Below are 121,896 nucleotides of genomic sequence, written 5' to 3' on the forward strand. Positions count from 1 at the left end.
CTGAGAAAGCGGCTTGTGGAAGGCATGAAATCTTCTGCTTAATATTTACATCTTCACTAAGTTGGATACAGAAAACAGGTCTGGGGAATGGAGAAGCAAGTGGCCTGGGGAATACTGGGCCTGGCTGAACCTCTGCAGAGGCAGACAGCCACCTACTGCCAAAACGTGAATCAGGGAACAGCCGGGAGCTACATTACAGAAAGCTTCATGTGAAACAGCTTTGCTCAGCACACCAGGACATCCATACCAGCCAGCATCAGTTGCAAACCTGTCTCAGAAAACAATATGTTGTTCTCTCACCGGCACCTCTGTGCTTCATCCAGGAGAGAAAAATCAGAAGCAGATGACAAAGTGGAGGCCTTCCTCCTGTAGATATGCTGCAGATTTTCGGTTTCTAACTGCGGAAAATCACTCCTCCCTCTTCATCCACCCCTCTCAAATATGCAGAACTGAATACACAGTGAATCCCCACAGTCGCAGAGCTCAGAGCTCTGACAAGGATGGGTGGCTAGAGGCTGCCAGCAGAGCAAATTGGAGCACTGGGAGCTCACTGCAGGTAGCTGTGCATCAGGTTATCCGGATGGGATGTGCTCAGCTTCCCCCCATCTGGAAGGCTGGGAACAAAAGCCTCCTTGGCAGGCATTAAATGCAGCTCCCCTCGGTGGCAAGCCAGGGCTGGAAACGGGGGGCAGGCAGCGAACTGCGGGCTGTCCCCAGGGAATGGCCTATTTGAAGCCTGCTTGCAAACATCGCTGTATATGTGCTGCGTTTTCACGGAAGAATAATTTAATCTTCATTGCCATCATTAATTTTTGACAGAGAGCACCATACGACATCCTGTTTACTGCCCACTAAATCTCCATTATGAAGCTGTGCTTACAGAAAGAACAATCTGAAGAGCTGCGTTCTATGATTACATTCCAGCCCTGAAATACAGAAAGATGATTAAAGTTATCAAAAAATAAAAATAAAAATAAAAATAAAAAAGAAAAGAAAAAGAAACCAGTAGCATTTTGCTATGCTGTTTTCAGGCCCTGAAACAAGAAAGTCTTGTTTAGGTAACTTATAGCAATAGAGCAGATACTTTCAAAAATGCACAAATATATCTGAATTCATCCCTATTGCAATATTTACTCTGTTGTCTCTGGCTCCATTGAACAGAAAGGTAAGTGCCACTGTTTAGACCCATGCAGCAGAACAGAAATTCTGAGACAGGGTATAACTGAGAACAGTGGAGTTTCACTGATACTTCTTCCTTCTCCCACTCACATCCTTTAATTAAGAAACCAGCATGGCTTCACCAGAGGAAGGTCATGATTGACCATTCTGGTGGCCTTCTATGATGGAGTGACAGCATTGGTGGACAAGGGAAAGGCGACCGATGTCATTTACCTGGACTTGAGCAGGGCCTTTGACATGGTCCCCCACCACATCCTTATCTCCAAATTGGAGGGATGTGGATTTGATGGGTGGACCACTTGATAGATAAGAAACTGGTTGAAAGGCTGCAGGCAGAGGGTGGTCATCAATGGCTGTATGTCCAGGTGGAGGCCGGTAATGAGCAGCATCCCCCAGGGGTCTGTATTGGGACAAGTGCTCTTTAACATCTTTATCAATGACATCAATGACGGAATCGAGTGCACCCTCAGCAAGTTTGCTGATGACACCAAGCTGAGTGGTGCGGTTGACATGGTGGAAGGAAGGGATGCGATTCAGAGGGACCTCAAGAGGCTAGAAAGATGGGCCTGGGTGAACCTGATGAGGTTCAACACAGCAAAGTACAAGGTTTTGCACTTAGGCCGGAGGAATCCCAGGCATCCATATAGACTGGAAGGAGCAGTCCTTGAGAGCAGCCATGCAGAGAAGGACCTGGGGGTCTTGATGGATGAAAAACTTAACATGAGCCAGCAGTATGCCCTTGCGGCTCGGAAGGCAAATTGATACCCTGGGCTCCATCAGAAGAGGGGTGGCCAGCAGGGACAGGGAGGTGATTGTCCCCCTCTACTCTGCTCTTGTGAGGCCCCATCTGGAGTACTGTGTCCAAGTGTGGAGCTCCCAGTACAAAAAGACGGGGAGCTGTTGGAGAGGGTCCAGAGGAGGGCCACAGAGATGATCAGGGGACTGGAGCACCTCCCCTATGAAGACAGGCTGAGGGAGCTGGGCTTGTTCAGCCTGGAGAAAAGAAGGCTGCAGGGTGACTTCATTGCAGCCTTTCAATACCTAAACGGAGCCTACAGAGGGGAGGGGAATCAACTCTTTGAAAGGGTAGATAACAGCAGGACAAAGGGAAATGGTTTTAAGTTGAGAGAGGGGAGATTTAGGTTGCACATCAGGGGGAAATTCTTTACTGTGAGAGTGGTGAGGTACTGAAACAGGCTGCCCAGAGAAGTCCTGGATGCCCCCATCCCTGCAGGTGTTCAAGGCCAGATTGGATGGGGCCCTGGGCAGCCTGGTCTAGCATTAAATGGGGAGGTTGGTGGCCCTGCATGTGGCAGGGAGGTTGGAGATTCATGATCCTTGAGGTCCCTTCCAACCCTGGCCATTCTGTGATTCTGTGATTCTGTGAAACCTAAGAAGTTTGGTGAGAATTGCTGATTTTCCATGGGTAAAGCTACATAAAACCAAAACACACTACCTGGAGGGAGAACTAGCCTAGCACTCCAGAAGGCTTTGGAAAAGGAGGCAACACACACAACCAGGGCTACAAAAGGGACTGGTAAAACCCTCATCAAATTTGACCCAATGGCATCCACACACACACAGAAATCTTAGAATCAGAGAATCCTTGGAGTTGGAAGAGACTTCTGAAGGCTATCTAGTCCAACTCCCCTGCAAGGAACAGGGACATCACAACTAGATCAGGTTGCTCAGGACCTTTTCCAGCCTTGCCTTGAAAGTCTGTAAGATGGGGCATCTTCCTTGAGGCAACTACGAGTAACTTGTTACATTAGGGCAAATCTCTATGGCTGTCACCACTACTGACACAGCAAAGAATGAGTGTTTTCATTGCCATTTTCATATCATAAGTCTCTTTCCTGTCTGTGCAGACCTTCATATCTTCACACCAGTTCACTAGCAGTACTCATGCTGAACTGACTGCCCTACACATCCAGCTGTTTTAGTGACAGCCCTTCAACATTCACGTAAGCCCAGTCAGCATGTGCTGAAAGAGCAAGAGGTCCCCATCCTAAATCTTCAACCAAACATTTGTTCTCCATCAATAGGTGCACATTACTTATAACCAGAAACTTCACCCTTTGGGGGACTATGTGACACTAGACAGTCACATTTCATCAGACAGGGCCCAGCAAGCATTGGTAGCACCATTTCAATGAAAGAAAGGTTCAGATTGGATATTAGTAAAAAACATAATTTCAGAAAAAGTGATGAGGCACTGGCACAGGCTGCCCAGGGAGGTAGTGGAGTCACTGTCCCTGGAGGTGTTCAAGAAAAGGGTAGATGTGGTACTGAGGGACATCGCCAGTGGGCATGGTGGAGGTGGATTTGGGTTGGACTTGTGATCTTAGTGGGCTTTTCCAACATCATTGATTCTATGAAAATCCTATCATTTAGGCCCAGACTTGTCCAACTAAGTCAGGTGCACCTAATTAATTTAACATTTCTTCGGAAGTCAGTGAAACAAGAGATCCCTCCAGAGAGCAATTCCAGTCTTAGACTAAATTACTTCAAAATTAGCATAAGATCTGGATTATCCTCTGGAGGTCTTTCACTCCTCCCCTCCTGCAGAGAATGCATAGAAACACACTAATTAGTGTTGCATGTTGTGGAATAAATCTGGACAATACCTCTCCTCGAACACATGGCCTTTCCTTAGCAGTGAGATTGGATTTTCTCTTTTGTCATGGTTTAAAGGACATCCAAGACTCAACCAAGGTTTCTAACCCTGCCTAACTCTTCCAGCACATATTTTAATAAATATAAATATATATTCTATAAATTATTTCACTAGACATTGGTGTATATACTTACTGTAGTTGTGTTAAAACTTACCTTTCATTTCTGCTTCTAACAGCAATCATTCTCCTCATGCACCCTGTCTCCCTTGTATTTTAAAAAGTTGTCTCATGGATCAACAATCTAAAATAATCCTCAGTGATGTCAGCTCCCAGTCCTCTGTTTCTAGTGGGTAACTTCAGCGGTGACATCTCCTGCCTGTGCACAGCAAATTCAGTTTTGCCTCAGTATCTTAATTCAGCAGGAATCTCTAGAAAACATTTCTCTGAAATTGAGAGGAGAACAAGGAGATACTACAGCCAACAGCACTGTGATTAAAGGACGTAGCACCACATTCATAGAATTAAATATATATATATATCAATAAATTGTTATCATTGTATATATTTTGCAAATTTACACAAAGCCCAGATTATTATTATTATGATTATTATTTTCAGTCTCCAAAAACAGCATTGCAAACACCCATAGCTCTGTTAGGGTGATAAAATTGAAATTTTTGGTGCTTATTCCTGTTAGGTGATAGAAACAAAACAGAAAATGACTAACAGCATCACTATTTTTACCAGGTTTGCTCACAGTGAAGTTTTGCAAAAAGGAGCAGGAGATATTTTTATTACCACCTTCAAGTATTTTTATTCATAGTCTGGCAGTGCTGATGGCTATCAGAAAATGACCATCTTATTCTATAAATACCAATATAAGCCTATTTTTATATAATATATGTAGCAGCATGCTATATCTCACTTTTGAGTCAGAGAACTGCAGAGGCTTCATCTAGGAAGCACTGATGTCCTGTTTGATACTTCCCTTGCAACCCACACATACATTTCTCTGACTCTGCTTTTTGCCCCCTCACACTTTTTCTTCCAGAAAAGTTGTTCCACTCCTTTCTTGCAGCTTAACTTCCCAGCCCTTGGGGGTTACAAGGAGGTTGGTGAGAGAGCAGAGGAAAGCCAAGACTGCTCCTCAGCCCCCAAAAGACTCAATCTTGACTTTGCTGTCCATACTGCTCTGTGGAGTTCTCTGCTTCCAGTTCTCTCCAGCATCACCCAAACATGATGCTTCACTTGTGGTTTCCAGGCAGAAATATAAGGAATGAGAGTAGGAAACACTGAGATGGTCTTGATTTCTCTAAAGATTATGTAATTTCTCAGTTGGCTGAATCATCACCATCTCAACTTTGTACTCTGCTTCTCTTTACCCTGCTACATCTGCAGATGGTCTTTGCCATCTTAGCTTCCTTGTTTCTCCTTTACCGAATCACAGAACTGTTTGAATTGCAAAAGACCCTTGAAGGACACCTAGTCCAACTCCCCTGCAATGAACAGGGACACCTACAGCTAGATCACAATGCCCAGAGACCTGTCCAGCCTGACTTTGAATGTCTCCAGGGATGGTGCATCCACTTCCTCTCCACACAACCTGTTCCAGTGTCTCACCATCATAAAAAACATCTTCCTTATATCCAGTCTCAATCTCCCATGCTAGTTTGAAACCACTTCCCTTTGTCCTGTCACCACAGATCCTCTAAAGAGTCTGTCCCCTTCCTTCTTACATTCCCCTTTACATACTGAAAGGCTGCTCTCAGGTATCCTCAGAGCCTTCACTTTTCCCAGCTGAACAGCCCCAGCTCACTCAGTCTGTCCTCACAGGGAAGGTATTTCATCCCTTGAATCATTTTTTTGGCCCTCCTCTGGATGCTCTCCAACAGGTCTGTCTCTCTGTAAAATATTGTTCTGTTAACATCAGTGTCTCAAAGCTTGCTGGGGACACAGACGGACTTGTTCAAGTCCAGGCAAGTCCTGGACAGGGGTTGAGAAATCCTTTGTCTGGGGGACACAGATGGACAAGGCCAGGGGTAAGGAGAGAGAGATGAACTGCAGCTGTGAAGTGCTCCTTTGTGTGCACTTATCTCAGGATGATGGCCATCTCAGGGGTTACTCAGGGGTTACTCACATGACTCTTGATCAAGCCCCATCCTTGTCACCTAGGTAGGAGAACAAGGAGGATAAAAGAGGAACTGAAAACCATGAGGGTAGGATTTCTGACAACAGATTCTTCATGAAGAAGAACAAGGATTTCAGACAACAGATTCCTTACGAAGTGATGCCTGCATGCTGACGAACTCTCCTGGGCCTGCTGCCTGAGCGCTGCTGCTTCCTCCCGCATTGGCTCTGCAGCTGCCTGCTGCTACCTGCTTGCTGCCCAAGTCCAGACACGCTGTTGCTACACCCTTCCCCCCCCTCCCCCCCACCGCTTCTTCTGCCTCAGACCTTCGAAACATCACGCAACGGGACCGCTGCTGGATCCTCGTGGTGAGTATCCCCGCTTTATGCAATTCTTGCTTCTTTCCTATCTTTTCTATCGCCCTCCTTCCCTTCCCCGTCTCCCTGATTAGGATTTGTAATAAACTGGATGGACTAACATATGAACCGTTGTTTCTTAATCTCATGCCGAGTATAGAGATATTAAAAGAACCTCATCTCCCTCCTATAAATTGGAGCAAGACACTCTCCTGTTCTGAGGATTCCACATCTGGATGCAGCAATTTTTTGCAGTAATTTTCCTTTCCTTCCAGCATGCACAGCAGACAGCAAATAACACAGCTTGTAGAGCAGACTGCGGTCAGAAAGCGAGCAAGTGAAACGCTTTTGCTGACATTTCTTTGTTTCCACAGCTATTAGGGACAAAACTGAAGAAGGAAGTAGAAGAAGGAAGTAGAATCAGCATCTGAACCAGCTCTATACTGTGGTTAAAGAGTCACAAACTCTGCTGAGAAACTCTGATAATCTTTTTGCCTTTTTTTCTTTCTTTTTCCTTCTGCCTACATCTAATGGGCTCCTATTTAATTGCGCTGACAAAATTTGCCTTGTGGAGATCAGATAGAGGATTTGGAAGAGAGAGTAATTGTTAACGCCTGTAACAATTAGATTATGTAAATGAGAAGAGTGCTTCAGTACTTAGGTAGCAGACTTTGCAGAAAGCTCAACACCACAAACCTTTGCAGAATCAGTGTTAAAGTTAATCCTGCATGGTATAATAGCCATGACTGTGTGGCTTTTCATGTGGAAGGAAGGGCAGTATTAACACTATTGTAAAAAAATGCCCAAAAGAAGCCACTCTCAGCACCCAAGTCTTATTGCTTCTACAAAATTACAGAAATATGCTATATGCTCTCTATGCTTGGGTTTTATGTATCACACAGATACAACATATAATTTATCAATTAGAAAGAGGGAGAAGCACCAAAGAAACCAAGAAGATGCTGTTGTATCTGTAGGGTTGCAACAAAGCCCGCCCCAAGGAGCCATGTGCTCTAACTGCCTACCTCGGTGTCTAGATTTTTTCTGAAACAAAGAACTGTTCCTTATTCACTATTCAGAAGCCAAGCCCACGGCTGAGGGCTTTCAGTACACCACGTCTTGGTTCAAAAGTTCATCTCTTCTTTCCCAGATTTCAAAAGCTTAAATGATTCTGAGCTCAGTGTACTGGAAGGAGCAGAGTTGTGTTCACAGTGCTAAAGAATTTGGTTGTAGATGCTTCTTCCTCCTTCCTGTGCTACAGAAATGGAAAGGGACAGTTACACCTTGAAACATTTACAGTCTATGAGAAAGTTTCTGGCAGAGCCTGAAAGAGAGATTGTGGACCTGACTTGTGACTCAGGACTTCATGAGGACAGGGACCTCAAGCACACAAAAGAAGACTGGCATCTAGTTCTTTTAGTACACTCAATGCAACCCCAGTCCTCATCTCCTCTTGCAATTTGTGACCTGTCCTTTCTCTTTCCTTCTCCTTCCCAGCATTTGGCCATCAAACTGTGTCTGGAACTGGTTGCTGTCCTCAGAGCACTTTATGCCCTGATCTGGAAGTCTGGAATGCTACGCAGAATACACCCACAGTGATATCACAAGTCCATGGGACCAGACAAGCTCCACCCTCAGGTGCTGAAGGAGCTGGCAGGGGTGATTGTTGAGATGCTTGCAACCTCTACCAGCACTCCTGGTTAACTCGAGAGGTCCCAGAGGACTGGAGGCTTGCCGATGTGACTCCCATCTACAAGAAGGGCCGTAAGGAGGATCCGGGGAACTACAAGCATGTCAGCCTGACCTCAGTACCGGGGAAAGTTATGGAGCAAATCATCTTGGGTGAGATCACATGGCACGTGCATGGCATCTAGGGGATCAGGCCCAGCCAGCACAGGTTCATGAAAGGCAGGTTGTGCTTGAGCAACCTCATCTCCTTCTACAGCTGTATGGCCAGACTGTTAGACAAGGATAAGGCTGTTGATGTAGTCTACCTAGACTTCAGCAAAACCTTTGACACGGTGTCTCACAGGCTTCTTCTGGGGAGACTGGCTGCCTGTGGCTTGGACAGGTATACCCTACTTCGGGTAAGGAACTGGCTAGAGGGCCATGCCCAGCAGGTAGTGGTTAATGGAGTTAAGTCCAGCTGGCAACCTGTTACAAGTGGTGTCCCCCAGGGGTTGGTACTGGGGCCCATCTTGTTTGATAACTTGATTGATGACCTGGATGAGGGGATCGAGTGTACCCTCAGTAAGTTTGCAGATGACACCAAGCTGGGAGGTGGTGTTGATCTGCCTGAGGGTAGGGAGGCCCTTCAGAGTGATTGAGATGAGCTGGATTGCTGGGCTGAGGTGAATGGGATGAGGTTCAACAAGGCCAAGTGCCGAGTCCTGCACTTTGGCCACAACAACCCCATGCAGCGCTACAGGCTTGGGGCTGAGTGGCTGGATGACTGTGAAGAGGAAAGGGACCTGGGGGTGTTGGTTGATGCTCGGCTGAACATGAGCCGACAGTGTGCCCAGGTGGCCAAGAGGGCCAACGGCATCCTGGCCTGCATTAGAAATAGTGTGGCCAGCAGGAGCAGGGAGGTGATCATCCCCCTGTATTCAGCACTGGTGAGGCTGCACCTCGAGAGTACTGAACACAGTAGTGTTCAGTTTTGGGTCCCTCACTATAAGAAAGACACTGAGGCCCTGGAACGTGTCCAGAGGAGGGCAACAAAACTGGTGAGGGGTCTGAAGCACAGGTCTTATGAGGAGCTGCTGAGGGAGCTGGGATTGTTGAGTCTGGAGAAGAGGAGGCTCAGGGGAGACCTCATTGCACTCTACAACTTCCTGAAGGGAGGCTGTGATGAGTAGGGGTTTGGCCTCTTCTCCCAGGCAACAAACAAGACTCCTCTGGTGCAAGTTGCTTCTCTGCTGTTTATCTTCCTATCACACACAGGATGGATTACAGTGCATTTCTGTGTTCGGGGGTTTACACTGAGGTGTACTTCAGATTCCAAGTCCTATGAGATGTGGGGAAAAAAGGGAAAAGATGAGCAACTTGACTGGATGAAAGCAGTGACTCAGGCACCAGCATGGACACTGAGAGCATCACTCTCCTCTCCTCCCCCTTTCCTGCCTCTCCCAGCTGGACATGGTGGCTGGAGAGCCCAATCTGAGGTTCTAGAAGCAAAGAAGGACAGAAGGTTCTTCAGGATCCAGGTTCACCTCAGAGAGGAGGGAGAGAGGCTTATGCACACGCCAAGAAGCAGAAAATCTGCTGTATCCCAGATAGCCTGAGGGTTTGTGTTTTGTTTAATAGCGTGTTCATTATGATTTCACTCAAAGTCTACCATAGGAGATGGAGTCAGTAATTGAGAGCCTTTGAGGGTCTAATCACACTCATTATTTGAATCTCCAAGTATAATAACACACAGACTGTGTGGGCTGTCACTGTTGCATGTTTTCTCTTTACTTATGCTTTTTCTAGGATGCCTTCTCTAGAGAGAAAAGAGAGGAATTGGTGAACATATTAGGACATACTGCAGCCAGAAAGACGTGGATATCAAAACGAGATGAACTGGATTTCTTCTTTGGAGGTGTCTCTATAAAAGCCATTGATGAGCCTAAGAAAGACTGAATCAAGTCTCCCTATTTCTGACAGCAGGTGCTCACAATGGGGTTGTGTCTCCCCAAGCTGATCTTAATAATCTTGGACCCATTCTGCTCTTCTTAGCAACTTACTCTCACCCTCCTTCCTATCTCATACATTTTTTGCAGTCTTACCAGATTTGTGTTGCAGCATCTCTCTTGGCTTTGTTATACCACAAACAGTAAGTATTGTTTCCAAAATGTAGATTCATCACTTAGCAAATTCACATATTTCAGTGCTTTGGATCTTTTCGTAGGTTCTATCTTGGATGCCATGATCATTTCAGGCAGTGCTAGAAAAGAGGCGCATTTTTTTTTATAAAGAGTAAGTAGGAGAAATGTCAAGAAGCCAGAAATCTTCAAAAATTGGCAAGTTACCATGTGCTTTGGCATAAATAAGCTACTAAAAGACAGAAATGTCTGCCACATCCACTTTATGATTTCCTGTCACAATTCCATTTCTTCCTGTTCTCCCACTTTACACCTCCCCAGCCCTGTCTTAACGAAGCAGAAGTTTACTCTTGCTCTTTTTAACTGTGTTCAGCTGGCTTACACTGAGGACAGTTAAAAACAACATCTTTATATGCAAGGGGTTTTACAGCCACCCAAATCACAGAATATTAGAATGGCTTGGGGACCTCAAGGATCATCATACTCCAACAACGCTGCCACAGGCAGGGTTGCCAACCACTAGATTAAGTGCTAGATCAGATTGCCCAGGGCCCCATCCAACCTGAGGCCCTGGACCTTTAGCAAGGAGTTAGCCATGTCAGGCACATAAAGTATCTTCTTGCACTGCTTATGTGTAACCTCCACAGGAGCGTGTGTCCTTACTCCAAGGAACTGGCATACGAGGCTCTGCCTTTTCACAAGATCCGTACAAGTGCATATTAGGAAGCCACAGGGCTCTGACACTGCTTCTTCAGCCAGCAAAAGTGAGAAGCACACCACACATAAACCAAGGAAATGGTCCCACCCTTGGTGAAGAATGCATGCAGCAGTGGAAAGGCTGTATGCGTGGGAACCAGCTGGCCTGAAAGGAAAGCAAGACACACAGCAGAATCCCATCTTCCTGCAGAGGCAGCAAAATAAGAGAGCATTTAAGAACAAACATTGAGGAGATCAGGAGTTGGCAGAGAGGCAAGGCATTTGGAAAAAAGAATACACAAAGCAATACGGATAAAGCAGGGACACTTGGGAACAAACCACTGAGTAAAAAAATAAGTGGTGGAGGGGAACTGATGATAAAGAAAAAAATAAAAAAAAAGAAAAAAGTTCAGTAGAAAAAAAGTAGTTGAGGAAGTAGGGGAAAAAGGACCCCTCTCTCCCAACTTTAATATTGTCTTGTATTTTACACTGAGGAGAAAATCAGTGCTGATGCGCAGTTGAAATCAGGCTGCATATACCAAACATCAGAGCTGGGCTACCCTCCATCACACCATCATGTTTCACAGAATCACAGAAGGGATGATGTTTGCAGGACTTCTGGAGGCCATCTGGTCCAACCCCCCAGCTCCATCAGGACTACATGGAGCAGAGTGTGCAAGCCCAAGCAGCTTTTGAAGATCTGCAAGGAGGAAATTTCACAGCCTCTCTGGGCAACCTCTGCCAGTACACTATCTCCCAGAAAGGACAGAAATGCTTCATTATGTTCAAAGGGAACCTCCTGCGTTCCAGTTCGTGCCCATAGCCTCAGCCTGACATTGGTTCACTGAAAAGAGCCTGGCTTTGTCTTCTTTGCATCTTTATGTATTTATACACATTGGTAAGGTCCCCCTCAGAGCTTTCTCTTTTCTAAGCTAAACAGTCCCAATTTTCTGAGCTTTCTTAGCAACAAGGACACATGGCTAACTCATGTTCAACTTGGTGCCCACCAGGATCTTTTCTGTCAGGCTGATTCCCAGCTGGATGCTGCACAGCACATACTGGTGTCTAAGGTTTCTCCTGGTGGAGGTCCTAGCAATTCTCATTGAACATCATGAGGCTCCTGTCAGCCTCCATCTCTGATCTCTTGAGATCCCTTTAGACAGTAGCATGATTCTCTGGCATATCCTCTGCCCCACCACCCAGATCATTAATGAAGATATTTGTTATTGGCCTCCAATTTGACTGTGTCCACTGATCACCATCCTACAGGCTCAGCTGGTAGACTAGGTTTCAATCCACCTCACTATCTGCTCATCCTGCCCATACTGCATCAGCTTATGAGCTTCTTAAGGGAGAGAGCACTGAATGTACTAAAGTCAAGGTGGGAAAAATCCACAAATCTCTCCCATTACAAAGCCTGTTGTTTCATCACAGAAGCTTATAAAGCTGGTCAAGCATGAGTTCCCCTGGAGAACCCAGACTGCTGTGACATTGCTGGCTTTCTTGTTCTTGTGACTAGGAACAGTTTTTAGATTTAGCTCCTTTATCAATCTCTCCCTCACCCACTGTTAAAACCAAATAACCCAAGTCTTTCCCCTAAGGATAAGTCTGTTGTGTGTCTTGCACAGAAAAAAGGGAACCAAAAATTTTTGTGGACTAGATAAGTTTCTAACTATCTAACTATTTCTAACTAAGACAGAAGAAGGAAGAGAGTGGGGAACAGCACTAATCAGGGGCTGTTCTTCAACTGCCCCACTTCTCTTTCAAACACAAAAGTGTTTTTTCTTCCTCCACAAGGGTACTGACAAGCTTCATACAAGTATGCTTTAATCTTTGTATGAAAGGCCGGGTAGGCATGCAGACCACCTTATCTAATTTTTTTTTAGCCAAAAAAAGCCAAAGAGAAAAAGATTTTTTATTATTCTTTCGAGTCAAGAACTGTACTTATTGATCTTTATTAGAAAACTGTTAGAAGTACCACCTTGTTGATTTATTACACACAAGTACATATTATTATAAAAGCAGTAAAGTCACTGTGAGCAGTTCAATGGTGCAGCATACCTCTCTTCCCTTTACTGTTCTATTTTGGAAGAACATCAATCCTTCTGAAAGACTGGTACCTTTGCTCCTTCTACAACAGCAGTACTAAGAGTCAGCAGTGAATACTTGTTTGAGCCCATGAAAGCTCTCTCAGGTTTTCCAGACTACTGCAATGGCAGAAGACATGAGTATCACAAATTTCAGTTGAGATCACAAGTTGGCAGTGCATACAGCACCAACTGTGACTGCTCAGTGGCCAAAGGGCAGCACGAAGTTACTGCCAGCAGGGCTGCAGGCTGTACAGAAAGGAGATGTGTGTAGCCATTGAGGTCTGAAGACCTTCTCCTACTTTCCAAAGCCTTAAGCACTGCTGAATAAAATACTTTGTAATGGTTTCTTAAGTAAATATGTGACATCAAGAAATTACTCTGTAGATTCTTCCCTATCTATATTTACCCAGGCATAATACCAGCTGCCTATGCAATTTCTGCCTTGCTAATGCACAGCAATAATCATAGATCCACCCACAACCCATCTATTTTGGTAGAGCGCAGAAATAGACATTAAACCTATAAATGTCAGAGCATGCCTTCATTTTAGATGTTGGTATTATTTAAATTAGCACTTGAATGATGTTTCCACAACGTGATAGCTTTTCAAATGATGGTATATTGCACGTGAAGTGTACTGGCCCCGCTTTAAGCACCTTCAACCCATTAGTCCCATCTATAATTTGGCACTTTTAGAAATGCAAACACATTTGTAGAAGAGATGTGGTCTCTTTGTTTATGCCCAGGGGTCCCCAAGGAAATGCTGATGCCATAATCACCTGCATACAGCTGAACATTAAGCTCTGCTCCGTAGGTGAATGCGCTGTGCATGCACTGTCCAGACGTATCTGGGAATAGCTGTGCCTTGGTGGCTGGATGCATCCTCCACATTTCAGTGTGACATCTCAAAGCAATACTGTTGGAGGGAAAAATTTGAAGTGTAAAATGGATTTAGCAAGTAATGTTTTCTCTGCAGCTCTGAGAAAAGATAGTAGGAAGATAAGAAGAAATCCTTCATTTATGTTCCAATCACTGAAAACACAATAAGATTAATTAGGGAAGCTTACTGCAAGGAAGTCCTTGATTAGAAAAAAAAGCCAAAACAAAACAGAATCAAACTGCAGGTAGATCAGCTCAGGGCTGGTTTCAAGAGACAAAAATAAATCCTGCTTAGCCAGAACAGTTAGAAGGAGACACCCAGGATCAGATTGCTGAGGCACAGTGTACCCATTGTAGGGTGTAAGAGTGGTTCCACAGTTTCCTTGCACAACAAAAGGGGCTAAACACCACAACTGAGGGCACCCGAGAAGGCCGTATCTGTCATTCAGCAAGCCCTCTCATTACAATAAATTCTTCAACAAGGAGCATCTCATTTTTTTTACAAATATTGTGCAAACAGAGCACCGTAAGACAGGCAAATCATTTACTTCTCTCAACCCAGAGCCATGGTGTGTTCCTTGCATATGTTTGAGTGGCAAAGCAGCAATGCTACCATGAAACTCGCACATGTGGAGATGTGCATGCAGAAGCAACAGTGACATCTTGTGGACAACGCTCAAGTACAAATTTAATAGCTCAGATTTCTCCTGAAGCACTCATTGGTGGCAGGCTGATCACAGAAAGATTATCACAAATGTGTTTTGCCAGACTGGAAAACCAACTTGACTGAGTGCTGGGACAATGTCTGGGAACATAGTATCAATACATGGTCACACAGGAGGCATGTGACGACAGGATTTTAGTTAGTGTTGGGCTCCAATGTCCCCACTTACTCTGGTTTGCATCTGTGCTGTAAAACCCAACTGGAAGATGCATTTCAGCAGCCTGCATGTGACAGGACAAGGGGGAATGGTTTTAAACTGAGACAGGGGAGATTTACGTTAAATATTAGGAGGAAATTTTTCACGCAGAAGGTGGTGATGCACTGGAACTCCTTGGTTGCCCAAGGAGGCTGTGGATGCCCCGTCCCTGGAGGCATTCAAGGCCAGGCTGGATGTGGCTCTGGGCAGCCTGGTCTGGTGGTTGGCGACCCTGCACATAGCAGAGGGGTTGAAACTAGATGATGTTCGAGGTCCTTTTCAACCCAGGCCATTCTATGATTCTATATCATATGCCCAATTCACAGGAGTGGACATGTCCCCACCTGTAGCACGGAGTTCCCAAGTGCAGTGCAGCGATGTCCAGCCCTCCCAGAGCCACACAGAGCCTCTGCTCCTTTCCTGGATGCTTAGTAAAGTCACACAGTTTTGAAAAAGTTGCTTCCAGGTTCTGGCTACCCTGAATACTGCTTTCATGCTGTGCCCCTGACTATCTGTGTTCTCCAGGACTGCCATTATTTCAGGCAGCCCACCTGACTTCATTTTTTGGAAGATGAAGATGAATTTTGTTCTTTTACAGTCTCTAAAACAACTGAGGAAGGCAAAACATATATCAAATACACTGAAGAGCTAACAGTGACTGTAAAAGCTGAACTATGGAAGTACAGAATCAATGATGAACCTCCAAAGTGATAATGCAGCATGACAAAGTGCTTCATATTTTACAGCTCTATCTAACACATCTGTCAATAACCACCTATAACAATTATGCAGATTGAGCAGATATTCACTACTACTTGTGCCCTAGCTAAGTCACCTCAAAGCACAAAAGCTATTCACACTAATACCTATGTAGCTTTAGGTTTAAATTGAGTGTCCAAATTCAGACCCTCTGGACCACACTAACAATATTAAATTCTTAGAATAAACTGTTATAATTGCTCTAATTGCAAATCTGCTTTCTTGCAGTAATGTTATTAAGCAAAGCAGTGTCATGGTGAATAGGAGATAATCATCCCACTTCAGATTAGCTGGATGTATCAGATCGTGCTTTCAAGCCAGGCTTCAACTGGAACATGCCATTTATTGGAAGAAATTTTTTCAATAACATCTGATCATCTTTTCCAGAAAAGTGAACAAAATACAACTTCAAGGCACCTTACGTAAGTATGGGGCCTCTTAGGAGGGGGGGGGGGGTGAGAATAACTTTCTGGCCAAGTTTTCCATCCACAAAAGATGTGAATACCACAGAGTTCCCTATGTTAGCCCATCTTACCAGACTGACCCATTTCAACTGCATTCCTAGCAAGTCGTGTTCCTTGCAAGGCAGTTGCTCCAAAGAGTTCTACTGTGCTTAGCTGAGGCAGAACAAACGCTTTGAAAAACTTTTTTTTTCCACAACAGAAAGGAAAAGATAAAGGGAAAAAACAAAAAAGGAACAGTTGGACCAAACCCATTAACCATCCCTTCTCCCAAGCATATATATGCTTGCTGTTTTGCCTCTGGCCTACTGCACATTAGATTTCCCTCTCTACAGTAACACAGCTGCAATCAGAAAAAAAAATAGCCCCCATAAAACTACTTATAAGATAGAAAGGGATAAGAGAATAGATTGAGAGAAACACACACCTTATTCACAGTCTATTAAATGACTTTTTTAGCTCTTCATCTGAAGGAAATCTGGAGAGTATCTGCATGAGAATAGGTTTCAAGCTAGACACCCCAGAGATACTCTGTTACAAGCCACACTTGTGTCCAGAACACAAAGGATATTAACAGACCCCTTAATGTCATGAGACACTTACCTCATCGCATTTTCAATTCCATAGTTTACTCCTACTTGTTGCTATGGTTCATTCCTCCTCCCAGGTCAGATGTACAGTACAGAGCTCATCAAATCACTGTTCTAAACATATTTACACTCTAAACGTTTTACAGAAGAAAAATACCTTGTAATCCATTAAGAACTATGAAAATATTTTCCCAGGAAGAATTTATATACTCCCCACATCCCTCTATAAATCCTGTTTTGTCACAACCAGAAACTAAACAGCTCCTTTTCATCTTTCACGTAAGCGGCACTACTGACAGTAAGATTGGTACCTGAAGTCTAACAGAAAATAGAATTGCCAGAGGCTGTGGGAAATGCAGCAATGACATTTATTGGAATTTCTCCAGGCATCACATGAAAAATTTGATAAGTAAAACAGAGGATAAAGCATACCCAGCCCATCTTAAAAAAAGGTGAATAACCTTGATTCTTTCTAATACACACTACTGCAGTTCCTGGGATTGGTTTTCTCTATGTACACCAGCTAAAACTTACTTTGAACAAAACAGCAGAAGAACTGCCTTTCCACTTGGCATTTCCCCACCTGGTACAATACAACACACAAAGTGTGTAAATACTTAGATTCCACATAAATTTATACAGTGTTAAGACCTCACACCCCAGCTGTGAAAAGAAAGACTGCTAAGTAAATCAATATTTTTAATCAAGTAAAACATCATGGAAGTAAAAAATAAAATAAAAACCAAGAGACCCCAAACCCTTTAGTTCCGCAGCAGTGTGCAGCAAATCAGCACTGTTGTTCCTCCCTTTTAATCATGTTAAAGATTACATGGAATTGTAATACTTTTTAAGTACTCACTTTCTAAATTGGACAATCTTATGCATAAAGACACTGCTGGATTTGGCACTTTGCTTCATTGTTTTTGTTTAAAAATGTTTCCTGAAATACAGTATAAATGGTAAGAGATAACGTGAGCCACAGTAACACCCCATTAACAGTTCAGACATGCACTCCAAAATACGTGTCTATACAAATTTATCTAAGATTTCTCAAAAGTTCCACTCCAAAACGTTTTCAAATCTAAAGACATCTTTTTAAGCTGTTATATTTTCTTCCTTGAAGCGACCAGAGCTTACCTCGCCTTCTGCTCAGAACACACAAATCTGTGATTTCTTTTTTGTTGTTTTTCAAAGAAGACCACAAAGCAGGATTAAAACATGAAAAATCTGAAAAGCATTATTAAACCACACCCAAACTTCAGAATCACCTCTGAAATGCATATTCACTATATGAAAATTGAAAGCTATGTCATGTTTGAAACTTGCTTGGTCCTCTCAGTGCATTTAATGCTCATCTTCCTGCAATCACCTCAATTTTCTTATCAAATTAAATTTAAAAACAGTTTTCTGGCTCCCATTAAGCTAAGACAAGGCTTCTTGCAATATTTCTTTGGTTGAATGAGAACCTTTTACCTACTTATGCCTACATAAGTATCCTGTGGAATTAATGTCAGAATAAATACTGCTCCACAGCTTTACTTCCATCCCCCCATCATCGCTGACCAGTCCCAGATGGAAGCAAGCAGGCTAGGAAAGAGGCATCACTGCTTTTGTGTACACTTATTTCTTAAGTCTGAGTTACAAAGGCTTGAGATGATGATGTGATGCTTTTTTCAGGTCCAACATGCATGTGGATGTACACTGCTGACCAATACAGCCCAAGCAGCAAATAGCACTAGAGCTCCTCCTGCATGAACCAGGCCATGATACTTATTCTGCATTACTGGTCTATGAGCAAAACGTCAGTACAATTAGAAGAGAGGTACGCATGAGTTCACACAAATTTTCCATAGAAGATGTGAAACATGCTGCTCTTTGGAGGGAAATTACATTCTTTTTTTTTCTTCTTCAAGTATTATTCAACATATATATATATATATTTATATGTATAAAGACACGCTATCTTTGTTTCACTACAAGATAAGCACATCCAGAGTGAAATTGTAGTTCACTATTATCTTGGCTTTGAGTACTCAAATTTATCTTTTCCTTTAGGTCAATTCTAAATATATATCTACTCATCATAATTACATGTGAGAATCCTTTATTTCCCCCCTTGTGATTTATTTACATAATCATAAAAAAAAAATTAATAGCTTGAGTTTGCATACTGAGATTTGAAGGCCCATCTGTAGCTATAAGTGTCCCAGCACTAGTTTTGGATAATAACATTGCCTATTGCTAAGTCCTTTGAAAGCAGCATACTCATCTTTTCATTCCCTTAATATTTGAAGAAATGCTGCCCTACAATACCCTGGTTTATGGCTTATTCCTTATTTTGTTTTATTATTTGGATTGTAGTTTACTTCTTTCAAGAGCAGTTCACAGTCAGACAATGCTTCTGTAGGCAAATATTTAATTATCTGCTCAAGAGTCTTTTGATATGTTATCTTCTCCTGTTCCAGTGACTGAATTGCAGTCTTCATTTTGTTCTCTTGAGTCAAGATAGTCTCCAGGCTGGATTCCAGACTCTGAATTTTAGCATGAGCAACCTGTAAACAATAACGTTATCTTTTTAATAAATCAAGATGTTCTGAATAACATTTATTTTTCTTATGGCATGCTGTTTGGTAACAACATCATATAGCTACATAGATGTTTCTAAAAGACACCCACGTAGGCAGATGATACAAGGGATATCTACTGTATACCATGCACTGAATCTCCTTAGAGATGCCAAATTAATCTGAAGGACTTCTGAAAGCTTTACACAAGGAAGGAGATACACAAGCTGCAGCAAGTAAGCAACACTTGGAAGTAACAAACAACTGAAGTTACAGGGGAAAAAAGAAAATTGGGAGCATTAATAGCACTGGAAAAGTGCCTACTGACAGTGTGGGAGCAATGAGAATCCTATGAAATAAAATTAGCAGGGTGGAGAGATGAGAGAGGAAATGAACCTTAAAATGGTTCACTTGAGAAGTAGACAGTGTTCCCTCCCCTCCAACAAAAGAACTATAGTTTCTTCTGGGAATAGGACACTGAATAGAAATCAGAAACCCTGCACCTCAGCAGATGCAAATGCTTCTCCATAAGAAGTGAGGAAATTCTAACTATTCCCAGGTAAGGGCCAAAGCAAAGAACAATAATGAAGAAGCAGTACAAACAAAAAGACAAAGAGTGTAAGGAACGAATGAAGACACATTATGACACAGCAGTCTGGAAGAATAGAAGAACTTACAAGGAACCTTTCAAATTATTAACTCGTAATTATTCTATGCCCTTGGTGCATTTTTAGAACAGAGATAAAAGGTCAGGCAGTAGTCAAACAAACAAACAAACAAACAAAAAAACAAAACAAAAAAAAAAAACACCAAAACAAAACAACAAACAATAATATAGTAAAAATAATGATAATGAAAAAGTAATCCTTATTTTCAACAACACCAGAAGAACACTGCACAGCAATCTCAGCACATTAAACAGAAAAATAACAATGTCCCGATCTCCACTTTATTTTTTTCCTGTTTCTATTTTCAGGTTTCCTGAGATGAAGGTGCTCTCTGAGACTTTCACTATGCTTGTTCAAGTAACACTTGACTCCAGTAAGTGGCCAGGTGATGCAAGAAGAACTACCCTTTCAAGAAAATGCAAGACAGTGCATATAAGAAAACTCGAAACCAAGTCTTGGTCAGGCTATTGGAGAAAGGTTGAAGAGTGAAGGAGGAAAAGAAGTCTTTGTAAAGCATGACTGAATCAAGCAAAGTTTTGCGGGCACACAGCTTTATTCAAGTTTGCTACAAGAGGCCATCTTCCAAATCAAGAATGTGATTAGGAGCTTCATCAGACAGAAACAGAAAGATACTGCCTACAAAGATCTGGAGAAAGTAAGCCTACTCAACTATGGATTATTTCTTAAAACAGAAATAGAGAAGCAAGTAGCAAATTGCTTCTCACTAGAGAAGCAAGGTGATGAAGGGACAGAACTGTTTTGTTTTGGTTTTTTTCAGCAAGATGCATAAAATTTAACCAACAACTTTTATGTGAACTGTAGAAATATTTTGAGGAAAAAAGGAATCTAAAACAAGAAGGAAGAATGTAAGGAATGACAAGCAAGTTAAAAATCCCTAACAGAAGCAGAAGCAAATCCTTGTAATTGAGAAGCAAATCATTGTCAAGCTTAGCTGCATAAGATCTTACAATTAGAACATTTCTCGTACAGTTATAAAAAGATACTTTGCTATCAGCTGAGCCATAGGAATGACTGCTCCACAAGTTTGTTATCTTCACTCATTTACCTGTAGCTTCTCCAACAAATCCATGTTTTGCCTTTTCAGGTGGTTATTTGCTCTCTCCAGCTTCTCCAGGGGTTCACCATCATCACAGAGATTCACATTTTCCTGCAGTTCATCCTGCAGAACATGGTACTCTACTTCATAGGCATGCAGCTGTTTTGAAATATCCATCTCAAATACCTGCCATGAGATAAAAGAATTTTTAACTACATTGGAGAAACAGCACATTTATTCTATTTGAAAGTTTGTCTAAGAGAAAACTTTGTTTGATTATTCTTTTTTTTTCCCTGTACCTTTCAAAAATAAGCTATTTTTCAAGCAAGAATATTTTAGCATGCAGACTTTAGAATAAATCTGATCACAACAATGTTGCCAAATATCACCTCTTGATATCAGATCTTATGATCTTTTGTGCAGGAGTGCTAAGTTGAAGACAATTTTATTTTATTTTATTTTTAATTAAAGACAAAAGGGTGATCCAAGACAACCATCAGGGTCATATGACCTCTGTTTGTACACTTGGTCACAACATCTCAACTTCTGAAAGTTACCAGATACTTTATACTAGGAAGGATGGCTACTGTGACATCAATGCTGCTCCTTGTTACAGAAGTCACAAACATTTCACAAATAGAAAACACATGGATCCCCCACATGTTTTGCTCTACATTCACTACTCTTCAGGTTATTTAAAATGAGACAGAACTTAAGTGTTCATTCTAGCTAAATGCCATTTTTCTCTGCTGACTACCTAGTCAACTCTTTATCAGTGAACTGTAGTCGTGCATATCTTTCATTATCCTTCATTTTTCTTTCATTCTCTGCAATAACAAAGGTCCTGAGAATGACAACATTAAGATAGCCAAATGACTCCACCTGCAGCAGCCCAGGTAGGAGTGATATGATGCAAGCAGTGGGCACATGAATGCAGATCCAGAAGGCTGGCCAGCATGGGACCACACCACAGGCAGGCAAGTAACCTTCATCTCAGAGCTATGTTGACCCATGTATAAATACACTCATTTCCACTGAGACAACATAAACTGTTTACTTGATCAGATATGGCTCTGCACAAAGCCACTTCTACCATTTTCATCATAGCAAGGTTGCTCTGCAATGCACACAGACTGCAGGACAGAAATTTATTTTCCACTAGTATCAAAAACACTGAACTATCATCTCTGCCACTGCCAGAATTACTGAGGTGTAAAGGTAGACACTGAAGTGTCTGATACAGGTTCAGCATTGCTATCACAGTCAGTACAAAGAGGAAGTGAAGATTTAAATGACATCAACAAGTGACTTAACTGACAGCACTAGAATCATTCTAATGTTAACTGAGCAACAGGAATACATCAGTATTAACTGAACCCCTGCATGGAGAGATGGTTTTCCAGAGCTCTTTTATTATCTCTAGTTGCCACATGAACAGGGAAAACTGCTCACCCATTCTCAGCTCAGGTACTAGACTGAGATTCACGTTCAATTTGCGTCTTCATTGCAGAGAAAGAGGAGAGATGAAGAAAGTGGAGAGATGAAGAACCCAAGCACTGTCACTACTCCACAACAAACTAAGCTCTTTCCTACATCAATACCAGTAATTCTTTGTCTATCTTTCATTTGCAATTTTTGCCACCAAATTGCAGTGACTCTACTTTTACCCTTCTGAAGATGAAACGTATAGGAGTCATGTTTTCCCAACAGCTGGGACAGGAAAAGATTACCCTCTTTTGTATCTTTAGTACTAACAATAATGTAGTAACTGAAGTCTTTCTACAATGGGAGTTCTAAACCCGCTGAAAAATCAATCATCACACAATCACAGAAGGGCTGAGGTCAGAAGGTTCTTTCTTGTGGCCATCCGACCCAAACCAAGCTCCATCAGGGCCACTTGGAGCAGGGTGCCCAGGTCCACATCCAGGCAGCTTTCAAAGATCTCCAAGGAGATTCCACAGCCTCTCTGGGCAGTCTGAGCCAGTGCACCATCACTCACACAGTGATGAAGTGCTTCCTGATGACCTATTTCTACGCAAGTTACGGGGAAAATGAATCCATTGCATTTCACACAAAAAGGGACATCCTGAGAAGACTTCTACATACTCTGTAGCCTTCCTTAGGCACAGACTTCTAAAAGTAAACTAAATTGGAAAAGAAGTAGAGAGAAAAACAAACTTACCTGGGTAATAATCTTTTCCATTTGAGGTTGAGTCATATCTGGAATAGTGGTTTTAAGAAAATCAACAATATTCTCAAAACTCTCACATCCCATTATAGCTGTCTCTTGACTGCTAAGTAGACTCAGTGCTACTTTAAATATGACTTCTGTTCCTTGAAGAAAAATAATGTCTAAAAAAGAAAATAATTGAAAATGAATGAAAATAATTGAAAATGAGTGATTTTTTTTTTAGCTTTATTATTTTATTTTAAAGCAAACATACCGCAGATTTATTCAGTTCAGAAGTGCAACCTGTCTTACTTCAGCATGAGGCTAGAACAGATACGAGCATTTTCTATCATCTTGCAAATGACATGCTTTCTACGTCTACAATAGTTGTCTGCAATAAACATTTCATTACTACCTACTCTGCTACACACTGTTAAATAACTGCTAGCTGATTTTAAATGCATCTGTGACTGAAAAACAACTGGGAAGTGGATCACATCACAGCATATTGATGTTTTGCTGTTTTCTACATGCAGAAGCTAGTCACAGAATGGTTCAAGTTGGAAAGGACCCTTAAAGGTCATCTAGTTCAACTCCCCTGCAATGAATAGAGACACATACAGCTACATCAGGTTGATCAGAACCCTGCCCAGCCTGACCTTGAATGCCTCCAGGGATGGGGCAACCACAACCTCTCTGGGCAACCAGTTCCAGTGCCTCACCACCCTTATTATAAAAAAAAACATTTTCCTTATATCTAGTCTAAATCTCCCCTGTTCTAGTTTAAAACCATTTTCCCTTGTTCTATCTCAACTCTTCTATACACTCTTCTATAGAGTCTGTCCTGTTCCTTCTTACAGCCATCCCTCCCCCGCCCCCCTTTAAAACACTGATAGGCCGCTATCAGGTCTCCCCAGTGGACCTTAATAGTCCTTAAAAATGATCATGAGATTTCCACTACCAACCATACCTTTCTCAAAATCCATCATAACTATCACATTAGCTATAATTTATGCTTCAAACCTTTATTTTGAGGTAATTATGTAACAATTGCATGGGTGTGAGGGGAACTGCAGGCTCTGCACAAGTCAGTTGAGAGAGACTGCACAGAAATTAGAAATCTCACTGCTAACTAAAAGCTTACTATCAGCAGCAGAACAGAGGCTATTGCGATGAACACAATGTATGAGCAGTTCAGATAAGCCTCCTTTGCTCTTGGGCTTCATCACACCGCCAAGCGCAGGGCTATACTGCTGAACATCCCAGCCTCCAACAGTTATACAGTGAGGCCATCCCTGATCCTAGTCTGACACTACGGGGTAGCATCAGGACACCACTGAGGCAGTCATACTATTCAGACACAGTTTCCAAAACTTCCTCTTCTCAAGTCTAGGATACACATTTAACCAGTACAAGTACATTCTATAAGCATATAATTTGTAATTGGCAGACATCAGCCATCTGTTATCAGTATGCGACAACTGAGTGTAAGACACTGAAGAGGCAGGAATCCAAAGCACTGGGAAGTAAAACAGCATGTTGGCTTCTCAATTTTTAAATAAAAACATGCCTTGCTCAGCTCATTTGACAGAGTAATAAACTCTGACCTAAAGAATTAATTTTCCAAATCAGATGTCCACTGAAACTGGGGTTAAAAAAAAAAAATAAAAATACAACAATCAAAAAATCATCACACTTTTGTCTTGAAAAATAGAATCAAAAAGAAAACACATAAAAATGCTTGAGTGTCCAGGAATTTGATAATCCTACTGGAAAGGACATGAATCTGTAACACAAATACTACTGAAAAATAGAGAAATCAGTTGTTCACCCAAAGTGTAGTCAGAAAACATTTGCTGCAAAAAAGAAAAAAAAACCCCACAACTCTGGAATACAGAAATTAACATATCAAAACAGAGAAAGTAGACAAGAAAATCTTGCAAAGCAAGTAAAAAAAAAGAGAAAAAAAACTTCTAGTAATAAAAAATGAGACAGAAGATATAGATTCCTTAAGAAAATAGAAAAATGAAAATCAAATGAAAAGGTGTCTGTTTTAAGAGGAAGTATATATTTGTTGCATATTTGCACATAATGAGTTTTACACATGGGAACAAAACAAAAAATAAAATGCTGCATTAGTAGGGATTTGATTAAGCTGTGTTTTTTTCTACATTAAAAGAAGACAAAACCAACTGCTTATGCTGACACTGTGAAAATTACAAAGCATAACCAATATTTAAACTTCTGTACCATTATCTGAAGAGTATCGTGGAAAACTAGTGAAATAGAATAGGAGGCATACTAAGACACTTCAATATAAACGAATACTTAAAACATCGTTTAAGTCCAAATTAACTTGAAGTTTTACTTATCAGAAGCTTTTCAGACATACTTCCTTGAAAACCAATACATTCTTTTTCTTCTTCACCGTGCTGAAGTTCAATTTGCAAGTTTCATGAGATGAACTTTTCTACAGATTTGACTAAACACTAGATGCACAAAAGGCATTCACCACAAACTTTTCTTTTTTCTCAAATCCTGACTAATAACAGAAGATAATCAATTATTCATGTTTGATGTTTGAAAGAATACATTTGGTTTTCCTCTTCAACATGGAAATGACATCCCAGTATGAGGAGTATTGCTACTTGACACCCACAACAGTCACCCCAAACATCACTAGTATATAGAAAACTATTCCCTTAGAGTTTCAAAACACAATGAACAATGTCATTCTATTTATTATTGCAAGAGAATAATCATTCTTACCAAATACTCTGGCTACAAATCCCAATGGAAACTGAGATGCAAACAGTGTAAGAAACCACGGTGCAGCATAAAGACTGGGGCTGATTTCATTTTCTTCAAGATGATTATAGAGGTCTCTGTGGTAATCGTGAAGAAGCCTTGACAGCTGATACATCTGAATCTACAGTGCATCAGGGGAGCAGAGGAAAGGGAAGTGGAAAAAGACTAATTCAGCTTTACCCTTCATTTTTCACTCAAGAGATATTAACTTCAATATAGATGGCATTGTAAAATTGCTGCTTAGGGCCTCAGTTGATATCCACCCGTATCTAAACAACTCAGTCCTAATGAATTAAAACCAACAAAGTCATCAATAACAATGAAAGTTTGAACCTCGTTATTAATTAAAGAAGTATCATTTCAGTTCAGATTCATAGACTTCAGGTAAGAAGAGAACATACTGATCTAATTGGATCAACACACTAGAATTGCCATCTTGGATCAATGAAAGTAAAAGTAATGTAAAACCATCAACACATCAAAACTCTTTGTTAAAGAATCAAACTACTTCTGGCTGAAATTATCCATTTCAGCTTTCATCCTTTGAAGCTTGGCCACATTTTTGCTGCACTTAAGACTCCTTTTCTACAGACATCGCTTTGGACAGCTTCTTATACCCACACAATACATTATATGAGTCTGTAGAGATGTACCAGGTAAGTATTTCCCAGCACACCTCGCTCATGTCACTAGTCCAGAGAAATTTAAGATATTGATGCAAGAAAGTGCTGCTATATAACCACTCAAAGTGTACAAAGCAAAGTTGTTAAAAGTTGCTATTCCATGCTAAAAATAGCACTCTGGCAAACTATTTCCTTGTGATTTTGATTTTGTACTGATTTTAGATTCCAGAGTAAGTTGCTCATAAAAAGCAGAAAATAAGGAGCAGAAAGATATTTATTGCTTGTTAGGTGCAATTCTGCTATTACGAGTATCTTGTGCTTAATGTGACTCTATTCCTTGAGAAGAAAATGACTTAGTGGATCTAGTTGCTTTCCTACTTATAGCCTTCATGACTATTCTCTATCACGGACTGACTGCACTTGAAACTATCAGTCAGTGTCCACAGATAGATTGCTTCTCATTCTAGCAAGTTTGCTATATTTGTGCATGCATTTGAATCCTTGCTTTAAATGGCAAGGATGCTATTTAAACACAGTCTGAACACTGTCAATACAAAACACTTTCATGTGGGAAATTTTTAAGTAATATCACAAAGGCAGTAAACCAGTTATAGAGTGGGGTTGTTATGAAAGAACAATTTAGATCACTCCTTTTCCCTGAAAATTAAGAAGACAAGTCAAGTAAGAAATTTTATCCTAAAAAAAAAAAAAAAAAAAAAAAAAAAAAAAAATTCAACATTTTTCTTCATGTTGCACGTAAGCTTGTATGCATTCTGATATAATTGCAAAAGAATTCACAACTGTTCTAATCATATTAAAAAAAAAAAAAAAAAAGAACAAAAGACGAGGCTTTAGTGAGATTCTTTAAGTCATCTTCAATAGTTTAGTTTGTTTTCAGCAGATTAAACTTGTACTTCTAACAACCTAAGAGCAAATGGTGTGGGAAGAGATATCAAATCATCCGAAGGGCAAGCAGGGCTACGTTCTCAAAATTAGAAAACTTTCTTCCTACAAGTTTCCGATGAAGAAAGTTTCAAACTTACACAAATCAAAAAGTGAAATCCTAAACATGTGGTCACTCTTGAAGCATCTTAAAGTCTACTACTGCAGCATACCATATAAATGTTAAAAGATCATCTTCCTAGAGAAAAAACAGTTTATGTAGATCTGAAAGATTCCCTGTTTCCTTCCTAAGCAGTCTTGAGTATCAGTAGATAGTTTGTAAAGATTAATATTGAAAAGTCACCTCGTTTCATTACTAAGCTACACAATTCATTGTTTGTCTATTTTTATTCTAAGTTGGGATTTGCAGCGGGAAGAAGACAATGAGAGAAAAGAAGTACGATGCCACATGAGAATGGCCTACGGAGTACACAGACTGGCCACTGGGTGTCACTATTGACTTGACTTAGAATTTTGTAACTCTCAAGTCCTTATGAATCGAAGAAAAACAAAATCAAATTTATCTTCAAACTCTGTCTGTACATATGCAAGCAGAGAAAAGCAGACTTTCCAAACAGGAGACCCTAGGAACATGTGGCAAGCAAAGTCTGCAAGTTCCAGACTTTTTGTTTGCAAATTCAGAGGCAAAAATGGGTTTAATGGTAACATTTTCATGTACCTAATTATGTCCAAAACTGAGTTAAGAAGTTTCATAAGCCCCTGGAGAACATGAGCAACCTCAGAGAGCTCAGAATTCATTTAAAACTGTTTGCTTTAGGAAAGGATCTGACTTACCTGTAGTGACATCATGTCTGGCCTGTACTGCTTACGAAAGCCAAGGTCATACATGAGGAACTTCAGCATTTCAAAAGCCTGTTCCTCGCTCATATGTAGAAGCAGCACTCCAGCTACAAAGCTTATACCTTGACAGTAACCCACTTCCTTGTCCAGCAAAGAATATGCTTTCAGGAGATTAAAGAGCGATAGCTGTCCTGCTCCCAGCTGGGTAGAAAAGTAAGGATGTGTAGGGAATGTCCGTCCTGAGGTAAAGAGAGAAGAATAGCTGATATTCAATGCTTCTAAAAAAAATTAAAACAAAAACAAAAAAAAACCCAGATCCATTATATAACAGCCTTCCTCTCTTCCCACAGGCCTCCTCCTTTTGCTTCGATATGCAGGTTGATTTGAGTAAAAGCAATTCATATTTTAGCACAGGCTTCAGATTGTATCCACTGAACTTATTTCATATTCTCTTTTCCCACACATAACTTGCAGAAATGACTGCTCGATTTTCCTCTTTTGATACAGACGTAGAAGAGTGTAAATAAGAATACCATCATCTAAGTGTCCTTGTAGCAAGTCATTTCTAAGTGACACATGTAGAACGTATTCTCACAGTACAGAAAACTGTGCTCACACAGCAGCATCCATCTCCAGCAACAGCTTTCATTAAGACTGGTGTATTTACTCTCAGACACATGGAAAACATCAGAAAAGTCTCCCAGCCACCAACAGGCATACCTAGATCTACAAGGATGGCATGCTGCTGAGCAGTCAGTTGTTTCAGAAGCTCTTTGTAAGAGACATCAGGAGGCTGCTGCTTGTTTGGCAGTCTGTGTCTGACTCGATGCTGCACAGCCAAAAATTGCCAAATTTCTCCTCGACGACTTTTTGGTACACCTGCAGGTCAGGCAGAACACAAGAGGCTTAAGCCAGGGCATGATGTTTGAGCTGTAACATGCAAGAATTTGCTTTATGAAGTCTTAGCTTAACCAGCTCAGAGGATCCCTTACACCTTCAGAAGCTCTTCACTACACACTGCATTCTCGCAGTTCAGTCCCACTAACTCAACATTAACTACAAAGTTATGATAATTGCGCTGAGCAGTTTCATTAGGCAACTGAGGCACAGACATCACTTAGTTTGCTACCTCTGGGCTGTTAGCCTCCAGCAGGAAGAGATATACAACTCCACCCAGAACAAGATAAAGAGCTACTTTTAGGACTATGACTACATATCCTAGAATCACAGAATGGCTTGGGTTGGAAGGAACCTCAAGGATTATCAAGTTCCAACCTCTCAGCAACAGGCAGGGTTGCCAGCTGCTAGATCAAGTACGAGATCAGATTGCCCGCGGCCCCATCCAACCTGGCCTTAAACACTTCCAGGGATGGAGCACCCACAACTTCCCTGGGCAACCTGTTCCAGCAGCTCACCACTCTCAGTAAAAAACCTCCCCTGATATATAATCTAAATCTCCCCTCCTTTAATTTAAAACTATTCCCCCTTGTCCTATCACTACCTAACTGTATAAAAAGTTGATTCCCCTCCTGTTTATAAATTCCCTTTAAATACTGGAAGGCCACAACAAGGTCTCCCTGCAAACTCCTCTTTTCCAGGCTGAAGAAGCCCAGTTCCCTCAGCCTAACTTCATGGTCCTCCTCTACAACTCTCCAAAAGCTCCACATCTTTCAGACACAAAACCACCTACTTTCAGTTTGATAGCTATAAAATGTGGAGATACAAGCAAAAAGAAGGCAGTTTTTAAAATGATTTTCTGCTACCAAGACCAGGGTACTGCTGGTGGATTTCCTTTAGTATAAAAAGGCAACAACAAAAAAGATCCTCAGACTTGATAGCTAAATAAAATAAATAAAGCCATCTTGTGTAAATACCTTCTTTCAAAATACCATGAATATCTTCCATATCACATCGAATTTTGGCTCTGCAGTTAAGTAACTTCTTATCCCAAACATTTATGACATCTTTCTGACATGTACCAACTTCATCATAGTCCAGTTTGACTTTTCTCGATTGGAGCTCATCTCTGCTTGCTAGAGCACAAAGTATTAAAAAAAAAAAAAAAAAAAAAAAAAAGAAAAAAAGAAAGAGAGAGAGAGAGAGAGAGAGAGAGAGAGAGAGAACAAGGAAAAACTTTAACATCAGATAATTACACCAGACATTAAAAATCAAGTTGGATATGTCCATCTGATAATCTCACCAGAGATAAATAAACTTTTTACAATCCATCAGTTAACAGCTGAGATGGGGCCAATCCTCTGTCATAAAACGCTGCAGGTAGCAATTTAGCTTCTATTACTGGGTCTTGAGCATTAGTAATTCATGAAATACACTAAAACATTTTTTAAGCTTGGGGCAAGAACAAAAACCTGCTCAACACACTGCTCTGCAAAAACACCTTTAATGATTTTTTTCATTTAATACCTAACATCAGAATGGTTTTAGCATGGAAAGTCCCAAACATGAATTTTTATAACAGAGATTTAAGAAACAAGTTAGGCAAGTCTTCTAAACTGAAGTCTGTCACACTGGCCTCAGTTTTCACACATCCTCTAAGAGGGTCTTTAGGGTTTCTTGCACTGCTGCCTGGCATCATCAGGCTGACTAGAAGTGAATAAAATGAAGAATCTAACAAGAACCATATGCAGAAAGATGCATCTGTACTTCATGCACAGAACACACCTTACTGTACACTCAACAATTTTACTGCATAACACTACCTACGGGCACGATATTTTATCCAGATAATTCCCTATTTCTGATGTAAATTACTCTGGAACTTCATGGAGGAATAGCTTCCATTTGTATTACTGAGAAATTAATGTGGTTGTTTTATTATACATTATATGCACACAGTAAAACGTTCTGTTTCCACATACTACTGGCATCAAACTGGAGTAAAGATCTGAATGTGTCTTAATTTACAGAGGTAGGCTTAATTATCATTCGGCTGAACAGAGTATTTCACAGTATCATCTCTGAAAGCTGAAATCCAGTTTATCCCAAATTTGCTTTGATGGGTGTGCAGTATGCACTCCTTGCAGGAGACTCCCTTCTCTGCACAGACGAATTCCCGCTCCCAACCATCCCCTCTAAGTTAAAGCAAACTCTCACATCAGCATACAACCTGTAAAGCAATGCAATCTGTTCTTTCACATAATGACCTTACTGTGCATGCAAGCAATGCTGATGAATCTGTAAGCTCACTGCACAGCTGATCAGAAGATTTAGATGATAAATCATTTCCAAAAGCTGTATGTGTCATGGTTTTATCATGTCTCCTTATCATTATTCCACATCATAGCACCATGTAGTACACTGAGAGTTAAAGAGTTAATGCTCCAGTTCTGGGTACCTGTCCTAGAAGTGAAGAAGAACTACATCTCCCAGAGGACTGCATTCTGTTCCGTTACAGTTTCTGCACAGAGGGAAAGATAAAACTGTTCTCTTATCATGTGATGCTCTCTCTTCCCTACTGCTCACCTAAGCATTACAGTAAGGCCTTTGGTTTTCGGACACTCTCTCTCATCTTATTTATTACCTTCAATTCAAATGATATTGTATCATATTGTATTATAATGTGCTAAATGTGCTATCTTGCATCCTTATTTAGTAAATTAGTCTCTTTCTCCTCAAATCACTGCCATCGTTATATTTTAGACCCATCACCTTTTCTCTCTCCTGGGGCATGGGTCCATGGGTTCCCCTATCTCACTAGTCACAGAACCGGGACAAACCAGCCTGTAAAACATTGACAGTATGCTACACCAGTGAGATTCTATTTACTGAAGACTCCTGAGTGCGTGTAGAGGCAACTGTTCTGCAAGGAGCAATAGAATCATAGAATCATAGAATCACCAAGGTTGGAAAAGACCTAAAAGATCATCCAGTCCAACCGTTCACCTATTCCCAATAGCTCCCACTAAACCATGTCCCTCAACACAACATCCAGCCTTTCCTTGAACACCCCCAGGCTCGGTGACTCCACCACCTCCCTGGGCAGTCCCAGTGCCTGACCACCTTTTCTGAAAAGTAATACTTCCTGATGTCCAGCCTGAATCTCCCCTGCCGTAGCTTGAAGCCATTCCCTCTGGTCCTATCACTAATGACACCAGAGAAGAGGCCGACCCCCAGATCACTACAACCTCCCTTCAGGAAGTTATAGAGAGCAATACTCTTCCATAAAAATCAATAATGTGGTCTCACCAAAAGAATCTGCAGTCTGATTGGGCCAATTTTAAACACTACCCTATTATTCTATGATTTCATTTGAGAATGCTCATTCTTCTAAGCAGTATACAAATCTGTGAAAGACTATCAGGAAAATTAGCTTTTACCTGCTCAGAAAAAAAAAAATAAAATACAAAAACCAACCAAGCTTGTGCAATTTGTAGAACTTACCTTCTGCAAAACAAAGAGCTAATAGCATCCAAGTCTCCTCGACAGCAAAAATTAAAGGAAAAAAGGTTCTATTAACATTTTGTAAATAAAAATAAAAACAAAAAAACCCAGAACACTACTGAAAACCATTCTACAGCAATTCCACTTTAAAACCACTCGCATACAGCTGAATAAATTCACAAGTAGGAACCTGGCTTCTAATAGAGAAATGGAAAATTAATAAAATAGAGAACTTTTGTTACCACATTTTTCATTCTTGATATCTGCTCTTAACTGTAGGTTAAGTTGCCAACCACTGCCTGAACCTGTGTTTATTTTTAAGCACACATCAGTTCTGCATATGTATCATCCACAAAATGGTTCATGTTACAGCAGCCAGAAGAAGGAAGCATAGATATAGGCATTAAAGCAGTTTACTTCTCACCCTCTGAAAATGAGATAAGGAATTTGAGGGCTGGACTCAATGATCTCTAGAGGTCCCTTCCAGCCCCTGCAATTCTGTGATTCTGCAAATTCTAGCTATGCAGAGCACATTATGAGACCAGATTCACTACCAGTACTTATGATACTGCATACAAGAACAGAGCTTCTTGGAGTGCAAACCAAGATGTCGGATAAGTAGATAGGTCCCAGTTTGGAGTCCTCACTGCTGACACTCACAGCATGTACTGACAGGACAAGGGGTAACATTTAAACTAAAAAGGGTGACATTTAGACTGAATATAAGGAAGAAATTCTTCACAATGAGGATGGTGAGGCACCAGGACAGGCTGCCCAGAGAAGCTGTGGATGCCCCATCCCTGGACATGTTCAAGGCCATGCTGGATGGGGCCCTGGGCAGCCTGATGGGTAGCAACCTCAAACCCTCTCATGGGTAGCAACCCTGCACATGGCAGGGAGTTAGAACTAGGTGATTCTTAAGGTCCCATCCAATCTAAACCATTCTATGATTCTATGACACTCCTGTCTTCCCTATAAGCTTAATACCTTATAGTTCTGCCTTATAGCAGGCAGAACTTCTTTTCTACAGAAGTATCAGAACAGAAATAAGTTACAGATGAATTTTTAAGGAACTGGACTTATTTTAATTGTTTTCAGCAACTGAGCTGTGTGGGGAAGGTATGGAAAAGAACTGACCATCTGAAGCTCAGATTACCAGAGGAATTACGATGAAATTAGTCACTACAGCAGGCATCCAAACTTCTGTACCTCACAATGGTAGAGAGATCATTTGCTAAAATAAACAATGATTTGGGTGAAGTTAAAACAGACATCTCTCTAGATGATCCCTATGAATCTATGAGCTCCTACAGAAGTTTGTGCTAACACAGTGTGACAGCCAGTAGAGAGAGTACACAATAACATGCTACTTGTGTAGAAAATACTTTCACATACATATCCTTCCTTGTCTTCTCAGTAAGGATCACTAAAAAAGGAAAAACAATTAACTGACCTTTAAAAGATCATGATGTCTGAAGAATCCAGCTATCATACATTGAGGTTATACACCATACAGGAGATGAGGAAAGCAATTGTAGAGAGGATATTTGAAATTTTTAACTTGCACTGAAAGCTATTCATTTCAGGAACTTTTTTTATTCTAGGACAGATACTGCATTCAATTGTTCATTTGCGTAAATCTTAACCAATCAATTAAATATCTTAGTCAGGAGCTCTGACCATTAAAAATAAGCATGGCCAACTTCAGATCTGTTTTTGACATACTTAAAGAGCCAATTGCTCAAAAATCATATTTGGGTACAAATATTTATAAATTACCATTGTGATACGGTTAACAGGTGACAGAAAGTCTGGTCAGAAATGTCACATGCTGCAAAGAACTGAAATGAGATATAGAGGGCAAGGTTTACTATACTTAATGTTCATATAGCATCCCTTCTCCTGACTCCACATTAGAATTCCAGGAGAAGTCAGCCAGATCATAGCAACTATTGTCCAGTATGCACTAAAAGGGGAAAAAAAAAACAACCCATATCATTTTCTTTTACTAAAGTGGCTTGGAGAGTTGGAAGGTGGACAGAGAACCCAATAAACTGACACATGACTAGCACTGTTAACCCAGAAGATACAGAAATACAATGTTTGAGGTACTGATATCAGTACAACTTTCAGTGTTAGGCAGCAGAATCTGTAATAGCTTTACAGGTATTTTCTAAATAGCTAACCTTCCAGCTTCTGGTTCTCTTTTTCCATTCGAAGCAGCAGAATTTGCTGATGGATAGCTTTTCTCCACAGACTCTGTAGTTCTTCCGAGTTTTTCTTCTCTCCAGTTTTATCTGTACCATCCTCATTCTGCAATATTAAAAGAAGAGGGTCTTCCTCCAAGGGTGGAGCAAGAGGGGATAGCGGTAACAATTCACTACCGTCATGACTATCTGCAAAGAAACAGAAAGCTATTAGAGGGAATTCAGACTGTTTGACACATCATGAACATTTATGTCACAGCACAACAAAAATAGCTGAGTTTCACATTCAGCAACGAGACACAGATTCCAAACAGAGAAAATGCACTTCAGTAATAGAGTCATTTTTAAATAAAGTGTTAGGGTCACACAGTAAATCAACACATAAGTACAACTTCTCTCCAGTGAGGTTTTAGCAAGAACACTGCATCAAACCAATCCCCCTTTTTCTTTAATATCTTTACATATTGCAGCTCACTGTAGTACTAGCTATTCAGCAACAACTGCTTGAAAGCACACACAAACCTGGATGCTGCATCTTGGAAGCAGATTTCTTCATAGGTGAAGCTACCCGCAAGAATATTCTCTGCCGCCAGGAGATGCGGCGAGGTGTGAGTGTGGCCCCCACTGCATTCAGAGATTCGTTGCTGCAGATGTTTGATGCTCTTTTCTTTCCTTCCCCATCACTGAAGGAAAAAGAAAAAAACAAACAACAACAACAAAAAAAAACAGGTGGGGTGATCAAAGCAAGTCACCTTTGGATTAAAAAAAGAAAAAACAAATTGAAACAAACAAAAAATCTGCCCACTGTACAACAAGAACTGCAGAAGCATTTGCTAGAAAGCTTTGGAAGGCAGTGCGCTGTGTGTGAGCTTCACCGTGAACACAGAAATATCCAACTTGTAGCACAGTGCTGTTAAATTTGCTCAACAATCCACTGGGAAGAATTCATAATATTCATACAGTGCTCAATTGAAAGAGAACAATAAATGCTAAGTTTGTTAAAAGCTAAGGAAACTTCAAGCAGGAAAAAAAAAAAAAGTGGTAATATTCAGATGCTAAAACTTGCCTTGCCGTACGTCAGCCTTACACGTTTGCTCTGATGTAATACCCTTAAAAGCACAGATGTTGCTTGAACAGAACACAGTACTCCATTTAGTGCCATTTTAAATGGCATGATGAGCTCACAGTATTCTACAAAGGCAGTGTTGTGCCTTTCTCTTACCTGTGTTTCAGGAAATGGATGCCCCACTAGCAGAAAGGGAATCTAAAGTCTTCACATTTTACTAGCATCTCCAGTTAAAGGAACAACTCTGCAAAGGGAGGCTCAATTCCCACCACAGTGAAAAAACATCCTCCCCAAACACCAGGTAGAAACAGATTTACACAGTAATTTCAATAGTAGCTTATGCTACTGAAAGGAGCAAGGAGAAGCTGCAGGGAAGCTTTGCCAGAAGTTTAATAGAGTACCAAGCACAACTCTCTGCTGAATGTTGCCTGAAGTAAGGATATTTAGCTTTAACTCCTGTAAGTACTTGAACCACTTTCAGAAATATTTCAGTATTTTGCCCTTGCAGTAGTGAAGTAGGTACATAGATCTAATACAGCAATGGGTACACTGATCCTCTCCCACACATCCTTCCACACATCAGCAATGTGAAACACTGATAACACCAACTCCTCTTACACGCTCACCAGCTGCTTTTTTTTCCACTGAACATTAAATAACACTGAAGTCACCTGCAAGAGCAGCTCTCTGGGACAGAGAGGACATACCAACCTCTTACAAAATAATAAGCTGAGAAACAGAAGTACTTATCTACTACAGACTATACACAGTAGAGAGAACAAACATATAATAAATGGAATTGTATTTCCCCAAAGGTAAATCACTTTACTTGAAGGTGCCTACATTTGACAGAGTCCTTTGTTAATTGGGCCTCAAGGTATCACTGTGGTTTGGAGTAGATAAGCTGAAGTCCCACAGACTGCAGTTACACTGAAGAATGGGTATGGTATCTCAGAGAAATCCACCATCCCTGAAGGAGAAAACAGCTATTTCAACACACCAGCAGCTGTACTCAGACCTTCATCCTGTGAAGAACTAACATGTTACGGAACAACTCCAATAAAAATGATGAAAAAAAAAAAGATGAAAAAATAAAAAGACGAAAGGAAAGCCCGGTAAATTGGGTATTTGCTATGCTTTTAGTGGTAAGTCAGTTGAAAATGACCACAGTTTTCCAGGTGCAGCCATGCTCTCCACGTTTGGCTTGCACAAAAAGAGAGACACCTGCAAGGGAGGCAAAACCACATCTTGAAGTTTCAGCTACAGCAGTCTACCAGCTATACCATACTGAGCGGCACATTTCACACTGAACACTGTGATGAACAATTATCCACACAACTAGACAGACCTGTTGAGTGATCAGTGCTATTCCTATGCTAGTGATCTACAGCAACTCCCTGATATCCCTAAGCCTCAGCAAGCAAACTGAGCTCGCTATTACACACAAACATTAAACACAGCTTTCACGTCACTGGCGGAGAAATAACTGTGTTCTCAAGTTCACTTGCCCACACTTAGTCAACCACCTCTGCTTTCCCCTAAAAACCACAACAGGCAATCAGCCCTGGATAACAGATAGCTTGAATTATTCGCCACTCCTGACGTATTTTCTACAGCGCTTCAGTTCCCTATGCTCAACACAACTGCTGGGCGGTCTTAATTGAGACCCCATGTTGCACTAACTGAAATAGTAACAAAGCCCAGCGACAATCTCTCCATGCTAATTCCTATATAATCCAGGAGGAACTATTCTTTGTGTTAGATGAATACACAAAGACTATAAAATACAATATACAGATTACAAAATCAATTTTGAAACCGCTGTCTTTAAAAAGTATTTCAGCCCAGTGACTCCTGGAAATAAACTAAGTTGGATGTAATAATCATAAGAACTCGTGCTTCTATAAATAACAAACAAAATTGCTACTCACTACTTCAAGTCTTACTTACCATGTTAGAACACAAAAGTTATTCCAGGGCTTACTAAACAAAAGCTACGCGAGAAGTAAAAGAAAACTAAATTTCTACTGCCATGTACAACAATCTGTGTTGGCTGGTGCACTCCTAAATGGGCAGCCTTGGGAACAACATTCAATTTACACTAGTAAAATTTACAGGAAAGTCAGAATAAGTTGTTGGCTATTTTACACTATGGAACTAAGTTGTTTAAAGCTACTTAAGACATTCAAATCCCAGAATTCACAGTAGGATGCATCAGTCATACGTGCTACCTCATGAAATGTGCAAATCATACAATTCTTAGGCCTTTCGTTTCCTGACAGATCATACCTACCAAAATTCCCCTGGCATTTCAAGAACTACTACTGACCACTTCCTCTTTCTCTGATGAATGATCAGAGAACTCACCTTGTATTCAGTGCAGGGCAAGGGCACCAAAGAAAAAGAAACTGGAGAAACAGGAGACAGAAAGAGAGCAAAATTTCCTTATTTCTATTTAGAAAGAAAGAAAAACAGAAGATCTGAAGGTGTGAAATAGTACAGAATAAAAGCAGGAAGAAATTTGGAACAAAATGGTAATATCACCTACCATGTGATAAAATGGTTCAGAAGGTTGATGTAAGAAATTAATGCATTAACTCAATTACCTATTTCCCAATTTGAAAACATGACTTGCACAATGCTTATCCATAGACTTTCCTATCTCCCACGCCTAAATTTACTGACAAATCTGCAAGCTAAATGGGGGAAAGTCTAAAGAGTTTAACATTCATGGGTTGAAAAATACATTTCATTCTCCATTAGCCAATTAAATTGAGAGTTGGAAGCATACACTGCTTCCTCCTTATTCATTCGTGCTTGAGTAGAAAGGTAGAGTCTCTTAAAAAGTTATTCCATCTTCAAAGACGTGACACATTACTAAGACTAGTTTTGCAAAAAATTCCCAAGTAATGATTGGTTTATATTATCCCCATATTAAGACAGGGAATCTAGGTAATTTACCATTTACTTTTTAAAAACTGTGGACTTGAGTTGATGAAGAGAATGGGCACTGGTTCTGCCATTAAGGCAACGCAACCTTCCTGTAAGGATGTCTCACCTTATCGTACTTGCACACTAGTTTACTCTTCTGGAAAGACTCAAACTGCAGAATCCTCCCACTGTGTTTCACAATTGTCTCTATATTATGAGTTTCTGGCTGTATGCTGTTCATGCTGTTACAGATAGGAGACCAGGAAAAGACATAAGTGTCAGAAAAATAAGGCATGATACAGCGTGCTTAAAGAGAAGATACATATTTTGCGTTTTGCTATTATAACCTGTGTATTATTTAGAGATGACTAACTTAGACCATACCTTACACCCACATTTAGGTCAACTGCCTCCCATTAATTGGTGTATTTATTTAATTCCTTTAAAGAACCAACAAAAGCTGGGGTATGTTGGATGTGCTTGGTGTGTCTCAAACACTTGCTGTGTGAGGCCACCGCCATGACAAGTCAGAGGCCATTATCAGCAAGGTACAAGATCTCGTGCCCTACCTTCTATGCCAGAGTTTTGGCTACAAACTTATTTTTGACAAACTTGTTATTGCAAACTTAGTTGTTCACGACCTTGGGACATTACACCTGCAAACCTAGCAAGCATAAAAAGGGTGCCTAAGGGGGATCCAGGTCATCGTTGCTGTTTGCTGGTTTGAGGCTATCACCCCTATATAAAACACATTCACTCTACACCATCCCATATCCAGCACTGTGAGCTGGCACTGGAACTCCCTGAATGAGATCAGTGATCTCTTTTCTGCCCATCTCTCTGCCTCTCTTGTTCTTTCTCCAGTTCTCTCTTCACTCCTATTCTCTTAAAAGTCATTAAGTAATTGGAAGACTTATTTCAGTTTTCTAAATGCCATATCTTGTAAAGTTGTTAAGTTGTCAAGTTGTTAAGAAATTGCGAGACATTTTGGCTCCTTAAGATTGCAGAGTTTATCTGCACAGTGTAAGACTGATTCTAAGTGATAAGATGCCATCTTATAAATTCGTTTAGTTTAGCCACACAGTAAGATAGATTTAATCGTTATAGTGCCAATATTTTGGGGATAATTGCTTATCAATATTTTGTGATAACTGTAGTATATAGATTCTCATTGAAATTGATGATTGTGTGTGGACCTCTGCTTATTGTTTTACCTTAATCAGACCAGGGCAGGGCTTTACAATTCTTTATCACCTTTCCTAAAATGGAGATGACAAATTTATGTAAGCAAGTTTAATGAAGCAGCATTCCACAAAGTGAAAAAAATTTCATTAAACACCCCTGAAAACTTCCGTATGCATCTCACAACTGAAACTCCCACATAACAGACTCCTGATGCATCCAAAAACAAGATCTCATCAACATGTGTTTGTATTTAAAGTGCAATCTACTGTTACTTTTCAGGGAGAAATGGTCACATGAACATATTCTATAGCCCCAGAAGTTCCTGTTGGAAATGGACAGAGGACAACCACGTAGACATGAGGAGTAGCAGAAACCTGAGAACAGTTCAGCATACAGAAATGAACAGTAGCTGTCAGTGTACAGACGGAAATAGTCATTGACAAAAGAAAAATATAGAGGTGAGCAACTGACAAAAAACCATCATGAAATATAAAACGACAGTTCCACCTTAATCACTGTGGGCCCACTTCAGAAGAATAATCCATAAGCAGTTTTCCTAAGCACCATTCTGAAGGAGTGCCTATTCTTTATACTAAAAAATATGACTTCCGTCCAGATTCACACCGATGTCAGGAAGTCCTTCTTCTACCTTGGCTTCTTCCCCACTCATCTTTAATTGGAAGTCACTTGGCAATTCTTCCTAGAAATATCACAGCTAGTATCACTCAGCTAACTTGACATTCCCCCTTCCCCAAATACATCCCGTATTAGTACTGTACTCTTCTCACTTTGCTCTTTTCTCAACAATTCTCAACAATTACAGCCACACATGCTGCTTTGCATTCAGCAGAGAAAGCATCCAATTGGCATAACACTCCTAAAAAACACTGCATTTCAAGCAACAAACCAATGCAGCTGATTTGCAACACCACAAAAGAAACAAGATGCAGCTCCTAGATATCAGCAGACAAGCCTCAGTTCTTAACAGGTTTTTTTGGCCAAAAGCCTACTCATTAGTGCAAATCAGTGTCACATACTTAGGAAGTGTGTTAGAAATACAGGAGCACAAGGCAGAGTAGGAGGGATCCCACATGTTGCATTGCACTGGGAATCCTGTTGTTAAGCCGTTGGCAGTGAAGAACTAGGCAGGAGACAATGCTCTCACCTCTTGGAGAGGTCACTTTCTGAGTGCTGGAGCAACCTTCCTGAGCCCTGGTAAAAAGTTTTCAGGAAAGAAGGGGCAGAGACAGAGGAAGGGAGACCAGGTGATGCAGATTCACTCTCACAGTGAAAGCGCTGAATCCCAACAATAGGACTGTGCAGGCAATAAGAAAACACAGCAGACAAGTCAGCATGGAATCAGATACAAAAGAATATCCAAATTAAAAACACTGACCAAGTACCTCCTTTCGACTTTAAGTAACTTCTTTGTGTTCTTGGAAAATGAAGCACATCAGCTGCACCACTGCAGTTTTTATACTGATATTGATTCTATTATTACGTTTCATTTACTTCAAGAAAAATTTTGATAGCATTGCACAGCACGCAGAAAACCTTATTTTTTCAGCCTTATTATTCTCAAAGGGAAATTCAGAAAGATAGTCTCTGAAACACTCATAAAATAACCTTAGAAAATTGCCTCCGATAACATGAATCACATTGTGGGTTCTGTCCTCCCCTGCTTCCTGCTTTCAGAAATAACTTTAGTGGACTGCTAGAACACACTACAAAGTAGATATTATTTAAATGCAATAATTTGGAAGGAATTTTTGAAATTTTTGTTGAGTATTTTAATCAAAGACGACAGTCCTCCCACACAGTTAAACATTACTTAAAAAGAGAAAAAATGTACTGGGGAGACATTAAAATCAACTTAATTTCTCTTATTTAACATTTTGATTAATCCTGAGTAGGAAAAGGGAGACTGAAAACCCCAACCTAGAACCATGCTGTTACAAAGCAATTTGGACTGAAAACCTGCTGACAGTGCAAATTGATCATCCACTTCTTGAAAGTTATTACAAAGAAGTGAAGTCAGCAAGTCCTTCAGGGCTTCCTGTTAGCATACAACATGGACAGTGAAGAAAAAAAAAAAAAAAAAAAAAAAAAGGAATTTATCTCAGTAAAACAAACAAAAAAACCCCACTCATTTATCTCTTAGAAACAAAGCATAACATGGCTATTTCAAGTCTTCTTTCAAGCCTTGCATGAAAGTTTCTTACACTTGACCCCTTCCATTCTCTTAAAAAGAATAAAATTATTTGCTTTTCTCTACAATCTGACGCAGCATTCTTACTGAAGTTTTAATCTAGACAACAAGTAAGCAGTAAGTGATTATTTAACATCATTTTTAGAAAGAGCCTTCAAAAAGCTTAAATTGCAACCATGCACTGCAACAGATGAGCAGTCTGGAGAGAGCATAGAAAATACAGCCTGAATTGTAGAATGGCTTCAGTTGGAAGGGTTCTTAATGATCTTAATCTCATCTAGTTCCAACCCCCTGCCACAGGCATTGCTGCTACCCACCAGATCAGAGTGCCCAAGGCGGCCCCATCCAACCTGCCCTTGAACACTTCCAGAGATTGGAAAGTCACAGCTTCTTGTGAAGAGTCTGTATTATAAAGGTTTTAGAGTTTTGCCTGGTGACTTTCTGATGAAGGTAAGCAGGATGAAGGCAGAGAAAGTTAAGCAATCTGAGTAGGTCCACAGTGAACTATGGGGACCTCTCCTGCCCAAGCAAAAGAACTCTGCTTGGCTCCTGAAGCAGAAGGATCCCACATGACATTAGCAGGAGAGCTTCCCAAACAGGGAGGGAAAGAAATTACAGATAGAAATTCCTGCAGATGGCAAAAAGCAAAACCGCATGCCTCAGTTTTCAGAGGAGGCATTTAATCATTAAGTCTTTCAGTGGGATTCTTCCGTAGTTTTAATTCTGGACACACTTTCCAGGAGCCTGGCTAATACAGCAACTAGCACTCAAAGCTGCCAGCACTTATCCCAGAGTAAATCCTCAAGCTACAGCCTCTGCAGTTAGAAATGCTGAGGATCTCTTCTCTGGAAGACCTGCCTGCAGCACAGACAAAAAGCTGAAGCTTAAAGCTGGCAATAAGCAAGCACACAGATCAGCAGGCAGCCTGGCTATCTATCCACTGGCTTGTTGCTTCCCCTGAGTCACTAATTTGGGGATCAGCCAGTTACTGCACCAAGCTATTCAGAGGTGGAGAAGACAAGCTGAAAGTTAAGTAATAAACCCAGAGCAGCATAGAAGCAGCTCACATCAGAAGTCGGTGTGCTGACACTACAGATGGGACTTACCTCGTGGGCTCAATGCTGCTCTGCCGCAGCAGCGGGGAGCGGGCACTCAGCGACCGGCCGTTCTGGAAGGTTATCCGCCGCCGGGAGCTGGAGGGAGGGTGGCTGAAGGTGTGCGCACGTCTTCTGAACTGGGGGGAGTCTGAGTCCTCCTCAGGAAATGGCTGCCAGGCTGAGGACACCGGGGATGCCGGAGGAGTGGTCGGTGGAGAGTCACCCGGAGAAGCGTCCTGGAAGGAAGCACTGGAGGAGTGAGGCCTGCAGGAGCTCCCCTAGCCCCACCAGCCACACACAGCATTGGGGCACCGGAGCCTCTCCACCCTCTTGGTCATGGCCTATTGTATGCTAATTATCACCCAAAACAGACATCCTCTGTTAAGTTACACTGAGACCTCAGCGTCCTTCTTGGAGGAAAAAAAACCAAACCAAAACAAAAACCAAAACAACCAACCGAAAACAGAAAGAAAAGAGGAATAAAAATTTATATACTATGCAAAATCATACTGATTATTCCAGGCCTCCTCTTAAAGGATCAGCATACCAGCTACTGGGCTTGGGGCTCTTTCAGGAAAAAACAGGGACTGAAAAGACTGGGGAAACCGCTGTGAGGTATAGTTTCCTCGACATATCATGAACATGCTTCCTGCACCGTCACAGCGATATCCTGGAAGAGAGCCTGTTATTACACAGCCAGTTTGTGAGTAATTGTGCCAGGAAAACCATAACAGAATCTCCATCTCCTGGGAAAAACAGCAACCAATCCCTGCATGAGGTCAGAGGAAGATGATTGAAAACAGGAAATAAAATGAAAGTGAACAGCATTCTGCCCTTTTACCCCCACAAAGCATCCCCAGCAGATGTTTTTAGGTCAGCATTTTAATTTCCCTAAAACAACTGCCTTACTTACAGAAAGGATTCCTCACCTTCAGAGCATTTCCTTACATTGAGATATGACCATTTACAGTGGGTTCAGCAAAGCTGACCAAAATTTCCCTGCATTTTGTAAAAGCAAAGGAAACGTAGGAAAAACACCTGAAATACCACCAGTCTGGCAATCAAACAACAGACTAAAATTGAAGCTCCAAGACAACACATATGCCAGCTTTCCTACAACCTCCACCTCCCACTGGAAATTCTTATCTGAGTTTAGTAAATTGATGTGCTCTGTGCTACTTCGTTCAAACTGAAGAAGGAAGGCTTGCTCATGCTTCATTACCACCCATGCATGAAAGTGTGCCCATTTGAACTAAGCTCCTTACGCACTTTGTCAGAAGCAAGGCTGTTACAGCGCTCAAAGCTGTCCACACTTCCCAAGCGGCCTCGCATTCTGTTGGCTCCCTGCAAGAAAAAAAGTGAATAGTTTAGTCCAGGCTTTTTGCTTTTCCAAAGATCAAGCAAAGATGGAAGCAACTGCATAGGTGAGTACAGGACAGTCCAAGCATGTGACATGTTTGATGGAAAACATCAGATAATGAGACAAGTACTGGATTTTCCAAGTAGTTCTTTCCTTCCCCCAAGAGCTTTAACCAGATAGCTCTTGTCTGAAGCAACTGAGTATGCATTCATGCGAAGCAGAACATCTGAGCTGGCTTGGTCAGACTAAGAAAACCTGCAGACTTTCATACAGCACTCTGCAGTGCAACTATCAGATGCACTCGACATGCTATGATCTCAGAGAACTTATACCATATCTAGAGATCTCAGACAAATTAAGTCTACCTGGGAAAAAGAAGAGAAAGTAAGTGGGTAAGTGCTCTTTGGCAGCAAATCCAACCAAATAAGGTTGGATATGAGCAATCCTTTTCAAAGGCAGTGAGGTTTTAGCACTGAGGGAAAGCTGATTGAAACAGGCATTAACAGATCTTGGCCAAACATGTTCAGAGTCATCTAGTTTCACAGAAAGAGATTACAGATCAGCAGTGTTTTCTACTTTCTTCTACCTGTCTTCAACACCCACAAAACATAGGCAGCATTTAATGTTGGACATCACTGACTGCTGAAGTAAGTTATTTCCACCACTTTAACAGACAAAAAAAAAAAAAAAAAAAAAGTCTGGGCTTTGGATAAAACAGACAGGGCACAGTAGCTCTTCTTGGTATTTCTGTAACTTACAAGGGAAGTTTTGTCAACGTTAGCAATGTTTATTTAGCCAGCTTTTCCCTGGTAAGGTTTATTTTCATTTTCAAGATTTAGAGTGCCCCTTAAGTACATTATCCCATTTAAGATCATTACCAATGAATGCTCTGCCTGAAGGGGATCTCTTCACTGACCCTCACAATAAAATAGGAGCAAAGGATAACTTGGAAGTTTCTTATTAGATTTAAAAACATGCTTTTGGCACACTAAGAAAGACTTTTTGATTCAGAAGAAACAACAACAGAAGTTAGCACAGCATGGGCTAGTAGAAATGTGTTCAGAAGGTCAAAAAGAGGTTATATTTATTTTTTCTGAGATAACGTGTTAGGAAACCACAGCCTGTTTTCAGTTCGAACCTGACAAAAACAAGATAATTCCAGCAAAACAAACAAGTGAAAAAGTGGCATTCCTTTGGGAGAAAAATGCCAGAGCACAAAACCCAGCATGCATCCCTGTGGTGAGTGGTGAACAGCTACTCATTCAAGTAGCTTAAAATGTCATGATTCTATTTATCCTAGCTATGAAGCTATTCACTTACTAAGTCTTCTTAGATACCGACCACCATATAATTATTTCTAATTTGCTAAGATTAAGGCTGCTTGAATCTCACCTCACATTTACTGACTTTTATATATATATATATATATATATATATATATATATATATATAGACACACACACACACACACACACACACATATAAATGTGTATATGTGTTGTGTGTGTGTGTGTCTATATATATATATATATATATATATATATTTAAATACACAATAAGATGCTGAATGCCAATTTTATAAGAACTGACTTTCTTTCCCACTCTCTTAGTTAATAATTACACTTTAAAATAAAATAGTAAGTCACATACAATTGACATTCCATAAAATTAATACTGAGTAACTGGTGGCTGGCTTAAGGGAAAACAACCAACCAAACCAAACAAAAATCCACTACACGAATGGGTACCTAAGGTACCTAAATACCTTTAGGAATCAACTGTGATCTATTAGACTTGTTATAATAGTCTGATGAAGAGCAAGAACTATAAAACACCCATTATACAACACATGTACGCATGTATCATACACAGAATGCACACACGTACTGTACAGAAACAGTCATACATTCAGAGAATCATCAAATGTCCCCAGTTGAAAGGGACCCATAAGGATCATCAAGTCCAACCCCTGGTTTCACACAGGACAACCCAAAAATCAGTCCTTAAGTCTAATAGCATTGTCCAAACACTCCTTGAACTCTGGCAGTTTGGGCCCATGACCACTGCCCTGGGAGTCTGTTCCAGCATCCCACCACCCATTGATTACTTGATTTAACCAATTAATAGTGGCTGTATTGCACTGTAAAGTATTTTTCTTGTTCCTGCATTGTGTGACCTTTAAACGGATCTGCAATGATGAACCTCTCCATGCATCATGATTCACTGCAACACAATGCTGTTCCTGATCTCTAGCAGTGACAAGCAAAACATGAGACAATCTGAACAGCAAGCTTTCTTCACAAACAAGCAAAGTGAAAATGGCCCCAGCATGGATTTGGGTGTCCACTGCTGTTAAACTAAATCCCAGACTTAAAGTGGATCTTTGTGCTATAGAGCACAGCATGGCACAGTGGCTCTGTTGAGAAAGGAACATAACGTATCAGAAACAGCGATCAATGAGCATCTCCCTTCTGAGATTTCAACTCAGCAGTGCATTTCTCATAAAAGATTTTTCACAGAATCACAGAATTGTAGGGGTTGGAAGGGACCTCCAGAGATCATCGAGTCCAACCCCCCTGCCAAAGCAGGTTCCCTACACCAGGTCGCACAGGTAGGCATCCAGGCAGGTCTTGAACATCTCCAGAGAAGGAGACTCCACCACCTCCCTGGGCAGCCTGTTCCAGTGCTCCGTCACCCTCACTGTAAAGAAGTTCTTGCGCATGTTTGTGCGGAACTTCCTATGCTCCAGTTTCCAGCCGTTTCCCCTTGTCCTGTCTCCACTCACCACTGAAAACAGTCTGGCCTCGCCATTCTGCCCCCCACACCTTAGATATTTATAGACCTGGATCAGGTCCCCTCTCAGTCTTCTCTTCCCAAGGCTGAACAGACCCAGTTCACTCAGCCTTTCCTCATAGGAGAGATGCTCCAGGCCCTTCACCATCTTCGTGGCCCTCCGCTGGACTCTTTCCAAGAGATCCTTGTCTTTTTTGTACTGGGGAGCCCAGAACTGGACGCAGTACTCCAGATGAGGCCTCACCAGGGCAGATTAGAGGGGGAGGATCACCTCCCTCGACCTGCTGGACACGCTCTTTTTAATGCACCCCAGTAAGCCATTGGCCTTTTTGGCTACAAGGGCACACTGCTGGCTCATGGCCAACCTGTCATCCACCAGGACACCCAGGTCCCTTTCCGCAGAGCTCCCCTCCAGCAGGTCATCCCCCAACCTGTACTGGTGCATGCAATTATTCCTCCCCAGATGCAAGACTCTACACTTGCTTTTGTTAAACCTCATCCGGTTTTTTTTCTGCCCAGCATTTTCCTTCACATAATACAAATACTGTGTCCATACACGGCCAAGCAGCTTTCACGGGTTATTCCCAGTGATGTATGCTGTTTCCACAGTCACTGCAGAGTTCATACCCCACTGTCAGATCACATTCCAGTCACATGTCCTTTAGACATGAGAAAGAAATCAGACTCAGCACAGGCATGACTGCAGCTGTCATCAACTGATGGTATTTCAGACTGATGAAATTATCCAGATCTTCTGAACATCATCTCTCTTTTGCTCTTTTTCTAGACCAAATTCCAAATGCATAAAATTCACAACAAAACATAACCCAGACTTGACCAGGTGAGTATTAATCCTAGAGTCACTCATAGGCTAAATTCACTCTCCACCTTAGTACAAGCCATTCAAAATCTTCACCCTGGCAAATAATGTTTTGATTTCTTAATATGCAATATCTGTGATATCTCAGGTTTGGAGATTACTTTACGGCACGCTCATAAAGCTGCAGGACAAGTGCAGCTTAGGCCCTGGTGACACAACACTATGATACTTTTAAAACTATTAGCAGAAAGAGCTCAAATTCACTGCTTGAATTATATTTGGACCTCATCACAGCTCTCTGTCCCTTCTTTGTAGTGACACACAGGACACATTCTTCTGTTACTTCTCTGTACATCCCTCCTCTGCATATAGACAAGGGGCAAAACCTGCAATTCAGACTTTTTCTTTAAAAAGCAAATTAACGTAAGAGATTTCCAGTAATTACCCACATTGTAGTTAGCAACACTGAGGAGCAAAAAATACTTTTTTTTTTTTTTTTTCCCCTTTTTTTCTACCTTTTTCCCCCCTTTTCTTAAACAAATTGTTTTTTTTTGTCCTACAAAAGGACCCCTTAGCTACTACTTTCCAAAGACTGTTAATGACCAACATGAGCTTTAGCTACTAGAAGCAAGGTGTTAATTAGGGTTGCTTGGTAGTTCACTTGCCACCTGCAAGAATGCAAATTATTCAAAAATTTGCCCTTTTTAACTGTTTGTGTGGCCTTACCATAAGCTTTCTGGTGTAGATAAGACACCATCAGCACATCAAAACAGTGATGTAATTTCATCACATATTTATTAAACTGAGGCCACAAAACAAACAAACAAAACAAAATTTGATAGCACTTCACTGTCAAGGATATCTGGGAAAACTGCTGACAACAATTTGTTAATCTTACCCTTGAGAAGATATTTTCCAGAGAGCTAGTCAAGGATTTCTTGGCCTTGTTTTTCAGAACGTCAAGTTTAAACCTGCCACCACTGGTGGTGTTTTCTGGAATCACGCTGTTAGACGCAGTCTGTTGATATGAGCAAGGACACAATTCAGTTTTGGCAATTGTTTTTGCAACTGCAGACCTCCAAAGACTGGAACTAAACCAAGTTACATAATAGACAATACATCCCTATTCTTTATTTTAAATATAAATTTAAAAAAAAGTTAAAGGAACGTTCTATTCTCTAAAGACTATCTTGAAAAAGAATATTCATTTAATAATATTGATATCTATTTCCCTTGCCAGATAAAGTAGTAGTTTAGACTGACACCAACACCCTCTTCATTCTTATTTTGCTCTCTCTAGAAATGACTTTGAGATCAGGAAGGAAGGAAAAGATGACAGATAAGGTATTCTTGTACTGTAAAGAAACAAATCTAAAAATAATTGATTGTCTTCTTCCCTCTCTTCCTACTCCTAAGCATGTCACAGCAAATTAAATCAAATTACTTTTTTTTTTTCCCCACCATCTTCTCTCAATTACAATGCTCGGTTTCAGCTATCCCTGATGAACTCTAGAAGCAACCTTTCTGGTAGTCTAGGTTACACTTGAATATGAATGGGAGGAGGGAGAGGAATCATATGAAATCAAGCTTTACCGATGGAGCTTCACCAATGTGAATGTGTGTTTTCTGCTTAGCTTCACAGAGTTGGCGTAGATGCAGGATCACAAGTTCATTTTCTTCCTGGTCATTCTCAGGCTTCATTTTCTGTTAGTAACAGAACAAAGAAGAGAAAAAAATTAGTCTTTCAAGTCATTATTTGCTTATTTTAACTTCCATCTGTATACATTCTTTGAAGGTAACACACTGACACTCCAGAAGCCAAAGTGCACAATTAATGAGTCACATTACAACATCGTTTGTGTGCCTTCGTACTCACAAGTAAAATAGACCAAAAAATTCCATATGGAGAATGCTGCAGGATGTGGAGGTGGAGGGGAGAGGGAGCGTTAACACTACACATTTTGTTTTCAAAGGTTGTCTGCTGTTGTCTAAGCTTATAAAAGGAAAAAAGAACCTATATAAATCAAAAAGGCATTCCCTTCTTGAGGCTGCTAGAAAGCCTTTGGAAGGTAGTAGAAAGCCTTTGAAAGTGTAGCCTTTGGAAGCATGAATTACTATATAGGTCATTCACTTGAGTATGTTTTCTTGCACTTGATTTTTGCCTCAGAATTTAGGTCAAAAGAGAGCTTCTGAAAATGCCAACCAGTTGCCTGACACCTGCGTATCTCACCTACTCTCAATTCACTCTCACATCACTTGTGGGTAGAGAAAAATGTTTATATAACATAACATAATATGAACACAGAAACCAAACATAAAATATCCTCTAAGTAAGAACAGGAGTCTCAGCAGAGTTGGGAACCAAAAATTGTCTCAGAGCCGCGTATCACGCATTAGGTTAAGTTAAAGCATACTATTTCAGTATGATGGTTGATGGAACAACAATAAATTCTATGCCAACAACATACAAAACAAACAAAAAAAAAACCAACAAAAAACCCATATAATCAAAAGAAAAAACATCCAGTCCATTTTGGCACGGGCTTTTTCAAATCTGAGACAGTAGCTTCTAACTTATTACCTGAACACGTTCAAAAATGTCTGCTTGCTCATTATCAGTTAGTGACGACAGATGCCTCTGAATCACAAGCTTGGCTCTTGGTGGATAAAGTCCTGAGAAGAGAAAGGAATAATATTAAAAGCTTCTGGATTCCCAAACAATCTTTTGAAAGAGTTTTGGAAAAAAAAACCAAAACAATGGTATAAACAAATACAAACTTGCATTTAAATTCACAAAAGTTTGATGCGTGATATTTGTGTATCAGCAGCATATTTGATAGGAGATGCCTTAGGTCCTTCTAAAGCACAAGGCTTTGTCTCCTTTTGATAGCAGTAAAAATAGAACTAACAGCCACTAAGCGGCTGGTTCCTCAGTAAAAGGTTGCGATGCTCCACTGACATCTGCCTAGTATCAAGAGATGGAAGCCTGACATCTGTACGAGAGGGGAGGAAGAGAGGAACAGACCACAGATAAGGTCTGAAAGATACTCAATGCACAAGATACAAAAAGAAGCTACCAGCGGCTTTTAATTGAAACGTTTAGATGAATTTCTAGGAAAGGACAAGGACAGAGGCCAAGGACAAGGCCAAGGAAAGGATAGAGGCCATAGCAGAGAACATCACTTTTAAAAACAAGAGCAGCATAAAAGCTACAAGAAATTAAGAAAAAAATTCCAATATTCAAAAAGGCCCGCATTTGCTCAGACCTTATTCTAGGAACCTACAAAAACCCATGGGGAAAACAACTACCCTAGATCAGATAAAAATATACTCTCATCCACCCAAGCTACATATTATCCTAACAGAACTGCAATCCAATCAGAGCAGATAAAAATGTTTTAAAGTAATGAAATCCTGGGTTTGATTATGGTAAAATTCTAGATCCTAAAAGAAGAAAGCAAAAGAGACGCTGAAGTCTTTAAGTCACTAAGCAAAAGTTTAAGAAAATTCTACCATGGTATTCAGTTTGTTATCATAAGAGAGATTTTACTTGGATAACAGATGCTTAACCCAGTCTTGCAAGTCTACACTATCAAGATAATTATGCTGCCTCAGATGGAAGCCTCTATAGTTTTCTACTCAGGGAAGACCTTCTCAGATAAATTTTCACTTCTGAATATCTACTGCTGAATCCAGAAAAAAAAAAAAGTCAACTGAATGTCACTTCTCTAAGATTCATAGTTTGCTTTTGGTCCACCAGAGGGAGATAAGTAGCAATCGTGATCATTATCATAACCAGATCAGGAGTTACAAGATTACTACAAATCATACTTGCTTATTTTTGCCTAAGACACTTCGCAAGGAGACATATCAGAGTGACTACAAAAACAGAATGCTGCTACTCATATTTTTTAATTCTGTCTTATAAGATATTTTGCATGGGCTTTGGTATACATCACTTCCACAGAAACCAAAAAGAGTTGTTGATTCATATTTATTCATATTCATATTTAAAGTCAAGTAGTTGTTTTGACTTACTTTATTAGATATTTATTTCCTACCACAGAATCACAGAAACACCAAGGTTGGAAAAGACCTACAAGATCATGCAGCCCAACCATCCACCTATCACCAATAGTTCTCACTAAACCATGTCCTTCAACACAACATCCAAACATTCCTTGAACACCTCCAGGGTTGGTGACTCCACCACCTCCCTGGGCAGCCCATTCCAGTGCCTGACCACTCTTCCAAAGTAGTATTTCCTAACTTCCAGCCTAAATCTCCCCTGGCACAGCTTGAAGCCATTCCCTCTAGCCCTATCACCAGTTACACAAGAGAAGAGGCCGACCCCCAGCTCACTACAACCTCCCTTCAGATAGTTATAGAGAGCAATAAAGTCTCCCATAAGCCTCCTCTTCTCCAGACTGAACAATCCCAGATCCTTCAGTCTTTCCTCATAAAGCCTTCTCATAAGTTGCTCCTTAAGTCGCTATCTTAATCATTTATTTCCTATGATAGAAAGAAAACCAGATTAAGTACCTAAGAGAATAGACACAAAAATTAAAAAACAAAGGGAAAAAAAAAAAAAAAAAAAAAAAAAAAGCCTCCCACCACTTTATTCTTCTCCCACAAGAATGAATACATGCGAAAGGAAGATCCTCTCTTGATCATGATCCATTTTGAAACAGCTTATCTTCAGGAAAGGGAGAACTGTTGTCTTTTTTGTCTCTCTTAATGCTTAAGATAAGTATGACAATAAAAGAGTATGTACTTTTAACACAATCTGTATTATACCCAATTGCTCATTACTGCAGCTACCTCCATTCAATCGCACAGAGTGGAAAGCAATGCAAAGACCTTATTGGGAAACTTTTCTCTGCCTTCCCACATCAATAAAACTGAAAGTGCATGGTTGACACAATTAAATTTTACATATACAGTATGATATTTCTGGAATAATCAGGCAAAAAAATTGTAACACAAATTCAGCTCCTACCTTCAATTCTTTCACAAAGTTTGTGCAATGAATGCATAGGACAGGCCTCACACAGCTTAACCTGCGTCTTGGCACTCTGAAGAGCTGCAGCAGTGCTAAAGGCTTGCTTCAAGGTAAGCATTACCTCATCAACCTAAAGGTAAAAGAGCAAAAAGATAACATGTAAACAACAGTGCATGCCATATACATCAAATAAGGTTCATACCTTACACCCAGAAACAGGTGCTTTGCCATCAAACAACCTGTTTGCTGTCTTCTAGAGTTCAAAGTTTTATCCCCTGCTTTCTGCCCATTCTAAGACAAAGGCAAAGACACAGTTTGCTACCTGAACTTCAACACTGGAATTTTCTGAAACCTCCAACTACTTTGCTGATGCAGAGGATTTAGTGATGTAGATAATTTCAAAAGGTAAATGGACACATAAGGGTGGAAGACAGAAGTCTGTATTTAGAAGGGCCTTCACATCTAACTTGCATTGTGTCTAGGATATATCTGCATCCACAGGCACCCGAATACTTCTAGACACTCACCTGCCAGTGCGTTTGAAAAGAGCTTCAGAGACAGATAGTAAGTTTCCACTAATAGTAAAAATGATAACACAATCATCATTTTGGAAATGAGTTTATCAGTTACTCTGTGCAAGGATCTCAAACTACGTTTCCAAGTTTCTACTGTTCAACTGCAAGCACATTTTCGGCCTGAAAAAAAGGTTATCCTCGATTCCATATTTCCTCAGTCTCCACTGAAATAAGATGTTCACCATCTTAAAACTCAGTTAAAAGCATAACTTTGAATATCAAACTATACTCATGGTTACTGGCTAAATAAAAAATTAATTTCTTCTCTTTAGCTTCAAGTTTCTCCTGCAAACTACATTAGTCCCCCTCAATTATATTTCTCCAATAACCACTCACCCTTCAGCACAAAGCCCCACAGACCTAACCCTGCTAGCAGACAGGATCTTCCCCCACATTCACTTTACTCCAGATCAAAAGACCACTAGACTGGCCACCACTTGAGTCACCCTGTTTGTATTTGAGGCTAACACAATCCTTATTAAAAGCTGTTTACCCATGCCTTCGCATCAGCAGGAAATAAGATTGAAGACAATATTTTAGGTTGTACCCATTTACTTCTTTAAAAAGAGTCTTAAGCACGGACAGCATTTCCTAAGTGCTCTCTTTAGCAATAATGCAGGCTGTGGTAAAATGAATGTCCACCTCATAATACCAACATGTAACTGTTAAGAGTAAGCTAGCAAAGATGCCTCAAATGAAAGATAAACAGAACAGTACTAAGCATACAGATTGTGACTACACCAAAATCATGGGAACTGTAACTAGGTTTAGAGCCAATGAAAAGTCAACTAACACAGCCTGCCTGACAGCACTGAATTTGGAAAACACAACGTTTCGCAGCTCTACATTGACAAAGTCAAACTCCTGCTGATGTCCAAGGGATTGCCTTTGAAGGTAGATTGGGAATGTCCACTTCGTATTGCAATGTGGACATTCACATGCAAAATAGTATTTGACCATGTGGAAGGATTCACAGATATTTTGTTTCTTCACAGACCACAATTTAAGCGCCTCTGAACCAAATTATGCATTGTCAGATTTATCAATAAGTCACTTAGCATTTCAAGTCAGAACAGAGATTCCATTGATTTCATAAGTCTCACATCAAGCAGTTACCTCTATCATTTAAATCACTGGCACCAGGTAGCTCAGCCAACAAATACACCCTTTATGAAATTTTTATTGGATTTTTTAGTTGCACACATACCATGTGTGAATTCAGGTTTTCTGCCTCTTTGATTAGATGTTGTTATTTTTCTCTCCTGAGGAGCAAAACAGAATATAGAAAAAACACAGAAGCCACATGCAAAAACGGGTTGTAGAAATACTATCTTGAAAAATCTGCTTGGGTTTTATCATCAGCTTTGTTACTAATTCAAAACAAGTAATTGTATGATTAATAGGGAACCAAGCGTCTCAACAATTAGAAATGCAACAGTTACAAACACAGAGTCCAAACATGCTTGCAGCTTAAATGTATGAACCCTGGACTTTTTCTATTTTTTCTATTTGTTATTGACATCCACATCAGCAGAGCACCAGCATAAGTCTATAGGACAGAACGTGTGTGCTTCCTGTATCTTAGTTTCAAATTCACAACTGAGGTTCAGAGGTGTGAGACATGACCACTGAGGCTTAGTTTACAGAGTAGAACAAAGATTGCCACGGTTTCAGAAATGTTTTAGACACAATCTGAAGGAGATGTTGGGATCGTTTATAAATACTCACCAGAGACTCACTTGCACACTGGAACACATAGCAAACATACTGGCTTAAAGCAGGTTCAACAGATTCCCGGCAAATGAAGCCAAAGTGATCAACGTGTTTTATACCCTAAAAAAGAGGTTTTTTTAATGAAAAAATATTGTGTTTAAAATAGTTTAAAAATCAGCATTAGTGAACTACTTTAGAAACATGTTTAGTTTTCAAAGTGAAACCAAAACTAATCACCGGACTCCAATACTAATCAACACAAAAATTTGAGAAACTATAAATACATCCTTCTAATGATCTATTGTACAAATTCAATAGTTAATTTTTATTTATTTTTTCTTTTTTGGATTAAGAAATTACATAAAGCTGTAGTTACAAAACAATAGATCTGGACCTGAATGTATTCCTTGAGGAGAATAGATATTCAGGGAAGACAACAAAGCAGTTCAAGGCCGTAGAGAACAGCAGGACAAGGGGAAGTGGTTTTAAGTTGAGGGACGGAAGATTTAGGTAGGATATCAGGAGGAAGTTCTTCACTGTGAGAGTGGTGAGGTGCTGGAACAGGCTGTCTAGAGAGACTGTGAATGCCCCATCCCTGGAGGTGTCCAAGACCAAGTTGGATGGGGCCCTGGGCAGGCTGGTCTAGTATTAAATGTGGCAGGGGTGTTGGAGATCACGGTCCTTGAGGTCCCTTCCAACCCAGGCCATTCTGTGATTTTGTGAGATTCTGTGTTTGGAACAGTCCCTACAGTGAAGGCTGCATGCACTAAGCCCACACTAGAACATGGGACTGGAGTAGCATCAAAGTAGCAACAGATCTTCTCTTTCCTGTAAATAAAGACTGAACAACACAAAAAGGAACAGGAAATGAGTAAAGGCATGTAGAATTCCAACTGGATTCTTAAATAAATTCTGTTTTTAGACTGTTACATACTAGAAGTTTCATGAATTCCTACGCATTACTACTGATGTTTTATTTCAAGATACTATTCTAACTGCTTGAGAGGGAACGCTGCCTTGCTAAAAACAGCACGGAGAAGATCAAAGACAGCTGCTTCCTAAGAAGCACGATATTCACAGTCTCAATTCATGGAACATGACTCACTATTGTTAAAGCTCTTGCCAATGTTTTTATCATCTAAGTATGGTAATAGCAGATTCTCTCCAGAAGAAAGCTTAATCTCTCAAGTTCAAATACATCAGAAAGCAGAACTTAGTTGCTTGGATCCATCTCCAAAGAAAACACCTATGTCATAGAAGAGGGGAGGAGGCCAAACAACTTGTCTGTCCCTACAGAGAACACTCCAGACAAAACTGGTAACACACTACGTGACAGACTGAACATATTGTTGCTAATCCCAGCAGATTTTAAAACTAAAAACAAAATTCCAGAGGTTACATTTGTGCCACTTAAGAGAAACTTAAGTGCAGAGACTTTCTAAGAGGGTACAATTTCCATTATTTTACCACAGTCCACACCAATTCTGACTTAACTGAATCCATTTTCATGTAACACGCTATCTACAGAAGAATAATTAAAAACAAAACAAAACAAAACAGATGGATACACACATTTTAATTGATATAACAGCAAAGGGTTGCTTTGTTTTGCGAGGAGGTTGTGTTTACTTGAAGTGTATCAGAGAGATGCCAGTTCCCTCATTGCTGACCATGCCTGGACAAGCCTACTGCTGTCAGATTTGTCAGGCTCTGCAGGAGAACATGCGTGGGGGAGAAGGACATGACACTTGCACCAAAGCACAAACAGTACAATATGTTCCCCCACCACTTTTCTTCAAGAATAGTCTGACTCAGAACGCCAAATCACACACACCTTTCTCGTTTTTCTCAGTTCTCTCAAGATCAGGAAAGCTGAAACAAGGAAACTTCTTCAACTGCCTGACAGTGCACACACAGGGATCTCCTGTCCATTTTATCTGCTGATTTGACAATTATGAAAAGTGCAGATAATGAACTAAACGTAGCCAATCAACCATACTCAAACTATAGAATAAAACAGCTTTATTACACCAGACTAAGAAAATCCAGAATGCAAGTTGAAAAGAACATCTTTTTCATTGTTTTCAAAGCTCAGAGAACAAACATTAATAAGCTGCAGTCTCACATCACATAGTAAATCACTTCCCTATAAATCCACAACAGAGAAGCCCTGTGGCTAGCAGAGTTCTTGAAAGAAATACTGATGATCTTTATGCAAGCAAACCCTTACTTGGACAAATTACATATTTCATATTTACTGAACATAGGGGGAAAAAAAACCAAAAACTGGCTTCTCTGAAGTATTTTTTGCATTAATTGAGAAACCCATAGTATTACCAGTCTGTAAGTTATTCAGGCACGCAAAATGACAAAAACATTTCTCCAAATGACAGCAAAATCCTCCACTTCCAAAACCCAACATGCAGCATTACCTGACATTATTGACCATATACAATTATTTTACTGAAGGAAAAGCAAGATGTCAGAGGTCTGCAGTGGTCTTGCTTGTCTCCACCATAGAAAAATTAAATTTGGAAAAGACCACCAAGATCTAATCCAACCATCAATCCATCAACCACCACGTCCACTAACCATGTCCCTCAGTTTGAAATATGATTCTTTGAAGTTAGCAGAACAAAAGTTGTCCATGTCTAACACAGTTCTGTTTGCCCATTTTAGGTATATACATACAACACCAGAATCCAGTACATAATAACCATCACTTTTATTCAGCTCAGTACACCACTCAGTTTGGCAGTCAGATGGAAGAAAGAGTCAAACCATCTACCAATTCTGCTTTCTGTAACACTGCTTTAAGAATATTTTATCTATATTCACTGTACAGTTATTAATAAATAACTGCCTGATTATATTGTTCCACTCTATATTTGCACATGCATTTTTCCACTACTAGCTGTAGACAGACTCCACCTAAAAGCCTTGACCTCTGGGCAGTCTAATGCCCCTTTGATTTTCAAGAAGTGAAAAGTTCTTAATTCATATTAACACTAGTAGCACAGCCATACAGGAGCAGATTTCTAATTAGCATTAAAATGAGGGGTGCAATGCAGGCCTAGAGTATGCCAGAAAGCATACTTCAAACTAGAATAACAGCGTTTAAGGTGGCCTGAAATAATGCACCTGCATGGGAGAAGGTAATTTAAAAAAAGGCTTCAAAACACAAAGCATCACAAGTAACAGCTGTTGAACAACAGCAAGATAGGACAACAAATCCCTCAGTCTCCATGATCCACTTTTCATAAGACACATTTACAAGCTGCAGAAAGCTAGGTGCACCTATTACCATATTCTCTAGAAGAAATGATGCAGGTAATCTGTTTTTCTGAAAGGCTTACTGATGTGCTTCTCCCTTCACTCCAGAGGCTTTCAGGAGATCAGCTACTCAGAAACAGCACTCTCAGAGCATCCTGAATGGATATTAAGCTGCTTCCAAAATTAAATCCAATGTTCTTCCAAAGCAGAACAGTTTATACTTGGCTTTTTGACCAGTGATGAAAGTTACCACTACTGCAGCTCATGTTGATTATTCTGTGTTCATCATTTCTGTATTTAAGCTCTTTGGGAATGACAGTGTTGTCGGGTTGGTTTTTTTTTTTTGCAGAATCTACTCATTACTGCTACCAGACAAGTATAGTCCCTGACTTAAATAACAGCTCTCGGTACTGTAAAGGAAAATCACTACTTCGTCTGCTGCAACTGTTTATGAAACAATCGCAATTTAATACCCAGCCATTGCAGCTGGATATATTCTTCCCCAAAGAAGTCAATGACATTTTCCAGTCAACTTTGTGCAGAGTCAATATACACATTCATCACAACCTCTCAAAATCTTCCCTATTTTTAAATTAAATGGGATAAAGCAGCAATCTACTATTTATCATAATTTAGACAGATGGGATAAACTTTTAAAAAGTGGCCTTTGAGACTGAATAAAGGAGAACAGCACAGAATTCTGAAGAAAAAAAAAACAACTTATTTTTTCAGTTTTCTGTAAGCTAGTAAGGCAACCAAGCTAAGAACAGATCAATTCTTTTTCACAGAATGGCCTGGGCTGTAAAGGACCACAATGATCATCTCGTTTCAACCCCCCTGCTATGTGCAGGCCTGTCAACCACTAGAACAGGCCGCCCAGAGCCACATCCAGCCTGGCCTTGAATGCTTCCAGGGATGGGGCATCCACAGCCTCATTGGGCAACCTGTTCCTGTGCATCACTACCCTATGTGAAATACTTCCTCCTAATAACCCTAACCCTAAACCTCCCATCACAGTTTAAAACCATTCGCCCTTTTTTTCTAATAACCTATACATTGCTTCCCATTAAAGCTTACCTGAGAACATGAAGAGATATCTTTAAAATTCTTTTCAAGCACAACTGATTTGGTGTCTGGACTGATGAGGTTAACTTCAAATCTTCCAACCTTGGAAAAAAAAACAAACAAAAAAACAAACAAAAAAAAAAACAGAAAGAACAAGAAAGTCTAGTTTATGATTGCCTTGGAGGCACAGTGCTAATAGCAAGAAAAATGTCAAAAATCTACCTCTTTCCATTTCACACAGCACCTTCAGCATACTGGCTCACTCAGTAGGAGTAACGTTGCCATAATTAAGCCTATATTGGCTAATAGTATTTCAGCAAGAACAAAACACTCCATTCAATAGAAAAAAGATTTAGAAAGAAGATAGCTGTGGAGGGTGGACTTTTTCATTTTGAGTTATTTTGGTCAAAAGATCACATATTTGGCAGATTATTAAGATCTTTGATACAATGTGGCTAAATGATAAGATCCAGTAAAGAAAACAGCAGAACTACACAATCTGTGGATGGTTTGATTTAAAAAGGAAAATAAAAAATCATAAGCTAGAACCTCAAAACCACCAGCACCACAACAATTCCACAGATCAACTGAGATATACGCTAACCTTAGTGATTCTTTCAGGTTTTATACCAATTATGAATTAAAAAGTAGAGGTTCCGCAGCCAGTTATCTTTCAGTTTTCCCAAACCACTCCTCAAGCATACAGAACTTTCTCCAAAGAGCTTAGGGGATTTTGCAACTAAATCCTTTTCATTACTAGTGATAGTCATGGACCAAAGGGCAATACATTCTCACTTCAGTTAGCACTTAACTGAGAGAATAAAGGCAAGAATGATCTTAAATGCAAACAGAAAGACAAAAAAACAAGCATGTAGCTCCCTGTTATTTTAAGGCTCAAAATTTATTTGCTTTCATTTTATGGCTCACCTCCCTTAAGTGTCCTTCTATTTTCTCAATACAAGCACAGAAGATGTCAAACGCACTTCAGGCAACAGAAGAAAGGATGTGAGGCTGTATGGGAACTGCTGGGTCATGGCCTGAACCTCTGATTGATCACGTAAAGCGAGCAATGAGTCAGCCACAGGAGCACAGGTGAAGGCAATTCACCTGTGTTGCTGGAAGGGGTGAAGCCTGGCTCTACATCTCCTAGACCTACTTAAGAGCTGTCTAGACCTACTTAAGAGCTGTCTACTGGTGGGAAAGGATCTCTTCTGGAGATCTGCTCTGCTGGATTTTTGTAAGTGAGCCCAGGATATGGGTAAGCATCCTATCTTTTCTGCTTTGGTGTAATAGCTATGTAGACAAGCTCTCTGATATGCCTCATAACTATAACATCTGTACATTCACTGGTTGTACAGAGGCTAGAAACAAGAAGGCCTCAGTGCAAGTAGAAATATTACTTATCTGGGAAAGACAAGTTTAACATCAGCACAATTTATCATAAAGGAGCTGGCTCAAGCATACAGCTGCAAACTTAGGAGCTTCTTTTTAATTGAACAGCGACAACAAAACAGGATATATTCATAATGAAATTGTCACGGATTATCTTTTTGAATAAAATACTTTTTTTTTTTTTAACTGAGCCCCAGATCTCACCAGCATCTCATCAAATCTCAACCAGAATTACATATGAAATACTCAAATCTGTCCTCAGAAACTCAGCTTTTGTTGAGCACAAATAGTTTCTTTTTCTTTAAGAATCTATCTGGGCTCGTGAATTGTGCTGACTGCCTTAAAACCCAGTTGCTTTTATTCCAATTATTTATGAATAAATATTTCTGAGAAATCATGAAACCACACCGGACACATACAACTTATCTTACAAGACTTGTCTCAGCTTCATACTCGACAAGTGACAAACTCCTAGGACACACCTGAAACAACATTGTCCTGTTCTTCTCAGAATCAGAAGGCTGAACATGACTGGGTGCACTTGCATGTCTTCTGCGTGGCTTCAGGTTTGCATCATGAACCCTTCTTTGCATAACTGCAGTGACACTGCTGCACCGGGAACGAAATTCCTGCTGCTCATCGAAGCCAGAGTCCTCCAAAATTCGCTCTGGAAAGGAGCTACGGGTGCTGGCCAGGTTGGTCAAATTGTTCTGGCTGCCAATTGTAAACATCACAGCATGCCCTGTGGGGGTATTTGGACTTTCCAGCTCCTCAAATGGACTATCCAATGGAGAAGCTGGTGCATTTCCTTCACACAGAGCTAAGTCCAAACTTGACTCATTATTCCGCTGTTCATTGAGTAGTTTCAGGCGCTGACGCTCATGAAGACTGAATTTCTCAATGCAATCATCAATTAATGATGAGGGAGCTTTCTTGTGAGCCACTGTAACCTTCCCACAGTACAAGACCTCAAATTTTTGAGAGTTATAGAAAGCATCTTCGCTATCCTTACTTGGTTTGGCATCTTCTTTCAGTGCTGCTTTGGAGACTTGTCTTATGCTGCTGATGACATCAGGAACCTAAAGGACAGTTTAAAAGGTCTCTTTAGCAGGCACAAAAGAGAGCACAGATAAAGAAAAAATGGCTGTTACTGTAAATATTCCCATGACTTATTCAATAGAGTGCCACTACTTCTTCGCTGTCAAAATAAAAGCAAATTTGAAATTCTGTACAGACCATTTCTGAAGTGGAATCAAAGCAAATAATTTCTAATATTTTTCACAGGGATCTGTTTCAGAATATAAGGTTTTAAACTACCAAATCAATGAGCTTAAAGTCTACTGACAGATGTCTGCATCTACTCTTTTTTTCCTTTTACTAATACTGCCTTCTCTGTTCTGCAGCTCTATGAGAGCATTAATGTTTCATTTTCTTGCTGTCTCAGTCATCACAGAACACTTACATCTCTCTTCTCCTGCACTGTTTTTGCCTACAGGTTCCTACTATATCCATATAAGGCCAAACTGCATATCACTGTAGCAGAAATTCTTAATTTCAGCCCTGTATCACCCAGTCTTTTAAGTACCACCTCCATCATCCCAGTCACCTTAAAGAAAGCCTTCAGTATCAGCATACTTAATGTACAAGATCCCCCTTCCTTTTTTTTTTTTTTTGCCTTCACTGAAAAACAACCAAGATTCATGTAAGTCTACCAACAGCTGATCAAGTGATTTTACTTCTTTCAACAGTATCCACCTCTGGATAAACCTAGCCTCTTTGTCACCAGCTCTCATCTTTTCCAGGATAACAAATGGCACATATATTTGGAAGGATGTGAGTTACAATGAGATGCAGGGAGGCTATCTATAATACTTTCCTTGCAAGAGAGATCAATTCTCTGTGGTTACCTATCCAATGCAATCAATCAGTAGTGAATGTTGTATTTCATATAGCTTCTTAGTACTTGTATAACATTTATTTTTTTTTCCAAAAGAAATAAAGAAAAATAAAAAGAGAAAATGTAATTCTGAAACCACAACTTAGAAAATAAACTTTGCTTCCTACAGGGTTGCTTTATTCCAGTCATGATACAATCTGAAACATGCTAATTAGGCAGTGATCTTGTATGCCAACACTTTTGCAACTCATGGTGGAAAATTACTTGGTCTCAATCACCATCTCCCGTTACACACCCCTCCTCCATTGGGCATTCAAACGCGAATCTCCTTCCACTTCATTTGTTGCAAAATTAATCCAATTACTCTATGATCTACTGACCTTTAGCTTTTGTCCTTACAGACATCATCATCATCTTGGTTTTCAATGAGGCCAAAAGTTAGTCTTGATACAGTGCAGACGGTAGGCTGTATTTAATCTCTATTCATTCTCACTGGCAGACTGCTTTACCATTGCCCATTGTGCACTAGCCCACAACCTGTGCCAGTTCAGCTGGAGGCAGACATCTCTCAAAGCATCCATGCTGATTCATCTTCCAAGAGACAGTTTTTCTCACTGACTTTTTTTCTTTTTGCAAGAAGCCCTAGTCACCATCACAATTACACCAAAGTTGTGTAACTTTTTTTGGATTTGAAAATTAGCTCATTAGTAGTTCACATTGAAATTGCACAGCAAAGTTAGAAAAATGAGTAAGCAGAATGGAGATTAAAAATAGTGAATTAATGGGATGAATCTCCTTAAATATTTTTAGAAGTCAGTTTAGTAGCATTAAGAATAACTAGGCTAGGGAAACATACAAAATCATAGCATCATAGAATCGAAAGGTTGGAAACGACCTGCAAGAACATCTAGTCCAACCACCCTCCCATTCCCAGTACCACAAGCTACTAAACCATATCTCGTAGCTCCTCGTCCAGGCGCCTCTTGAACACTGCCAGGGACTGCGACTCCACCACCTCCCTGGGCAGCCATTGCAGTGCCTGACCGCTCTCTCAGAGAAAAAGTTTCTCCTAATGTCCAACCTAAACCTCCTCTGGTACAACTTCTGGCCATTTCCTCGGGTCCTACTATTTGCCTGGGAGAAGAGGCCAGACCCTTTTTCATCACAACCTCCCTTCAGGAAGTTGTAGAGTGCAATAAGGTCTCCCCTAAGCCTCCTCTTCTCCAGACTCAACAATCCCAGCTCCCTCAGCAGCTCCTCGTAAGACTTGTGCTCCAGACCCCTCACCAGTTTTGTTGCCCTTCTCTGGACATGTTCCAGCGCCTCAATGTCTTTCCTTTAGTGAGGGGCCCAAAACTGAACACAGTACTCGAGATGCGGCCTCACCAGTGCTGAGTACAGGGGGATGATCACCTCCCTGCTCCTGCTGGCCACACTATTTCTAATGCAGGCCAGGATGCTGTTGGCCCTCTTGGCCACCTGGGCACACTGTCGGCTCATGTTCAGCCAAGCATCAACCAACACCCCCAGGTCCCTTTCCTCTTCACAGTCATCCAACTACTCATCCCCAAGCCTATAGCACTGCATGGGGTTGTTGTGGCCAAAGTGCAGGACCCGACACTTGGCCTTGTTGAACCTCATCCCATTCACCTTGGCCCAGCGATCCAGCTTATCTAGATCCCTCTGCAGGGCGTCCCTACCCTCAGGCAGATCAACACCACCTCCCAACTTGGTGTCACTGGCAACCTTACTCAGGGTACACTCAATCCCTTCATCTAAGTCGTCAATGAAGATATTAAACAGGATGGGCCCCAGCACCGACCCCTGGGGGACACCACTTGAAGCAGGTCTCCAGCTAGACTTCACTCCATTAACCACCACCGTTGAACACAGCCCTCCAGCCAGTTCCTTATCCAACCGAGGGTAAAACTGTCCAGGCCACAGGCAGCCAGTTTCCGCAGAAGGATACCGTGAGAGACCATGTCAAAGGCTTTGCTGAAGTCTAGGTAGACTACATCAACAGCCTTTCCCTCATCTACCAGTCTGGTTACCCAGTCGTAGAAGGAGATGAGGTTGGTCAAACACAACCTGCCTTTCATGAACCCGTGCTGGCTGGGCCTGATCCCGTGGATGTCGCGCACGAGCCATGAGATCTCTCCCAAGAGGATTTGTTCCATGACCTTCCCTGGCACTGACGTCAGGCTGACAGGCCTGTAGTTTCCTGAATCCTCCTTACAGCCCTTCTTGTAGATGGGAGTCACATCAGTAAGCCTCCAATCCTCTGGAACCTCTCCAGTCAACCAGGTGCTAAGCCAGCACCCCCGCCAACTCCCTCAGCACCCTAGGATGAAGCCCATCCGGTTCCAAAACTTACTGAAGTGTTTCAAACTTCTAATACTTTCCTACAGTAGTCTCATGAAATTAAGCAGCTAAAGGGGAGAAACGGGATGCTTATTATTTAAACAAATATGGATACTTCACATCTTCCTGGACATAAACGCTGGCAGTCAGTTACAGTAGAGCAAAAAAAGTTAAGCAATTTTTTTTCATTCACCTACACTGAAAGGAAATAAATGCTTAAAGTATTTAAACAAGCATTTTACCTTGTGTATTCAGAATTTTTATCACGAAACTTCAAAGAAAGTTACTTCAAGCAAGGAGACTGGTAGAGGAAGATAGGCAGTGTATTTGCAGAGGCATACTTTCAGCCCTAACAAATCCAGTGGAGAGAGTGCTGGAATTCTGTAAGGAGAATTAATTCTCTCAGGTCTCATTACCCAAAACTGCTAAGCAGAAAAGCAGATGACTACATTCCAAAGGGAGTCATAGAGGGCTTCTCAGGTGAAAAAGTATGAGCTGATAGTTCTATGGCACTTTTCTGGGACAGTTGCTGTCAAACCAGGAGGAACTGAAAGTGTAATACAGGACATGCCTATATTTATCACTCATTAAATTTCCTTAGATTTTTGATGAGAAGTGCACTGTCACATTATTACTGTAACACACATTTTTACAAAAGGTAGAAAGGATGACCCAGGGAACTACCATCCTGTCAGCCTCTCCTCGGAGCCAGGGAAGCATAAAACGGATCCTCCTGGACCCTATGCTAAGGTGTACAGAGGAGAGGGAGGTGATATGGGACATCCACTATGGCTTCACCAAGGTCAAGTCCTGCCTGACCAACCTAGTTTTCTATGTAGTCAATGTTGATGTAATTGCAGCAGTGGACAAGGGAAGAGCCAGAGATGGGAGCTCTCATGTCCCTGTTCATTGCAGAGAGGTTGGACCCTGTGGCCTTTAAAGCTCCCTTCTGACTCAAACCATTCTGATCCTGTAATGTCATTTACCTGGACTTCAGTAAGGCCTCTGATACAGTCCTCCATAACATTTTTCTCCCCAAATTGGAAAGACATGAATTTGATAGGTGGACTGTTCAGTGGATGAGGAACTGGTTGTGAGATCATACTCAAAGAGTGGTGGTCAATGACTCAATGTCTGGATGGAGATCAGTGACAAGCAGTATCTTTAAGGGATCGCTGCTGAGATCGATGCTCATTGGTGACATCAACAGTTGGATTGAGTGCATCCTCACCAAGTTTGCAGGTGACACCAAGCTGCGTGGTACAGTCAACATTCTCAAAGGACAGGATGCCATTCAGAGAGACCTACATAGGCTCAAGCAGTGTGCCCAGGGGAATCTCTTGAGGCTCAACAAAGTCAAGGTCTTACACATGGCTTGTCTCCCACTACCAACACAAGGTGGAGGAAAAAATAATTGAGGACAGCCACACAAAAAGGATGTGTGGGCTTCAGATGAGCTTTGCTCCCTTACAGGATGCTGAGAGATGTACACATTTAAGAGACAAAAGTGGTACTTCAACTTTAATACTCTTGAAATAGTGTTCATAGCTAATCCTTCTAAATCTCAGTAACTGTGTGGAATTATTGAGATGTTATCCAAGGCTAACAGTTGAGAGCAATTGTTCAGCAATGTGTAAGAGCCAAGAGAACTCAAGAACTCAAAAGAACAGAGGTCTTTCTTCAGGGCCCATACCAAAAATCCTCAGCGCGAAGAGAATTGCCTCCAAAACTTGGTTTCACAAAAATAAAATGTCCAAAGGTGAGAGGAAAGTAAGAATAGCTTTACGACAACTTTAATGAGGCAATATTTCACTCTGAGGAAACATGATGCATCTGATAAGTCTAATCAAGGAAAAAGCCACTTGGGAATCTAAATCAGTTATCATGCATATTTGAATAGCCTAGTGTTGTATGAATCACTCTACCTAGTTAGATCCGATTCAGTGCGTTGATCCAATAAGGAACATCAGCTGTGCTCAAATCGGAATGGATGTCACTAGTAAAGTTCTGCACCATCTACAATAAGATTCAGCTCTGAACATAAGAAATAAAATGTGATAGGCATTACACTCTTTCCAGTGAACTGTAGGGCTTTGGTAAGCTGAAACTAAAAAAAAAGCAACAACTTCAGCCACATGGACCTCCAAGCTATTCCATTTGCACTTGGCAACCCACAATTTTGGTCATACAAACATTATGAACTACTGTGGTGCTTAACCTATTTGTCCAGCTAGTTAAGATTAATGCTGCAGCACTTAACCTCGGAGGGAAAAAAAAAAGAAAAAAAAAAAGTATATTAATATATTCTAGATCTGCTGATTTCAGCTCTGCAGTTCAGAGTCTCCATCCAATCCTGTCCTTTGTGACTACATGTTCTTGTTTCAGCTGAGATACTTTCTTCCTAGTAGCTGATAACAGTGCTGTTTATTCGTTTTAAGATGAGACTAATGTTGATAATGCACCTGCATTTTTGATTGTTGCTAAGTAGTGCTTACATTAAGTCAAGCACTTTTCAGATCCTCAAAAGGAGATGGGGAGAAAGAACCAGGACAGCAGACCCAAAGTGGCCAAAGGAATATCTTACACCATATGGTGCTGTGCTGAACAATAAAACTGAGGGAGCTGATTCAGGGGGGGTTGCTGCTGCTCAGGGAATGGCTGGGCAAAGGTTGGCTGGTGATGAGCAATTGCACTGCACATCATTTGCTTTGCATACTCTTTTATCATTACTATTTTACTGTCATTATTATTTTTATAATTTTATTGCTATTATTTTCCCTCCCTTTTCTGTCCAAAAACTGTCTTCATAATCAACCCATGAGTTTTATCTTTTATTTTAATTCTCTCCCCCATCCCAATGCTGGGGAGTGAACATACAGCTGCATGAAGATGAGCAGGTTAAATCACACCACACCTGCAAGAGGGTTACATAAGAAGAACAAACACCTTCCTCATGTATAAACTGTACAAATACATACAAATACAGTAAGAGTAAGTTGTACTATACATCAGGAAGCATAACTGTGTTCAATACAGAAATGTACTTTCATGATGGGGAGGGACATCATTTAACCTGACAGCTCTGATGCAGGTTTCTTTCATCTGACTTAATTAACAACAAAGTCAGCAAAGGAAGACCACATGAAAATATTTAACATCAAACTGAAACTTTCTTAGAAATTCTTGTGTCACGCAATGAGATTTTTGCTTTAATAACGTCCAATTTTATCAACCTTGCTTTAGAAAGAACAAGAAACTTAACGATAAGGTGCCTACCACTTATAGCTAGAAGTTGTAAAATAGAGAGTACATCAAGTCTACTAAATCATGCATGCAGCGGTTCTCCTCCATGCTTTTTTTTTGTCACAATTCCAGGCAGAGTATCTCCATGGAGATACCACACGCTTTCTTGAATAGCAGTGACAGAAATCAGAGTGCTAAAAAAAATAAACATTCTTTGAATTTACAGCAGCCTTCACCAAACAAAGGTGGAGCTCACCTTTTTGCTGGAGAGTCATCATTCATTCAGACAGCAGTAATTAACACTCTCCATTTTAAGCAAAAGCAACATTTTAATGCTATGAATATCACAAAAAAAGCAAAATGCATTTGCTGGATAGTTTCACATCCAGAGCTACAGAGGATTTCATTATGCCACAACTTTTCTAGTTGTTTCTGATCTCTGCTAATTTCTGTCTGGAATTCAGGAACAAAGCAGAGCCTCTCTTCTTAGCACAAGGCTTAAAGCCATCAATATGAAGGACTAATCTGACAAATAAGCCTAATAACTCTGGCTGCCTAATGACAGCAGTTCTAGTAAGGAGATTACACACAGAGCACCAGAGCCACTCTGCCTTTCTCACTCCACCACCTGGTTCCCATTAGCATCAGATCTTACCAGCAGACTTGGAAAGGAGAGAAGCAAATGCCCCACATGTAGTAATTACCTTACGGCATGGGCTCCAGCTCAGGAGCAGAGGCATGTCCAGGCAAAGCTGTCACCGAACCTTGGTGCAGAGAGCACAAACACTCAGCAGCAGATTCCTGCTATCAGTGAGAGTTGAGAAGATCTACACTCAGCAGGGGCTGGTGGTCATCTGGCAACGCTGAGCACATCTACTGCTCAGTTTGCAGCCTGGCAGCGCAGCAGACGTTACACTTCGGGGGCCAAGCGCTTCCTGGCTTGGGACTGGGAGCTGCCTCTATTTGAATAGCTGCAGTCCCACTGGTGATCTGTGCGTATTTGAAAACAAACAGAAAGCAGAGAGGAACAAAGAGAAGCAAAATGCTGTCCCAGAATTCCATACTCAATGTTTTGTTCATTATTCAAAGTTCAACACCCATTGACTAGAAACCACAAAAATGAGCAAATTTTTACAGGAATCAGACAGACATTACTCCCATTTCAGATAGGGTTAAGCTGCACAGCCACAAGATGGGAGAGGAGAAGCCAGCTGCTGCACCAAAGCACAGGCTGAAACAAATAAGCCACGTATCATATCCTGCTGCATATCGGGCATTCCACACTGAAGGAAGGTTCTTAATCTCACATAAAAGCACACCCAAATGCCAGCTGAAGCCTATATATCAATAACTCTTCTCAACCCAGAAAGACAGGAAACAAACCGCTGTAACTGCTAGCTCCCCTGATACAAATGCTTTTAGACCCATCCAGGCAGTACCGTACTGATCACACAGCCCTTCTGCACTCCTACCTCTGCTGCAGTCTGCTGCATCGCACACTGAGGACAATGCTCCTCAAGTGCTCGCTATTAAAAATGCATCTTTCTCATAAAGAGATAAAAAGACCAACTTCAGAGTGATTCAATGTAGGCAGTCACACAATCGATTTGTGGGCTTTATGTCAGATATTTAGAAACTGGAACAGAAGAATTTGTGTCTTTCAATTGACTTAGCGCTGAAGGACTACCAGCATCTTTAGTTTTACTGAAATGAGGATTTGCAGTCAAGAGAAATGCTATTGCAAAGGAAAAGAATAACAGAACTGCTCAGCATTTCTGCAACCCATCTGCATTTAGTGCATGTACTTCAAAAAAAAAACAAAAACAAAAAACAGCTTACAGAACATCAAGTCACGCTCTCAGCAGCCAGCAATAAACTTCTTCCATCAAGTCTGGATCATTCTGCTGCAAGTCCGCGCTAACATAAAACAAAGCCAGTAGCAAGGAGAACAGAACATGGGCTCTGGCAAAGAAGGAGCCACCAAAAACAGCTTCTGAAGCTTCTAGCTGACACTCATCCTAGCAGCTGGTGCTTCCACACTTCTGCTGTTCATGCCAAAGCCTACAGCAAAACACAACGAATAAGCCAAAAAAACCCTTTCACGATTACACTCAGTAAAGTTCTGCTTACAGGAGACACAGTTTACCTATTTGCCTGGCCTATTCTGTTTTCTAGGTCTCCGTTCAGAACCCAGTTAGGTTTGTTACTACACACTGGAACAGATTGCTCAAGGAGGTTGTAAATCCCCATCCCTGGAGGCATTCAAGGCCAGACTGGATGTGGCTCAGGGCAGCCTGGTCTAGTGGTTTGCAACCCTGCACGTAGCAAGGGGGTTGAAAATAGATGATCATTGTGGTCCTTTTCAACCCAGATCATTCTAAAGGATTACTATGAAGCAATGCACTTGTTTTACTCTGCTATTCAAACTTATGATACATTTTTAGGACACCACACATTCCTGCTGAAGGTAGACCTGAAGATCATGATACCAGTCTAAAAGGAGCGAGATATTTTGATAGGCAAGATAAAAATTAAATAGAAAAAAAAAATCATTAGTCAAAATAAATCTTACTTGAGATCAACCCAAGAACTACTTGCCCTGTTTGGTCTCAGTGCATTCACCAGATAGAAAAGCCTACAAAAACTGCACAACTTTCACTTGGAGAACCTGCCATGTTAGCTAATGCGCTTCTGGAAACTCATGGATCACCTAACGCATTCTGTGCACAACATGCGCACAAGATGCTCTGTGCCAAGTATCCAAATTTAAATAAGCAGTATAATGATAGAAGGTGGATCAAGTTACTTAACAGGAAAGAATGTGTAAGAGGTACAAGATTGTTTGGATGCCTCAGTAGACAACGGATGCCTTTTTTTATGCTTCTATGCTCGCACTGCACCAAGCTATATCAAAGAACTGAATGGATGGCAGTGCAACAGGAACACTGTTTTCCGTGAGGAAGGTACATATGATATTTTGCTCCTAAGTTTAAGCCAATCAAACTTCTGCTTTTCCACCTTTCAGAGACAGCTCACATACACACTGCTTGAATACTTTGCAATCCACAGAAGTGTCAGTACAGATAAACACAACTGTCTAAAGTTTTGCATGTTCTTCCTTAGAACATGTAAAACAGTAAGCCCCAATTAATCTACCAGTAACATACTGTAAGCGTACACAAGTATTCTCAGGCTTGTTTCCAAGTTCAGGATGTAGTCATAGAACCACTGTATGGGAACTGCTGGGTCATGGCCTGAACCTCTGATTAATCACCCAAGGCGAGCCATGGTCAGCCACAGGAGCACAGGTGAAGGCAATTCACCTGTGCTGCCAGAAGGGGTGGAGCCTGGCTCCACCTCTCCTAGACCTATTTAAGAGCTGGCTACCAGTGGGAAAGGATCTTGTCTGGAGATCTGCTTTGCTGGAGTTTTGTAAGTGAGCCTAGGATACGGGTAAGCTTTCTATCTATTCTCTTTTTGTTATCATAATCTGCTTTGCCTAACTCTCTTGTTTATTTTGTAAAGATAACATCTTAATATTTATTGATTATACAAATCACAGAATGGCCTGGGTTGAAAAGGACCACAGTGATCATCTAGTTTCAAACCCCTGTTATGTTGCAGGGTCGCCAACCACTAGACGAGGTTGCCCCGAGCCACGTCCAGCCTGGCCTTGAGTGCCTTTTACAGCATGCTTGCAACATCCATTCATCTTGAACTTTCCCACTGCTTCATCCCATGTTTTCCTCAAGTATGAAAGCACAAATTCAGAAAAGAAATATGAAGTTCAAAACAGTGCTGTGAACTTCACTCAGCATTTCATTTTTTAGAAAGATTTACTAAAGACAATGTCGCTCTTTAGATCTCTGAAATTTTTTAACGCCCTATTATTAAAGGAGCTTACTGTGTAAGATGGTCGTGTGGACTTCCCAAGCAATTAACACATTCCCTACATTATCAGTGACATCAACGACAGAACTGAGTGCACACTCAGCAAGTCTGTAATGACACCAAGCTGAGTGGTACAGTTGACACAGTGGAAGGAAGAGATTCCATTCAGAGGGACCTCAATGAACTTCGAAGGTGGGCCTGGGTAAATCTAATGAGGTTCAGCACAACAAAGTGCAAGGTTTTGCACTTGGGCCGGAGGAATCCCAGGCATCCATACAGACTGGAAGGAGCAGTCCTTGAGAGAAGGACCTGGGGGGGTCTTGATGGATGTAAAGCTTAACATGAGCCAGCAGTGTGCTCTTGCAGCTTGGAAAGCAAATGATATCCTGGGCTCCATCAGAAGAGGGGTGGCCAGCAGGGACAGGGAGGTGATTGTCCCCCTCTACTCTGCTTTTGTGAGGCCCATCTGGAACAATGCGTCCAGGTCTGGAGCTCCTAGTATAAGAAAGACAGAGAGCTGTTGGAGAGGGTCCAGAGGAGAGCCACAAAGATGATCAGGGGACTGGAGCACCTCCCCTACAAAGACAGGCTGAGGGAGCTGGGCTTGTTCAGCCTGGAGAAAAGAAGGCTGCGGGGTGACCTCATTGCAGCTTCTCAGTACCTAAAGGGAGCCTACAAACAGGAGGGGAATCAACTCTTTGAAAGGGTGGATAACAGCAGGACAAGGGGAAATGATTTTAAGTTGAGGGAGGAGGTTCTTTAGTATGAGAGTGATGAAGTGATGGAACAGGCTGCCCAGAAAGGTTGTGGATGCCCTATCCCTAGACGTGTTCAAGGCCAGATTGGATGGGTCCCTGGGCAGCCTGGTCTAGTACTAAATGGGGATGTTGGTGGCCCTGTTTGTGGCAGGGGGTTGGATTTTCATGACCCTTGAGGTCCCTCCCAACCCGGGCCATTCTGTGATTCATTTCCTTTTAAAAAAAAAAAAAAAAAAAAAAAAAAAGGACAGCTCATTGAAGCATTTTGCCCATTTATGGCAAGTCCTCAAATGCAGATTGGAAGATAAGGAATTCTAGCTTTAAGGTGCAAGTACTAAGACAAGTAAGTGCTCCATATATGATGTTTAAGCCAGATTTTTTTTTTTAATTCAGTAAATTTAAACAAATTCTCAAGATTTTAACTTTAAAAACATGAACTCACATACTGACTAAGAAATTAGCACACCCCGGTAAAGTGGCTTTTCCCTAATTGAGAGATCAAGGTTTTAGTGCTCCTCAACCACAACTCCTAAAATGACTATGAGCCCACATTTCATTGAAAACCACCTGTATCTGACCTCCATGGATGCAACATGACATTTACAACTCATTTGTTAGAACAGCTGCTGCCCTTCTATCACTGAAGACGCTGTCGCTATGTGTTTATTAATTCATCGTGAACTCCAGGAGATCGGGGAAAATGAGATTCCATTCTAAGAGAACTGGCTGTAGCCCAGGGCATGATCAGGTACTGCAATAACTGCAACAAAACTCCTTAACAATGCTGGAAATTCCTTAATGACACAAAAACATAGAACCATTAAGGTTGGAAAAGACACCAAAGATCATCTAACCCAATCATCAGAAACCCAAGAGTTATGTCTTTTCCAACTTGATGTTTTCCCAGAAAGTTCTAACTGCAGTAATGAAAGTACAGTAAGATTACAAACTTTTACAAAAGTTTTTTTGAAACTTCTGAAGACTCCTTTGCTAGAAGGGGCATTCACTATGAAACTGTGAAAGATAAACCAGTATTTATCAGCCAGTGTGCACATGGGAGAAAAAACATGGACTGTAACAGCTTTTCAGCAGCTTCTCTACTCCTGTCAAGTAATGTTCGTTACTTTTCTAGCAGTTTAGAAGCATCCACTTGTGCAAGTTCCAGCTGGCATGGAAAACTCACACCTTACAAGAGGAACTGCTTTATCTTACAAGACTATAAAACACGTAAGCAAACAGCAATGCAATCATTTTCCCAGATAATGACCAACAAATGACCCCACAATAAATACAAGGAATAAAAAAGCCTCAGGAAGCCCTGTTGATCCAGATGCTGAATTCTCAGCTGCTTGGAGCTGAAGGTACCTGGTGGAGCAGGAAGAACTCACTTAACCTGGTTTCCTCCAGCACCACTCCTTGAATCCAATTCTTGAATCACTGCTTTGCCTGACTGGTGGGGATAGAAAAAGCACTAACACTATGCCCAAAGGCATAGCTAGCACACCCCAAAACACCCAGCCCTACTCTCGCTGGGAGTCACGAGTCTAATCTTGTCAATCTCTAGCTGTTATAATACTATGATTTCATCAGAAGCTTATATTAGCTGTGAAAAGAATACAGTTAGATAAGGTATTCAAAATTAAATCCAGACAGCTGAATGTACGAGAGTATCTCAGATTTAATAGCTGGAAGCACTATTTTATTTTTTTTATGCAGAGGAATTCCAAAATAGCTACAGAGTTGCCATCAATAGTAAAAATAAATAAATAAATAAAATGAAAAAATGTAAAAGAGCACAGCTCATAGGACTCAGGGGTAATAGAACTGGAGATGATTTCCCAGAAAGCTCTGACGCCAGTCAAAGAAGTAAAAAAAACAGTAAACAAGATTGCTGCACCAACAGTGATACACAAAACGAGCAATCTAAGGGGAAAAAGACCCAGGAGACTGCATATATTCCCAGAAAGCTTATGAAACAGTTGTTTTGGTTTGGTTGTTATACTAAGCTCTGTAAAACTGTAGGCAAAGGGCACGAAGGCAGGCAGTTACCATATAAGGGAGAGAACACAATATGCAATCAATACAGAGAACCAAGACAGATGGAAGGGAGCTGAAAACATGCGGTGGGGCAGGAGGCTTTGTTTTTAAGCAAACGTTTTACCTCAGGTAAAAGAACGTTTGCAATGCATCACTAATTGCTGCTGATAGATATTCCTTGTCTCAAGTGCTCCCAACTAATCTTTGTTTTCTCACTTCAGTAGGCATGGTAGTTATTTCTAAGCTAGCAACTGCCCGACAGCATCAACTGTAAGATAGTCCATCCACCAGCTCCTGGTAAGTGAAAGATTTAGGGAACCAGCTGCTGGGACTGGCTCCTGTCTATGCAGGTCAGACAAAGATGTCAGCTGGAACTGAACAGTGTTAAATTAAAACAGTGGAAATTTAGCTTAGATGTTAGGAGAGAAATTTTGATTCAGAGGGTTGTGAGGCCCTGGCACAGCTGCCCAGAGAAGCTGTGAGTGCCGCATCCCTGGAGGTGTTCAAGGCCAGGTTGGATGGGGCCCTGGACAACCTGAGCTGGTGGGTGGCAGCCCTGCCCATGGCAGGGGGGTTGGAACTGTGTGGGTTTTGAGGTCCCTTCCAGCTATGCAAGCTACTCTATGATTCTGTGAACTTACAGAGCTAATACTGCTAACAGCATTCACAGCAAGAAAGGCTTTATCACATCCTAGCAGTAAGACCATAAATATTCCAAGGATTTCTGGAATCTGGAAGACCACATGGCTTCACTACTTCTGCCAGCATCTCCATCTTCCTAGTATTATTAGCAAATCCTACTTGGGTACCTATGCATGAAGGTATACTCCTTGCATGTCAGCAGAGACCCAGTGTCTAGGGTTTGGTGAAAATGTATTTAGACATAACAGAGCAATTTCTGTGCTATGGCTGTTTCTAACCTCTAATCTAAATGCTCACTTTAGGACTCACACAGGGATAAATGAGAAGGGAAGAGTACTTTCACCACTGACCTAACAGAATTCTTACGACAGCAAGTTATTTTAAAGGATAATGAAAATCCCATTTGCTTCAGAACACCACAGGAGTTTCTTAAATCATTTCAGCTAGGATATAACTTCTCATGCTCAGCTGTAATCAAAGCAAGAGTGGGCTTTAAGTAACTTCAAGTTTAAGAAGTAGGAGCGAGAGTTATTCTTTCTTAAAAAGAGTTTCCTCTTAGAACTGATTTTAGAACTCATTTTATCCCGTTACACCATTCTGCAGCTGAAACTAATTTATTACTTTTTTTAAAAACAAACAAACAAAAAAAAAAAACATTAAAGACAGTTCAGATTATGAAATACTTTCTGCAACTGCAACTCAATTTGCTGAGGAGAGTTATCAGTAAACATGAGGCTACTGATGGGAATAGAAAAATAAGCTTCCTGAAGGAGTAAACTACATTCCTCCCCCTTCTCCTCATCTACCCTCTCTCTCCCAGGGGAGTTTCCCCTATCTGGGAATTATCTACAATGGAATTTATTCTTGATTATGTCTGGATGTCCTGTTCTCTCTGAAGTCAAGGCTGAAACTTGTTTTGCAAATCAAGCAAGTACATATGCCACTTGTCTCAATGAGGGTAAGCACATTTCATTATATATCTGCTCATCATCTCTAGGAAGACAAGATACATCTTACTCTCCAAGTCTCTTGTGGGGGGGAAGGGAGGAGGAGGGGGGGGAACTGGCGTGCATACCTTCTTTCACATGCTGTGTCACCTGTAAGACCTTCTAAAACAATTTCATACTTTTCCATGCAGTAGATATTGATGAACTATAGAGAGACACAATAACCATTTCCACTTTGAAGTTTATTCTAAACATGACAGAAACATGCAACACTAGTTAGATTTATTCTGTCAGGACATTTTTCAATCATATGCAGCACAGTCTCACATGCTTCAAAACTGAGTTTTACAGTGGAGCAGGAGTAAATGATTCACGGCTTATCAAAAAAGCATTATTAAAACTACAAATGTTCAGAAATTCACATGAAGCCAACTAGTCAGCAAAATGTGAAAAATGTCCAGTTCATTTAAGAAGGTCAACTAAATTCAAAGACTAAGATGGAATTTAGTTTGTATGGATTTGTATTTACATGAACAGAAGTGAGTAAAGCTCAATATATTAGCATTTTCATATCTTTAGATAAAAAGGAATCAGGCTGACACATGTTAGATTATTTTTTGTGTGTGCGAGGAGGCCACTATAAAAGGATTATGATGTATATTAACACAATGACAAACTGTAAGTAAAAGCAATATAAAAATGTAAGCAAACACGTCTGTTCTTCCAAACAAAGTGCTTTGTTTGGAATATAAATATTGGTTTGGTATATAAAACATTTTTAAGTGGTATACAAGAGCAGTCAGAGTTGACGCTGGCATGGGTGAGGCTGCCCTACTTAGTTCAATTCTTGTAAAATGATTTTTACATCTTGTTTCCCTTCATGGGAACTTTGGGCATGACTAGCTCAGTCTCGGATGTTCAATTTTATATCACAGCAGAACTACTACAGGCTTTTTGAAGAGTATATGAGGTGATGGTAAGTGAGCTTCTACTGCCTCTACTACACGAGACAACTGACCTCTACTACACACTGTGCAGAGCTGAGATTTCATTTCTGTTTGATCTGTGATTTCTGTTTTTACACATGCTTACTTTTCCCAAGTAGTGAAAAGGTATGAAAGGACCTATTCTATGCCAAGAGCCTCCTGTTTATCTGAATCTTTGCTCAGCCTATGTGACTGCTTCAAAGATGCATTACATATGAAGAGCTATTCAAATCACTCACCAGCATGTAATAATTGAGACAGTATTACTTTCCATTAGTAGCAGCCTCATAATAATTGTTAGTCTAATTGAAATTATGCCTGAGGCTGACCACAGCCCTCTGGATAGGGAATTCAGAAGAACAGAGTTGCCACAAGGAAATCACGGGGCTCAACAGCATTTTCTCATGTATTGTAAAAAGTACTACCCAACAGCAAATTCAAACTTGTGCCCTTTTTCATACTAACTTCACAAGAGGAAAGTACTTCAAGCACCCATTAGAAATCAGTTAATGTTAAGAACACGCTAAAATAAGAGCTTACAAAAAAAGCATCCCCTGCAAGCTCAGCTAATTACGGGAACACAGAACAAATTTTGCTATAACTGGTCCAGTTAACAGGTCTGAAGTTTTAGGTACGAGCGCAGATCAAAGAACAACAAGTCTTCCAAATAGTTCCCTAAAGCATCAAGACTGAGTACTCATCACTTCTGGAAATCAGTCTGGCTCAGGTGGATGTAAGTAAGCAGAGCTCAGGTAAGCAGAAAGCTAATTTCAAGGCAGAACTTCTAAGAGACACATTAGATAATAGCAAATATGTCATATAATAACATCCTGGTGTAACACATGAGAGCGCAGTACAAAATGTAAGAGTTACAAGACTTATTTCCAATGATAAATATTTGATGACTTTACAGTTCAGATAAGTAAAGAACAATAGTGCTAACATTTTGGGTTTTTTTGTGGGCCTATCAATATAGGCAGGAAACAAAGACTAAAGTAAGGTAATGCTGCTGTAATATAAGCTGACTGTAAAAATTATTTTACCAGAAACAGTCACCTTGCAGGCAATTTTTTTTTTTTTCTAGGAGTCTTGTATTGTTAACATATAGCTACACCAATTATCAGCTGCAGACTCCCAAGCAGTTAAGAACTGCTTATGACACACATGCTTCACAAATTGCCACACCTTAATAAAACTTAAGGGATGCACACCTTCCTCTCAAAAATCAGGATTTTCCCCCCACAGTCTTTAAATGACCACATTTCATAATCTGGAAGCCTACAGTAACAGAGCTGTCACTCTTCTAACAAAAAAGTCCTTGCATAATTTTTACCCAGTTAATGGAATACTCTATTGTTAATCAAGCAAACAAAAAGACATAAAAGTATTTAGAAGATGACTTATGTACTACACAAGGATTTAATAAGAATACCCCTTATTTTATAATTTTCTCTATAACCTGTGGCAAGCTTCCCTATTTTCTACATCTATTTTCTCCAATTTTAGAAAAAGGCTTTGGAAAATAGAGGAGGATACTTGATGGAGAAAGCTATCATCCACTGCCTCTAATTCATGTTCTTTGATTTCTTTATTAGGGTTTAATTTATCATGGTTTTTAGGGGAGAAAAGAGGACATGCAGCTATTGAAGCGGTCAAATCCCAAGACTTTTTAGTCTCACAAGAACAAAGTATGTGGTAGTTAAGCTTTTACAAATCCCTTATTATGTTAAAACATGGAAGAATACAACACTTTGTGCTCTGCAGTTCTCAGAAGGAACCTGACAGGAAGCTGACATGCAGCTAACAGCTCAGTAATACCCAAAAAGCAAGTAGTTACTGACATGGCACCAATCCTCTCAAACCAAGCAGAGTTCTGCCTTCAGAGCAAGTCCTGATATTTTATGGGCTGAAATTAGCTAGGGGAAGAGATGAAGAGCAAAGCAACTCCAGCTGCTAAAGCCACACACACATGCTCCAGGAATTTATCAAAATGTTAATGAACAAAAAGCAAAACAGTCTGTTTCACCTTGCTTGCAGGGAGCACAAGGGCAAAGCCTGAAATTGGCACAAAGAATTGTATGAGTAGTGACAAGAGGAAAGGTAGAACCCCTGCCAGATGAGAACCTTCTTTAGCAGTTGGTGCTAAACACACAGCCAACAAGCAAGAGACACACCTGGAAGCTGTGATGCTAAAGATCTCCCCTGGTATTTTCTCAGGATATCACATCACTAATGTTTGTTGCCATATTTGTCCCTCCTAGAATCACAGAATCATTTGAGTTGGAAGGGACCCTTAGAGGTCATCTAGCTCAGCTCCCCTGAACAGGGATACCTACAGCTCCGTCAGGTTAATCAGAGCCCCATCCAGCCTGACCTTGGATGTCTCCAGGGACAGGACATACACCACCTCTCTGGGCAACCTGTTCCAGTACTCGATCATTTTAATTATAAAAAACTTTTTCCTTATATCAAGCCTAAATCTCCCATTTTAAATGGAAACTCTTTCACCTTGTTCTATCACAAAAGACAAAAAGACCTCATACAGAGTTTGTCCCCTTCTTATAGCTTCCCTTTAGATAATGAAGGGCTGCTATCAGGTTTCTCTGCAGCCTTACAGCTGTAAATAATATTACAACATCGTAGTGGTGTGTTTTTTTAATGTTTTTTGTGTGTGTTTTCTTTTTTTTTTCTTTTTTTTTTCAGGGTCTACTTAAAAGCTCATGCCCATAAAAGGTAAAAGAATTCCAAATGCTCATTTACAAGTATCAAAAGTTTTCCCACACCAGTGCTACCCAGCACCTTCACAAGCTTTGTGAGCAAGTTTTCTCTGAATATAGGTAAAAAACCTATGGCTAGGAAACTTTCTAGCTGCTGTTCAAAAACTGGCAAAAAATAGTGTTTCAAAGCTCTGAAGTCCATAGGTCATTTAAAATATCTAAAAGATTGAGTAGGAGAAGGAGCTGCCCTTTCTAATAGAAGACATCCCTTAATCACTTTAAGAACAAAGCTGTATTTATATTATTTCACCGCTTATCTGAACACTGCTCTCCATTATCTAGCATAACATATACTGCCTTTCTATGATAAAACACTCTGCACTGAGGCACTCTTACATTTCCACAGTCCTGGAGCACATGTACTGAGCCCCATTACAGACACTGCAGGTAGTGCAGTGATGGTCAAAGGAGGCCAAACAGACGTGATGACGTGATGAGCCCTAAAAGGAATGAGGTATCCAATGCTTGGTTTAATTTGATCTTTCCATTTCCTGATTAAAAACGCAAGGCATGACTAAGCCCAGCCAACCAACAAACATGGTAGTGCTTCAGGAAATTGTACGTAAAGGGCAAAACACCACACAAGCAGTGCTGTAAGAAGTGCAAGAAACAATCCTGCAAACACCAAGGCGGCAGAGAAAGGAGGGGAGGAGGTGCTCCAGAAGCGGGAGCAGGGATTCCCCCACAGCCCGTGAAAAGGACCCACACCAAAACATGGGCAAAGCATGTGGAGGAAAGAGCAGAAGAGAGGAGCTGTTACAGACTCACCAGGACCTGGAATTCTTCATTGCCCTGTACTGTGGAGAATGGTAGGAATGAAGAAGTGAAGTTGGAAAGAAGGGAAGAGGGGAGCTGTTTTACTTTTTGCCTTTGTTTCTCAACATCCAAACTGATTTCAATTGGCAAAAATATAATTTTCTTTCAGTCCAGTATGTTTTGCTGTGATGATAATTGGTAAGTGATCTCACTTTAGATCAACCTATGCAATTCTCCATCTCATTTTCTCCTCCTTCCCACTTGGAGGGGATGAGTGAGCTACTGGGCGCATGTCTAGATGCTGGACAAGGTTGACCCACCGCAGATGGTTAAAAAACAGAGATGCTTTACACTGTCATTACTATCCATATATTCTAAAACAGACTTCTTCTTCAAACAGCCTATTTTAACACCTAGATTTAATCACACTGTTCCAACGCAGTAGCAGTCCCTGAACTGAAAGGACAGCACAGGTCCTATTGCATACCTTTGCTACAGTGACCCACTGATAGAAGCACTAACAGGGGAGACTTCTAACTTTAATGCAGAAAATGATCACGTGGCAACCACTAACTACTGCCTCCACATCTGCTGCTTTGGAGCAGTAGCTTAGTTGTAGGGCTGTTCTCATGCCTCAATACATCACCAGTGCTTTACTCTAACAGAAAGGAGCCTTTTACATTTCAACCTTCACGTTTTTACACAGCAGTCAGTCAGTTGCATGTTACTGGCTACCAGTTTCCCACACAGACAGCCAAGAACTGGACAGCGGGATTTTATTTTGAGGTCAGCAAGGAAGAGAGCAAGAACCAAATGCAAAAGTGCAGTAAATAAACCTTGCAGCACGCACAGTGGGCTTCAGAGCACTTGACAAAGGAACAGAGGTGTGGCTGAGCAGCTGCAATGCCTGGCTTCGTTCCTACTGTTCTGTTGCTTTCTCAGAGTTGATTGAGGACCCTGTGCAAGCGTGTTTAATCTTCACGGAGGAAACTGAGAAAGTATTCTTCATCGTACTATGAAGGGCAAAAAGTGAACTTGTTTACTACTGTGTTCATTATACTCACAAGCACAAGTTGTTTTATTTAGCAGATCTGCTTAGCGAGTTTGCCTATAAAAGGTGAAGGTTATAAAATCAAATTCATTGGAGTCTATCTGCTTGGAGGAAAATTAACTCACTTTTCAGAGGTGTTCAAAGAGATTAAAAAAAAAAAAAAAAAAAAAAAAAAAAAGGAAAACCTCTGCTTATTCTGACAGTAAACCACTAACCTCCTGTCCCACCAATGTTTCTGCTTTGTAAAGATGCATGCTATAAGCTGTCTCCTTTCACATCCATGCCCGGAAAAGTCCAGATAGCTGCTTTCTAGAATGGTTCCTAGTAAGCAGGTGTCTATGAAAGAGACCTCTCAAATTCAGCCACAAGATCAGCATTTTATATGCCTTACATGCAGTGCCTTAGGTCTAACACACATCAGTGTACAGCAGTAAGATTTCCATACAGTAATTGCAAACCCCATGCAATAGGAAAAAAAAAAAAACTACAGGATTGGGCTACAACTTTCTGCATCAAAGTTTTAAAGTTAAAAAATAGTCCTGCTACGTAGCCCAAAAGTTTTTGGGTGGGTAATGGATGATTTTTTTCTTGTGCTGTTTTTTTAAGTGAGTCACCTTACCTAATCCCTGACAGTGGACACAGCTGCTTTTTTTTTTTTTTTTTTTTTTTTTTTTTTTTAAATAAAGAGGTTTCTCTCTTCTGCTGCTGCACTTGTTTGGCTAGGAAGCTAGAGAGGAATTATTCTTACTTGCTAACAGTGGAGAGAAGGAACAAACAAACCTGTCTGCTCAAATGCTGCCTTTCCACTACTTTATCATTTAAGCAAACAAAAAAATGTTGTCATAATGTGAAAAAAAATAGAATTTAATTACTTCATAGTTTATTAAAGTCTAAGTTCAAAGGCTTCTCTACTTTGATCTGATTCCCCTCTCCCCTTAAATAGAGCCCAAGAATCATAGAATGGCTTGGGTGGGTTGGAAGGGACCTCAAGGATCACCAAGCTCCAACCTCCCTGCCACAGGCAGTGCTGCCAACCTCCAGATGTGATACAAGGCCAGGCTGCTCAGGGCCTCATCCAACCTGGCCTTGAACACATCCAGGAATGGAGGATCCACAGATTACAATACAACTTTGTTATCTCTTTAAAACAGAAGTGGATCAAAACGAGAAAGTCCATAACTCACAGAATGGCAGAAGTATTTGTTTTGCAGCAATGCAGACTTTTCTTATTATCTGATGAGAACCCGGGCAATAAGTTTCACGTGAAAACCAACACAGTGACCGACAGTCATCAGTTGGTTTCTCAAGTGCAAGCCTTCCCTGACCTACTCCTCCTTAGGCCACTGGTAGCACCACTACATTTGGCTAGCCAGGGATCTTCAAATCCAAGATAGTCACATAACATTTTAAAACTTAGTCTGAGTCTCATAATTTTGATAAAGTGAGCTAAAGCAATTCACAAATGCAATAGTTCTGGGACTGTCAAACAAAATTTGACTTCTTATGTTTTAGACGTGACTATTATGAGTAATACCCAGTAATAATGATACTGGATTAATAATTTAGTGGGTGGTAAATAAAAGATGGTGAGGAATATTATCATAACTTATTCATGTGTACTAATCATCTGATGAATAAAATGGAACTGCAGAAAAAGATGTGGGGGAGGGAAAAGTATGACAGGGTAGAATCAGTTGCAGATTCAAGTTCTACTACCCCTACACAAATGTCAGTTGTAGAAGAAACTCCTTCCCTTTATACATCTACCACTCTAAGAATCAAGAGAAAGAGTTAATTCAATTTGGTTAATAGTTACAATGAAATCATGCCTGCAAAGAAGCCATTACTGCACTGCAGAGTAATTTTTTTTTTTCCCCATTCAGCACTTCTGGTAAGGGCATAACATATATAGAATCTACTTCCATTATTTCACAACTTCTTATTTTGTCTTTTATTTTACACAGGCTTTCAGTGAGACCCAAGAGTTTTACGTTAGACAAACCACCAATAAAACAGACTAAGAATACATCCAATCATACCACCTACAACAGAAAATCCATTTACAGTAGTCTCAGAAGCCAACTATTATGCCATTAACTATTCCAAAAGATGCCATGATTTGTTCCCATCCAATAGTCTGCTAGAATAGCATAGCTGCTCTTGGTACAGCAGCAGTTATGATACTATCTGGCAGTACAGAACTATCTACCAGTTCTTTATTCTTGAAAATGGTAACAAGTCAAGGAAATAACTATCTCACCATGTTATAAAATATTACTGCTACATAAGTAATTTGATCTTGTAGATTCTCCAAAATCCATTAGCGTAAACTTGAGATGTCTTCTGCACCAAGGAGATGTACTGATAAAGGTATTCAACACAGTATCTCCAAGTACAAAACCTGAACTAGTTGGATGCACCCAAAACAGAAAGGTTTTCAGATAGATTGAGAGAAGACAAGTTTATGCTTGCAGGTGCAGCACCTATACTTACTGATAACACTAAAGTTAACAACTTGCCTAAATCTCAGTACTTGGAACAATGAAGTCAGAGTAACATATCACCATTCAGTGGATCCTTTTGAGATCCTTCAGTATATCCCACAGATGAGTCTAAGCATCTGAAAGGAAGCATGCAACCAATTTAATGGAAGGGAAATAACTTACAGAATAAATGACTAAGTTGAAGTCACTCACAAGATCACATATTCTGTGTATATTGGATATGAAGTTACATTGTACAAAAATTCCTAATAAAGAACCTCATATCTAATCCTCCCTCTTTGAATCAAACTATATTACCAAAGAAGCTTAAATGGAAGAGAGGCTTAAAATACTTAAGTGTTTTAATGATCAAACAGAAATCAGATCTTCAAAAAAAAAAAACTGTGAGATCTTCAACTCACAGTTTTTCAGCAACTGACATTTTTGCAGCTGATGATCAACCATGTTAGTCTATCTAAGCAAAACCCAGAAGATATTTCTTAGTAACTACAGAGCAGTGAGCACCTGAGCACTTTTCCCTGTACCTTTGTTGCAAAGCAACAGGTTTGAACAAGAGTTGGAATATGTATTGTGCTCTGACCTGTACCCATCTCAGGGCTGGTCTGAAGGCTTTCCAAATAGGTAGTGCAGTCTAATGGACAACAGCTTGGGTTTAAGAGGAGATGCACTCAAGGGTGGTGTTAAACTACTTTGTTAGGTCTGAGGATCCTAGGCACCCACCTAATGCAAGCCCAACAACAGGGCTGCCACCTGGCATGTTTCCTCCAAGTTAGAAATGCTTAATGTGACTGTGGAGTAGAAACTGATCACCCAAGGTGTCACTGCTAGTCAGTCAAAAGTGGAATTCAAATTCACAGCATGAGAATTTATCAGTTATGCATTCCCCACAAGGTATTCTGTTTGGGTGGAGAGAGGTGAAAACACAGCTTTTAAAGATTACATTTTACATGTGCAGTGTAATACAGTATCACACACAGTGTGAAAAGAACATGCGCCATTCTGAAACCACTGCTAATGTTTACCAACAAAAAAAATTCCCTTCCAGGTCCAAAACACTGCCAACATTTTGGGGTTTCGTTACACAGCTCCAACAGCTGTTTCAGCTCCCAATGTCTGCAGATTTTCTCTGCTAACAATTATTCACAACTGTTTTTCCTGCCACATTATAGAAGAATTAGAATGATAAATGTACCCAAGAGCAATATTTGAGTCAAAGATCATTGATATCAAGTATTGGTATTTGGCATGAGATGAATTATGTTCTGCCCCATTATGGACCACTCCCCTTGAGCAAAATCCAGCCCTCATTTTCCAGAGGAGGAAAAAAACCACAGCCTAAATAAAAACAGTTAAGAAGACGACCCAGGCATACTTGAACTGATGTTCATCACAGGGCACAGAGTTGACCTGGGCTTTGCAATATACTCATCTCCTTCAGAACTGGGCAGTAACACCAACAGCCACTAGTGTGCTTTTGCCCACTTTCTTTTTAATCAAGGATATTTGTTTATTCAGCCATTATGAACTGGGAGAAAGTAGTTTTGCTTTGGTAAACTTTGATCACTGTCAGTTCTCCCTTGGGAATCATTGTTCATAAAGGCAAAATTTGCTTATCTTAGTATTTCAGTATTTTCTCCTATTTGTATCGAACATCCTTTTTATCAAAAGGTACACACACCATTGTGTTATTTGAAGCACTTCAAAGCTTTACTTTTTAAAAATAGCTACTACACAGATACTTACTCTGTGAACAGCAGCTCGAGGGCCTCTTTTACACAGTGCTAGAAGCATCTTGCAAGCTCCACACTTGCAAACATAGACACATGAGATGGACAGGAAGCACCATACAGGAGCAGTGGGATGAGGATGCTGCAGCCAGAGAGGGTGCAGAATTGGAGCTTTCTTGTTCTCAGAGAAGTGGGAGAGGGCACAGGCAAGAATAAACAAGTAGTGCCCTACATAGTGATACATACCTACCTAACTACTTGCTGCATTAACAATAAATGCAAGTACCTGAGGAGTGAACTACTAATCACAAGCAGCTTCTCAAAAGCCACTATAGACCTTGAGATGAAGCACAAGTGAAGAATGTTACAGCTAAGGTAACTACGGGTTCATCATTTTTTTGTAAATTAAGTAGCATAATCAGACACTGAAACTCTTTAAGCATTACAAGAGCAAAGTTACATTTCAAGCATTTATTTGTGACTACATGCAGTTCCTCTAGGTTCTAAAATTTAAAAAAAGCACTGGAACAAGTGGAAGTTTGGCACCATATGTACATTGCTTAAGGCACTCTGAACAACACAAATGAACAGATAGAGAACTGTTTGAAATTGAAATACTTTAAAAAAAAAAGATGACTTATCTCCTGTCTCACTAGAGATGCAATCCTTACAAGCCAATGGAAAGATACAGTACTTTTATACAAAATTATAAAAAAGGAGGGAATATGACTGATTCTTGGTAGATATATTAACTGACATAGAAGAACTCAAATATTACCCTTTAAACACACTGATGCTGAGACATACAGATTCGGGTTTTTTAATAGTCTATTTCAGCTCTTCCTGCAATAATCCTTCTTTTCTCCTCATCACCTCCAGCATTTTTCTAGTGCATGTAGTACTTGATCATAAATGTTGCTGCAGAAACACTTAAACCTTAAATTGATTAATACTTCTGTTTGTATTTCTTTAAATGGAAATTGATGGAAGAGTAAAGTTTGTTCATCGGTGCAATCAATGGAACAAACACAGATTAGGTTAAAATCCCCACTCTGCAAAAATTTGGTGACTGTAACTGTGATGTGTCCAATTGGGCATAGCTGAAGCACATGTCAAGAAATGTTGTCTGAGCAAATATTATGTGGGCTCTTAACCACTCGAGTGGCATGAACTTCTGCTGTCCAGTGAGATCAAGTGCAGAAATTAGCAATGGGAAAACTCATGTCTTTTTAAATTGTCGATAAAGGAGATGAAGACCAGTATTTTGTAAATGATAATAAATGCACTTTTTATTGGATTTTTCTCTTCAATCTCCATTACCACCTAATTTTCCTAATACGTCTGTAGTTCATCAGCAAGTGTACCTTACACTAGTATTTGCATAACAGACTCTCTAAGCCCCAGTGTGAATTCAATATTTGACCTTGTAACTCCTGCAGCTGAGCAACTGAGCCTCGCTTCCATACATGCTATCACAAACCAGGCAAATCATAATACCAAGACATCACAGAGGAAAACAAATACCAAAATTATTACACAGCAATTTATTTTGAAAAGTCTGAAAATCTCCTTAATGTTTTGCATTTGCTGTAACATCAGGATTAGCGATGCATACATTTCTACCTGCAGGCTATGAAAAACAAGCATTAGGGAACCAACACTGAACAAGAGAACATCAGCACTCACAGTACACAGCTGTACTCAAGGATAGTTTGTGACTCCACTGTTAGAGATTTATTTTTCAGTCTGGCAGAGAAGTGATTTCATTATTAATATTAAACTGCAGTGTGAAATTTCACACATTCTGTCAGAAAAATATTACTTTTTAAAAAAATCATGATACTTGAAATCAGCAGGCAATTTGACAGCCCTGTTGTGAAAACATTTCCTGATACTATTAGCAAAATATTTCTGGCTCTGAAATTCAGACTCTTCATTTTTCTCATTAATTAAATGCAAAAGCAGTGAAACCCAAACCTCATGAGGCATTTGAGAACCACTAAGATGATCAGAGGGCTGAAGCACCTTTCCTATGAGGAAAGGTTGAGGAAACTGGGCTTGTTTAGACTGGAGAAGAGAAGGCTCTGGGGGAACCTGATTGTGGCCTTCCAGTACTTGAAGGGAGCTTATAAACAGGAGGAGGAACGGCTGCTTACGAGGGTGGATAGTGACAGAACAAGGGGGAATGGTTTTAAACTGAAATGGGGAGGTTTAGGTTAGATATTAGGAGGAAGTTTTTCACTCAGAGGGTGGTGACACACTGGAACAGGTTGCCCAAGGAGGTTGTGGATGCCCCATCCCTGGAGGCATTCAAGGCCAGGCTGGATGTGGCTCTGGGCAGCCTGGTCTGGTGGTTGGCAACCCTGCCCATGGCAGGTGGGTTAAAACCAGATGATCACTGTGGTCCTTTTCAACCCAGGCCTATGCTTCTATGAAGTTATAACTAGTCAAAATGAGTACAAACACTAAGTAAAATGGATTGACTATTTCTACGTAAGTGCTTTACTAACCAAATACAGATTCAGAAATGTTGCTCTACTTTGCATCAGTAAAATGAACAATTTCTTAATGTCCTACTTCATGCATAAAATGAAAGGAAATGATCCACAGAAATGGATGCCAAAACACATTTATCACATACCGAGGAAGATGGATCAGCATTACCCATTTGTTCTCTATAGTTCTCTCTTCACTGAGAAAGAAGCTGCCTCTTCATCAGTAAAAAGATTTTGTTTACAGTGGTGTGGGGACTCAATTAGATTTAGATGCTTTCCAACAGTCAGCTTCACCTAAAGCTCACTCCAAGCACCCAGAAACTTTTCCATGATGAATTCAATCCTTTGCCTCACATACTTGAGTGCCTTAAGTCTTGAGCGGCTACAGTTGCTTCTAACTCATTCAGTAACTTGAACTGAGCCTCTGAAGAGACAATCCTGAGAGGAAATCTTTTGTATAGGAAAACCATAGCATATCCTGAGTTGGAAGGGATCCACAAGGATATCTGAGTCCAGCACTTGGCTCCACACAGCACCACTCAAAGTCCAAACCCTATGTCTGAGAGCACAGTCCAAATGCTCCTTGAGCTCCAGCAGCTCGATGCCATAACCACTGCCCTGAGAAGCCTGTTTAGTGCCTGATCCACCTCAGGAGCAGACCCTGTCCCTAACCCCCAGCTGCACCTCCCCTGACGCAGCTCCATGCTGTTCCTTCGGGCCCTGTCAGTGTCACACAGAGCAGAGCTCAGTGCAGACCCTCTGTTCCCTGTGAGGAGCTGCAGCCACTATCAGACCTCCCCTCAGCTCCTCTGCTCTGCATTGAGCAGACCTCAGCTGCTCCCCACACATCTGGCTGTTTGGAGCATCACCATCTTTGCAGCTCTCCTTTGTTTGCTCTCTAGTACTTTTACACCCTTCTGTGTGCACCCAATCTTGCACACAGGACAGGAGGTGAGGCTGCAACATTTCAGTTGCCGTCAAAATCTCTTAGAAATACTGGCTGATGCCTTTCCATTCCCAGGATCGCTGTTGGCTCTCATAGTCCTACCAAGTTGCCCTGCTCAAACATAAGACATTAGGGAACAATAATCTGTTGCTGCAGAGCCCCTTTACAAGAAGGGTAACAGTAAGATGGTAGAAGATTTTACTGTTTTTTCCTCCCTTAGTATCACAATACTAACCCTCAACTGCTGCTCTTCATCCTTAACCACTTGTTATCCTCCCTTCATCCCATTTTCAGGACATTATATAATCCCTTCAACACCATACCATCATAGTGCTTATGCGATCCAACCCAGAACACTTCACATTAGAAGCACTGTGAACCACCTACACTGTGAAGTACTGCGTTACCTGCCTACCTGCCCTGTGCCTGCTCTACAAGAAACCCAGGCCAAACTACAAGCAGATGCACAGCAGTGTGGGCACTGCCCACTCCCTCTTCAAGGGAGCTAGTCAGGCAAGCTTGAACACAGGCCTCTGATCTGTTTGGTGTTGGACTCAAGAATAACTTTCCAGAATAGATGGCATCAGCAGGAAGTACATCAATCAGCAAAAGATGCTCTCTGAGGACAATACCACGTCATTATGCTTTCACATCACCCTCCGCAATGCAGCATTGACTCTAGCTGTTCAGCTGTGCAAGAGAGTCCTCATCTGCTAATGCTATCAGCTTCATTGTAATAAGATTTAATCTACCACTCAAGATTGTACTTCACACAAAACACCACCACATCCAGCACATGCTGTTCAAAATAACATTATCCTTCCAGAACGTTAAAATGAGTGATAAATTGCGTGCTTTTCAGTATCAATACAGAGGGGAGAACAAAACAGCATTAAGTGTAACACACTGAGTGAAATGGTATTGGATTCACAATATACCATAGTTGTACACCTCTGTGAACACCAAAACTCCTGTTCGATGAACTAATGCACGCTAGACCACTGATGAAGTTGTTATTTTATAAAGGTAGCACTTTGTGAAATACAGTGTACAACAATACGATTTTGAACTAATTTTTCACATATGCCTCAATATGAGATACAAGCTGGAACAACTGAGTAACAACTCTTTGGATCCAGAAAGCTAATAGATTGATCAGTAATTCAGGATGTCTGCATTACAGCTGATTTTTTTCTTAGCATCAGCTTTTGTCCTCTTCCAGGACTACAAGAACATCCACGCTAAAGGACCCCATTCTTATTCCCCAGCCTGCTGACTGGGTTGGTGATCAGCAATAACCTTTAACAATTCTGTTACATTTACAGAGCATTACAGCATCAACAATTATTGCAACGTTAAGCCTTCTGGACAAGGTTCAACTTTTTGTGAACCTCTGAATTAAGGGAAGGATATCTACTTCTTATTTTTATTTTACAGCATGGGCAATCTTAAAATATGAACTTAGATTCCTTCTAAACACACCACAGTGCATAAAGTGGTCCTCCTCACAGACTCTTGAAGAACTAGTTCCACTGCACTGGAGTCTCAGCTCTGCCAGCTATATCCACGCCACACTGCACCAAGGTACCCATCAACCTCCATATTTAGGTAACTTATAAATCTGTACAAGTAAAGAAATACACATGCAACACCTTTTCAGTTTTTTTTCTTTTTTTCTCATCCCATACAAGCTTTTATTCAATACAAAATCCACAGAGAAATAACAGATATCCCAAGAACGTAACTGTTCTAAAGTTTCCAACCGAAGGCTGTTGTTTTAGGATTGCTTTCTGAAAGGTCTAATCTAGGATGCGCTGCAAGTACAACCCATACAGTTAAAGAACCTGTTCTATCATTGCTACCCTGAACAGTCTTATTATGTGGGCAATATCATGGAAATTCAGCAACAGTATGAGCAGAAAAACAAAGGCAAATAGAGAAAAACAACGAATAATAGTTTTATGACTAGAGAACAGAGTTCATGTGAAAAAATAAGAGCTCCAACATAGCAGACCATCTACTACAGACCACTTCTGTGACTTCCAGAATTTTTTTTTTTCTGGCTAAAAGTTGCAGTTTCTTTTTGAGTACTTCATTGGCTAGCTGCCTTTTCAACTGGATATCAGGAAAAATTTCTTCTGAGAAGGAGTGGTGAGGCATTGGCAAAAGCTGCCCAAGAAGGCAGTGGAGTCACCGTCCCTGGACGTGTTCGATAAATATTAAGATGTGGTACTGAGGGACATGGTCATTGGGCATGGTGGTAATGGGTCGGTGGTTGAACTAGATGATCTCAGTGGTCTTTTCCAACCTTTACAATTCTATGATTTAATCCAACTTTCTTTTTTTCTTTCTTTTTTGTTTTTTTTTCCCCAGTTGGCAGTAAGTCAACCTGCTAAGTCAACCTCAGAAAATTGAGCTTGGATTGAAGACAACCATTTAGCTTTTTTTTTTTTTTTTGAATTATGTATGGTACATATCCAATACACTCACAAGAACATGAAATAATATCATAAAAAAAAATCAGTAAAGTATAAAGCTTAGGGAATCTCAGCATTTCTTGTAAACAGCAGTCTGCTCTTCTCTTACTTTACAGCTTTGTGGAGTCACGGTGACTAGGTCTATGGACACCCAGACTTGGATGTGAGCTGCTCTTGAGCTGTTCTCCCCTCTTGAGCTGTCCAGAGCTTTCTGGCATTTGCTGCTACCATTCCTCCAGCCATCTTCAGCACTGGCTCATTCTTCCTCCACCTCAGTCTATCCCTGAGAAACTCTCAAATTTATTTTAAAATAAAAACATTATAATGGATATCATATAATCCAACACTTCTCTCTCCTTCTCAAAGAAATATTTTCTTCATTTTTGGGTTGTTTTGCATGGTAACTAGCAAATGTACACTTTTGCAATGTGCCATTACTCAGTTGTAGCTATGGAACTGCATCACAAAACTAGCTAACAAATCTGAGAGATCCTCTGTTAGCATTTTTTCAGCTTTTCAGATCGTGGAGACTGAGAACACAGTTGCAGGCACAGCAAAGGGAGAAGCTTTCAAGTTGTCAATTTACAAGTCATAACACATGCGATAATCTGCAAATCCATATTCTTCAGCAAATGTGCACATCTGCTAGAGTTCTTTCTAACGACACAGCTTTAAAACTTACTGTCAAAATTAATACTGCCTGTCAACTATGGCATATTTTATCTGATATTCTATTTTTTCCAGGAAAGCACAGCACTGTGTTATTGCTTAAAAGCATCATATGTCAGCTTGTAACTGTATTCCAACTAGAACTTATATTGCAATATAATTAAATATAGAAGCAGATGAAGTATAAATAACATCAACTCAATTACTACAGCAGAAGCATCTTCACAGTTTATCCCTATTTCATACAACTTTGGTTTTTAAAGTGTCAAGTTACCTTCCAGCGTATTTAGCTGACGTACTGCCTTTGGCCAGTATGGGAAGCCGCCTCGCTGCCCTCAAGCAAATAACTTAGGCAACTAAAAGCAACAGGAAAATCAGTATATCCAAAACAGGCTTTTTTTAAGGCTTTTGCCTAAATGCAAATATTTATCGGTGTAACTAATATCACTGTTAAAGCATTTTAATTTCTGAAAAAACTTCTGAGGAAGTCTCAAGTAACTGACATTCTTCTCCTTCAATCAAAATACAGGAGTTTGAATTACAAACTGAAACAACACAGCGAGCAGCCTGCTGATTGTTAGAAATATTAGGAACTTAACAGATAGTCCTGCAGATTGTTCTGCACGAAAGAGAATCATAGAATCTCAAGGTTGGAAACGACTTACAAGATCATCTCATCCAACCATCCTCTGATCACCATTGCTACCACAAGCTACTAAACCGTTAGCTCCTCATCCAGATGCCTCTTCAACACTGCCAGGAACGGCGACTCTACCACCTCCCTGGGCAGCCATTCCAGTGCCTGACCACTCTCTGAGAGAAAAAGTTTCTCCTTATGTCTAATCTAAACCTCCTCTGGTACAACTTGCAGACATTTCCTCGGGTTCTCTTTGTTCTCCGAGAGAAGAGGCCAAATCCCTCCTCATCACAGCCTCCCTTCAGGAAGTTGTAGAGTGCAATGAGGTCTCCTCCAGACTGAACAATCCCAGCTCCCTCAGCCGCTCCTCATAAGACTTGTGCTCCAGACCCCTCACCAGTTTTGTTGCCCTTCTCTGGACACGTTCCAGCGCCTCACTGTCTTTCCTGTAGTGAGGGGCCCAAAACTGAACACAGTACTTGAGGTGCGGCCTCACCAGTGCTGAGTAGAGGGGGATGATCACCTCCCTGCTCCTGCTGGCCACACTATTTCTAATGCAGGCCAGGATGCCGTTGGCCCTCTTGGCCACCTGGGCACACTGTCGGCTCATGTTCAGCCGAGCATCAACCAACACCCCCAGGTCCCTTTCCTCTTCACAGTCATCCAACCACTCATCCCCAAACCTGTAGCACTACATGGGGTTGTTCTGCCCAAAGTGCAGGACCCAGCACTTGGCCTTGTTAAACCTCATCCCATTCACCTTGGCCCAGCGTTCCAGCTTATCCAGATACCTCTGCAGGGCGTCCCTACCCTCAGGCAGATCAACACCACCTCCCAGCTTGGTGTCACATGCAAACTTACTGAGGGTACACTCAGTCCCCTCATCTAGGTCATCAGTACGGATATTAAACAAGATGGACCCCAGTACCGACCCCTGGGGGACACCACTTGAAACGGGTCACCAGCTGGATTTAACTCCATTAACAACTGCCCATTGAGCACAGCCCTCTAGCCAGTTCCTTACCCAAAGAAGGGTATACCTGTCCAGGCCGCAGGCAGCCAGTTTCCCCAGAAGAAGCCTGTGAGAGACCATGTCAAAGGCTTTACTGAAGTCTAGGTAGACTACACCAACAGCCTTATCCTTGTCTAACAGTTTGGTCACCCAGTTGTAGAAGGAGATGAGGTTGCTCAAGCACAACCTGCCTTTCATGAACCTGTGCTGGCTGGGTCTGATCCCCTGGACACCACGCACGTGCCGTGTGATCTCACCCAAGATGATTTGCTCCATAACTTTCCCTAGTACTGAGGTCAGGGCGATCCTCCTTACGGCCCTTCTTGTTGATGGGAGTTACATCGGTAAGCCTCCAATCCTCTGGGATCTCTCCAGACAACCAGCACCACAGGTAGATGGCGGAAAGCGGCTTGGCAATCACCCCCACCGACTCCCTCAGCACTCAAGGGTGGAGCCAGTCCAGTCCCATGGACTTGTGGCAGTCCAGATGAAGAGGAGCTCTCTAAGTGTCTCCACCTGAATCACCAGCCGTGTATTCTGTGTAGCATCCCAGACTTCCAGATCAAGGCACAAAGTGCCCTGATCCACCTATTAAAGGCAGATGTACAGACGGTGTGGACAACCTCAGCCTTCTCCTTATCCTCAGTGGTCACATTCCCCGCTGCATAAAGTAAAGGATAGAAATTCTCCCTGGTTCTTCTCTTATTGTTGATATATTTATAAAAGGATTTCTTATTCTCTTTTACTGCAGTGGCCAACCTGAGTTCAAGATGGGCTTCTGCCTTTCTCACTTCCTTCCTGCATCCCTCAGCATCTTCCTTGTAAAAGAGAACCTGAAGGGAAGTCACTCCAGTGATGTTCATTTGATCTTTTTCTTGTCCCATGGTGAAGATACCCCATGTCCAAAGGTATTTTCCTTGTAAAATCCTGACCAATGTTCCCAAGTTTTCCAACAGAGAAGTAGTATATGGGCTGTAACAGGGAAATATTGAAATAAAGGTAGCAACAGTAAGCAGTGCAATACATGTTTTTCTCCTACAGGTACCGGATGGGGAAAATGCTCCAAGATCCACTGCCTCCAACTACCTCCTACTGTCACTTGTTTTTTGTGTGTTGTCATACATTTAAGCAGTGAGTGAAAAGGTTGCCTTGGAAGTGGCTATATCCATGAGGATTTAAAAATCATCAAAACATGCAGAACTTTCTGTATTTCATGACTGTTGTATGTGAGAAAAAGCAAATATTACCATTCTGGGCTAACGCTAATATCCCCCTTACTTATGTGAATGAGATGGTTTACTTTCAGTTTACTTTCAGCTTCACAGAAACCCCGGGAGTACAAGTGACCAACTTCAATCTCCCTACTGAAAGCTGGAAGTATATTTTGACTGTGAAAGAACCTGCAATCTCTAGCTAATTGTGAGCAAAGATACTGAAAGCCTGAGTAAATTTGGGAAGTCAGCACTCATATCACTTCTCTGTTGTCACATACTTGAAATGGACAAAGAAAAGTTCATCAGACCTAAGCACTCCTACACCATACTCTTCTTAATTATGTATGAACTTTTCATTTTAGGTTAAAATTTATTGGATTCTTGGAGCTTTGATGCTTGCGAAAATATTAATAATCTTACGATCAGACTCTCAAGTTGTACTGAAAGAAAACCCTTCAGAATGACTTACTGGCCAATGCTTCCTTATTGGTTAACATTATAATATTGTTTTTTTATGTAAACTTTGGGAACCCTAATTCATGGGGATCTATACAACGCAAATTAATATTGCAAAATGAAAAATTGTTTCTCAGGCTGCATCATGCTACAGATGTCAAAGAAAATTCATCACAGTCAATGTTACTTTAGACTTCAGGGTATTTTTCCCATAAAAAACTGGATGTCTGAATTCACTCACATGGATATATTACTTTCTTTGTTCCTTAGTGTATTTTTTCCTGTTCAGTATTTTTAATTAAAAAAAAAAAAAAAAAAAAAAAAAAACAAAAAACAAAAAAAAACCATTCTTGATATTTTCTGAGTCTAAGCAGTAACATCACCCTTTCTGACGCAGCATGGCTATCTTGTATATACGAATTTCAGGATGGTGTTTTTTTTTTTTTTTATCCTAGGCCACCAGTACTACAGCTAATCCTACATAGCTAGTAATTTGTGCCTGTACTGAAACTCATTACCTAAACCTATGCTTTGCCTTAAAATAAATTAGCCTAAAATGAAGTGTGCTACATGCACTGAGGAATAGGAGTACACAGTTCATACCTTAAGGCATCAACATAAAAAACTAAAGCATGTTTTTCCTTCCAGAAGCTCTGGGGAAAACTTATAGTTTCTTCAACAAATATCTGAAAGTTCAATTATGTTAATATTTCTGAGATTAATCAGTACTTTCATCAGCTTGAATAATTAATTGTCCTTACCACTGAAAGTACAACAGAAAAGCAAATGAACAGATTTCCTTGATGAAAATTCAAAGCAAATGGATGTAATTTAGAACAGTATCATATTCTTCTCTGGCTACTCCATGGGACAATGTCCAGCTAAATACCAAATTTTAGAGCTATTTGAGGAACACTTAAAAATACAAGTGATTATCATTAAATGGAAAGGAATTTTTTACTTTAGCACCACAGGATGTTTATTCTGGATTATATATCTATATAGACATTAATCTTTAATACATTAGGAACAGTTCTTGCATAAAAATGAATACTTGCTCAGGATGCTTGGAGGTTATGTTCCACAGAAGTATTTTGGTGTTCTGGGGGCTTTCTTTTGATCAGTCATAATATACGAGTGATGGCCTAAGGATATGCACGTGAGGAGTTCTACTCTGACTTACTGCTCTGAAGATCGGACTGGAGCTTGGGAGAACAGCATCACTGACATGGGATGTGGCTTGGATCTTCCCACACTGGGAATCTGGGAGCAGCTGGTTGCCAAACAGCTGCTTCCAAAAACAGGCAGAGCAGATGAAAAATATTCTGATCAGAAAACAAGCCCAATTGCTAAGGAAGACGGATTTATCTTGGTATGTCTTGTTTCCCAAGGCAGATCCTGATTATTTTCTGTAACACATGACAAATCATGACAACACAGCAGTAATACACCTGCCAGGTGGGTTTAATCCGCAACACCCTTTGAATGCTCAGGTGGACTTGGGCTTCAGGCCAGGGTATCTTCTGGGTTTCACAGTGACTCCCTTCCTGTTCTGTGGGCTTTACGCCTAGTGAAAAAAAAAAAAAAAAAGGATGTAGGAGGTGGAAGAAGCGGTGAAAACCCATAGATGGAGGAAACCAGATCTATGACCTGAAAAACACCCTGACTCTCCCACATTACAAATACCAACAATGAAGCTCATTTATTTTCTGACAGTGATACCTAGGGATATTTCCCCGAAAAGATAAATCTCTGTCACAGTCTTTTATGTGAAAACTGGAATAGACTACTTTGTGCAGAATGTCTGTGCGAGCTTTAGTACTTTTGCTCAACTTACACTAAGGCTCTATAGAACTTGTTCTGAGCAGCTAAAATAGACTGATAATCTGTTGGGTATGTAAGGCAATCTTAGAGAATAGCCTGAGTTGAAAAGAACCACAACGATCATCTTTCACATACTTTCAATTCCCCTGCTATGTGCAGGGTTGCCAACCACTAGACCAGGCTGCCCAGAGCCACATCCAGCCTCACCTTGAATGCCTCCAGGGATGGGGCATCCACAACCTCCTCCTGTGAAAAAAACAAAACTCCTTCTTGTTGCATTCCTAACTGAAATGATAACCTGGTAAGTAATTGTTGAACACTCAACTGCTCCTACTACGTAGCCTGATCCAAAGGTTTCTAAACCTCATTGGCTCATTATCTGTTAAAAAAAAAGAAAAAAAATCACAGTAAAGGAATCTTAATGAATGGTTGGTCTCCTCTTTTCATATACCACAGTCTGTGTATATATATTTATATGTATATATGTATATATATATACACACACACATACAAAACCCAGAAATCATAACTCATGATAGTTTTTATTCCTTGTCAATTGATTATTTCTATTAGGATAAAAATACGGTACTCTGCAGTGTAGGGTGTTGGCTGGATGCAAGGCAGCAACATCTTGATGTTGCTCTGTAGTACAATTGAGACCTTCAAAAGTTAGGAAAAATGAAAAAACATTATCCACTGTGCTTTTATTATATGTATATACATACGTGAAAATGAATAGAGCAGTCAATACCAATAAATATAGAAGGAATCTTCCAAGTGTCATGGTTTTGTGATTTTTGGTTTTCGGTATTCCACATCATAACATCATGTGGGGCACTGGGAGTTTAACTGTTAATGCTCAATTCCTGGGTACCTGCCCAGAAGAGAAGAAGAACTGCATTCCCCAGGGGACTTTGCGGTCACACAGAGGAGATACAACTCCTGGCAAGGTCACCTGATGTGCTCTTTCTCGTCTGCTCTTCTTTGTCGGCTCTCCTCCTGTCTCCCTGCTGCTCAACTGGACTGCGCATCTCACCTCAGCGTTGTGGTGAGGCCTATTCACCTTTCGGACATTCTCTCTCTCATTATATTTGATTTATTGGCTTCAATTCTAATTATATCGTATTATAGTGTGCTATCTTCCATTCCAATAATATATTTAGTAAGTTAGTTTGTTTCTCCTCAGATCGTTGCCACTGTTTTTAATTATTTTGGGGTCCCCTGTTCCCTTTTTCCAGAGGCATGGATTTTTTTCCTCCACCCCACAGGTCACGGAACTGAGCCGAAACAGCCTGTAAAACGTTGACACCAAGAGATACGAAGCTTGTGCAGACAGGTACCTCTGTAATTACAGATACAATCTAGATCTGTTACAATTGAGATATGAAGATATCTGAAAAAATGATAGAAATGTGTCTCAAAAATTCAATAGCTGTCCCAAAAGAATATAGCTGGCAGTCCTTTTCTCTAAAAGAGAACTACATTTGCTGTTACAACATACTAAGAGTTTTAAAAGTAGCTATTGCGTATTTAGGCCAATTACTACACAGTGGGCTACAAAAAGGTGCCCTTTTTAGTGAAACTCAGTAAATTAGTAATCATTTTTGAAATTATGTTTAATGAACATGTATTTACTAGGAACTCTATTCTCAAAAATGAGACCAGTTACTTTCAGCTAGGCATGGAGCAGTCTTACCACAGTGTCTCAAATCCAAATGCAGCTAAGAGAAATTTTTACAGACTATAATAGCTCTTTACTAACAGAAGCACGATTGAAGTAATTTAAAATACACAGGAAAATACTTTTAATGCTATCGGAATACTTTTTTCTTAAAAACAAAATTATATTTACTGAATTGAATAGAGGATTCATCAACTCTAGTATCTCCCAGCACCTCTAAATTAGCAGTTTTGCTGTTCTGAAATATTATATTATGGAAAGCAATTGGATTCTCCTATTTTCCATTAATCAAGATAATTTGTATCATGCACCAAATAAATAACTTGTATTTAGCTCATGGCTAAATACATTTAGCCCATGTTACCTCATTTTGCTCTGACCTGAAAAGCAGCTCTTTAGAAGAACTCTCTAGTTTCAATAAGAGCACCAGACTTCACATATACAGGCTTCACTGCCTCACCAGGCTGCATACAATATATAGACCCAATATTCTATCTTCAGTGTCTAGTTCAAAGGCAGAAGGGATGAGCTCAGCTCTGATGACCTTCCCTTCTCTGTACTAACACAGTCACACCAGAAAGATGCTCTGCCACTTGGTGTTAGTTCCAAAATGCAGCTAGCAGACAGCCAGTAAAAGGATCGGATAACTGCATCATCATCTTCTGTCCCTCCTCAAAGTGATCCCACAATGTTTCCAGACCCTCATGTACCAATGAAAATTCTAGTTCCTTCCTACACCTAGCTGGTCTGCTAGTCTATGTGAAGAGAACATATGGCACTCCAGTGTTTAAAACACCATACGCAATTATTGCTCAGAGTACATCAGAAAGCACATTATTCTTGTAAAACATTAATGGAAATGATAATTCTAAATCAATAAATTTCTGCAGCACTAGAAATCTTGGCATCTGATAAGCCAGGCACTAAGACCCACTTAACAAAGCCAATCATTCACCAGATCTGTGGCTGCTGCATCACAGTGGTGCAGAGCTTTGGTGAACTCAAAGAAACACCACTGTATTTAAGAATAACTTCTATTTTCAGCCTGCTGGTTTCCAAACACTAAAGGCATCTGTGGATTTCAACACTGTCTTTTAAGAGACAAAATAAGGGTTGTTCTGGCCCCCTCCCCATCTCCCTTTCTCATATTCACACTTAGGGAGCAACCCTACCATATCTAACAACAGTGATTCAAGTGGGCACACACACCTTTCCCACATCTGAGAAAATACACCCAATCCTTCTAAACGGCTACTCTCCTTTCTCAGAAGAAACCTGCATTCTGACAAGAGGCCAGAGAGATAAGCTGCTTATCTTTTGATGGGTTCAACTCTCTGTATAGATCCATTTGACTCCATTCCTAGAGGTGTTTAAGAAACGTGTAGATATGATGCTCAGGGATATAATTTAGTGGGCATGGTGGTGATGGGTAGGTGGTTGGATTACACGACACGAGAAATCTTCTCCAATCTTTATGATTCTATGATTCCATGACATCTAGCATCCAGATTTTAGAACAAGCAGAAATTCTATTTAGCCTGTGTTCACAGCATGGAAAATCTTATCTAAAAGAGTAGAGCTTGTAATTGATTTTACTTGTCAGGTTTCAAAAATTGGCTTATCATTATGTATTATGGAGTTGTAAGCATAATTCAGGGAAAAGTAAAGTCTTTTAGTAATGAGCATTTGGTATTAGAGATGGAAATATTTATCTAATGTTCAAAGTGCTAAAGGGAAACAGTAGGACTTCAAGTCCTCCTAAGTCCTTTCATAACCTCAAGCACAAAATGGAAACATCTGCTATATTAATCCAAGTACAAGCATGCTTGCTCATTCCACATACCCATGTCTGAGAATAAATTAATTCATAACACATTCATGTTCATTCTTCCTTCCCCCTCACTCCTCCCCCCACATTTTTAGTAAAATTCTCATCACTTCTGAGATGAAAATGTCTTGAGGAAGAGACAGCATCCACATCCCAGACAATCTGCATGAAGAATGACATCTTCAGCAAACTAAAATAATGGACATTTCTCTACAAAAAAGCATCATTTTAGATTTTTTTTTTTTCCAATCCATAGCTTTAAAATCAGGATTGCATATGACTCCTGCAATGAAAGCATGCTCAGGTTAACCATTAATACATCCTGCAAGGCACTGGATTTAGACCACAATTTTATCCAGCTTTCAGGACTGACATCTTCGAAACAGTTCAATCACTGCTAAGAAAGAATCACATTTTTCATTTGGTTTTTGTTCACATTAAAAACTCATTCCAAGCAACTCCTCCACAGCATCTGGATACTCAGGCTCTTCAGTTTGGCAAGACATTAGCTAACAGATGTTTGATAATAAATAAATATATATAAGTGGGAAGATGCCCTGGATGCTCACTAGACCCTGGAAATACTTTCAGCCAACCTTTAGCAATCTACTTCTGTAAGAATGCATATGATTTGAGCACTGCAGGGATAGGATTTAAACCAAATATGTAGAGATATGGGGAAAAAAGTTATGGCTAAGGAGAGGAAAAAAGAAAACTTGCAAGAGAAGGGTGAAGAGACAAGGGAGAGTGAAATTAATCACAGAATAATACTGAAAGTCCAGAAATTTAGGAGTGGGAAGGGAAGGAGGACTGGGAAAAGACACTGAATTGCAGGTGAAGCTGAAAAATAGTAGAGACTGGTTAAAGACTTCACAGAAGGAATATGGTAAAAATAAGCCTCAGAAATTGATGAGGGCCTGAAACAGACGAAGAACTGCCAAAATAGAAACACTGACAAAAACAGAGGTCAGAAAAAGATCTGAGACATTTGAGTCATACAGAGTGCAAACAAGCTTAACAGCAGCAGTCGGCAAACAGAAAAGGAGGCATGATGACAAAGGAATAAAATTAGGCAAAGCTAAGCTGGAAGCAGAATGCATTACATGAGAACAAGGAGAACCTACTGCAGGCTGGAATTCTCACTCCAGGATCTGAAATGCTTTTTCTCACTAAACATCTGGAAAATATTAATGTCTCCTTCTCCGCCCCCCATTAGCTCTGAAGGATGACAGTCTTCTACAATAGCTATCCAAATACTTCAAAAGGGACACAGATTCACAGAGAGGTTGTTGACAATTTTTTAGGGCATTAGCTTTTTCTGACATGAAGGTTTGGTGGTTTGAGGGTTTTTCTTCATTTGAGTTTTTTTTCTTCAAAATTTCTTTTTCTAAAAGCTTGGTGATTAGATATGGATTATATATGGTTGGCAGCCCTGCCTGTGGCAGGGGGGTTGGAGCTTGATAACCCTTGAGGTCCCTTCCAACCCAAGCCATTCTGTGATCAAGCTAGAGATTACTTAAGCTCTGGACTTCACGTGAAGAGACTGGTAGCTAAAAGAGAGATTCTTTTCTCCCCACAAAAACACTGGTTCATTCCTGACAAAAATGGACAAGATCTGTGAAAGAACCAGAACTGCATTGGAAGACGACCCTCTTGCTCCGGTTATAAGCAAGTTAGCTGCACACGGCCTAAGGAACAGAAATTTATAGCTACAGAAGATGAACTGTAGTGAAAGAGAATGCCACTTCTACTGCTGTGGTCCTCTGTGGTGTTAAATAAAGTGCTCAAAATGCTTTGAGAGCTTCTCAGATTTTGAGTGGCTGATCTGAAGTCCTGAAGTCTGAGCTGGGATGTTACAGAAGGAACAGACAAAGGTAGAAAGTCTGAGTATGCAAGCTGTTTTCACAGGACAGTCCCTAAATACCTGAAGTCAAGCATTCAAGTAACAGGTACTTTTTATGCCTATTCAGTCAAAGAAATCCCTTTCTGAGATTTCTTTTTCTTTCTTAAATTGAGGCACCTCCTCCCTTATTCTCACAAATGTAAAAATGAATTTAATCAAGTTCTTGTAGAACATCCAGATGCTCAGAAATTTCTTTGAGGCACTTCATAAGGACATCAATGCATAATGCATTTGTAATGCTTGTTTGAAAAAAAAAAAAAAAAAAAAAAAAAAAAAAAAAAAAAAAGCCTCCTAGTTGTTTTCTACAGTTTTGGTTTGTTTCACTTTGGATTTTTTTTGTGCTTTCTGCCATCTGCAGGTATTGCTACAATCACTGTCAACATCTGTGGCAGAATTCTGATCAAAAAAACTTAGTCTGCAGATAACCCAACATTATAAGAATGTCACAAATCTACAATCTAAAAAAATGAAAATAACACAAACACACACTATTTAGAAGAAAGAGCCAAAAGTACGTCCTAGAGTACCTGACTTTGTGCTCAATCAAATAATAGCATCTTTTTAGGATATTTTTGTACTTTCTTCAAGCTAATACTTCATAGTATTCTTCAAGTTAATACTCCATACGCCCTGGGACATGTCCAGAGAAGGGCAATGAAACTGGTGAGGGGTCTGGAGCACAAGTCTTATGAGGAGCAGCTGAGGGAGCGCAGATTGTTGAGTCTAGAGAAGGGGAGGCTCAGAGGAGACCTCATTGCACTCTACAACTTCCTGAACGCACATTGTAATGAGGAGGGATTTGGCCTCTTCTCCCAGGGAACAAACAGGACCCGAGGAAATGGCTGCAAGTTGTACCAGAGGAGGTTTGGATCAGACATAAGGAGAAACAACTTCTCTCAGAGTGGTCAGGCACTGCAATGGCTGCCCAGGGAGGTGGTAGAGTTGCCGTCCCTGGCAGTGTTCAAGAGGCATCTGGATGAGGAGCGACGAGATAGGGTTTAGTAGCTTAGTGAGTAGTACTGGTGATGGGAGGATCATTGGACTACATGATCTGGTAGGACCTTTCCAACTTTGTGACCGTGATAGTGAAGTACTACTCATATTCAAGTGAAGAGAATGCTAGGAGATTATTCTGCCATTATATTTTCTTAAATAATTTTAACTTTCTTCTTTCTGATTCTAAATCTATAACTTTACCTGAAAGAGTCGCACCCTTCCATGCATTCTCTGGGAGAATTCTAGATACATTCTTGTTAAAGCATATTTCAAAGCAGCTAGTGAATAAATTAATTTTTAAAAGCCTCTGTAAAAAATTAAAGATTTAATACAACCTTTCATAAACCTACTGGACTTTATTTAGAAAAGAGCCCCTAACTACACTGTTCTCCAGATTAACCCCCCAAGTTGAATCTCAGGCTTCCAGCCAATTTCTGGAAAATTTATACCCATAAGCAAATTCCCTGAAGACAACCAGACTTGCACAAGAAAACCTAAAGGTCAGCACCCTTAGAAATAAGCTTTGAAAGAATCATCACTTCTAAGTACTTAAGTGTATAAAACATTGCCAAAATAGGAGAGCTCTGCACAATAGCTGTATCTGTAGAGTCAGCTCAGCTATAACACAGGGTAACTACATATCACGTCAAGACAGGAACTGCAGCTCTGAACAAGGCAGCACGACTGCAAGGTCACACAGAAGGTTGTTTCTAAACTGGGAAATAACCTGCAATAAAATACTGTATTAGAAACCACAAATACAATTCCTGCCGCATGTTCTAGACTTCTAGCTCACAGGAAAGGAATTATTTACATGACGTACAGGGAGCTGAACATTTTAAGATCTGTTCTACAAGAAAGAGTTCTACATTCATTCAAAGCAGGCATAAGCACTGCGTTTTGCAGACTCCTTTTTGTTAAACTACAGAACCAGCTAGATCAACCCTGTGCACTAAGTTATGCTTGACAGCATTCAAATTACTTTACAAGTTCTAGATGTTCCCATGTATTTGTTTTTGCAAGGCGTGGACATTTCTGTTCTATGCTGTTCTGTCAGAGAATGCATGGAAGGGTGCGACTCTTTCAGGTAAAGTTACAGATTTAGAATCAGAAAGTTAAAATTATTTAAGAAAATATAATGGCAGAAGCTGCAGAGAAATTTAAGAGACAAAATCTTCCTTCACAGAAAAGCTAGAGAAATGTTGGGGCATGAGATTACCCTAAAGGCTCTAAAGAGCCACTTTTGCTACATTGGAATATTAACTATTACTGGTACTATCATTTCTGCAAATACCTGATTTTTTTTTTTTTTTTTTTTTTAAAAGTCCTAATAAGCATTTGCACACGTAAGCAAAAAAGAAAAAAAGAGTACATGCACAAAACCATTACTTCCTTCTAAATGTACACAGCTCTAACAGATTGTATCTACTGTAATTAAACTTATTTCCAACTTAAAAAAAAAAAAAAATTTGCAATGTCACGGAGAAAAAATACCTTCATGAATCTAATTCCACACCTGACTCATTCAAGTATGTTTTCATGCAAAAGCATCCTTAGAAAATATGCACTTTATGGCTGTAGCTACTGTCTTCTCTTTCTTCAGATCATGCCATTTCTTAATTCATACTAGCTGGGCTGGAGTAAGAGGTATGCACTGATGTATAATGTCACATGCTCTACTACAGGCTGAGAATGTCCAAGTCAATAGAAAGAAATAACTAGGTGAAATGCGTGATGAAGATTTACTGTAGTACTCTGAGCTTACTGGACATAAGCATACATTTGACTCTCCACAGTACTTCAATCTATGAAGGTATGAAGGTCCAGATGTAATTCATGTGAATAAACTACTGAAGTTAATGGGAGGCATGATTCACAAGAAGGCATTTTTTTATAGGCAGTTTTTATTTAGTCTGCAAATTTGCAATGCTACCTATGTGAGCAAACAAGCAACTGACCATGCCTGCTTTTAGCAATAACATGATTTAAAAACTGGAATAAATGTATTTGTCAGAGATAATTAATCAGGAGTCTGACTGTCAAACAGAACACTACAAGCTTCCCTTCCTCCATGCTGACTCTAAAGGTTCATCCAGCACAAACACAACTACAGAAACATTACAGATTTCTAATTGCTCCCTCTTCCCCCAGTATTTTAACCTACTCTGCCACAGAGTCTCTGAAATGGAACAGAAATGGTACTCTGAAATTCTGTGATATGCTGTTTCAGCTCTTTGTGAACTTGAACATTTCTTGAAGAGCAGAGAAAGAACAGAGGGCTCATGAAAACCTCTACTGCTCTCCTGCAGCCACAGTGCACTGGGGCAGAGGGTTATGATATTCTTCGCATTCAGTTTTGAGCCCACCTGCTTGGAAAAAAAAAAAACCATTTGAGAGCTAAAAGGCTCAGGCACTGTTAAACAAAGTACAAGCACACCTTACCATCAAATCAAATTTCAAACAGTATCTTATATACAGAAACATTTGACTGATGGTTAGAACTAGACATGCTTTAAAGAAAATAGTTGTCAGCAACTGATCTGTTAAAACAATCTTCCAATAGGCATGATGTTCAAAGACCATGAATTGAGTATAAATTTTCGAAAGGATTAATTTTAACTCAGTTGCAAGGAAAGCATCCACTGAGGTTCATACTACAAACATTCAAACCTCATTAGCTATACAAAATATGAGGACAGTGATCTACAATAGCAGTCATGTACAACATTAAGATGCACGGAAGTAGTTGTTAAGATACCTCCAATGACTATACAAGTTAATATACCAACTGTAACTGCATTAACGGCAAAGGAAAAAACAGTACTTTTTTACTACTACTTGACAGTTCATACTGAAAAATAAACGAGAAATCCATGATTATCTCAATGTCATGAATATTTGCACATTTTAAAAGCTCAGCCATTAGAGAATGTTGCTGAACCAATTAAATGTTCCAGAGATTAGACTACTCTTATCTGGTTTACTTTTTCCACAGCAGTTCCTACCAGGCTCAAGTTTACTTTACTCTCAGCCTGGCCATCTACCAGCTGCAGGGGCAGCCAAGCAGTAACAAGCATCCTTCAGCAGCAATTTGTCTCAGTACCAGCAGTAAATGACTCAGCTGTTCATGCCATGCTCCAGGAGTTATTCTGCTAAGACAACAGCTTTTTAACACACAGCACAGCATCCCCTTCCTCCAAAGCAGGCTGTTGTGTTTGTTTTCTGTTTTTTTATTAACCATACTTTCTAAAACATGATATGAGTGATGTGGTCATAAAAGAAGCAATTTTTCGCTTCTTATCAGCCACGTGATGTTGATTTAAAAATAACAATATGCCAAGGTAGTGGTTTTTTTTGTTTGTTTGTTTGTTTCTCGTTTTTTTTTTTTTAATGGGTGTGAAGGTGAAAATATAAACTTCAAACATAAAGTAGACTTAATGTGGTAAAACATTAGAACACCACTATTCAAATAGAAATGACCCTCATGAATGCAACATGAAGTAACTCAAAATCATCATCATCCTGATAACTATATCTGAAAAGCTCAACTACCAGCAATATACAAAAGAATGAATGCTTTTTTTCTCCTTTCAACTTTTAATTTGAATCCTGGAGGGTTGTGGGAAAAAGCAAATTTCCTTCCCTTTTTCCCCCTGGATCAGAATTATATAATAGAATCATAGAATGGCCTGGGTTGAAAAGGACTACAGTGATCATCTAGTTTCAACCCCCCTGCTATGTGCAGGGCTGCCAACCACCAGACCAGGCTGCCCAGAGCCACATCCAGCCTGGCCTTGAATGTCTCCAGGGATGGGGCATCCACAGCCTACTTAGGCAACCTGTTCCAGTGCGTCACCACCCTGAGTGAAAAACTTCCTCCTAATATCTAACCTGAACCTGCCCTACCTCAATTTAAAACCATTTCCCCTTGTTTTACCACTAACCACCCTCATAATCAGTCGTTCCCCCTCCTGCTTGTATGCACCCTTCAAGTATTAGAAGGCCACAGTGAGGTCTCCACAGAGCCTTCTCTTCTCCAGTCTAAACAAGCCCAGTTCCTTCAACCTTTCCTCATAGGAGAGGTGCTCCAGCCCTCTGATCATAATGGCCTTCCTCTGGACTCATTCCAAGAGATTCACATCCTTCCTGCACTGGGACCCCAGGCCTGGATGCAGTACTCCAGATGGAGCTTCACAAGAGCTGAGTAGAGGCGGACAATCACCTCCCTCTCCCTGCTGGCCACCCCTTTTTTTAATGCAGACCAGAACACAGTTGGCCTTCTAGGCTGCAAGCGCACACTGCTGGCTCATGCCCAGTTTCTTGTCTACCCGGACCACCAAGTCCTTTTCCACAGGGCTGTTCTCAAGGAGATCTTCCCCCACTCTGTATAAATACCTGGGATTGCCCCAACCCAGGTACACCATCCTGCACTCGGCCATATTGAACCTCATTAGGTTTTCATCAGCTCACTTCTCCAGCCTGTCCAGGTCCCTCTGGATGGCTTCCCTGCTTTCCAATGTATTGACTTGCTGTCCGCAAGCTTCCTGAGGATGCATTCGATGCCATCATCCGTGTCATTGGTGAAAATGTTGAAGAGCACCAGTTCCAAGACTGACCCCTGAGGGACACCTCTTGTGATCAGCCTCCACCCTGACACAGAACCATTGATTGCAACCCTTTGGCTGTGTCCAGCCAGCCAATTCCTCATCCACTGAACAGTCCATCCTTCAAATCCGCACCTCTCCAATTTAGAGAAAAGGATGTGGTGAGGGAGCACATCAAAGGCTTTGCAGAATTTAGGTAGATGACATCCATCGCCCTTCCCCCATCCACTGAAGGCGTCACTCCATCACAGCATGCCACCAGACTGGTCAGGCAAGATCTGCCCTTGGTGAAGCCATGCTGGCTGTCTCGAATCACCTCTTTGTCTCATATGTGCCTTAACATAGCTTCTAGGAGGATCTGTTCCATGATCTTCCCAGGCACAGAGGTGAGTATTCGTAGCTAACAGTACTATGTGAAGTACTGAAAACTCTTGCATCAGATAGATTAGTCCTTAGATTGGGACAATTTCAACGATTTGAGAAAACAGAAGAGCAAGAGTCATAACACAAGAAAATAACAAACAGCAGCCTTGTATGCCCATATAGTAGCAAGACTGTAGACAATTGCAAATTTGAAAACTAATGCACGTGTTGGTAACAAGTATGCAGCCAATCTGCATTCCCTGCTTTTCTATATGCAGCTCTGATTTCTGCAGCAGATTCCCCTAACTTTATGCCATAAAGTTCTTACTCCTGACTTCACTGTGGCTATTCATGCGTATCAGCTAGAGAAAACAACCCTTCAGCAGGCATGTTCCTGCTGAAGAATGCTCCTGGTGCCTGCAAACAAGGCCAGCTAATCCATGTGCCAACTGAAACTGCCACATTCCCCCAGGTCTCCACTGGGCTCCAAATGACAGTAACACCACTCACTGCATCTGAGTTAGAAACATGTCAAATCCTTATTCACCTGATTATCAAATAGAACTGAAAGGTATTTTGACATTTTAATAGCAATAGCACCAGAAGGAACAAAAAACGTCAAGACTATAATTTTTATGACAGAGTAAGCAGCAAGAGACTGCCGTATTTGACTACGGGGTAATATTTAAAGCAGTACAAAAACCTGAGACATGCTACAGACCAGTAAAACAGTATCACCTTCCAGCAGCTGGTGAACTTATTGGGAAACACTGCACAATTCTGGCAGAATGACTACTGGAAATGATTCCTGATTTGAGAGCAGGATCCTCAAGACACAGACTCAAGCCGTTGTCTGAGTGGTGTTCTGAAACCAAAAGGCATTGAAAGCATGAAGCAGATTCTGCACAGCTTAGCACAGATTCTCATTGCCACACAACAACAGCCCTTGAGAAACAAGGATGCACTGAATTTATGCAAGCTGCTCTCTGTAACACAGGGGCCCACATAGCAACAGGATGCTCAAGTGAATTATGACACTTCAGCAGCAGGACACCATGGAGCTTGTCCTTTATTGCCACACAGCTGGCCAGCAGAGGGCTAAAATGAAGTTTTTTTCTGTATCTTGTGAATAATAGCAGACTTGAGTACCTTAAAAATGATGGAAAGAAGAATATCATATGTAATACTCGAATGTTCGGTCAAGAAAGTCAGGTGATCCCAAGTTCAAACCTTACACTTCACACAGTATTGCTTGCAGCCAGTATTCTAATCCAAATGAAAGTTATTATATAGATGTGAGCACGCTTCAAAACATTACCTAAAAAGACTGAAATATGTAGCATAGCAATAAGCAATTTATCAGTGCATTTTTACCTTATTAGGTATATGAGGCTGCGTAGGCACACATAAGCTGTCTACAATTTTCACTTTCAAATTCCCACACAGCAACAACAAAAATTAGCAAGGATATAACATGAAATAAAACTACTGAAATGCAGAACACTGGATGAATACACAGAAACAAAATACTCACACAGAGTATTAACAGAGAAACACCAAGCCCATTAATTCAGCACCTTGGGTTGGTCTCCACATTTCTCATACCCCAACTGTGTTACTGTGTGTTTTAAAGACAACTGCAGATTGAGCAAAAGAGAAGAAATTCAAGAAACAAAGCTCATACAGATGGACCGATATGCTCTTTGTAAGTTTTTTTTTTTTTCCATCTCCTTCTTCTTTGGAAGATTTTGAAGAGGGAAGGTCGCTGTGGGGGAAACACATTCATTTCGCAAACTTCATGCCACCACACTGAACTGCAGGTATTATTTTTAGTTCTTCCTTGCACTGAACAGAGATGGAATCTGAGGCGTGAAGAGGCATCGTGCCAGGATGTAAACCCTCTCCTTCTGAGCTGGCTTTAGTCATGTTGCCTTGCACCCAAATTGCTCTCATCTTCAGGTCAGCACATTTCCCCAGTGCTAACTCTCCTCAGTGCTAAATCTGAGCACATGCACACACATGCCACGCACCAGCCGCGTGTGCTTCATAGAATGATGACATGGCTTAGGTTGGAAAGGATATCAAAGATCACTGAGCTCCAACCCCCTGCCATGGGCAGGGCTGCCAACCACTAAACCAGGCCGCTCAGGGCCCCATCCAACCTGCAGATGGTTTACAAAAAAAGATGATCCTATTTACAAACTGCTCTGCAGTGCTCAAGCTGGCAGTCCTGCTGCACAGAAAATTAAGCGACTCCCATTGAGTATGAGGGGAGTCAGACCAGAAGTTTTTTCTACAAAAGGCATGTTGTTTAGAAATTTTCTCTACAAAAAACAAAGTCCTGTATGTGAGCCTAAACCAAATGCTACAGAAAGAGTAGCATGTTTCTTGAAATCTTACCTAAAGATCCTAAAGAATCTGCAAACTAAAGACATCAACATCTGAAATTACCTTTTTCTGCTTATTTCAGGTTTTTTTTCTTGTTTATTTTCCTTGGTGCAACTCTAAAGGCTTGCAAGGGAATCTGTGTTCCAAACTGCCTCAATTGCCACAAAAGTACCATAATATTGACTGCAGTCTGATATTTATTTTCACTGCCAAGTGCAGAAGCACTCTGTACACACAGTATTGCTTCTTTCAAATCTGTGAGCTAGGAAAAATTAATTTCTGTATCATACACTACCAAGCCCATAATTTTTCATGCTATGACTGAGTAGGGCAGGCAGGAATCGCTGAGCTTTTGGGGCACTGCAGCCCACCCAATACACATCAACTTCATACACCAAACTTCAGCACAGCGCACAACCAGAATCTGTGTGCTTCTTTGTTTCTACACTTCCAGAAGAGTGGTCCCAAAGAAAGCAACTTGTTTCTCTCTGGCAAACACAGCCCTATTAGTATGTGCTACCCTAGTTCTATTATTCTTTGGAAGCTCCTGCATAACTTGATTTCCAGTTTTAAGAATAATTAAGGCAAAGCAAGAAACAAACCATGAGAAGGGATATATAAATGTTTCACTGAGTTACAACATCACACATCCTAATCTTTCACAGCTCTGTGTCTGAATATTTACTCTGGTTTAGGAATACTCAAGAACCCACAGACCACTGGCTGCTCACAGTGTTCATGGGACACTTCTTCCTGTTTAAAATGAGCACAACAGGAAACCCATATCCAAGTCACAGAGTACATGAAGTATATTTAACATCATCCTAAAAAATTAAATATTTATTAGTCTCACTCACAAAACTGTGAACAGTCTGGAAGCCAGTCATTGCTATGCCCCAGAGGATAATATTCTTACTTACCACAACATGTTTTTAGATCTCTAAACAGCAGATCTCTAAACAGCACTGTGCAGATCTACGTGTTCTTGTCAAGAAGATTAATGAATTAAAACACAACCCTGGTCATTTTAACTAAGCAGACTAGTTGTTATGGTTTATCAGTGCACAAAAATGAACTACGTGACTGAAATTCACAGTAAATAGAAGTTGCAACAGCAGGAGGGAAACCACAGTGACAAAAATGGGAGTAGGGAAAAATACAAGCTTGTATGGGATTGGTTTTATCTCACCATCTAGGAGCTTTTACAAGCCTTTTCATATAGCCTTTGAACTCTGAACAAGGATCCTCTGTCGTGTTCGCATTTTAAACTAATGTAATCCCTCAGTAAAGTGCAATACCTGCCCAATACTGTACAATCAGTGGTTCCAGAGATGCAAAGCAAGGTAAACCTTACCATGGTACCCTTTCACATTTTCAGAAGAAATCTGAAATTCTTTAAGTGCAAAGAAATAGAATGATAGAAAACCAAATTAAAAATTCTGTGAGAAAGCAATCCACTTAAACAGAGATGAAGATAACTCACTGTTACAAGTAACTAACAAAGCCACAAAATGTGATTTAGAATTCCTTGGAGGCAATAACTAGAATTTCTAAATGCAACTGAGAATCCATTGAAGCAAAACACCACTTTTTTTTTTTTTTTGCAGTTAATCAGCTGAAATATTTTGCCTGTCTTATTCAAGCTGAAGAGGATTGCAATGCATGCAGGTAATTGCTTATTAATGTGACACTTTTCAGAAGCTCTGAACAGAAAAACATAATTTAAGACATGTTTTACATGTACTTACTATACATAATCTGCACTGTCTAAACAGTCTTCATGGTATGACAGCTTTTGAAGTACACCTCAGGTTTTTATTCAGTTGACTTAAGGAACTGAAGACAGGTATAAGAACAGAAAAGATATGTTAAGTACTGCAGCTGAAGTCAGCATACAACACTGCACTTCAGGAGGGACAGAAGATACTGGGGCACTGCTCTGCTGCATGATTCTTCTCTGCTCAGAGAGAACACTCAGAGAACAGAACAATCCCACCAGCACCACCACTCCAGAGAACAGAGCAATTAACTTCACAGAAGCCCTAATTCCTTGCGGCAGGGAGGGCGGGACCAAGTAGTGGTCTCACTCCTAAGAGAGATGGCTTTAAGTAGGTGTCACTTCACTTTTCAAGCCTTGAAAGCATGCAAAGACTAAAAAGGTTAGACTGTGATTTGGGCTAAACGAGCCCTTGGGGATGTCTGCATGTGTTTTTGTTTGTTTGGTGGCTTGTTTGTTTGTTTAACATTGTTTTCCCTGTAGCCCTAAATATACTACTAGAACTAATCCCTGATGGTACAAACAGGCTTACCTCTGACAAATGCTGAGAGGAAGATTGAATTACCAGACTACTCTCAGACCAACAGGACAACCACTCTGTTTGTTTGCCTGCCTCACTGATCTACCAGTTGTCACCTAATTAAAACATCTGGAAAGGGGAAATATGCTCACCAAAGAACTCATTCATACACAAATGCAATGTGCATTCTCTGGTAACCACAATGTGCATTCTGTGGTATCCTTTGTGCAGCCTTGATGCAACCACCTCTGCATTTCAAGCTTTCGGTTCCTTTCTAACACTCCTTACTGTCTTCCTATTTTGAAGACTTCTTCAGAGCAAATACAATGTTTATGACATGACCATAGAGTTTCTTGCATTACTGACTGTGATTTATTTGGAAGGCATGTTATTATATATAGTCTGGATGCACCTATTTGTGCCCAAAAGAATACGGTGGTAGGCACGGTATTACAGACTCTACAGAACAGAACATCACAGGTCCTGTTTAAGTTACGTCACTTTACTGCCTTCATTTTGTTGTCTGGCTGCCCACAGTTCATGACTTCTACAAGAGATCCAGCAGGTCTGGCCTTTGTACCCCATGATCTCCTTGCGGCCTCTAAAGACGCCCCAGAACACTGCAGCCAGTGGAGGTAGACAATGCCATAATTCACAGATGAGACAAATAATACAACTTATTACACAGAAAAATTCTCCCTTTCCCCCTCTTCTCTGAATTCGAGAGAGTAAGTGAAACCACAAAACCAGAACCAGGTGGCAAAGGACAGACAGCTGGCGCCACGAGGGGACCAAATCAGCACTGCTAAAAGTTCTAGGACCCACAGCCTACACAGCAGCCCTCATGCCTGGCCTCTGAAATTCGTCTGAGTTCACCTCACTGCCTCAGAAAAACTCAAGATGCTCAGAGAGATCCAAGTTAATTGGAAAAGCGAGTGGAAGAGATGCAAAGAAGGGTGGACTGCACACATCAAAAGCAATACCAACTTCTAAGAAAAAGCAGAGATGGGAAGCAGTCAGTCACGCTACCATTCTACAATGGCTGACAGAAATCAAAACTTTTTTTTAAACATTCACTTTCATGAACACCAACTTTGGTCTGAGAAATCAGTAGAAATCAGGTTCTCCCCATTGTCATCATATACATAATGTAGCCAAACTTTCTGGCAGTTATTTCTCTATTTAATTATTTTTGAAATTTGAGAAACAGAATAGAAAAACAGAAACAACCTCAGAATAAAATTTGATTTGGTGTGCACAAAAGCTGCTTTCATTAAAACAAACAGCCTTCTTTTCTGATCAGTATGTTGCCTGTTCATTGAGCTTACATCATTTCATATACTTATCACTCTATATTTTATTTTATCCTTCTGAAAAATGCAGTCCCCAGTAACATTCCTTCTGTTCCCAAATAATTGGGTGGTTCTCAGGAACTGCAAAAAAGAAAAATACATGAATTAAATAGGTAAGAGAGCACTCAAAATCATTCCTTTCTGCTAAACATTAATCAGAGATAAAAGGCTACATAGCAGCACAAAGGAACAGCTAACAAATTTGGTTTTATTATTCCTTCAATTTGAGACTTGGCAGAAAATTATTATGGACAATTTTTTTTTTTTTTTCAGAACTGGACATTAAAGATAGCTATACAACCTAAAGTGAAATATACCTATTAAGAAAAAAAAAAGTGCTGATTCTGACATTAAGGAAAAAATGAAACCTTAAGCTCTCCACTTTCAGTTCCATTTCTAAACTTTGCCAGACATTTTTAAACCAAAGCAATGACAGCAAGACTTTGCATCTGAGCCTTTGTAGCCCATGTAGGCTGGAGATAATGAGGCTGCTTGCAGAACAATTCTGCATTCACTGCAAGTCTTCAGCATCCATTTTGTTTTGAGCCACAGCTTGTCAGTTTCTCAACTAATGAATTAAATTCTAACCCACATAATCTTAGAAAACATTTTGTTATGATCTCTCCAAATCTTGTTTTCATGGTAAGACTGGGAAAGCAAGGCTCACCTCTTTCTTCTGCAATCCAAATATGCTCAAGTCTACTTTAACCAAGCCATACATCTCTCTCATTACCGTCAAAGCCCATGTTTTTTTTTTTCATCATGTTTGTTATTCCTTTTAAAAACAACTTATCTGATGACTTAACCTGTGCAAGATTCATCAGTATTAATTGAAACAATGCTGTACAAGTGTAATTGAATATTCCAAAAATTTGCATGCATTCAACCCATGCTCCTAAGTCATGTGAAAATTAAAGCACAAAACAAATCTGAATAGGAAGTTCACTAACCTTCTTCAAATGTTTCTAACTCGTATTTTCTAATCATAAACCTTACAGGGTGTCATATTATTACAGCATAGAAGCCTCCTTCAGACAACAAAACCTAAACATTTTGTACTGCTGTCTTGTTTTTCACAACACACTGTCCTATGGCCTTGCTTTGCACAGACAACTAATACTCACTTGTGATAGACAAGCCAATCTGACTGATCCTGTGCAGTGACAACTGAGCATGGACCCGGGCTACAGGCAGGCTACATTCAGCTCTTATCTCTAGCCTTCTGCCTCTCCAGCTCCTACCACAACTTTACTTGGTCAGCAAAATGCTCCACTACTTCTACTTCGGCTTGAGACAGCCTCGTCCCACAAACTTGTGGCTACAGCAGAAAACCACAGTTCAAGACACACAGAAGCTCAACCATACTGAGGTCCATGCAATAGAGAAGTTTTCTTTCAAGGTCAGTTCAGACTGGTCCTGAAACCCCATGGCAGTATACACAGATCACTGTTTAAAAAGTTTCTACAAGAAACACAAAACGCACCAATAAGTTTTTGCTTAACTGGAGGAAGCACAATTATGTATCTTCGGTGATAACAATCATTCACAGTATGATTAGATATAAGATGCAAGTTGAAGTTTAAAAAAAAAAAACAAAAAAAAACAGCTCATTTGACGGGCTCATGTATTGAGAAGAAAGTATAACAACTAGAAAAGCGTAAGGAAAAAAAAAAGTGTAAAAGCACATCAGTCCTGTGCCTCCTCCCAGAGATCAGGGAACTCAAGGCAACTGTCGAACAATATCGTTCTGCTTCAATCAAAATCTGTTTTATGCAAGAAATTTGGTGTTCTGTGGTTAAAAAAAAAAAAAACAGTTTGGTTGAAATCACTACTCAGAAGGGCTTTTCTTGATGGCTGACAGCAAGGTGTGTCTGCTCTACTTAGAAATTAACTGGCTTTACAACAACCCAAAAAAAAAAAAACCAAACCAATCTGTTCCTGTGGTTCTGAAGAAAATCTGCCAGATTTAAAAAGAGACAATGCTGTCATCTAAGTCTACAGACAGACTCTGTACATCCTACCTAATTCTCAAATGACAGCAACACAGAACAAACATCCCTGGCTGCTGTTAAGAAGCTGCTTGCCAGCACTAAGCTAGACAACTACCCTCATCCTCTTCAGCTGGCTGCTGCTTTCAAAAGTTATCAGGAGCAGCAAACATTGCAGCAATTGCAGAGGAAAAGAATAAAAAAACTTTTGTTCCCACTCCAGCCAGCCAGAGAGCTCCAGAGGCTTCCCTCCCCTTGGAGTCAAAGAGTAAAAGAAAGGGACCCCCTATCAAAAGTATCTTAGCATTCACCACCATACGGACTGCTGAGAACTGGTCTGAGGCCAAGGTACTGCTCCAAAACAGGAACCCATCCAACGACTCCTGCTTTTCTGCTCTACCACAAGTTGTAGGTTTTCAATTAAAACATAAGGACGTACCACCTCACACCAGTATTTTCTTCAGTCAAGACAAATAACATGCTGTCTTCCTACCTGATGTTATCAGAACATATGCTGCATTGGCTTTTGATTGATCACCTACTTTAAAAATGTGCAGGAATTGGAAAGACGTATAGGTTTCCTTCGTGAATAGCAGCTCATTTCATGGGAACGGTGAATGCACATGCACCTCAGACATGGTAGAACATACCTTGCAGGCAAAGCAATGGGCTCAAAGCCAAAACTTCCACCATGCTGCATCTTGAATTACTTCACCAGCACTATCATCTTGAAAACCTGTTGTTGCCATCTTAGTTTGATGGATTCATCCACCAATGAAAACAATGGACAGTTGTCTTCTAACCCACAGACCACAAAACAGCTCCTGCACCCTTTCTTCATCCAGAGCGACCCAGTGTGCTTCTAAACCACTGTGCCAGTATTACCATGGTTCAAGAAAAGTGTTCAAAAGCCAACCTGGCAAATCCCCTGTTCACTGTGCATGCTGCGCTGGCACAAGGACAAGGCCAGAAGGAAAGGGTGAGCAGCTGAGGGGAGGAGAGCAGGACTCCCTCTCTCAGCAGCAGTGCCAGCTTGTGCTGACTGGAAGGAACCACAGCCCAAGATCAAAAACAAAATCACCTTAAAATAACAGACATGAAAATTAATTTCTAACCCAATACGTACCATGAAGCTCATAACCACAATGAATCAGAAGCATGCACTTTTGATGAAGTGTGTACATGTGTAAAGATCTTGAAAATGTGCAAGAACACCTGTTTTATAATAAATGAGCTCCAAAAGAAGACCTTAGGAGCTAGCAACTCCTAACAACACGAGGTGAGATGCAGCCTGGCTGCATCCACTCAGAACTGAGAATAAGCAGGGACCCAGGACAGAGAGCTGCACAGACTGAGCCAACCAAACCTCTCCAGTTGGTAGCACAACTTAGGAAGGAAATAAATTCCTGTATTATTTCCTTTTTGGTACCTGAAAAAAATGTCTGTTAGAAACCCATGAATTGAAATGCTGGCTGTGCATCTACTATCCCTGTTAGGGCTCATCTGTCTAGGAGCCTGAGCCACACAATCTTTGTCTGAGGGCCTCCTATTCTTTATTAATGATTAAAAGGTTAAAAAAACATATTGCAGATAAAACTTAGACTAAGTTGTCAGAACAACATAGGAACTTACAAAAGGGAATGGATTCAGAATAATACCTTCCTTCAATACTAAGTCTTTATCTACTGTATCAACTTGCACTATTACTACGCATGTAAAGACATTCTCCTCAAGGAACAAAGACATAAAGATAAATGGCTTAATCAAAAAGATCACCTTTAGTGTAAATGCAACCATGAGAAATACTACATGCAAGAGTAATTTACAGCCAGTACTTCACAGCACAAGGTCCCACGTCACGGCACCAGACCAGAGCTATCCAATAAATAATGCTCAATCCAATGTGTCCTGCCAGCAGTCTTGGTTCCTTCAGCCCATATGGCGACATTCATAAAAGGACATCTTGGCTGCACAATCGCCAGCCACGATGCCTCCTTTCCATGCTCCTTACGCGTGCTCCCTCCTGACCCCTTTTCCTGGCAGAGCTCAGCAGGGCTGCAGCTGCCAACAAGCTACACAGTCACCTCTGCTTGGGATGCCTCCTGTCCTGTCCCAGAGGGCAGATCAATCCACAGCTACATACACAATCTAAATCTCTCCAACATAACAAGCTCTGGCAGTGTCTTTGCTCAAATCAAAATAAATACACTAAAAACTTTTGGTAAATCCTCTGAGTGGTTTTGGTAAATAGTAGTATTTCTAATTGCATGTGATTTTCATAGAATGGTTTGCATTAGAGGGACCTTCAGCTAGTTCCAACCCCTTGCCATGGGCAGGGCTGCCACTCAGCAGGTGAGGCTGCACGGCCCCATCCAACCTGGCAAAGAGCACCTCCATGATGTGGCACCCTCAGCTTCTCTGTGCGGCCTCTGCCAGTGCCTCACCACCTTCATAATGATGAATTTCTTCCTTGCACTTAATCTAGATCTCCTCTTTGCTAGTTTAAGGTCATTACACCTTGTCCTATCACTATATCACAATACTCCTTCCACATCCTTCTTGTTTTCCTCCACTTTTTTTTTTTTTTTTTTTTTTTTTTTTTTTTTTTTCCTCTCTTTGGCACTGACTTCTTTGCCTCTGAAAAAACAAGGAAAGGTGTCTTGCCTTTCTCAGACCAAGTACTCTTATCTAAAGGCCTCTGCTGCAGCCATGCTAAACCAATGGTCGAACCTGCCTGTCACACCTCTAGGAGCTGCTCCTGCACATGTGATGCGTGAGCCAAAGCCCGTTCAAAAGGCAGAAAAAGAGCCCTACTGTTCGTTTTTTTTTTCCCAGTTGGCGTTTTCCCAGCACTGCCTCCACCCAGACCCAGAGCTGCCGGAGTGTGCCTGAGCACAGCCAGGTGTCCTTAGTATGACCCGCCGGGCCCCAAAAAAACAGTTTCCGCACAACCGGTGCTCAGCACCACCCGACTGCCCAGCTCCCACGCCACACTGCGGTCGGGGCAACGCAACCTGCCCACCAAGGGTCCGACTGAACCCCTTGCACGGGGCGGGGGTCGCTCGGCACCTCGCAGTCCCAGGCACCGCCCCCGCCCCGTAACCCCACTCGCCTGGTTGGGGTCGGTGGCCCGGAAGACGTGGCAGGCCATGGGGGAGTCGGGGTTGTCGGGCTGCGCCTTGATCAGGTAGGCGAAGTAGGTGAGGTCGTGGCTGTTGTGGATGAAGCGGGCGATGTGCTGCGCCTTGTGCTCGAAGATGAAGACGGCGGGCGCAGGGCTGGCGGGCCGCCCGGGGCCGGGGCTGGCGGGGCCGGCGGGCACGCAGCGCAGCGTGGGCGATCCGAGCAGCAGCAGCACCTCGCGGGCCGGCACGCCGCCGCCCAACGCGCCGCCGGGCTCCTGCCGCTGCCCGCGCCTCCGGATCTCGGCCATCAGCCAAGGCAGCATGGGCAGCGTGGTGCGCCGGTCCAGGCACGCCGAGCCCACGTACCATAGCCTGAAGCGCTTCTCCCCAGGCGGCTGCGGAGGCGGCTCGGGCTGCTGCTCCAGTGGGTGGGAGAGCGGCTCTCCCTCCTCCGGCTTCTCCATGGCCGACACCGCGGTGGAGGCGCGGCCGCGGGGCCTGCACTCAGCAGGGTGGCGGAGCCGGAGCTGCCGTTACGCGCGCATTCTACCGCGCTCCGTTTCGACCCCGCTGCAGCTCTGCACCGCACCTCCTTCCCGAGCGGAGTCAGCCCGCGGGGCGGGGAAGGACGGCGGAGTCGCCCGCCCACTCCGAGCCACCCCGGGGAGGAGCGCCGAAGCTACGCCCCGAGTGGGCTGTGAGGCGGGGCAGAGGGCGAAGCGGTGGAGCGCGTTCGAGGCGCCGGCTGCGGCCCGGCCCGGCCCGGCCTGGCCTGGCCCGAGTGGTCGCCTCGTCCGCAGCGCTGCAGGGGGAGGAGGAGCGCCTCGGAAAGAACGGCACGAGGAGGGGAGAAGGAGGTG

The 121,896-nt window shown here is 40.8% G+C and overlaps 1 protein-coding gene across 1 annotated transcript; it reads right to left on the bottom strand.

Moving 5' to 3' along the window:
* Positions 1-18,801: 18,801 nt before the first annotated feature.
* Positions 18,802-121,500, bottom strand: TBC1D4 (TBC1 domain family member 4; the record flags this gene model as incomplete). The annotated part of the gene is given in 21 exon segments (XM_079547043.1): positions 18,802-18,824; positions 18,827-19,034; positions 20,781-20,957; positions 22,954-23,123; positions 25,711-25,870; positions 28,110-28,354; positions 28,836-28,994; positions 29,990-30,148; positions 34,703-34,908; positions 35,242-35,406; positions 41,071-41,220; positions 43,221-43,447; positions 44,481-44,555; positions 49,083-49,202; positions 49,778-49,888; positions 50,766-50,857; positions 53,184-53,316; positions 55,490-55,594; positions 59,825-59,914; positions 61,687-62,283; positions 121,024-121,500. Coding segments are annotated over 21 exon segments (3,849 nt in total).
* Between the last annotated feature and the right edge of the window lie 396 nt (positions 121,501-121,896).

Source organism: Tetrao urogallus (assembly GCF_951394365.1).
Source record: "Tetrao urogallus genome assembly, chromosome: 1".
In the NCBI taxonomy this organism is placed as follows: Eukaryota; Metazoa; Chordata; class Aves; order Galliformes; family Phasianidae; genus Tetrao; species Tetrao urogallus.